The 144,179-nt window shown below is 37.2% G+C and overlaps 1 long non-coding RNA gene and 1 other non-coding gene across 2 annotated transcripts; one reads left to right on the top strand and one right to left on the bottom strand.

The window, feature by feature from the left end:
* Positions 1-9,001: 9,001 nt before the first annotated feature.
* Positions 9,002-9,107, bottom strand: LOC135271502 (U6 spliceosomal RNA). The gene has a single exon (XR_010339665.1). It is a non-coding gene; the product is annotated as a U6 spliceosomal RNA (small nuclear RNA).
* Positions 9,108-25,085: 15,978 nt separating this feature from the next.
* LOC105733573 (uncharacterized) lies at positions 25,086-119,077 on the top strand. The gene is made up of 3 exons (XR_010339600.1): positions 25,086-25,237; positions 29,858-29,998; positions 118,641-119,077. It is a non-coding gene; the product is annotated as an uncharacterized LOC105733573 (long non-coding RNA).
* Positions 119,078-144,179: the final 25,102 nt, after the last annotated feature.

The following is a 144,179-nucleotide window of genomic DNA, read 5'->3' as shown; positions in this document are numbered from 1 at the left end:
TCCGTCTCAAAAAAATAAAAAATAGCCCCTCAATCCCATCCCCATATCACTTGCCCTACCACCATAAAGGATTTGGTCTCAATTTTTCCTGTACCCATAAAAAGGTTTCTGACTTTGCACACCCATTTTAGAGTTCCATGCTCCGAGAACACACTACACTTCCTGTCTAACTTAAATATTTGCTTCTTACATTAAACTCTAGTTTTGGTATCTGTTGTAGACTAAGGAAGGGGTCAGCCCAGAAGATGTCTAGGATGCTCATCTTTGTGAAGCGCCAAACATTACAAGTGTGATCAAACCTTTCTGGAAATGAAAAGAGACTGAGAAAATTGTAGCTGCTCAAACTCCTCTTCTTTACTAATAAAAGCCAATGCTTGTATGTAGTCCGGTCTGTAGCAGGCACTGTTAGAAGTGCATAAACCATATCAACCTTTAAATCTCACAGCTTACTGATGTAGATGCGATTCTTATTCTCATTTTACAGATGAGAAAACTGAGGCACAAAGAGGTTAAAAACACAGCTAGGAAGCGCCATATCTCATTTGGTGAATACTAAAGTTATTATAGAAAATACTTCAAAAATCTCTTTTAAAAATGCCTGAAACCACTGCCCCACCAGGTTATGTTTGAGAAACAGAACATGTTCATTTTATTTAGCTCCTCACTAAGGAGGATAAGCCCAGAGAGCGGCTGGGGTTTTTGCTTGGCTGAAGGTGTCTGTATTCTGTGGCGAGAACTGATTGTTCAGGGCAGGGAAGAGAAGGAGCCCAGCTGCCTGCTGCCAGGCCCTTCTCTGTCCTTCCCCCAGGCAGCTCTCAATTTCTTCTCCAAATGAATGTGAACGAATGACCCAACTATACACATTGAAAGGGGTAGCAGTGTATTAGTCTGCTTGTAGTGTTAAATTATTAGCCTGAGTGAAGAGCCTATATATCTTTGTCAGAAGCTGATCAGGTTGAATGTATTTTAATGAAATCAGGTCCTGAAATAATTAAAAAAAAAAAAAAGAGATAGAAAGGTAGAAAGCTCAGAGCACAAGTGATACAGGCACAAGCATCACATTCTGATGACAGGATGGGACCTGTCTCCTTAAGCCATGAGAACTCCCACCAAGAGACTCTGTAATGGGCTTTGTTGGCTTGTTTTTTTCCTGCAGGAGAGCAGCTCAGCTGTGGTTGTACCGCCTTATGACACTAGGAATGTTAGAAAGAGCCTGCCATGCCCACATTGAGGAACTTGACTCAGGCCAATAGAGATATGCTACATAGAATGTATATCAGCAGGCTGGGCACAGTGGCTCACACCTGTAATCCCAGCACTTTGGGAGGCTGAGGCAGGCAGATTGCTTGAGGTCAGGAGTCTGAGACCAGCCTGGCCAATATGGTGAAACCCCATGTCTACTAAAAATAAAAAAATTATCTCAGCATGGTGGTGGGCACCTGCAATTCCAGCTTCTTGGGAGGCTGAGGCAGGAGAGTTGCTTGAGCCTGGGAGGCAGAGGTTGCAGTGATCCAAGATCATGCCACTGTACTCCAGCCTGGGCAACAGAGCAGATCTTTATGGATGCACCATAAAGAATGTGTAAAATCTTGTTATCGTCCCAATATCCACACTATCCCAGTGAACCCACCCTGCCAGCAACTACTGTTTCTTCAAACTTATCTTGCTTTTTGCATAAATGTTTTCTTTTTTAAAATTATTTTATTTTTTTATTATTATTATACTTTAAGTTCTGGGGTATGTATGTAGAATGTACAGGTTTGTTACATAGGTATACGTGTGCCATGGTGGTCTGCTGCACTCATCAACCTGTCATCTACATTAGGTATTTCTCCTAATGCTCTCTCTCCCCTGGCCCCCCACCCTCCAACAAATCCTGTTGTGTGGCATTCCCCTTCCTGTGTGCATGTGTTCTCATTGTTCAACTCCCACTTATGAGTGAGATCATGTGGTGTTTTGTTTTCTGTTCTTGTGTTAGTTTACTGAGAATAATGGTTTCCAGCTTCATGTCCCTGCAAAAGACATGAATTCATCCCTTTTTTATGGCTTCATAGTATTCCATGGTGTATATGTGCCACATTTTTTTTATTCATGGATGGACATTTGGGTTGGTTCCAAGTCTTTGCTATCATGAACAGTGCTGCAATAAACATATGTGTGCACGTGTCTTTAAAATAGAATGATTTATAATCCTTTGGGTATATATCCAGTAATGGGATTGCTGGGTCAAATGGTATTTCTGGTTCTAGATCCTTGAGGAATTGCCACACTGTCTTCCACAATGGTTGAACTAATTTACACTCCCACCAACAGTGTAAAAGCTTTCCTATTTCTACACATCCTCTCCAGCATCTGTTGTCTCCTGATTTTTTAATAACCATTCTAACCAACATGAGACGGTATCTCATTGTGGTTTGCATTTCTCCAATGACCAGTGATGATGGGCATTTTTTCATGTGTTTGTTGGCCTCATATATGTCTTCTTTTGAAAAGACCAACAAAATAGACAGACCACTAGCCAGATTAATGAAAAAGAAAAGAGAGAAGAATCAAATAGATGCAATAGAAAACAATAAAGGGGATATCACCACCAATTCCACAGAAATACAAACTACCATCAGAGATTACTATGAACAACTCTATGCATATAAACCAGTAAACCTGGAAGAAATAGATAAATTTCTAGACACTTGTACCCTCCCACGCCTAAACCAGGAAGAAGTTGAAACCCTGAATAGACCAATAAGCAGGGTTGTAGTGGAGGCAGCAATTAATAGCCTACAAACCAAAAAAAGCCCAGGTCCAGATGGGTTCACAGCCAAATTCTACCAGACATACAACGAGGAGCTGGTACCACTCCTTCTGAAACTATTCCAAACAATACAAAAACAGTGCTTCTCAAATCATTTTATGAGACCAACATCATCCTGATACCAAAACCCGGCAGAGACTCAACAAAAAAAGAAAACTTCAGGCCAATATCCATGATGAACTTACATGCAAAAATCTTCAATAAAATACTGGCAAACCGATTGCAACAGCACATCAAAAAGCTTATCCACATGATCAAGTAGGCTTCATCCTGGAGATACAGGCTGGTTCAAAATATGCAAGTCTATAAACGTAATCCACCACGTAAACAGCACCAAAGACAAAAACCACATGATTATCTCAATAGATGCAGAGAAGGCCTTGACAAAATTCAACAGCCCTTTATGCTAAAAACTCTCAATAAACTAGGTATTGATAAAACATATCTCAAAATAATGAAAGCTATTTATGACAAACCCACAGCCAATATCATACTGAATGGGCAAAAACTGGAAGCATTCCCTTTGAAATCTGGCACTAGACAAGGATGCCCTCTCTCACCACTCCTATTCAATATAGTATTAGAAGTTCTAGCCAGAGCAATCAGGCAAGAAAAAGAAATAAAGGCTTTTCAAATAGGAAAGGAGGAAGTCAAATTGTCTCTATTTGCAGACGACATGATTGTATAGAAGACCCCATCACCTCAGCCCAAAATCTCCTTAAACTGATAAGCAACTTCAGCAAAGTCTCAGGATACAAAATAAATGTGCGGAAATCACAAGAATTCCTATACACCAATAACAGGCTAAAGAGAGCCATTCACAATTGCTACAAAGAGAATAAAATACCTAGGATTACAACTAACAAAGGATGTAAAGGACCTCTTCAAGGAGAACTATAAACCACTGCTCAAGGAAATAAGAGAGGACACAAAGAGATGGAGAAACATTCCGTGCTCATGGTTAGGAAGAATTAATATTGTGAAAATGGCGATACTGCCCAAAGTGATTTATAGATTCAACGCTATCCCCATCAAGCTACCAATGACCCTCTTCACAGAACTGGAATAAAACACCTTAAACTTCATATGGAACCAATCTCTTCTTCTTAATTCCTTGTTAATTTCAGTCTACCTATAATTTGCAGTGGATATAACATTTCACATTCACAAATGTACATGTGCAAAGATGTGACTTTTGCAAAACTAAACTTAATGTAGCTTTGTAAGCTTACAGTGTCTGTTCCTACCAGATAGCCAAAAACTTAATCATACCAATTTGAAGTTATTAACTCACTTACAATTAAAAACTTTGTATATTTTTGTGCCTACTGAATCAATCCAGGAGTTTCTCTGCTTTGCTATCCTTCTCCATGGAAGTTATGTAAGTTCCCACCTGACTGAAATATTGTGATTTATTGTCCTGGGATAAGGTGAGGGCTTTCCAGCCTTCCTGTTACATCATGTACTCTTTGACCATTGCTAAGATATGGCTTGCAACACTTGATCTTTCACATTCATTTCTGGCCCTGCTACATCTGCTGTGGCTATCTGAGACCCAAACCTAGACCCCAGACGACACTTGACATCACCTTAGCCCAACAAGCAAAGCCAATTATCCACTTCTGTGCTGACGAATTCTTGCCAGCCTTTTCCATGATACAGGGAGGTGCTCACATTGATGCTCTGCCTCTCAAGTACCCACTTCAGCTTTGATTGGACCTGGATCACTTCCCAAAGGCCTGCAGTCTCCTAGGTTATCCTCTGATAGGCCAGGTCTCCTAGGACCTGTGGTTGCTGTCACTGTTTACATAATCCATCCTGAGCAATGGATTCATTCTAAGGTACCAAGCAGTTATTCCTGACCCCTGATTCTTCCTTCCTACTCTCTGGATGCACCTTTGTCTCTTGGGGGCAGGAAGCTGCTCCTGGATCATTACTCAAGAAACACCCCTTTACAGTTCATGCTATAAACATTCTGCTATGAGCCCTCCATCACTGTCAGGATTTGGAGCTTAATAAAACTTTTTTCTATAAAAAGTTCCAGCTCATACTGTAGCAGGACTTGCACTTAAGCCTCTTATTTCTGCTATTTTCAGCAATGTCAGATTTGATGTGGGAAATTTAGTAATAATTTCTTTCTTTCTGGCAGTTTCTGGTCACCCCTGGGGACAGTACCTATGGAAGATAGTTTTTGTTTTCTTGAGGATTTCTAGTAAGTGAAAATTTCCCTCTTGTCCTTCCTATTTTATTCTATGGCTCGTTTCCATAAAAGTCATCATAAAATAGACCACTTAGTCATCTTGTTATTTTTTTTTCCTTTTTTTTTTTTTAACAGGCATTGCTTGCTACATTTATTACTTGTCAAGGTTACTTAAGAATTGTCTCTCTGTGAAAGACAAAATGCACTTGGTAATTAAAGAGATTATTTTATTTAGGCAAACCATTCATTAATGAAGAGCAAGAACACCTGGGGTATAGAAAGGCAGGTAAACAAGAGGGCTGTGAAGAAGGATAGGCAGGGAGACTCAGACATTTGGAGAAGAGGGTGGAGGGCATTCTTACTGTGGAATATGTCAGGCAGAGTGGTTCCTGGTGGTTAGCCATTTCCCAGAATATCAGTAAAGGATTAAAATTTAACATCGTCAGTTCCCCTTTTTGTTCAAGAGGAATAATATTCTTTTTTGTTCAGTAATCCCATGATTACTCAGAAGGTTAAAAATAAAAAAAAAAAGAAGCCAGCAACAAGAACTACAAAAAAACCCTTTACAAACTTTTACTAAAGCAGACAAGGTAAACACAGACTCTTTTTGAAAATCTTATAAATAAACCCTTCAACCCTTAGCTAACTTTGACCATAGTAAATAAATTTCTCTCTCTCTCTCTTTTTTTTTTTTTGGTGAACTTCCTACATCTCTTCAGGCTTTGTCTTTCACAACAACGGTCAGTTATTTCTCTTTAGGAGAAAACCATTCTCACACTAGTATTTTTCAGCGGGCAAGCTGAGCTCATGAATATACAACTCACGACTTCCTGCAGCCACACATTCCTTGTAGAACAACTTTACAGAGTGGTAAAAATCAGCATGTTCATTAACAGGCCCAAGCATATAGTCTCCAAGTAACAGAAACTAAGAGGCAAAATATAGATAAACTTAAGACCTTAAGACTTTACTTTGTTTCAGTACTCTGTCTTACTTGGACATTATTTAGGTATTCAATAAATATCTGTCAATTAACTAACTTTAGTGTAAATCTGAGGTTTTAAGTTGCCTAAAGATCTTGGAAATTATCTTCAAGCTGACATACTATAAAACATAATTACTATTGATATAAAGTTTGTCATTATAATAATTTATTTGGTTAAACACAAATTTATATTTTTCATAATTTTAAACATTAATCTTAAACATTAGTAATACAAGTTTAATAAATCAGTAAATCTGTATACGTTTGCACAGACCAAAGCTTCATCTAAATTATATGAACTTGAATTCCTAAATCATATCCAAGTTACTTTCTGTAAAAATAAGTTTTAAATCAAGACATTGAAAGTAACATTCAATTTTCACTTATTTTTTTTTTTTCCTTTTTATGGAGAACAAGTTCTCTCTATATTGCTCAGGCAGGTCTTGAACTCCTGGGCTCAAGCTATCTTCCTGCTTCTGCCTCCCTAAGAACTGGAATGATAGGTGTGAGCCACCATGCCTGGCTAGATTCAATTTTCTTAATTTCTGGAAATATTATAAATATTCAATTTATATAAGTATTTACTAATCTCTAAAATAATAAGAATAGAACACCATTAAGAGATTTTATAATCTAATGATTAATACCATCCTAAGGTAGAGAAATATTACACATTCATACAATGAGAGGTAAAGACCTTTCTGAATTATAAATACATATGCATGCAGGCATAGAGAGAGCTTACAGCTTCAATTCTGCAATTTTAGCCATGGGTCAAGTATAAATACATAATTACAAAACTCATTGGTTCATATCAAAAAGCTGTTCTTTTCACAGCAGGTATGAATCCTTAATTTATTTGAGCTCAGTATGGACAGGTAGACAAACAGAAGAGACTAACACACCAGATTGTCAACTCTCATCCAAGAGAGACAGACTTCCATAAAATCATTAATTTATTACAGAGATCACCAAATGGTCAGACCACAAAACCAAAAGAAGCCACAATCAGGCCAGGCGTAGTAGCTCATGTCTGTAATCCCAGCATTTTGGGAGGCTGAAGTGGGCAGATTGCCTGAGGTCAAGAGTTTGAAACCAGCCTGGCTAACATGGTGAAACCTGTCTGTACTGAAAATACAAAAATTAGCTGGGCATGGTGGTACATGCTTGTAATCCCAGCTACTTGGGAGGCTGAGACAGGAGAATCGCTTGAACCCTAGAGGTGTAGGTTGCAGTGAGCCAAGATTGTTCCATAACAATCCAGCCTGGGTGACAAAAGCAAAACTCCATCTCAGAAAAAAAAAAAAAAAAAGAAAGAAAGAAGAAAAGAAAAAAAAAGCCACAATTGAAAATCAAGTGAGTTCTCACAAGAAATCAAAGTCAAGTCCCCATCATGCTGCCAATGGGCATGGGTCCCCAGAGTGCATGAGTTGAGAGCCCAACATGAAGAGTCAGAACCATCCCTGGTCCTCAGAGCACCCATCAGGAATGGAGCACAAAGGGCTCCAACAGGCCTCCTTGCCTCGGTGGAACAGACGGAGATCTGAAAGCAAGATGTGATCCTATCCAAGTCATGGCACCAAAACTGTGAAAGACAAATGCTATAAAAAGATAAGGATATGATTTTATTCAGGCTCTTGCAATTGGGAGAACATTCATGAATGTGGAACATCTCAAAGAAGAGGGAGAAAGCCTGGAGTTTTGAACAAGAAGTCATGAGAAAGGATGGACTGGAAGTCTTATGGGATTTACAAGAGAAGGCATTCTTATCTTGCAATATGTGAGGGCAATGTGGCCCTCTGTGATGTGCCATTTCCCAGAACACAAAAGCTGGGGATATTTCTTAACTGTTAAACTCTGAGGCTTAGCCAAGTCTCAACATTCTCACCCCCTCACCTTCTAGTAGATATCAGCTGGTGCAGGAGTTTAGAGTTTGCAGTAGGTAAAGAGGCAGAGCTGTATAACGTGGAAAAGTTACTAAAGTGGTTTTGATTACACTGTCCTCCAAATCAAAATCACTTATCTATTTAATAAGTTCCTTAAAGTCAGCAACTATATAGTTATATCACTTTGTAACACTGGAGGAGTTACTTAATTTCTCTCACCATCCCTCTCCTACGCAGCAAAATTAGGAAGTTGCAGACACATACAAGAATGTTCATTGTATTTTTATTTATAAAACCAAAAGACTGAAAACAACCTAAATATAAGCCAATGGGAGAATGAATGAATAAAATAATTTATATTCACGCAATGGGCTACTATGGCAGTTTAAATAATTTGATGTACACACATTATCACAAATACAACTTAAATATAACATGTTAAGAAAGAAAATTAGAGAATGATACCAACAGTGCATTATGTATGGAACTTTGAACTCACAATATAGAAACAATATTATGTATAGTGAATGCATATATACATGAAACCATTTTTAAAAATGGATGAGAGTTGGGCTGGTCCGATCCCTGCCACTAGCCACATGTGGCTATTGAATGGTTGGAATACAGCCAATCTGAATTGAGATGTGCTGTGAGTGTAAGTTACACACTAAAAAAAGGTAACAGCTCATTAACAGTTTTTAAATGTTGACTGTCCAGTGAATAATATTTTGGATATATTGGGTTATATAAAATAATTATTAAAATTAATTCCACTTGTTTCTTTTTACTTTAAAAATGTAATTAACTTTTTATATTTGTTTCAAAATGCCATTGAAATAAGAATTAACATGTCACACAATTCTCTCATTTACATTGTACAATTTAATGTTGTTTTTATATGTTCACAGGGTTGTACAATCATTGCTACAATAAATTTAGAATATTTCATCACCCCGAAAGAAGCCTGTTCCCATTACCAGTCAGGCAATCGCAAGTCTACTTTTTGTCCCTAAGAATGTACTTAGAGATTGTCATTTTATAGAAATGAAATCATACAACATGCGGTCTTCTGTGACTGGCCCAGTTCACTTAGCATAATGTTTTCTTTTTCTTTTTAAAAAAATATGAAATGTTTCACGAATTTGTGTGTCATCTTTGCATAGGAGCCATGCTAATCTTCTCTCTATTATTCCACTTTCGGTTTAACTTTTGATTTTGGAATAGTTCTAGGTTTACAGAAAAATTGCAGACAGTATAGGAAGCACTTGCAGTGATATTCAGTTTCCCCTGCTATTAACATCTTACATCAGTATGGTGCGTTTGCCACAATTCGTGAACCAATTGTTTACATTGTTACTTACATTCCTATTTTAATTTTTACATAATTGTACGTATTGATGGAATACATAGTAGCATTTTGATACATATAATGTATAATGATCAGATCAAGGTGATTAGCATATCCATCCTCCAAAACATCATTTCTTTGTGCTTGGAATATTCAGTATCCCCCCTTTAGCTATTGGAAACTATATAATATATTATTACTAACTATAGTTATCATACAAGGGTGTAGAATACTAGAACTTATTGCTCCCACCTAGCTGTAATTTTGTCGTTTAACAAATCTCATCCTATCGCCCCCTTTCTTCCTATTCTTCCCAGCCTCTAGTATCCTCTGTTCTACTTTTTACTTCTATCAGATCAACTTTTTTTTTTTAGCTTCCACATATGAGTGAGAACATGCGGTGTTTAATTTTCTGTTCCTGTCTTATTTTAAATGTGGCTACTAGACATTTAAAATTACATATGTGCCTCCCATTATATTTCTGGTGGACAGTGCTGAACTAGAAGTTTACATCGCAAACATCCCAAATAACACTTGCAGTGATATTTAAAGGAACTTTTAGTCATGAGTAAGGTTGAATGCATTAAAGAAAAATAGACTAGAAGCAAATATGACAAAATGTTAACAGTTGTTAATTCTGAACTATGATAGTAGAGATGATTGTTCCAATGTTTGTCATATATTTTTTATTTCTCAAAAAAGAAAAAAGTCTCCAAAAACTTGAATTATCTCCCACTCTTATGGTTGACTAAATAAAATGAGCAGTGCACTGGAATTTATTAAAAACTAGCCATGTAGGTCGGGCGTGATGGCCCATAGCTGTAATCCAGCACTTTGAGAGGCCAAGACGGATAAATCACTTGAGCCCAGGAGTTTGAGATCAGCCTTGGCAACATGGTGAAATCCCACCTCTACAGAAATAAATAAATAAATAAATAAAATAGCTTGGTATGGTGGCATGCGCCTATAGTCCCAGCTAGTTAGGAGTAGGTGGGAGGATTACTGGAGCCCAGTGAGTCAAGGCTGCAGTGAGCCATGATTATGCTACTATACTCCAGCTTGAGTGACAGAGTGAGACCATGTCTCCAAAAACAAAACAAAAACAAAAGCAAAAAACTAGCCATGTAGCTTTAGTCACCTAATTTTTCTGTGCCTCACTTTTCTTTTCTCCAAAATGAGTACTTGAAAGGAATCTTCAAGATCTTGCCAGCTCTCAAAGAAAACTAATTTGTTCTTTATGATACCATTTTGGAGATTTGGCATAGTAAATAGTAATAAATATTGTAAAAACACTTGTATTTATCAAAAGAAATGTTTCTAGTAGTGGTGATGACATTGGCATACGTTATTCCATGTAATTAATCCGAAGATAGTTGTTTTAGGAATTTGGTATAATTTTGAATTAATCACCATGAGCATCCTGGGCTTGTTTTCATTTATTTTTCTGTTTCTATTAAAAGATTTGCCTTTATCATGCATCAGGGAACTCAGTACAACAACAGACGTTTATGCAGAATTTGATGATCTATGTTGTTAAGATGTGTAACGTAGATGATATTAGTAGTACATGGGAGTAATTATATTTTAGCCCATCAGAACAATGAAAAAGGCCTTCTGTTGACTCTCCATAAAGTATTACAGCATGAATAAACATTTTAAAATATGTTTTAAAACATATATTTACTAAGAAATAAAGCATAAATAGTAATGTGATCCATTACTAATTTGAAACTTTCAAAATGCAAGTAAATTCTCCTCATATGTAATTTTTTTTTTTTTTTGAGACAAAGTTTTGCTCTTGTTGTCCAAGCTGGAGTACAGTGGTGTGATCTCGGCTCACTGCCACCTCTGCCTCCTGGGTTCAAGGAATTCTCCTACCTCAGCCTCCCGAGTAGCTGGGATTATACGCACATGCCAACATACCCAGCTAATTTTTTGTATTTTTAGTAGAAGAAGGGTTTCACCATGTTAGCCAGGCTGCTCTCAAATTCCTGACCTCAGGTGATCTGCCTGCCTTGGCCTCCCCAAATGCTGGAATTACAGATAGGAGCCACTGTGCCTGGCCATAATATTTTTATTCAAAATATGCCCTTCCCGAAGCTACTAGTCATAGCTACATGCTTAAATGTGGGAGAGAAAAAGTGACTTATCTTACTTCTGTCGGTTTTTTTTTTTCCTGTATATTTCTAAAAATCATCATCTTCTCATTTTATTTTTTCTTTTCTATATAATGAGTATTTGGTTTGGCAATGGGTGACTTCAAAGATATGCAAATGTGAAAGCTAGACAAAAATAGGAAACTTAGATGAAGTTCACCTAATAGTAATTTTTATCAAAATATATTCAAAGGAGACTTTATCTGGTAAGATAGAGAATCTATACTCTCTGGGCAGATTACACAGAAAATAAAGAATAACCATTTGTTAAGAATTATAAAATTAATTTATAGTTTTAACAGATTAAAATCAAATTCTAGGCCTTTTGCAAACATATTTAGCAGGAAGAATACACAGAAATGTTTTTCTTATGGATAAACCCATCATAATCAAGCCACCTTTGATAAAATATTAACAGAGTTTACTGCTTTCTTTCCAGGCTCAAGTATTATAAAGCAAGAGAAATAAATGATTCTTCCTTTCTGCAAACCTTCTACACCTTTCTGTAGCTGTTCATTGTTTGTATTTTTCTATCATCTTTAGGTTTCACATTCTGGAACAGCCAGAACTTTAAGACAAGATTCTTTTTTTGTTTTAATAAACAAAAGTGCATTCCATTATGTACTTGGCCACCATATTAATATTTCTCTGTCATTATTGTTCTCAGTATAGCCTCAAAATTCTTATTAGTGATAACTTTATCAAAGTCACTGTCAGTCTATTTGTGTTGCTATGAAGGAATACCTGAGGCTGGGCAATTTATGAAGAAAAGAGTTTTGTTTATTTGGCTCATAGTTCTGCCTGTACAGGAAGCATGATGCCAGCATCTGCTTTGCTTCTGGTGAGGTCCTCAGGCTGCTTCCATTCCTAGTAGAAGGTGAAGGGGAGCTGGAGTGTGCAGAGATCACATGAAGAGAGAGGAGGCAAGAAAGAGGGGAGAAGACACCACATTCTTTTTAGTAACCAGCTCTAGAAGGAACCAATAGTAAGAACTCACTTATCCCTTTCACCCTGAGGGTGTATTCATGAGGAATCTCCTCTCAAAACCCAAACACCTCCCACTAGGCCCCACCTCCAACATTCAGGATCAATTTAAACAATATCTAAATATAGCTATATTTTGAAACATAGATTATTAAGCATAATTTTAAGTATATAGCTATATTTAGAAATTATCTGAATGTCCATTAGTTATTTTTTACTTAATATTTGTCTAAGGTTTTAAGTCATCTAGCAATCTTAGATATTATATTCAACCTGATACACTAAAATGTGTCATATTTATATCATCACTAAGTATCACTAAGTATTAATGATGATATAAAAATTCTTTCACATTAATGTTTCAAATTAATTGAATACAAATTAACATTTTCATAGTCTCTAGTATTATATAGGAGCAACTGTAACTTTTTCTTGATAAATAATCTGTTAAATATTTATAAAGGTCTGATATACTAGTTTCTTCATGAGACATTAAATCCTAATCTGATAAAATAAATCTTGTATTCTATGCTGATAAAATTTGGGAATGGATACACAGTTGCATTTGTTTGCTTTTTTAAACCCAAATTATTAAACTAAGGATTGTTAAACTGTAATGTATAAACTTGTATTCTATGTACACATATTTTTAAGCTGACGAATTTATGGGAAGATCTTTTTTTCTTGAAAGGCTACCACTTTGAACAATTTTCAAAGTTTAGCTTCCATATTTTCTGTAAATTTTCGAAACATTGTCTCTACAGGTCAATGAGAACAGAGTTCCTCAAATTTAAGGTACATTATAATCTAACTTATTAACTCTTTTGGAAGTAGAAAAATATTTAATTCTCAAAAACAAGAGTTAGGTGTTTTTCTGAAATATAGACATACCTACATCGAGAGAGCTTACAATTGTAGCCACAGATCAAAGTAAACATAGGAACAAAAATCCACTGTCCAGATCTCAAAGAGTTGTTCTTTTCCATGGTTGGTACAAAATACTTTTATTTTTTTAGAGACAGGGTCTCGCTTTGCCACCCAGGTTGGAATACAGCGATGCATTCATAGCTCACTGCAGCCTTTACCTCTATGGTGCAAGTAGCCCTCTCACCTCAGCCTTTTAAGTAGCTGGTAGCATACTACCATGCCAAACTAAGTTTTATGTTTATTTGTTTTTATTATCATTTGTTTGTTTTTGTTGATTGTTTTCTTTTTATTGAGATGGGGTCTTGCTATGTTGCCTAGGCTTGTCTCAAACTTCTGGGCCCAAGTGGTCCTCCCACCTTGGCCTCCCAAAGTGCTGGTATTACAGGCAGAAGCCACTGAGTTTGGCACAAAATTCTTAATTCATTTCAGCTCATAGACAAACAGACAGAAGACTAACAGGTTGGATTTCATGTTGTTTCTCTTTCCTTTTTTTTTTTTTTTTTTTTTGACAGGTTCTCCCTTTGTTGCCCAGGCTGCTCTCAAACTCCTGGGCTCAAACGATCCTCCTGCCTCAGCCTCCCAAAGCACTGGGACTACAGGCATGAGCCACTGCACCTGGCCCTATGTTGTTTCTCATCTAACAGAGATCTAAATCATCCGTCCAACACAAATCACCAAATGGCCAGACCATAAAACCAAACTCCCAATCATTACTGCCATCAAATAGTGAATAATTTCTCACTGTGAGTAATCAGGACAAAAGCAAAACCACAAAATTAATAGAAAGTAGAAGGAAAGCCCAGAGAGACAGCAAATTTAAACCTCTGTGACCAATTGGAAGGAACCAAGCAACACAAAACAACAAAACCAGTTATTGGGCTTAAACAGGTCACTTCTCAAGCCAAGCATTTTATTTGGCTCAAGTGAGTCCCCTTCATAATCTGGGTGAAACAAAATTGGTATATTTCTTTGCCAATTGACCTTTAAAAAACTTTTTATTGTGGAATATTTCAAACATATATAAAGTAGAAAAGACAGTTTAATAAGATCCACGTGCCCATCACTGAGCTTTAGTGGTTGTCATTCATGCCAATTTTCTTTCATCTAAATCCACATCCACCTTTTCTTTCCCTCTGGATTATTTTGAAGCAAGTCTCACACATAATTCTTCACTTTTCCTTTTATACCTCAGTGTGAATCTACAAAAAGAACTCAAAAAAAAGACTGCATCCCACATCTGCCCCAATAATTTACTGTAATCCCTTCATACAATTAATTATCCAGACAGACTTCAAATGTCATGAATTGATCTATAACTATAGTCTGTGGGTTATTCAAATTAGAATTCAAATGAGTTCTACCTATTGCATTTGGTTGATTAACCTCATAAGTCTCATTGAATATGTGAATTTACTTTGTATTTTGCTATTTAAAATGTTACCTTTTATTTGTTGAAGAAACTGGGTCATTGATACCTTAAAATGTTCTATATTCTGGATTTTCTGATTGTATCACCAGGCTTTTGTTTAATATAGTTCTCAGTTCCCTGTATTTTCCATACACTAGTTGTTATATCCAGATATTTGATTAGATTCCATTTTGATTTATTGGCAAGAATTCTTCATAAGTGGAGTTGTGTACTTTTGTCAAGGGTATGTACTATCTGTCTTTTTGTGTGTGTGTGAAGCTAAAAGTGATAGATGTGTTCGGGTGTCGTCAGCCTGAATCTTTTATTATCAGGCTCCCTTTAAGTTATTTATCTAATGATTTTAGGTTGATGATCAAATACCAATCATTTTATTAGAAATTGCAAAGTGGTGATATTCTGTCATACCTTTATGATTTATTAGCTGGAATGCTTCTATTAAGAAAAATTTTTAAAAGATGTAATAATCTAAGTGTGCTTTAAGAGAATAAATCTGAATTGATAGGAAGAATGAGTAGGAAGGTAAGATACTGGGCGTAAAGATATAATTTAAGATTTCTAGAAGTCATGTCTGTGGGGGAATGAATGACCTGAACAAGGTAATAATGAGCAGGAGAAACTGGTAGAAAATGGGGCTCTGGAACTGGAGCAGGCAGTAGTATGCCTGACCCATCAGAAGGAGATCAAAGATCCTGGTATCTGTGAAAATGTAATAGTAACAGTAACAGCGAGGACTGGTGGTTTGGAGAAGGGGAGAGATGAGGATATTATTTTGTCTGTTGTCATCTCTTTGTTAACGCAGGCATTCTTTCCCTGCTGCATTTTCTATTGCTTTGGAGAGTCTGATTTTTAAGAGCTTTACAGTGATTTCTGTCGATTCCCTCAGGACCTCCTTCATGCTCTAACATTTCTCACCATCTGGAAGTGGGAAGATTTTCCCAACATCTAACCAGAATTTTTATCCCCTACTTTTGCCTCTCTGAGCTGCAAACACAATCATTTCCAGGGTTTATGGCTAGACATTTCGATTTTTTTAAGTTTGAGGGACCACTGTGATGACTCAGCTAATTTGGAATTCAGAAGGTTGTCTCTGAGGATCTTTTAAATACATAAACAAAGGCATTTTATTCCATTCCATTGCCCCTACTTAACCTTTTTTTCTACCCCCCTAAAAGATTCTTCTCCCTCCTGTGCTCTTCAATTACAGAGCTGTCACTTCCAAGCCTGGCCTCCTGCTTGAGTAACCTATGTGGACAGTATTTAGTTCTGTGGGTCTTTGCCCATAAATCACTCTCCTACTTTCTAATCATTTACGTTACTGTTCTTCTAACTCCTTTGAGTTGATCCATATTATTCTGGGATCAATGTGTCCAGGCCTGTATTCAGTATTCTAGAGCAAACTTACCAAAGACACTTAAAAAGAAATTTTTCTCCTTTTTCTCTATTTGGTTACCACACCATCGGTTTTCTGTTGTTGATGTTGTTTTGTTCGTTTTGCATTGCCTGCCAATCCATTAATTCCTTAGTGTTCTTCCCTGATACTGAAAAGCCACATTTAACTTAGGATCATAGCGTTGAGCAATGAAATACTTTACTTCTGCTTTATTCCGGTTGTGCTATTGCTTGGTTGAGCCATTAAGTTCAGAGAGATTTTATTCCTGCTGTATCACAATGTAAATAATACACCTCTTCCTTAAACACTTCATAGAAATTGAATTTTTTAAAGTGGAACTTTTAAAAACTACACTAGAGGAGCTGGATACATAACACAATTTCATATAGAGACTTTCTTGAAAAGTGTTTAAAACAAACACTTTTAAATGAACAATTCCCTAACCTGTCAAATTTTCGTGCCTTGCATTTTTTTAATGTGATGGGCGTCTGGGGGACACTTCTACTTTCATTTCTAATGTATGCAGAGAAAAAACCCAGAGATGGAGCAGTGTGTCAAGTTATGCCAACAAGAGGAATTTTTAAGAATAAAGCACAGAGAGTAGGATGGGTTGGTCACTTATTTTCCATGGGCTGTGGCTGCTTGTGAGGAAAGTATTCATTGCGTGGTGGATATGATTAATGTGTTTTTATTGTTGGAGTGGGCACGTAGTCCTCTGTACCTCCCCACCAGCTGACAAAGGCAGCCACTGAGAAAGAAGGTTTTATATTTGGAGATGGTAATGGGTGCCAAAGTGGTTGGGGCCTCATATCATGTGTTCCATGACTCTTCAAACCTTGGAGAAACAATTGGTATCTCATAATATCTATCTTTTGGAGAATCTGTAAAATAGACCAAGTGCCCTTTGAAAAAGGGCAATGAACCTCTTCTATCTCAGACTGTCTAAAAGAAGCCAGACCATTCACAGCATTTTCAGATACAGCCCAGCCCAAGGGACATGCAATGCAGCAATTAGTCCCAACTGGTCTCTTGAATAGAGATGTGACTCTGTGTTCTTTAGTTCCTGTGTGGGACAAGCAAACATGTTAGAACATGCCAGGTCATGGAATAGAAACTGAGTCAAATTTTCCACATCCCAGGCCTTGTGAAGCCACCACAGAGCATCAGGGCTGATTTGAAGGCCATCATGCTATTCAGTGCACTGGGTGTTCAAAACCGGTAGCTGATATGTGGTTGAACCCATTGTAACTGGTGTGTTGTTAATATTTTAGATATCAGCACTGAAAAAGCATTCCTGGCAAACTCAAAATGGTGCATTCTTGAAGTTAAAGTAATTCCTGAACTCTTCAGTCTGCTCATTGAAAAAGAGTATTATTGAATTAGATCTCAGAATTTCCACTACTATCAAGTAGATTTATATTTAGTTCTCAATTTAGCTAAGTGCTCCAGGTTTAAAGAGTGACCCAGTTAATGAAAATCAGTTATTTGTTTGATTAAAGGTTCATTTTCCTACATGGTATGTGTTAGTGAATTACAAATATAAAGGACAAAATATTCTTTCTGAAATGTGTGCTGGGTGGCTCACTTTTTCCTTACTAAATCCAGGGTCTAAACAGGGTCATATCTGGGATAAAGAGCTCCAACAAGTCCCAAGAGTGATACTTCCCACTCCTCTTTCACCCCCTACTTATAACCCAGTGAATTCTGATTAAAATGAACATCCCAGGAAGCTGATAAGGAAAAAAATAAATCTTGAGTAGTGTATGTGGAAGAAAATGTACTGTGTCGAAAACAAGCAGCAACAGAGAGTGTTAGCTCCATCTTGTAGCCGGGGACTGGAGAGGGAGGAAATACAGGATGTGTGCTGGAGCCATTCCTCCCATCCATGGCTATACGTGTCACTTCACACCTCCACTGATTCTGCCACAGAAGCCAGGGTCATTTCCCAGATTTACCATTAAAAACCCATCCCCAAAGTATAGCTAAACACCTGTTCAATGGGTAAGAAACCTCTAATAGCCCCAAGTTTCACTCTCTTGAAATACATTTTCCAACTCAGTCACGAACTGGTAATTCTTTATTTAACCTCCTATCCCACTTGTTTTGCCTAAGTTAACATGCCCTAAAAGGCCAAATCTGAAACTCTCACAGAACCCTCTCTTCCATTCTTCTCAAAAGCCTAGATAAATTGAAGAAACAAGATGATCATATGCAGAATTCAGATTACACTCTCACAGTGAGGCTAGGGATGGTGGCATGGGATGTATTGCACAATTCTTAAAGAAGATTGGATTCGTGATCCCAGTGCTTGCCTTGCTTTTCACAGTATACCTGGATGAAAAGCTCTGTGGTAGAGATGGAAGGTCATCCAGGACTTGTCATGACCTGCTTAGTAAAAGTGTCTTAAAGTATAGTCTGTCCGCAGCAGATACCTGTTAATACGTTCCCCTTGAGTCTGAAAATGCCAGAAATTTGTTAAAGCTTGCGACTCATCAGTAACAAACTGTAGAGACAATTAGCTAAATTCATCTAATTTATTGAAATTCACACTTAGGATTTTAATTTGCAAGTTGAGTGGCTACAGCTGTTTGCCTTTCAATGTATGTTAAGCCTTTAGGATGATATCTTCTCTGTAATAATTTAACAGCATTGAGTTGAAGCACAATTCCCACAACTTCATTGGGCCTAAGTATTCTATGCTCAAAACAGTATTGGTAAAATAATAAAAGGCCCAGGCCATCAAAAGGACCATCTGGATCATACAGTGGACCGAAAGGACCACTGGAGATAGTCTGACTTGATCCAAAGTGATAATCTCAGGTCATGTTGTATTAGAATAAGGACACTTGGTGAGGTTGCCAGTAAGTGATGCTGTTGCATTAGAACATATGTTGTCCAGGGTATAAAGTGGTGAATTCTCTAAGGTTTAGCCTATAAAATATACTAAAATGCATACTTTTAGTGCTTGTTTGCCTTTCTTATTAATATCTATAGAAGTTACATGAAGCAAGCAAATAATCACTGTTTAGGAGCCAAGGCAAATTGCTATTTTCTCATTACATTACATATAAGAGGGCAATCCTCTGTGTGATGAGAAATGAAGCTGTGATCGTAGTCACATTTTGAACAGCTTTCAAAACTTTGCTTGGAAGGAATCCTTGAGGTTTTCCTCCCTTTGCAAATTTTTATAACAAAGAGTTAAGGTTTTGATAGCAGTAACCACAAAAGCATAAGAAAACTTGATTAGTGTTTGTGTATCATCTACTTATATTCTTTATTTGTGATGGGGTGTTTTTGCATTTGTTTTTTTGCTGGTGTTTGAGTGTGTAGATGTATATACATCTAACAATATAGGTACAAAAATATCCAGAGCACTTTGACCAGAAATTCCCATCCATTGGGAACACATGAATGGGTGTTTCCCATTCATGTCCATGTGTTGTATATTCACCTGAATCAATCTGGCCACAAAACCATTAGGTTTTTAAAAAATAGATACTGGGCCGGGCGCGGTGGCTCAAGCCTGTAATCCCAGCACTTTGGGAGGCCGAGGCGGGTGGATCACGAGGTCAAGAGATCGAGACCATCCTGGTCAACATGGTGAAACCCCGTCTCTACTAAAAATACAAAAAATTAGCTGGGCACGGTGGCGCGTGCCTGTAATCCCAGCTACTCAGGAGGCTGAGGCAGGAGAATTGCCTGAACCCAGGAGGCGGAGGTTGCGGTGAGCCGAGATCGCGCCATTGCGCTCCAGCCTGGGTATCAAGAGTGAAACGCCGTCTCAAAAAAAAAAAAAAAAAAAGATACTGGCTGTAATAACAGAAATAGATCAGCAGAATAGGTTTTTCCATAACAAACTTGTTATCAGGTAATCTGTAAAGTTAAAACAAGTGTCAGAAGAAATTCTAACATAATAGACCATCATTTATTAGCAAGCAAGTACATAATTCATAGAACTGTATAATAAATAGGGTAACTGGCTGTCTCCCTTTGCTTAGAACTGTCCCAATTTTGGCACTAAAATCTCAAGTCCAAGAAACACTTCAGTCTTGAGCAAACCAGGATCTTTGGTTATTCCATATATAATCTTTTCTTTGTTCCCTAACTACTCTTCAGGGCACAGATTAGAGGACTGGCACCAGATTACAGCGTTAGACTGCTAGAGAATTGATCACTCTGAATGAATGCTTTATATGAGGTTTATAAAAAAAATCTGAAAATGTAGTTAAGCTTATAGTTGGCATATTGTGGACATAGCCCTCTGGGCTGTCAGCTGGACACAGAAACACTTAGGATTGCAGCCTCAGGTGCCATTATTAAGGGTAAATTTGAAGAATCTGCTAGACTCCATTCATGCAAGAATGAAGTATCTCTAAAATATTTTAACTTATCCATAAATCTTGAAAACCACTCATTTCATGGTGGAGAACTCATTTTGGAACCTATTATATAATCTGTATTGATTAGTGATTACTTTAACCAAAGAAAGTCCCTTTCTAATACTCACTGTTCTGTATTTTTAATCTATAATTCTGATCTCAATAGCTTTTGGGTTACAAGTGGTTTTTGGTTGCATGGATGAATTGTATAGTGGTGAAGTCTGAGATTTTACTGCACCTGTCACCTAAGTAGTGCATATTGTACTCAATATGTAGATTTTATCCCTCACTTCCCTCCTACCCTCTCCCTTCTGAGTCTCCCAAGTCCTCGCTTAGAATAATGGGTGAGAAACCCAATACCGTTCGTTCTCACTTATAAGTGGGAGATAGGCTATGGGTAGGCAAAGGCATACAGAATGGCATAATGGATTGCAGAAGACATTATTTCATTCTTTTTGATGGCTAAGTAATATTCCATTGTGTATATATACCACGTTTTCTTTATCCACTCATTGGCTATTGGGCACTTGGTTGGTTTCATATCTTTGCAATTGTGAATTGTGCTGCAAGAAGTATACAGGTGTCATTACTTTATTTTGAAAAGCCTCTACTGTTGATCATCAGGGCAGTTAGTTGTAGCAGCCTTAGGTTTTCTGATTACACACCTGCTCATCACCAGTAGACTGTGGAGTAAAACTAACCCTATGCATTTATATAACGCTCTGTATGATCAAATATTTGAGAGCTGAAATACCATGTGCGTCAATAAATTCTGAAGGAAATCCATAGACTGAGAAACTTGGGACAGTATACTTTCTTTTTATTTTGTTTTGTTTTTGAGATGGAGTTTCACTCTTGTTGCCCAGGCTAGAGTGCAATGGCCTGATCTTGGCTGACCGCAAACTCCGCCTCCCAGGTTCAAGCAATAATCCTGCTTCAGCCTCCTGAGTAGCTGAGTTTACAGGCATGTGTCACCACACCCGGCTAATTTTTTGTATTTTTAGTAGAAATGGGGTTTCTCCATGTTGGTCAGTCTGGTCTTGAACTCCCGACCTCAGGTGATCCTCCTGCCTTGGCCTCCCAAAGTGCTGGGATTACAGGCGAGAGTCACCATGCTTGGCCAGGACAGTATACTTCCTAAGGACAGAAAATCTAAAGAATTATTTGCTAACAACTTTTTCACAATGTTCAGGCTGTCTTATAACAATATCAAACTTCAATAGAAAGGAGGTCAACTCAGTTTCTCTGGAAATAATAAGATTAAACTCATGCCATTCTAGCAAAACGTTGACCTACCAGAGTTAAGGTTTTGGGGAATGGTGCTTGAATTCTAGTCCTTCTTCTACCACTTAACAAGCTCTATAATTTCAATAAGTCATGTCACATTCATGTTTTTTGAATTTTTGTCATCTTTGTTGTAAAGAGTGGCTGACTGATCTTCAAAGTCCTTTCTAGGTCTTTTTTTTTTTTTTTTCTTTTTGAGAAAGAGTCTTGCTCTGTTGCCCAGGTTGGAGTGAGGTGGCACAATCTTGGCTCACTGCAACCTCTGCTCCCCAGGTTGAAGCAGTTCTCCGGACTTAGCCTCCCAAGTAGCCAGGACTACAGGCGTGAACCACCATGCCTGGCTAATTTTTGTATTTTGAGTAGAATAGTAGCTGGTAGTTCAAGATCAACCTGGGCAACGGGGTTTCACCATGTTGCCCAGGTTGGTCTTGAACTACCATCTTCAGGTGATCCACCTGCCTCGGCCTCCCAAAGTGTTGGGATTACAGATGTGAGCCACCACACCTGTCCTTCTAGCTCTTTAAAGTGTTCAAAATGTAGATTATAATTCCAAGTATTCCAATTTTTTACTTTAAGTTTGAGAGAGAGAATTAGCTTTTCCTGTGTTTTGTCCGCATTAAGTAGAAATTTGGCTCATTTTTACACTGCTAGTTCTTCAGTTACTCTCTTTGACTTTGGAAATGCTAGATGATTTCTCTGAAGCAGAGAATATACCCATGAACACAGTGGTATTTTGCAGCATCTTTTAAGAGTCTAAGTCTTTTGATGCTTAAGAATAGGGAGCATGTTGTGACCACAGAAGGAACTTCCTACAGACCTTCCGAGTGTGTGTTTACTTCATATTTGAAGACAATGCCCTAAATAGTCATTCCCTAGGAATGCAGATCTTTCAGCTTTGGCATTAAATTTCTCTAAATGGAATTTGCTATACAGATAAAGCACAAAACACAGCAAGCTTTGACTGTGAGGACATTTCCTTTGATAAAACACACTCAAAAAAAGTCAATGAGAATAATATTATTTAGCCCCATGTTTATGTGAGAGCAATGATTGTTATAAAGTAAGGTGAAGATATCCAAACCAATTCTCTAGAATATTTTAGTTGAATTTTCAACTGATGTGCTGCCTTAATCTGACATCTAAATCAAGTGAGGCTGTACACTTCAGGACACAAATTAGAGGACTGGCACCAGACTACAGCAGTTAGACTGCTGGAGAATCGATACAGGCCATTTAAGCATTAGGATTGCCTATGTTTCATTTTTGACACTGGACTTTATGCTTATTGAGTGGGGGAACTTTAACTCTATGGTGGCAATAAACTCATTAGAAAGTGTCAGCTGTTAAATAAATATGACCAGTGCTGACACACAGTCTTAACTCTTTCCTAGGGTATCTGGATATAAAAGGCGCCTAAGCAGTTTTGAGAATAGTGGGATTTAAAAACAATTTTTCTCTCCCATAGACTTGCCACAAGGCTTGAATTCCATTATTAGGATAAAATGCCTATGAGTAGAAGACTTATTTTTTCTAGGAACCTCTAACAAAATGATATGCCAGCTAGCAGTTAAGAGGATTAGCTCAATGTAGTCTTGTTAGAATGAAACTCTAATTAGGTATCTGGGAATCCTGTGTTAGACAAACGCTCATACTGATAGGTTGTTTTCAAGAAATATGGCCTCTTCTTCAGAGCATGTTCTCCAAAATCACAAATATTTTAAAAGCTATAGACTGAAATAACCATTGGCAAGACTATGATAAATGGAGTCAGAGGAAGTAAAATGCTGGGTAGCAGGACCTTGAGAAATGCCCTTTATAAAATGTACTTGTGCTTCTTCTAATCAATGGCTCAGCTCTGTCCCCGTCTCAAGTTCTCAATCACAGCCCTGGTTTTCCTGAACTACATCTTTTTGATCTATAAGCGGAACAGGATCATTGCACAGGAAAGCAGTTGGGGCCAGAGATGAGCTTTGTCTGCCACACTGCCTGCTCTAGTGTTGAGTGTTTACTCAGCAGCTGCGTTCCCGCTGAGTCAACTGAGAATTCATCAAAGCTTTGCTTTCAGCTCTTCTCTGGGTCCAAATGAATAAAACTCCCCCTTCTGAGTAGAGATTCTTTTTAAATATCATTGGTTAACTTTTAATTAGCTTTTTTTTTATTATTATTTTTTGGAGGGAGTCTTGCTCTGTCACCCAGACTGCAGTGCAATGGCGTGATCTCGACTCACTGCAACCTCTGCCTCCTGGGTTTAAGTGAGTCTCCTGCCTCAGCCCCCTGAGTAGCTGGGATTACAGGCACAGGCCACCACACCCAGCTAATTTTTGTATTTTTAGTAAAGACAGGGTTTCACCATGTTGGCCAGGCTGGTCTCAAACTCCTGATCTCAGGTGATCCACCTGCTTTGCCCTCCCAAAGTGCTGGGATTATAGGCATGAGCCATTGCACCTGACCAATGTTTAAATAGCTTTAAACTGTGACCCAGATTACCTTTTGTGTTCCATCGTTACTGGGTGGGGCTCTTCATCTGCCCCTTCCAGCCCGTTATCCTCTCCTACCTTTAAACAATGTATTTGCTGTGTATTTTCCAATAACTGCTGTTCCTTATATAAAATATCTTACAATAGAGAACAAAAGAATTTATAACTATCATTGGTCCTTTAGATGTCTTCATATAGTTAGGTAATGGGTCATAGAATTTAGCAGGATCCACAGTTTATGGGCCCACTGTGTCATGTTTTTTTCTAAGACAAATTAGAAAGCTGGGTCATTGGGACCAAGGCAAGTTGTTTAATCACCCGAATTATACTCCTGCAACCAACCCATTGTCAAGAAATCTAGTAGGTGTGCCCTGCTGGCCTAGAGAAGGCAGATGCTGAGCCCTGGGCTCTTAGCCTTACCACACAGGAACAATTTAATGCCCTCTTCTGGGGATTGTGCATCTGAAAACTTAGAATTATTTAACTGTCTCCAATAATGAATTGACCTGGAACAATTCCTTGTTTAATAAAAAAGTGCTGAGCTTTAATGAAAAAGAATGAAGCCATCTACTAAAATGTTAAGCCATGCAAAGCACTTGGAAGAGAGCCTGGCCTGCAGTAAGTGCCTGTACTTATTATTCTCTACTTGGCACCTTAGCAGGACTCCCTTCCCCTCCGGTCATTCTGCCGTCTTCTCTGGCCTGCTCTCTTCCCAGAAAAGAGGACTTCTATGCAGGACTACATTACCCAGATTCCCTTGCCAGCTTCAGTTTGGGGCCAGCCAATGGGAGGAAGTGTCAGGGAACCAGTAGGCGGGAGAAGAAAGACTACGGAACTTCCTTCCTGCCCCCTCCGACTTCTGCCTCCCTCACTGGCAGCAACCCAACCCCTCCATTGCTGACCTCTGCCCACCTCCACCTGTGGTCCTTCCTCTGCTGCAGCAGTGACACTGTTTTCTTCCTTTGTTCTTCCAACCTCAGGTAAGTTAATGTCTTGCCTGTTTTGCTGGTCCTTGGGTGCTTCAACATGCCATTTTTGGCTCCTTAATGCTGCCGAAATCTCTGTAAGTAGGCCCTTCACTAAAGACTACTAACTTACATCAGTGGTTGTCAACCCTTGCTGCACAAGACCACCAAGGGAGCTTTTGAAAACTACCAGTGCCTCCCCTGGCATTCCCAGAGATTATTGTAATTGGCCAGGGTGGGGCCTGGGCACTCGTATTGTCTAAGAGCCCTGCAAGTCATGAAGAGAGAGTTGACACTACCTGAGTGAATTCCAGCCTCCTACCAAGACCCTGACTGATACAGCTCAGTGAATGTTACCTGCTGTGGTCATTACAACAACTACTGCCACCTTTATTTCTACTGTGCTAATATTAATAGTTTTCCCCAGTTTACAGATAAGGAAACTTACACAGAGGTTAAGCAATTTTCTGAAAATCACATGATTTTTAAGTTAGAGTTTAATTTACTTGGCTGAAAAGCTCATGTTCTTTATGCTTGTTCTGTGATATTCTACAAAGAGCAGGTCTTCTGGGATGTTAATGTGCATATGAAACACTTGGGGATCCTGATTAAGTGGAGCTTCTGAGGAAGGAGTTCTGAGGCCTGAGATTCTGCTTTTCTGACAGCCTCCCAGCTGTCACCAATACTGCTGCTTCAATGACCTTCCTTTGAGTATCAAAGGTGTAAACAATTAGCCACTTTTTTTTTTTCAAACCTTCAAAAATTCCTCCCCTATCCTCATCATTTTCATCTGATGATCTTGTGTCCTACCTCACTGAAAAAGGTCTCCTAAGAGATTCTGCCAGACTAGCACGGTCACATCTACCTACTTTCCCACATTTCACACATACTCTACCTTCCCACCAGTAGCCATAGATGAAATATTTGTACTCACATCCAGAGACATTCCATCCAGTGCACCAGATCCCATCTGTTCTTGCTTATGCAAGAGTATTTCTTCATGAATGCTCTCCAGTTTTGCATCATTATTTTTTCCTCCATCCTGAATTGTTTCCATCAGCATAACATGCAAATACCATTTTTTTCATCTTAAAAATCAGAAACTTAGTTTGAGTTCATCTCCTGCCACCAGCTTCCACTCCAGATTTCATATTTATTTTCAAACAAATGACTCAAATTTTTTCTACATTTTTTTTTTGGTCCCCAACAGCGTTTTTCTCATTGTTAGACTCACTCCACTTCAATCAGCTCTCATCAAGGTCATCAATGAGATTCATGTTGCTAAATCCATTGGGCATTTCCAGTCTTCACCTTTTCATCAGCATTTGGTACATTTATAACTCCCTCCCCCTTGATAGGGTTTCTGTGCCTTGGTCTTTAGAACACCACATTCTCTTGTTTTCTCTTCCACCTCACTAACAATTCCTCTGTCTTCCTCACTGGTTCTTCCTCTTATCTCTGACCTCTTTGGCAAGCTCCAGGGCTCAATCTTTGGTTCTCTTTTCTATCTACATTTACTTTTTTGATAACGTCCTACAGCAGCATAGCTTTAAATAGCATACATACGCCAAACTTATACTTCCATCTCAGATCTATCCAAACCCATAAATCCAGCATCCTGTGAAACATCTCCACTGGAATATCTAATGGACATTTCAAACATAACATGTTCAAGACTGGACTTCTGATATTCTTTCCTAAGTTCATTTCACTTAAGAGTTTTCCCCCATCTCAACTGATGCACCTCCATCCATCCAGTTGCTAAGGCCAAAAATCTTGAAGTAATCCTTGACTTACCTCTGTTTTTTTCATGCCTCATGTCCAAGCTAACATGCATTCCTATTGACTCTTCAAAATATATCCAGAATGTTGCACTTCTTACCACCTCTACTACTGCTAGCATCCTTTCCTGAGCGCCTTGCTTGGATTTTTTTCAGTAGTCTTCTAAAATAATTACTTGATTCTATACTTGTTACCTAATGAAGTCTATTTTGGAAAAGCACAGAGTGACCCTTTTAAAATGTGAGGTGATTCATATGACTCTATTGCTTACTATCCTGTAAAAGCTTCCATTTCACTCAGAGAATAAGCCAAAGTTTTTAGTTTTTGTATCAGTTAAAGGCATCTACATAGCCCCCCACTTCTTACCCTTCCCAGCTTTACTTCTCTGGCCTCATATCCTGCTACTTTCCTGCTTGATCATTTCTCTCCAGGCATATTGGCTTCCAGGATGTTCCTTGGACTTTCCAGGCATGCTCTTGCCTTCTTGCCTTTGCGCTGGATTTCCCTTGTCCCTACAATGTTGTTCTTTGAGTATCTGTGTGGATAGCTTTTACACTTCCTTCAAGCTTTCATTCACATGTCACCTTCTCAGTGAGACTTATCCTGATTATCCTCTTTAAAATTGCGACTGTCCTCCATCCAGTAATTCTCTCTGGCTTCCCTGATTTTCATGACTCTGCCAATATATAGATACATATATATTTGCAGTATGCAATCTTCTTATTATGCTTGATAATTATTACCTGGAGTAGAAGTTTTCAGCAGAACAGGGATCCTCGGCTTTTGTTTTCTAACGTTTTTAAAGTACCTAAACAAGTGTCTGGCACATAAATATACTCAAAATATTTGTTGAAAAAAAATTGAATGAAGAACAATTGTTTGTTACAGTTTTAAGATGACAGATAATAGAATAAACTTTGTCATGAGCTGAGGATATAAATTTTTTAAGTGTAGTAATGAGACTCAAACATAACACAAAAAAAATACAAACAAAAGTTTCACATCTTTCTAGACCTAGGAAGAGACCTAGTCATTTCTTTGGACTTCTGGCTATTTAAGAGCGGGATCCATTGACCTGCAAAAAAATTTCTAAGTTATGCCCTTGTCCAATATCTCAGTCAAAATAAACAACTATTTCCTATTTTCTGTGCTCAACAGCATTTGCCAATATTTTATAGTACGAAAAAATGTCTCATGGCATGGAATTGAGGCTATTGACAGACTGCATAGGGGAATCTAGAGAGGTTGAGGTGACGTTCAGTGTTTCACTGCCCAGAGCCCTTGGGGTAATGTTCTCAAGAAGAATCAGTAACTAGAAGCTAACTAAATAGCTTTGTTCTCTTCAAATGTGGACCTGGTTACTTTATCAAGGAAACAGATGTTTGTTGCTTTCAGGCAGAAAATAATAAGTCAGGCAGGTTTACAAGCCCCCTTTCCATCTTGAAAGCATTTTTGTCAGCTGCTTTATCCTCAGAGAAAATTACCAAATCAAGCCCTTGAAAGGTAGATGATTAGTGGGTGTCACATGCGGCATTTCGTTTCTTCTTCCAGGCGGGGATATGGAGATGCTGTTGACCTCCCACTTAGGGAAAAACACATTTTTGACAGTAAGAGTTGTCTCAGGGCTTTTTCCTGGAGCAGAAACACCATGTAACCATATGCTACAGTAGAAAAGCAAAGGAACCTGGCCTGAGGCACTCAGGAAAGCTTAGATCATGGTTTACAAACAGTGATTGAATAGCTGACACTTATGGGGGAGAAAAGAATCTCAGGTCCTCTCCCTAAAAGTAATTTGGAACGAGCTGAATGGGGTCACCTGTAAAGCCTCTTCATCTTTTTCAATTATCCTTATCTTTCAAAAACCAGTTTCTACACCTTTCAGGAAAATCCAGGGCAGAAAAATGATGGTTATAATAAATGGTGAGCGTCTTTAAAAGTCCAAATCCCAAGCTCAGAGAGCATTCAGTAAGGTTCTTCAAACACAGAGGGATACTTGTGAATCCTCCATCATTCAGTCATTGTAATAAAGATTTTAAAAATACATGAGGTGACTATGAGAGACAGAGTTGCAAGGTCTTGTGCACCTTTTAAAGTCAGGAAAACCCAGGACCAAATGAGCCTGAGAAATCTTTATCCTCACCAGCATGCATACATTGGAAACAAGTGGAATGGGAATCCAAGCATGGCTTGCAGATTGAATCAATATGTGTTCTACACACATGTTATGGTGTTTTTTATATGGGCATACCACTTGATAAGGTCTATAGGAATCTTCAAGCTAATCTCAGAGTTGGATCAGAGCCAGCTACTAACAGTCAGCTATGCCATCTGCACCAACCATTCTGTCAGCAGAGTGAGGAGACTCATCCAGTGTTCCCTTTGTGTGTTCTGTTTGATTATCTGTCATTTCACATGCATAGAGCATACTCCTTACAATATAGGTAACCGCTTGAAGGTGATGGGAAAAGATGTGATTTGTAGATAGTGCTAGCTTTGTGCTTAGGAGTGCAGGAGAAAAGAAACTGTAGGTGAAATAAAATCTTTTCTTATCCATTGCTTGGTTCATGGCTAAGATCCCTGTAAAGAAAGATTACCAAGAGAAAAAGCATACAGATTTAATGTAAGTTGTACATGACACAGGAGCCTTCTTAAAGAAATGAAGACCTGAAGAAATGGATAAACCTGTGTATTTTTATGCTAAGCCTGATGAAGAAGTGGCCTTGGAAAAGAAGCATGCTTAGATAAAGGTGCATGAACTAATGGTAATAAACTTGGGGAAACTTAAGGCCCGTTTGTCCATATTTTTCTCTGTGTCCCTGTACCTCCAGAGATAAAGATATTCCTGTCCTCCAGTTATAGGGTTGGTGCCTCAGGAAATAACTGCTTTGGGAGAGAAGGACCAGGGCAAGAAGAGAGTGACCTTTCTTCTGCTGTTTTCTCAAATGGCAAGGTGCCATATACAGGAGTACCATGTCCTGACTTCCATCATTAACTGTAAGTAAAGGACTGAGTCTTATTTTCTTTATTCTATTTGCAAAGTGGGAAGTTAAAATAATACTGTCATCACAATGAATGTAAGGATCCAGTGTTGAAAGTGATTGTAAATTCTACAAATGTTAGTTTCCCAAGTGACATGTAACTGTGTGGCTCACAGTATAAGTCAGTTAGTTGTAGTTGTTCATCTGATTTTCTCGGTCTTTGCTGAACCATCTCAATCATGTTTCATTTTCTTAAGAAATTGGATTCTCAGGTGGGGAAGGAAATCATGAGGAAATTAGACTGCACCTCTGTAGTATAGACATTGTATGCCTGTCGCCTCTACTTACCTAAATACTTTCATGAACTTCTACAAAGTTCTTCCAGGGCTACTTGGTACTTTGTTCTCCTCGATATGCCTCTAACTATGCAAATTGATGCCTCTGAATAGCATCAAGCATGGGCATTTCATTCGGTTATTGCCTCTAGAGGAGTATACTTCCATGGATGTTTTAAAGGGCAATAGAATATTTCCATGGGTTTAAGACCTTGGGCTTCAATTTTATAGACATTATTTTTTATTTTTTTTATGGTCCTCATTCATGCCCTTAATGATCAAAATACTATTTGCCACCTGCAGGAGTGCTTATATTAGCAGAAGGGACGTTAGAAACATTTGTAGAACCCAAAATGATGCCTTTTGGAAAGTATACACTCTCTTCACCAGCAAGATGTTGCCAGTAGTTTACATATAGATAGAAAATTAGGAAAAGGAAGTTAAAAATAGATGAGACAAAAAATCGAATTACTTCTCCAGCAACCACTGCCATAGAACCAACCACAAATGACCAAGGTCAAGGATAGGATATACAATAGGAGCACACACAGAAAGAGAGGTAAATGAACAGAAGATATAGGTAAGTGGTTTCAGGCCAAGATCTTTCTTCTGAACAAGTTTCTTGTCAAGGTCTCACATCTTTTAAATAATTTCCTTTTCTTTTTTGTCTTAGTACTCATTCTTTTAAGAAGAACAGTAGTGGTTACAAAGTTGTAATTATTTGCTGAAGTTTTCTTTAAAAAAATAGTGTAGAAGGCCATATTGGTGATTATAACTTCTTGTCATTAATAAGGAATATATCAACTGATCTTATAAGAGTTTTTTTTTCCTGGACAGTTCTGTGGTCAGCCAGAACTTGCCATAAATAACTTGTATAGTTTTTGGTCATTTTTCCCAATACAATATAGATGACTTTTTTTGCTTGTTTGTTTGTTTCAATTTATAAGATACTTTTTTTAAAAAAATTATTATACTTTAAGTTCTAGGGTACATGTGCAGATCGTGCAGGTTTGTTACATAGGTATACATGTGCGATGGTGGTGGTTTGCTGCATCCGTCACCCCATCATCTACATTAGGTATTTCTCCTACTGCTATCCCTCCCAATCCCCCTACCCCCTGTTATTCCTCCCCTAGCCCCCCACCTGCCAGGCCCTGGTGTGTGATGTTCCCCTCCCTGTGTCTGTGTGTTCTCATTGTTAAACATCCACTTATGAGTAAGAACATGCTGTGTTTTGTTTTCTGTTCTTGTGTCAGTTTGCTGAGAATGATGGTTTCCAGTTTCATCCATGTCCCTGCAAAACACATAAACTCATCATAAAGGACTTTTTAAAATGTGAGACAGGGTCTCTTTCTGTTGTTCAGGCTGTAGTGCAGTGGCAAAATCACAGCTCACTGCATTCTCAACCTCCTGGACTCAAGCAGTTCTTCCATCTCGGCCTTCCCATTGGCGGGACCACAGATGTACATCACCATGCCTGGCTAATTCTTGTATTTTAGGGGTTTCACCATGTTGCTCAAGCTGATCTTGAATTCCTGACCTCAAACAATCTACCTACCTCTGCCTCCTAAAGTGCTGGGATTTACACTTGTGAACCACTGCGCCTGGCCCATAATCTTAATAATGAAAATTTTTCTAGATGCAAGAGAGTCAATAGTGGATGCTGGAAATCTATAAAGTAACAGTAATGGTTTATATTTCTGCAGGATTACATTCTAGAGCTCTATAGAGTATCTTTCCTAATCTTCCCTCCAAAAGCTAGATATAGTTGACATTAACCATTCTTTTTTTATAGCTGAAAAATCTTGATTAATAGTGGCCTGCCGGAACATCTGAAAGCCCATTCTTTATCTGCCTTAATCACCTTTCTTTCTTAGGTGATAACTTCTTTTTTAGGGAAAAATTTATAGAATGGGAAGTTTAACGAAGCAGCTTTTTATATCCCATTATCTCACACTGGGTCTCTTTCAGTGTCCCTTTGCTTTTTACACCTATCCCTGAAGTTCCTTTCCATTTTCACCTTTTCCTTTCTGATTTGAAGACAAGGTTAGAAAGAAAGTGGTATAGGACACCTTATGCTATAGCCATGAATAATAAGAGATTTCTGGGACCTAATTAAACTAAAGAGCTTTTGCACAGGAAAAGGAATAGTCAGCAGAGTAAACAGACAACACACAGTGTGGGAGAAAATCTTTACAATCTATATGTCTGACGAAGGACTAATATCCAGAATCTATAACAAACTTAAATCACTAAGATAAAAACAAATAATCCCATCAAAAATTGGGCTAAGGACATGAATAGACAGTTCTCAAAAGAAAATATACAAATGGCCAACAAACATGAAAAAATATTCGACATCACTAATGATCAGGGAAATGCAAATCAAAACCACAATACGATACCACCTTACTCCTGCAAGAATAGCCATAACCAAAAAATCAAAAAACCGTAGATGTTGACGTGTATGCAGTGAACAGGGAACACTTCTACACTGGTGTTGGGAATGTAAACTAGTAAAGCCACTATAGAAAACAGTGTGGAGATTCCTTAAAGAACTAAAAGTAGAATTATCATTTGATTCAGCAGTCCAACTACTGGATACCCAGAGGAAAAGAAGTCATTATTTGAAAAAGATACTTGCACACACGTTTATAGCAGCACAATTCACAATAGCAAAATCATGGAACCAACCCAAATGCCCATCAATCAATGAGTAGATAAAGAAACTGTGATAGGTGTATGTGTGTGTATACACATATGTAAAATATATATACACACACACACACACACACACACACACACACACACACACATATATATATATATATATGTTGGAATACTACCCAGCCATAAAATGGAATTAACAGCATTTGCAGTGATCTGGATGAGATTGGAGACTATTATTCTAAGTAAAATAATTCAGGAATGGAAAACCAAGCATCGTATGTTCTCACTGATATGTGGGAGCTAAGCTATAAGGATGCAAAGGTATAAGAATAATACAATGGATTTTGGGGACTTGGAGTAAAGGGTGGGAGTGGAGCGAGAGGTGAATGACAAAATATGGTGCAGTCTCACAAATCACCACTAAAGAACTTAGGTAACCAAATACTATCTGTACCCCAATAACTTATGGGAAAAAATCCCCTTAGAAAAGATATTTATTAGATTTTGTAAATCTGGAAAAAACATTTTTTAAGGAAAGTTAACACTACCGATGTTGGTTAAAGAGAACATACAAAATTTATATAAGTAAACATGATAGAAGGGGAAAATTTTTTAAAATATTGTCCAAAATTACTGCTGTTTAGTGTTACAGTTGAAGTCTTTCAAAGTCTCTGGCAGATAGATAACAGAATATATATAGTGTCTTAAAATACAGGGATGAAAAATAGAAGTGTGATGTTAAAACTTGACCAAGTAACACACAAAAGGAAACTTCAGGCAAATTTCACTAAAGAACATTGATGCAATTGACCAACAGCAATGTGAAAGTTTTAAACAGTTTACATTAACCTTTATGTGAATACCCAAGTTATAAAAGCAAAAAGGTTTATTATTATAAAGCTTTTTATCACTCTGACTTCATAGGGTTGATTATTATGTAGCCAAGTTTTATGAACCAGGATGTTGCTGGTGATTAAGACAATATGAAGGAGGGGACCCTAGATCACAATTGCAGTCACATAGTAGAGAATTGAAAAAAAAAATCGTGATTCAAACAGAAAAACTAGTTGCCAGTGGATCAAAGCTTTCCACAGTTTGCCTTATAATTCTTAGGTTAAACTGACCCAGAAGCCTACAAAAGAAAGCATAGGGAAAGTTTGTCTTCTTAATCGCAAAATGTAGTAGTCCACCGTCTCTGGCACAGTAATTGTTCACATTCTTTACATGGCAATGGTTCACTTTGGGAAGCTTTCATTTGTGACTTATTTTCAATAGTTGGAGGTCTTGGTTTCTGTTCTGTGACTGCCATTGGGGACATTGTGGCAGGGGTTTTCCTTCATGTTCTCAAAATGAGTGACTGCCAACTTGCTTGAGGATGAGTTTAAAAACTGATACACATTTCTTTTTTCTCCTATAATGTAACCTCCAAGTTATTTGGCTTCATAAGACAGTAGGGACTGTTCTCCCTTTAATTTCTGGAAGACAATTTAACCCAGGATAAAACAAAATTAATCCATAAAAGATTAAATTACAGGGCTGCTTGGTACAATTAATAGGTGAATATGCTCTTTGATTCTCTAACATGGAAACAGAGAATGGCAGATTTCTACAGCTTTGTCATAGAACTTTTTCTTCAAAGAGTTCAACTGTTCGATAAAATATACTTTGAAAACCCTAGAAATATTCCAGTAAAAGTTAAGAACAGTAGAAGCATGTTGGATATCTCTATTTTTAATTATTATTTCTGAAGGGCTGGTACAATACAACAAAATAAGGAATTTAATGATTCAGTGTTTTTTTTTTAAAAAAAAGAACATTTTCATTTGAAGTTTGTGCTTTTTCTTCTTATAAAATGCAAAAGAATGAACTAAAACGCTATTAAAATTTATAAAAGAAATGCAAAAGAACATTACTATAACATACAATCTGTCCTATAAAAGATTACAAAGTAAAACAAAAACTTTAAAGCTCCCTTTCTGACCTTCAGATGAGTAGTTGTTTTAAAAGAGAAAAATGTAAAAATCAACTTTTGATTTGATGAAGACTCATTAAAAATTTCATAAAATGATTTTTCTGGTGTTCATATACCCACTTGGTGGACTCTGTCATATCATGGATTTAAGTCTGCCTAGTTCAACATCATACTCTTTATTAAAAATCTCTCTTTTCTGGCTAAGAGTAAGCACTTCTTAGAATTCTTCATTTTCATCACCAGCACTAGCAATGGTGTATTTCTCCCATAAGAGCCGTTTTTCAAAAATATATGAAGTTTTTATCACTTAAGAACAGCTACTGCTCATGAAAGAGAAGAACAAAGTTAAGATGAGCCACTTACTAGGATAAGAAGCAGCCAGCTCGCTGTTCATGAGTAGTGGTATTGGGGCAGCTTCCACATATCAGCCCATTAGTTTTTACAATTAAAATCCATGCCACCACAAAACTACACACCACTCTATGGCATGAACCCTTGAGGTTGCCTCTGAAGAATACAAATTGTGTTATTAAATCCCTGAATGCCAAGGGTCCACTGAACTACAAATAAAAACCATGATAATACTTACCAACAAGAAGGTTAGGTTTATCATTTTTACATAGTCTAAAAACATTTCACTCTAGGTCATTTAGAATTAACTCATTTTAGCTAAAAATATCACACAACATGAATCGTTTTTGCCACCTATTAAAAAGTGTGTGTAATATCTGAAATTTGTGAGTGATTGTGTAAGCTAGTAACGTAACATAAGTGCATTCAACAATGAATAATGCACGGGCATCTTCAGAATAATAGTGTGTGGCAGGTTATAGATCATCTAACATTAAATAATTCATCTGCTTTACTGCCCTTACATCATAGGGTTAGGAGTCTCTTTTAACACATTAGGAAGCATAGACACTAAGAAGTTAACTGGCCTTTTTAGGGCTTCATGGGAAATTGTTGAGAGATGGAGAATGGAAGATCAAAAATTCTAAACTTCAAGCTATTTCCTCTGTTCTTTAGATTTCCGTCTCCTGATTAGAAAATTTTCTAATTTTAGCTGATTAAATATTCTTGATATGCTACTGAGATATATTTAAAGCAGAAGCAATATGCAGATTTACATACAGAAGTAAGAAGATAGCAAATCATTTAAGGTCAGTCAGAGTGCCTGGAGGTTGCATGTAATTATTGCATGAGGAAAGAGAATCTCCCTTAGCCTTAGAGATCTTAACTGAGACCCAAAATACTGAAGCAAATCACCCATTGGAACTGAATGCTTCATTTATTTGGGAGGCAATTCAGAGCAAGCAGAATGAAGCCTGTAGAAGGTGTTAATAATCAGCCTGTCACTGTAAGTCATTAGTTACCAGGCTCACTGATAACTGCCCTACCCAAAGGTAAGAAAGCTTAGATATGTATTTAGTAATTCCCATTTTTCATTGTTGAAGGTGTTCATAGAACTTCTGTGCCCTGTTCCTCCCTACCTGTCCTATTTGAGCTTAACATGTTCTAGTGGCCAGAAGAAGCTCTCAAAGTGACATGGAGATGAGAAGCTGTGTTTGATGTATGAACCTGCAGATGTATATGGGAACAGTGAAAGCAGAGAGGAAGTAGGTGGTCAGCAAAGGCATCAGCTACAAATCACCTCTGGTACTACCCACATTCACTTATGTACCAAGTTGAGTTAAATTTGTCTCATTAGAAATTCTTCAAAGTCATGGCCAGATAAAAATTTTTTAAAGACTCAGAAAAATGGTTAGAGTGATTATCTGTAGTTCTTACGCTGCAGCTGACTTCAAGATCATTATTTATATTGATCCTCTTCTTCTGTCATGCTTTTCTTGAGTTCTCTCACAGGTGCTGGAGGCTTTTGCCAGGGAAGTAACTTGTACTCACATTTCTGAAAATGTTTCCCCACCTTTTCATTTCAACCTTTGTCAAGCTTAGTTACTGCAACTACCCATCCATCATTATTACTGGGCATTGAGCACCAAGACACATTCCTATTAAATCCTCTGATTTTTTTCTCTTGCCCTTATTATATAAGAGCAACAGTATCTTCTCATGATAGTCACATACTTCAGTCAATATAATTATTTCTTTCTTTGCCTCTTGTTCTAGTCCCAAGGAACTAGGCAGTACCAGTAGCTTTGGTTTTAGTGAAACCCATATCCTGTTTCCCTGGTATAAAACTTCTTTTCCAGCAATAGAACTTATGATCCAACAGAGCCTGTTGTAAAGATAGAAAGCACAAATTACCAAGTGGGCCACTGAAAATGATGATAAGAATAGCCACTCTTTGTTTTGTGATCTCATTTTCTGTCTATAAGCAACATAAACCATATCATGCTCATCAATTCAAAGTGTATTCTATATTTCAAAGGACAGCAGCACCATAACTATGCATGCTGTCATACCCAAGTTGGATGGCTATTAAAAGGCATCTCAGACACATGGAAGGAGGGGGACCAAGATGGCTGAAAGGGAGCATCTCCAGAGTGCAGCTCCCATTGAGTTAGACACAGAACCAGAGCAATATCTGCGTCTCCGAGCAAGGTACCAGGATTGTTCCAAAAGGACTGGTTGAACAGTGCAATTAACCCCCAAAAAGGGGGTGAAAGCAGCCCAAAGAGGGTGAGCCAAGGCAAGGTGGGGCATTGCCCCACCTGTAAAGTGTATCTGGCACAGAGGATCAGGGGCATCACCTCCTTGGTACTCTAAATCACATACAGCACTACACTGTGAGACTTCAGCAACACACAGCCCAGGAAAACACCGCCTGGCTGAGAACTGCCTGGAGTTGCAGACCCGGGCAGCAGCCCAGTCCAGCAGCCCCTGCCAGACCAGTGCCTTTTCAGCACAGACCAGTACGGAGACTTGGTGCAATACTGAGAAAGCTTTCAAGAAAGAACTACCCATCCCATAGAAGGGAGAGTTGAAAGCAGGGGTGGGGGTGAGGATAGGGGAGGGTATATGCCCACACAGGCATTAAAAAAAAAAAAGCCTTATACAGGAGAAATAACCCCAACTTTAACAGAAAGGACGTCCACTCAGAGATCCCACTCAAATCACCAACTTCAAAGATCAAAGATAGATAAAGTCATGAAGATGGGAAGAAACCAGTGCAAAAAGGATAAAAACATCAAAGTCCAGAATGCCTCTCCTCCCCAAAGAGATCACAATGACTCACCAGCAAGGCAACAAAACAGGCCAGAAAATGATTTTGATGAGCTGACAGAAGCAGGCTTCAGAAGATGGGTAACAACAAACTTCTCTGAGCTAAAAGAACATGTTCTAACCCAATGCAAAGAAACTAAGAACCTTGAAAAAAGATTGACTAGAATGACCAGCCTACAGAAGAACATAAACAACTTGATGGAGCTGAAAAACACAGCATGAGAACTTCATGAAGCATATACAAGTTTCAATAGCCAAATTGATCAAGCAGAAGAAAGGATATCAAAGATTGAAAACCAACTCAATGAAATAAAAAGAGAAGGCAAGAAAAGAGAAAAAAGAGTGAAAAGAAATGAACAAAGCCTCCAAGAAATATGGGATTATGTGAAAAGACCTAATCTACGCTTGATCAATGTACCTGAAGAGGATGGGGAAAATGAATCCAAGCTGGAAAACACTCTTCAGGATACTATCCAGGAGAACTTCCCCAACCTAGCAAAGCAGGCCAACATTGAAATACAGGAAATACAAAGAACCCCACAGAGATACTCCTTAAGAAGAGCAACCCCAAGGCACATAATCATCAGATTCACCAGGGTTGGAATGAAGGAAAAAATGCTAAGGGCAACCAGATAGAATGGTTGAGTCAGTCACAAAGGAAAGCCTGTTCGACTTACAGCAGATCTCTCAGCGGAAACCCTACAAGCCAGAAGAGAGTGGGGACCAGTATTCAGCATTCTTAAAAGAACTTTCAACCCAGAATCTCATACCCAGCCAAACTAAGCTTCATAAGTGAAGGAGGAATAAAATTCTTTATGAACAAGCAATTGCTCAGAGATCACCACCAGGCCTGCCTTACAAGAGCTTCTGAAGGAAGCACTAAACATGGAACAACCAGTACCAGCCACTGCAAAAATGTACCAAATGGTAAAGACAACCAACACAATGAAGAAACTGTGTCAACTAACAGGCAAAACAACCAGCGAGTATCAAAATGGCAGGATCAAATCCACACATAACAATATTTAACCTTAAATGTAAATGGGCTGAATGCCCCAATCAAAAGAAACAGACTGGCAAACTGGGTAAAAAGTCAAGACCCATCAGTGTGCTATATTCAGGAGACCCATATCACATGCAAAGACAGACATAGACTCAAAATAAAGGGATGGAAGAAAATCTACCAAGCAAATTAAGAGAAAAAAAAAAAAAAAAGCAAGGGTTGCAATTCTAGTCTCTGATAAAATGGACTTTAAATCAACAAAGATCAAAAGAGACAACGAAGGGCATTACATAATGGTGAAAGGATCAATACAGCAAGAAGAGCTAACTAACTATCCTAAATATATATGCACCCAATACAGGAGCACCCAGATACATAAAGCAAGTCTTAACCACCTACAAAGAGACTTAGACTGCCGGGCAATAATAGTGGGAGACTTTAACACTCCACTGTCAATATTAAACAGATCAACGAGATAGAAAACCAACAAGGATATCCAGGTCTTGAACACAGAACTGGAACAAGCAACCTAATAGACATCTACAGAACTCTCCACCCCAAATCCACAGAATATATATTCTTCTCACCACCACATCACACTTACTCTAAAATTGACCACATAATTGGAAGTAAATCACTCCTCAGCAAATGCAAAAGAACAGAAATCATAACAGTGTCTCAGACCACAGTGCAATCAAGTTAGATCTCAGGATTAAGAAACTCACTCAAAACCGCACAACTTCATGGAAACTGAACAACTGGCTCCTGAATGTTACTGGATAGACAATGAAATGAAGGTAGAAATAAAGATGTTCTTCAAAACGAACGAGAATGAGGACACAATGTACCAGAATCTCTGGGACACATTCCAAGCAGTGTCGAGAGGGAAACATATAGCACTAAATGCCCACATGAGAAGCCAGGAAAGATCTAAAATCAACACCCTATCATCAAAATTGAAAGAGCTAGAGGAGCAAGATGAAAAAAACTCAAAAGCTAGCAGAATACAAGAAATAACTAAGATCAGAACAGAAATGAAGGAGATAGAGACACAAAAAACCCTTTAAAAAATCAATAAATCCAGGAGCTGTTTTTTGAAAACATCAACAAAATAGGCATACCACTAGCCAGATTAATAATAATAAAAAAAGAAAAATCAAATGGATGCAATAAAAAACAATAAAGGGGATATCACCACCGACTCCACAGAAATACAAACTACCATCAGAGATTACTACAAACAACTCTATGCACATAAACCAGTAAACCTGGAAGAAATGGATAAATTCCTGGACACTTGCACCCTCCCAAGACTAAACCAGGAAGAAGCTGAAACCCTGAATAGACCAATAACAAGGACTGAAGTTGAGGCAGCAATTAATAGCCTACCAGTCAACAAAAGTCCAGGTTCAGATGGGTTCAGCTCTGGGAAAGATCAAAATTCAAATTTCCAATTTTCCAAGTATCATTTATTGAAGAGATTACTCTTTCCCTATTATGAACCCATGGTGCTTTTATGGAAGAGCATGTAACCATATACATTAGAGACTATTTCTGGGCTGTCTGTTCAGTTCCAGTAGTCCATTTGTATGTCTTTGTGTCAGTATCAACTCTTGATTTCTGTAGCTTTGTAATATGTTTTGAAATCAGAACGTGTTGAGTCCTCTAGCTTTGCTTTTCTTTCTCAATTTTGTTTTGGCCACTTAGGGTCCTTTGAGATTCCATATACATTTTTAAATGTTTTCTATTTTTGAAAGAAAAACTAATGAGATTTTGATAAGGATTGCATTTAATCTGTACATTACTTTGGGTGGTATGGACATGTTAACAATATTGTCTTCCAATCCATGAATCTGTGATACCTTTCAACTTATTTGCGTCTTAAAAAATTTCTTACAGCAATGTTTTATAGTTTTCAGTATACAGGTCTTTTACGTCCTTGGTTAAGTGTATTCCTAAGTATTTTATTCTTTGCAATGCTATAGGAAATGGGAATGTTTTCTTAATTTCCTTTTTGGATTATTCATAGTTAGCATATAGAAATGCAAATAAATTTTGTGTCTTGATTGTTTTTTCTGCAACTTTGCAGAATCTGTTTATTAATTCCAACAGGCTTCTTTTTGGTGGAATTTTTAGGGTTGTCCTCATAAGATCATGCCATCAAATTTGTGCCTTTTATTTCTTTTTCAGCTTAATTACTCTGGCTGAGACTTCTAGTATTGTTGAATACAAGTGGTAAGAGGGGGCATCTTTCTTTGTTCCTGTAATTAGATGAAAACATTCAGTTTTTCAATGTTGAGTATGTTAGCTTTGGACTTTGCATATATATAGCCTTGATTATGTTAAGGTAATTTTTATTCATACTTTGTGGGGTGCTTTTATTAGAAAAGGGTATTGTATTTTGTCACATAGTTTTCTGCATCAATTGAGATAATCATGTGGTTTTGCTTTTTATTTATGTATTTGGTTAATGTTGTGTATTGCATTGATTTTTTTTTTATTTACTGAGCCATCCTTGCATTCTAGGAATAAATCCAACTTGGTCATGGTGCATAATCCCTTAATGTGTTAGCAAATTCAGTTTGCCAATATTTTGTTGAGGATTTTTGCATCAATATTCATTGGGGATATTGGTATGTTGTTTCCTGTCTCAAAGTATCTTTGTCTGATTTTGATATAAGCATAATGCTGGCACTATATAGTGAGTTTGGAAGTGTTGCTTTCTCTTAATTTTTGGAAAAGTTTGAAAAGGATTGGGATTAATTTTTCTTTAAATTTTTCATAGACTTTTCCAGTGAAGCCATCTGGTCCTGGTCTCTTCTTTGTTGGGAGATTTTTGATTACTGATTTATTCTCCTTATTAGATGAAGGTTTGTTGACATCTTAAAATTTACTTTTGATACAGTCCTGTTAGGTTGTATGTTTCTAGGACATTTGCTATATCCCATAAAGTTTTGGTTTGTTGTGTTTTCATTTTTCCCAAGATATTTTCCAATTTTCTTTATGATTTCTTCTTTTACCCATTGGTTGTTCAAAAGTATGTTGCTTAATTTCCATATAAAAGTAAATTTTCCAGTTTGATTTGTTTAATTGGTTTCCAATTTTATTCCATTTTGTTCAGAAAATATATTGGTATGACTCCATTCATCTTAAATTTATTAAGAATTGTTTTGTGGCCTAATATGTGCTCTATCCTGATGAATATTTCATATGTGCTTGAGGAGAACGTGTATTTTGCTCTTCCTGATTGGAATGTTCTGTGTCTGTTGGGTTCAGTTAGTCTATAGTGATGTCCAAGTCATGTTTCTATATTGATTTTTATCTGATATAAGTATGACCACCTCTGCTTTTTTTTGGTCACCATTTACATAGATTGTCTGATTTCATTCTTTCATCTTCAGCCTATGTGTGTCTTCAGATTTCAGGTGACTCACCTACAGGCAAGTACTTTGATCTTTTGTTATTTTTATTTTTATCCATGTAGCTACTCTTTTTATTGAGTTTAATCCATTTATATGTAAAGTAATTACTGATAGGGAAGAACTTATTGACGTTTGGTTAGTTGTTTTCTGTATGACTTAATTTTGTCTCTCTTTTCCTGCCTTGCTTCCTTCCTTTGTGCTTTATTATTTTGTAGTGGCATGTTTTGATTTATTTCTTATTTTCTTTTGTGTATCTTCCATAGGTGTTTTCTTTTTGGTCATCATTGAGATTTTTAAAAATCTTAGTTGCAACCATTTATTTTAAATGGGTAACAATTTCAGTTGAATACAAAAACTCTGCTCCTTTTATCCCCTACATCATAAGTTATTGATGTCACAAATTACGTTTTTGTGTTTTGTATTATTAATATATTTTATAGTTACATTTATGCTTTTATATTTTAAATTGTATACCTGAATTAAAACTGTTTATGTACCACCATTACAGGAAAACAGGATTCCAAATTTTTCTATATATTTACCCATGTAAAAGACTTTTATATTTTTATATGCTTTCATGTTGGTGTCTAGAGTTGTTTTATTTAAACCTGAAGCATTCCTTTAGCTTTTAATTTAAGACATGTCTCACAGTGAGGAACTCCCTTAGTTTTGTTTACCTGGAAAGGTTTTGGTTTTTCCTTCATTTTTAAAGGTCAGTTTTGCTGGATATAGTATATATAGATATAGAAGAATCTTGATTAGTGGGTGGTTTTTTTTTTTCTTTTTTGGTCTTTTTTTTTTTTTTTTTTTTAAGCACTTTGAATGTATCATCCCATGCCCTTCTGTCTGGTAATGTTTCTGCTGAGAAACCCACTAGTAATCTTATGTAAGCCCCTAGTATGTGATGAGTCATTTGTTTCTTGGTGTTTTCAAAATTCTCTCCTTGCCTTTGACTTTGGACAATTAGATTACAATATGGTTCGGTGTGGGTTGCTTTAAATTCATCTTAGAGTGCTTTGAGTTTCTCACATTTGAATTCCCATTTAGTCCAATTGGTCTGGGGAGTGTATTAGTCCATTTTTGCATTGCTGTAAAGAAATACCCAAGACTGGGTAATGCATGAAGAAATGAGGTTTAATTGGGTCATGGTTCATCAGGTTATACAGAAAGCATGATGCTGGCATCTACTTGACCTCTGGAAATACCTCAAGAAACTTACAATCATGGCAGCAGGCAAAGGGGAAGCAGGTTTGTTCCGTGCCTGGAGCAGGAGAGAGTGAGCGGGAAGGTGCCACACACTTTTAAATGACCAGATCTCATAAGAACTCACTCACTGTCACAAAGACAGTACAAAGGGGGATGCTGCTAAACATTCATGAGAAATCCAGTCTCATAATCCAGTCACATCCCACCAGGCTCCACTTCCAACACTGGGGAGTATTTCTCAACATGAGATCTGGTGGGGACACAGATCCAAACCACATCAGGAAGAAATCAATGACTTCTTCAAACTAAGCTCTGTATCCCTTTTTCTCTCTCTTCTTTGTGGACTCTCATATGTAAATATTGTTTGACTTGGTAATGTACCATAAGTTCCTTAGGCTTTCTTCATTTTTCTTTTTGTTCCTCTGGCTCAGTCATATCAAATGACCTGTCTTAAAGTTTGTCATACTGCAGGTTCTCTGGTGCTACAACAAGCCACTGAGTAGCCACTGAGTTGTTCTTTGTTCTAAGTGATCCTAGGCATCAAAGGTATGCCAGTTCCGCATCAAAGCTTCAAGTAAGTCAAGCTATAAATCTATACTTTTGCAGCCCGTGCCCAAACTAGAAGGTTAGATGTAGTCCACTCCCTACCCCCGCTTCTCTTTCTCTCCCAAGGGAGAAGCTGTGAGCTGGGCATTTCCTCTCAATTGCACCAATCTGTGCTGGCTTGAGGAAAGAACTATAGTGGGTGAAATGCAATTGTTTTTCTTGTTTCAGTACAACTGTTCATAGTTTTGTGCTTGACTATGGTACTGTGATGTCTTAACTGGTTTCTGAATTCCTCATAAAAGCTTTTTGAATTGTGTATTGTTGTTAAGTCAGTGTCTAAGGGAGAAGGAGGTCTGGGGCTTTCTGTTCTGCCATCTTTGCTGCTCTAACTCTCCCAGGAGCTTTTTATTTAAGCAAAGAATAATTCTCTGCCTCAGATGGCATGACTTTGTTCCCGAACCCCACGGGGACTATATTGTGACTCAACTATTAATGCTTGGGAGAAATTCGAAAGTTTAATCCACTGTGGTAACTTCTGGCAACATTAGCTATGCCAAGTCATATGTCCCTAGTGGCAAGGCCAGTTTCTTCAGAGCTAGTACATGTTGCAGTGGTCTTCCTTGTTCTGGTCACCACTCAAAATTGGCAGTGTTTCATATCAGCCACTAAATTAATACTAACTTAAGCAGTATTCCCCAGCATGGCATATGCTCTCTCCAAATGTAAAGAGGTTTGCCAAGTACTTTCTTAGTAGTAAGAGGTACAGGGTGCAATAACTTGTCATTTACCTTGGAGGGAATATCCCAAAATGCCCCAGACTATTGGTTTTCTCCCCAAAATTTGGAAGGTGCCTGAATTGTGCAGATATTTCTGATCTTTTGTCATGCATGTATCTTACTAGGTCATCCAGAGTACTTATCACTTCCTATTTACTAGATTTAGCTTGTATGATGTCATTACTATTGTGACATTACTATCATTTAGCTTGCATGATGGCATTACTTTAATGAGGAGTTCACCATGATGTTCTGCAAAATGTCAAGATTATCAAGCTACCTTACTAAGAAAGGAAAGCTAACAAAAGCCTAGGACAAGTGTATATAAGTTTTGCAGTTCATTTTAAGTGAGTGAAGACAGCCTTTGATGCTCCTTCTTGATGGGCGTTGAAAGAAGACATGAACTATAGCAATAGCTGTATGCCGAATTTCAGAGGGTGTTTTGATCTTTCTGGTAAATCTTCCACTTCCAGCACGTTGACTGTGCTTGTGGCTACCAGTTGGTTAAGTTGATATAGTCCAACATCATCTCCCATGACTTTCACCATCTAATTTTCACCAGATTGGTGAATTAAATGGGGATGCGATGAGGACTACCACTTCTGCTTTCCTTAAGTGTTTGAGAGTAACACTAGTCTTTGCCATTTTATTTAGCATATAGTATTGCTCCTGATTTGCTATCTTGGTGGAGTTGTGAGGGAATTTTAGTATCTTACACTTGGTCTTTTCTATCCTTTTATAATGGGTCTTTTCCATAGTTTAGGAAATGTTTTTAAATATATCCATCCTGATTGTGCCTCAGGGAACTGAGGAAAAACCACAGAGTGTGTTGGTGGACCCAATATTACTGTGAGATGGACTTCACCCACTCCACTGTCATGTTTCTGTGACACTCTATCAGAGGGGTCATGAGGGCATTTTGTGTTCCCTGAAATCAGTGTTAACTCAGGCCCATTATCCAGCACCTTCTTTCCTTACCATAGAATTTATTTGGGAAATGGGTGTAGATTCTTTTTGGGAAAAATTAGGGGAGTTGCCACTATATACACTTGCATTGCAAGGACTTTCCTCAAAGAGACCTAGATTTCCATGTAGTAAATAGGCTCTACTTCTGAGAACTATCACAGGTATGGCAACTGGGTAAAGGATTGTGACTTACAATTTTAGTGCATAAGAACAAGTTTCTCACTTATTCTTGATGTTTGTTTTATAAGTCAAGCAATATTTTCATTGGTTGGTCATTTGTCTTACCCCAAAGAAAATTATGATCCTTTTCTTTGGGGTATGGCCTTTGCCATACACCTCTATGAGCCAAGACCCCTGTTGCTCTCCATCATGTAATAATGTCTATCTCACCTAAATAGTTAAGCACTGCCATATGGTCTCTGAAATTCCAGAATCTTACATTTCTACCCCCTTTAGGGATTCCAGATCCTCCGCAGTACCTCCTGTCATTAAACCTGGATACAGAGGAGAGCCACTCCTGTACTTCTCAGTGATTACAACACTACTCTCACTGGCAAATTTCTTATTATTTTAATAAAAAGAATTGGAAATATAATAAGCTGGCAGATTTTCTAAGTAGAGATCTTAAATAATCCATTCTGATACGTTCACCTCTCAGAACTATTTGACTTCTTCTCGAATACTCTGCCTTGCCAAGGCAGAATATTAGAAAAGTTTCCACCTCATTTTCTGTAGGCCTTCATTGTTTCCAGGCTTCAAAGAGTCATTCTCATAACACACGAGGATGGACTCCAGGCATTCTTGCTAAAATGTTAAATCATGATTCAAGAAAGCAGATCCCGTATCAGTAAACTCTCCCCTATCCAGCCTTGTATTTCATCCTTCCTGGTCTACTACCCTCAAGCTTCAATTCAAAACATGTTCTTCTAGTTCCTGCCAGCATACCATACCAGCCAAGTCCTGATGCTTGGTGAATAATCTCTTTATTCTCATAGCAAGAAGAGTAAATTCTTACTTTTAGGCATACTAAGTCTTTGCATATGAATCTCTAAACAATGAAGGAAAGCAGAATAGATGCTGAGGAGATAAGCATCATTTTGTCAGATACTTATGAAACCTCTGAATAGTGCGTGACAAATTACCCCCAAAACCAAGTATCTGAAAGTAATAAACATTTATGATCTCACAGAATTCTGAAGATTAGGATTCTGGAGCAGCTTAGCTCAAAGATTCTAGCTCAGGATTTCCCATGTTGCTGCGATCAGGATATTAGCTGCAGCTGTATTATCTATAGCCTTACCTGAGAATCTGGAGGAGCCATTTCCAAGGTGATCACTCACATGGATATTGGCTGGAAATATCAGATCCTCACCATTAGGACATCTCCATAAGGCTGCCTGAGTGCCGTTGCAACATAGCAGATAACTTCCCCAGTGTGTGTAATAGAAAAGAGAAAGGAGGGACAAAGCCACAATACCCTTTATTTCTATTGATTAACTGATTTGATTGATTGATTGATTGAGTCTCACTCTGTGACCCAGGCTGGAGTGCAGTAGCACAGCCATAACTCATTGTAAACTCAAACTCCTGAGCTTAAGTGATCCTCCTGCCTCAGCCTCCTGAGTAGATGGGACTACAGGGTCATACTACCATGCCTAGTCTTAGAAGACACATTGTGTCACTTCTGCAATATTCTATTGTTAGACATGAGTCACTAAATCCAGCCCTCATTCAAGGGGCAGGGATTTAAGCTCTACTTTTTGAAGAGAGAAGCATAAAATAATTTATGGGCTTATTTTAAAACCACCACATGAGATTTGATTGTATCTTCTACCTGCTTATGCAACTGTCATGTGTAGCATTTTGCTAGTACATAAAAAATGTTCAACCACTCTTTGCTAAATAAATTAATGAAGAAATCAATGAGTTAGCAGATGGACGTTACAAATTGGAAAATATCTAAATAAGAGTTTTAAAGCTCATGACTAGAATTCTTTAGCTCATAATGTTTACTAAAATATTGTTAGTACCTGTAGTTGAAATATATAACTTGCATGTGTTACTTGAGCTATAATTGAGAGAGCTCTCTTTTATTTCAAAGGGAGAATTCTTTTCCATGCTACTAGTCTTTAACTTGTGAATTGTCTTGGGGTTCTCTATATAGCAAAAACTATTAGACAGGTAATGAAAGCATGCAGCCTCTACCCCAGCAATGATCTGAGCTGCATGTGCAATGTAAATATATTTCTAATACTTTTTCCAGTGGTTTCTTTAGCAATGCTCTGCAGTGTGACATTGGTGGGCAATCTAGCTTTCATTTCAAGTTTGCCTACTGTCCAGATGTCCACTGATTATAAGTCAATCCCAACTACCAAAACAAAACAAACAAAAAAAAACTCATCTGCCCTGTTCCTAAAAACCACCATGTTGCTAAAGAGTATCTTTTGGCCAATAAAAAATTCCTTTTATACTTTTATGTGACTTTTAAAAAATAATTGCTTTGATTTAAATTCGAATGGCATAAAAGTAATGCATTAGTTAATTTTGTTTGTTTATAGATATTTTGTTTCTAGGAGTTTCACCAAACTTTTGGGCTGCAGCCAGACAAGAACTATACTTGGGCTGCCTCCCAGATCTGAATATTGTGGACGCAAGCCCAAATTTCAAGGTCAAGGGACTAGAGACATTGGGCTGTTTGGAACTATTAGAATTGAGAAAGAAAGGGCCCCAGTGACCTCAGCAGTGAAGAGAAAAATCTGAAAGTCCATTGATTTGTAGCACGTCACCTCTCACCACTTGGAGCACTAGATTTAGGATGCAGGAAAATTCACTGCATGTAAAAGTGGATGTTTTTAAACCTCTGGTTAAAAATAAAGGAGATAACATCTGGAAGTCAGGGGAATGTGAGGACTAAATAATTTAGAGCACTAATTGAGAACCTGGCCAAAGAGCTATGGATTCATGCAGAATAGTAGATAATCATGAACTTGTGTATTCTGTAAATGACCTTAGATCTAATGCCAGTCCCATGACTACAAGAACCATATCATCTTGTATTTCATTAGTGTTTGTTGCGGATATAATACCCCTTGAGTTATTGAGCCACTTTCTTTCATTTGACCCAAGAGTATTAGGTTAATTAACAAAATATTCCCAGTATTTCTGAAAGACAAGAGAGGACTATCACTCAATTATATAAAGGGTGAGGGAAAAATTCAGGTAGATAAAAATGACTGTACAGAAGGTCCAGATTTGGGTAATGACAAGACCAAGAGTAAACTGTGAGTTTCCTGCCCCCCAAACACACACTCTCCATTCAGGTATATTTTGGCCCATACTTTTGGTGATTTTCTCTGTGGTCTTAAGTGGATTTTTACAAGATCTATGGAGTTTCTGCATGCTGCTACATATGTTTTAGTAATGCTGATGTTAAGTTTTGCATGTGTTTTATTTTATTCCCTTAGTAGTCTTAAAAGTAGGACAAGAATTATTTAAAGGGGGAAAGAGATTATTATTTCAGTTTAAGAGTCCCAGTAGAATGGGGAAAACTTGGAAAGTGTAAAGAGTTCTATATTCCTATTAAGTGTGACTCAAAAGCCACCCTTGGTTTTACACCATCTCTATCTATAATTTTACTTCTCCCCAGCATTTTTTTCAGACCTGCACAGCAGCTAATCCTCATAAAGGAAAAGCCACACATGAAATTTAAACTCCAGCACTTTGGTTAAAATTCCTGTAGGACAATATCTTCCCCCTCTGCATAACCATATTAAATTGACTACATGGAAGAGAGTCAAACTTCTCCCTCCAATATTCACCTTTGGATAGAATCCAAGCATTAAGAAATGTATAGAAGTTCAGGTGTCATCAGATGTAGATTAGCTAAACGATGGTTTTGTGGTCTTTAGAAGTAACACCTCATGGAAGGAAACATTGAGAACATTAATAGCACACATCTAATTCAGCTACTTATCTAATTCTAATAAATGGCAAGATATGTAAGATGTAGAGATCTGTGCTTGTAAGAAATTCCAGAGAAACCCTACAGAGGGTCAAATTTTATGTTTTATTTTATCCAAACAAGGTCAGATATTAGAAGGCTTCTCAGAGAAGTTTTCTCCCCCAAATCCTTTGTTTAGTAGGTATTAGAAGAAAAAGACAAAGGCTTCTAAAGCCCTTGTTTTTGGTCTGAGTCATGAAACCCTAAATTGTTGAAGTCTAAAGAGCATAAAGACCAGTGTATTTCACATTTTTGTACTTAGAGCCCTGGGGTATCTCAGAGGCCACACTGGAGAACAAAGATCATGGTAGGAAGCTCCTAATCCGCAACCCCCAATTCAGTGGGAGTAAGTTCTCCCTTTTGTCAGTCTTATCTGGGAAACTGCATAAATTTTGTTTGAAGAAAGAATTCTGCTGCTAAGAAAAAGTCTGAAAACTGGTATATAATAGATTTTCTCATTTTTTACGTGGAAATAATTGAGACCAAGAGGGAATAATGACTTTTCATTATTATTTTGCTACTCAACATGGTACTGTAGATAAATCTAGAGCCTCAGTGACCCACAGGCAGTAGCATTCATACTGCACAAACTTGGGATGTAAGAAAAGTTATTGTCTAACTTCATACACCACTTCATCCTTTCTAATGTTGAATTTCAATTTCCCCTTATGGTTATTAAAGCAGAGGCTGCTAGTTGTCTCTATCAAGCAGCCTCTGATATTTGATACCAAAATCAAGTATCCCCCTCTTCCTTAATAGCAGAACCCTAATTTTATTCCAGAACCTATTATACCCAGCTAAAACACTAGAATTCACAGCCTCCTTTGCAGCTAGGTGTGACTATACTACTAAGTTCCTCCCAATGTGATGAAAGCAGAATTATTGTGTGAAACTGCTAAGAAGGATCTTTAAAAGGATCTAACTCAGCATACAGATGGGTGTTTTTTCCTTTTCTCCTCTCCTTCTGGAGGTCTGGAATATAGATTCCATAGCTAAAGCCTACAGTGACAGAGCAGAGAGACAAAAGGTGCTTCAATTTCAGATGAGGTCTTGGGGGACTTTCATACAAGACTTACACTCATTTGGGAGAGTAAATCTGTGTGTTTAAGCCACTTAAGATCTCCACACATACATTATACCTTATCTGTGCTTTCCGGAAAACAACTGATCTTTCTCTTTATACCCATTATAAATAAAAATGATTCATACCTCTTTTCCTTCCCTCAGAGTCTCAAACCTTTCAAAGTAAGTTAATAATATTTTCAGTAACGACTGACAGTATTTCCTCTCCATACAACATTTGTCAAGGACAGTGAACATTTTTTATTTATATCCAGTCCATTTAGTAGTGTTCAGAATTTCCAACAGAATGTAAGCTAACTGGAAAGACATCTGAAATTTTATTTTACTTTTATAATTTCAACTTTTACTTTCAGTTCAGGGAGTACATGTGCAACTTTGTGTCATAGGTATATTGCTTGATGCTGAGGTTTAGGCTATCATTGATCTTGCCATCCAGGTAGTCAGTATAGTACTCAACAGTTAGTTTTTCAACTTTTGCCTGCCCATCCTTTCCCTTCTACTAGTCCCCAGTGTCTATTGTTGCCATCTTTTTGTCCATGGGTATGTACCCAATGTTTAGCTCCCACTTATAAGTTAGAACATGCAGTATTTGGTTTTCTGTTCCTGCATTAATTCTCTTAGGATAATGGCCTCTGGCTGCATACATGTTGCTGCAAAGGACATGATTTCATTCTTTTTTAATAGCTACATAGTATTCTATGGTATATATGTACCATATTTGCTTTATCCAATCTACTGTTGATGGGCACATAGGTTGATCCTGTGTCTTTGCTATTGTAAATCGTTCTGTGATGAACATTCAAGTGCATGTGTCTTTTTAGTAGAACAATTTATTTTCTTATGGATATATACCCAGTAATGGAATAGCTGGGTAAAATGGTAGTTATGTTTTAAGTTCTTTGAGAAATCCCCAAACTGCTTTCCACAGTGGCTGAACTAATTTACATTCCCACCAGTAGTGTATGAGTGTTCCCTTTTCTCTGCAGCATCAGCAGCATCAGTTTTTTGACTTTTTTTTTTTTTTTTAGACGGAGTTTTGCTCTTGTCGCCCAGGCTGGAGTACAAGGGCATGATCTCCGCTCAATGCAACCTCCACCTCCTGGGTTCAAGCAATTCTCTAGCTTCAGCCTTCCAAGTTACTGGGATTATAATTGCCTGCCACCACACCCAGCTAATTTGTGTTATTTTTAGTAGAGACAGGTTTTTACCATGTTGGCCAGGCTGGTCTGGAACTCCTGACCTCAAGTGATCCACCTGCCTGGGCCTCCCAAAGTGTTGGGATTACAGGCATAATCCACTGCTCCCAGCTTTGACTTTTTAATATTAATCACAGTCATTCTGACTGGTGTGAGATGGTATCTCTTTATGGTTTTGATTTGCATTTCTGACGATTGTTGATGTCAAGCATTTTTGCATGAGTTTGGCTATTTATGTGAAGAAATTTTTTCTTTTAAGTGGGTGGACATTTGTTTTCCCCTGGATTTCCCCTTGCAGGCAACTGTCTACTGAAAGATCTTGGTTTTAAAGTACAGGTTCCAGGAAAACTCAAGTGCTTCCCTTCAAAATTGTTAGAGACTTTGAAATTCTACCAAGTATTCAGTGTGGTTATTAAGTGATTTCATATTTTTAACTACTATCTATATTTTGAGAAACAACTTATACTTATGTCTTCAAAACTTTATACACACAGAATATCTTCAGAATATCGGATTTGTCAATAAATGTAACATGCAGGTAGGACATTTCTGACTTTAGAATCATTAGGACATAGAATTTTAGACCTAGATAGACCCTGGAGACCAATGGTGCCACTTCATTTCTCCTTTCTGATAGTGGGTAGTACAGAACTAGAACCTCAGCTCTCTGCAGACTTCATTGTTCTTTCCCTCACCATAGAGCTTCTGCTTTTAGTATAAGAAAGATGTCTGTTCAGCATGTACCAATAGAAAATATAGCAAAAGGAAAAACAGGTTGGACTCTAGATCTCTATTTGGTTTTCTGTCCTTTATGAATCTTCCTATATAAAGGACCTTTATTGCCTCACTTCATTCTGGATGCATATTTATTCACTGTAAGAAGGAAGAGAAGGCAAGATCTCAGCTATTTGCATTTAGTCCTTTGTGAGTTTAATCTCTCTGTGAGCCTATCATTTTCTGAAAGAAAGTAGCTGACCCAGCTGGGCACAGTGGCTCACACCTGTAATCTCAGCACTTTGGGAGGCAGAGGAGGGCAGATCGCTTGAGCCCAGGAGTTTCAGACCAGCCTGGGCAACACGTCAAGACTTGGTCCCTACAAAAAAAGAAAAAAATAAATAAGCTAGGTGTGGTGGTGCACACCTGTAGTCTACTTTGGAGGCTGAGGTAGGAGGATAACCTGAGCCCAGGGAGGTCAAGGCTGCAGTGAGCTGTGACTGCGACAGAGTGAGACCCTGTCTCAAAACAAAACAAAACCACAAAAAGGAGCTAACCTTTTTAAGTCACAGGAATGACTTCCAAGCACCATTCTGAAGATCACATTTTCTGGTCCTTAGTTTGTGTCTAAACACCCCAGACAGGGTAAGTTTTTTCTACAACTGTGTCTAGAGAAGATGATGTAGATACATATGAAGCGAGAGAGGGAGATGTAGCTATGATAATGTTTGTCTTGTCTTTTATATTCTAAGCCCTTTCAGAAAACTGATGAGAAAAATCTTTTATCTTTCTTATAGAACACAGTGCCGGGTACCTACTTACAGCATGTTTTCATCATGAGAATTGTGATTGTTAATCCCTAGCTTCTTTTTTACGCTCACTTCATCAGTTTTATACTAGAGATGAGTTTTTGGATGATGTTGCTTCCCAAATTTACCCGAGGAAACAAAAAACCCACAGTCCATTCATCTAAGAACCAATGATTATTCTTACAGTGTTCGAAGTATGAAAAGATGAAGACTCTGCCCTTCAATGTACTTACAAGCTAATACAAAATGTGCAGTATTTTCTATATGTACAAAATTATGGAGATTCTTCATAGTCCATAAGCTATCTCAGGAGGGGAAAAGTAAGAAAACCAACTTGCACAGGACAGAGGGCTCATTTTAGAGCCACAGTGAAACATAAGTGGAATAGCCAAAGGCGCTCCATTCGAGGAAGGGCCATAACTGTCTGCATGAAAAGTTTAACCTGTCCTGCTCAGCCATAGGGAGCTGTGGGAGATTCTTAAACATGGAAGTGACAAAAATAACTAGCAATGGTGTGCCAGAAGGACACACAGCAGGAAGTTGCTATAGCCAGAGAGGCTAGTTGAAAATTTCTGTCATCAAAACCTGTAGTGAATTCAGAGTCAACAAAATACAATTTCATTTATTCAGAAAATAGGTAGTATGCACCTTATTTGGGTCAGACCCTGTGTTAAGTATTGAGAATGCCTCTATGTTCCTGCCTTGCAGAATACAAATATCGGTGAAAAGTTCTGGGTTTGTGTTTGTATATGAAAAGGGGGCCAATATTTAATGTAAGAAATGGAAGAGAAAATTGGGAAACAAATTTAGTTTAAAAGATGTAATAGTATGCTTAAATCACTCAAAATCAGAGATACAGTATTAATATCATAATGAAATACCGTTAGGTTGGCAAAAATTGTAAGTGGTTGACAATAGCAGGTGTCAGCAAAAATGTAAAGCAACAGGGACCCTAATAATTACCCGTCTGAGTGTATGTTAGTATAACCGCTTTGAAGAATAATCCGACAAAAATGAGTAAAGCCGAAAGAATATATTCTTTGACCAAAATAAAAACTACCTACATATTTATCAACAGGAAAAGAGGAAAAAACTAATTAGTAATGCAAATGAATGAACTGGAGCTGTATTAATGTGGATGAATCCTTCAAATGTAATGTTGAGTAAAAAAAGCAAACTGTAGAAAAATCTGTAAAATATCTTTCATACAAAATATGCAATCATTCAAGTCAAAGTTGTGTATAAATTTTACAAAGAAATGCTTGAGAATAAAAAGCATGTGATTTAGGATAGCGATTACTTCCAGGAGTCTATGGGAATGAGATTGGGGATGGTATAGAGAGGCTTCAAGTTTATAGGTCATTTTTAAGTTTCCTATGCTAGGTAGTACATCATAGAAGTTCACTGTATTCTTTATATATTTTTGTATATCTTTAATAATTTTTAAAAACCTGACTCATAATAAGCACATCATGGACCCATGACCGTAGTCTCATGTTGAGAAGCTGGCTGGTAGCACACTTTTTCAGGAAATTTCTGCCCTGCACAACAAATCTCTTTATTATTTAAAGAAAGTGGCTTTTTACTGGACACTGAAATTTCCAGGGAAGAATTACAGCTAGCAAGAACGGCCACCGTGGAATATAATGATGCTTTGTGATTTATGATTATATTGGGGAAGTGTCTTAGGAATGGTATACTTCTTGATCACATCCATATAATCAAGAACACCTAGGTGACATAGTCACTTTGGTAATGCTAGCTGGTGTTCTGTCTGAACTGGCAAAGATATTGCTAAATCTATTTAAGGATGTAACATAGGTCCAGTTTTTCTACTTTCTGACAAAATACTGGTGATGAATGGGACTGAGGCTTTCATAGGGTTCTTCAGAGTCTCTAGAGATAGGGCTTTTACTATCAAGAAATGCTCTTCCCTGCCCCACTAGGATACAGAACCATTACAAAATCCAGCCCTGGATTTTACATTAGTTGTCTCCTGGCTGCCTGTCTGAGCTGCCAGTGTCCTTCTAAACAACATGGCCCTGTTGTCTTCTGGGTGGTGTTTCTCTCCAAGAGCAGACTTTCTCATTAGTTTGTGAAATAGCCTGCTGGACTAACTGAATTCTCAGCTAAATTCCCAACCCTGGTGACTGATGCTGAGGATCCTACTGAAGCCAGTCTGGGCTGCTTTCTCATGGATATGGCCATAGAATCAAGAGCTTAACATGTGGAGTCTGACCTGCATTTAGATGCATACAGTGGACTGATGGCTACTTGATCAGTGGAGGGTTTATTGGGATGCTGTTTTTTAATTATAAATCATTGAAATCTACCCCAGAATTATGACTGAAAACAGGAGCCTAGAGTTCTAATAAAATTGAAATTTCTATGTTTTTCTGTGAGGGAAACAAGGCAAGGATTTTAGAGTCATTCCATACACACTAAATAAATCATGTTCCCTCGCTCTGGGGCAGAGGGACCCAGCACTTCCTGTGCTAGGCCCAGCTGATCGACCTCCATAAAATCTTAGCAGGCACTTAGGTCCCAGCAGGAGCTCTGCTGGGATGAAATCACGTAGTGCCTGAGGACAGCACCCCCCTCCCTATTCCCATGGCAACCGTCAATCTCACAGGAACAGAAGACATGCCTTAAGTTTGAGATTTCTCTCAGAATGCCCTCTGGGCTGGAAATGTCTTATTAAATTTCAAAGATTCAAGTACTGAGACCCAAGGGAGGCAGTTTGCTCTTCTGTTGTGCTGGGGTAGGGAAGTGAGCCACTTTCTCTTTATTGGGAAACCTTGCCCAATTGGTGAAAGTTGTAGGTTGGCATATTTTGCTCAAAATAGACTTCTCCATATAAAAAGCTCTGCTCAGTAAAGGAGTGACCTATCTTGGAAATTCAAGCATATTCTGGCATTATAGTAATTCAAGCAGAGGACAGAGGTCTATTAGTCAAAGATGAAAAAAAAATTGAGGTGCCCAACAACAGTAATATTATGTCTGGATACCCCCACAAAGCCTGCGTTGAATCCAGTGGGTCCATGACTTAACGTTAGGTCCATTCACGTTGACCAATCTCCAGAAGGAAAAAGCTGGATATATGGGAAATTTAAGGATTTAACGAGACCATACAGGATGAATTTTAAAAGCAGGGGACATGGAGGACTCCTGTGGACTCTGGTTTTGTCTTTGCCACTGGGTGGCTGAGTAACCTTGAACCAGTTATGTGAATGTCCAAGTCTAGGGTTGCTCACTGTGTAAAATGAGACTAAGCCAGATGTTTTCAAACATCCTTTTCTGCTCTCAGAATCTCAAACTCAGATCCTTGACAAGGGAAGGGAGGGAAGGAAATGAGCTATAGAGCCATGTTATGAAAGGAAATTCAGCACTACTAGCTTGTGAAGATAGGCCTCAATGAAAAAGAGTATTCAATAGATGTAAATATTAATCAAAGTAATGAGTTTCTTCTCACAAAAAGGAGGAACATGGTGACAACTCTATAACTGACTTTTAAAATTTGGATTTTCCCAAACAAAAAAAAAAATTAAAAATAATATGCCAGGCAGTTCTGTCTTCTCTCTTTCTTTGTGTTCTTGACAGAAACCTAACCATTTCTGGAGAGACGTAAGATACAGGTAGATAAGTGAGTAACTGTTGGTTGATGAAAATCTTCCCCATCTTTCTTATAAACTGTACAACAGATTAGGACGTGGGGTCCTGAGAAGAAGTCATCCTTCTGTTAATTCTGATATCACATTCTCATGTCTTAATGTTCCATTTTACAACACAAGAGCAGAGAATGCTGATTCCAGGGAGATAGGGTCAGGACACCTGGTGTGAGATATAGGTGATCAAACCCTCTTTCAGGGGAAGTACCTTTCATAATTTTCTCCAAAGAGCAAAGGACTGCCTTTGAGATCCTAGTTCATAAGTCTAGCAGGGTCATGTTTAGTAATTTTAATAAACTCATGAAAAAGGAGTTGTACAATCTTAAAATAATAAAATGTTTTCAGTGTCCCCAAATCCCAGGAGTCCTCTAGGTTCAGAAATGTTCACATTCTGGTTACATGGGATAAGTATGAAATTAACTTCATTTCATATTATAAAAACCTATGATAAAGCATATTTGACGAATACAAGTTTTATGTTTCTAGTACCTTCAATACATTTTGACTTTATTGAACTTAATACTATATGTGATATCTGGAATGGGAAATTGAGCTGATTCAGTACTGCCATTTATATTTTATAATTAGGAATGGAGTGTAATATATGGACATTTGTGCATTCTTTTTTTTTTTAAGAGCCCATTTTTGAGCCAAACAAAACCTTCAATTAGTACAGATTTGAGTTAAGTCAGCAGCTTGTATGTAGTTAAGGAGGAAGAACTCCCTGTCAAATGCCATTTCTTAATTTAACAAACATGAAATGTTTCTCCCTGTAGTGGTGATCTCTGGGATTTCCTGGTACTTACATTTCACCTCAGAGAATTCCCACGTTTTCTACAAAAATGAGTATTACCTTTAGTATTTCCAATATGATCAGTCTTCTCTCTGCAAATAGCTTTAGAAATTTAAGTTTCTTCCAACAGATTTATTTTTGAAGACATTGGAAAAGGCATGTAAATCACTGAGCAACAAACAAATATTATTTGTCATTTGTAATAATCTTATTAGAACAAATATCATAGGAAAACTCTATAAAAAATTATTTAACCCAGAAACAAGTTTGCTACTGTAAGTATTTTTCCTTGTAAACCTACAGAGCTTCACTCTGTATGTTTATCTCCAGGATACCTTTTGTTTTTCCTCTTTCATTTTCTAATATTTTTTTGGGGGTAGTTGTGAAGACATTTTTCCTTGCATCTTTGCTTCCTTTATAGACTCTCTTCATCTTTAGGAAATGTGGAAAATTCCATTTGCTGAAGATTGGTCTCCAGCAAGGAGAATACAAAGAGAATGCTCTTCACATTTCTAGAGGGATTAAAGTGGGTTATTCTTTAACACTGAAAGAATCCTTTTATAGGTCATCAGAAAAAACAAAACAAGCAAGCACTGAAATATATTACCCTGGGAGCCAATGTAGATTTCCCGGACTCAGAAAGTTAAAAAAAAAAATGTTTTTTGAAATAAACCCCAGTTTCTCTAATCTGCTCACTCACCCTCCAAGTATCCTTTGGGTTTCTCAGTTTATAAGCACCTGGTGCCTTCATGCTCTCTCTTTTAAGCCTCAATAAAAAACTAAAATTATATTTTGGATACATCCTAGGATAGAAATGATAATAACATAAAGCATTTACTGGCAGAACACTGTGGTGGTTTTAAAGTTTGTGTCCCTCCAAAATTCATGTTGAAGCTTAATCTCCAATACAATAGTATTAAGAGGTAGGGCCTTTAGGAGGTCATTGGGTCTTGAGGGCTCCTGCTTTGTGAATGGGATTCAGGCCCTTATAAAAGAGGCTTCACACAGTGCTGGGCCCTTTTTGACCTTCCTCCCTTCTGCTAAGTGAGAACACTGTGTTCATCCGCTAAGGAGGATGTGACAACAGGGCAGCATCTTGAAGCAGAGAGACGCTCTCACCAGACCCTGAACTGGCCAGCACTTTGATCTTGCACTTCCCAGCTTCCACAACTGTGAGAAATAGAGTTCTATAGTTTTTAATTTGCCCAATCTGTGGTTTTGGAAATGGGTTTATAACATCTGGAAAAATCCACACCGAGACAATGGATTACTCAGCAAGGGTAGTTTACTTCCTGCAAGAAGGGTGCAACTCGCGAGCACTCTTGCCGTGAGAGCACACCTGAACTAGGGAGAGAGGGACATTTATAACTTTCATAACCTGACGCAATCGCCTACTGCTGTGTCCAGTTTTCATTGACTGGAACGGGACCTCACATTCTATGCTTGACCTGATTGGCTAAAAACTTGGAAATTTTCTAAAAGGGTAAAGGCGGAGGAGAACAAAGGAAAAGAGGAAGTAACTTAAGGAATGCTTAGAGAAGCGATAACATTTCCAAATAAGGAAGGGGACTAAGCTATGACCTAAGACTTGCCTGGGCTTGTCCAGGCATGTCAGGGCAAATATCTAGATTAAAGTGTAAGAATGAAGAACATGGGATGCACTTATTTCTTTATTGTGACTAACAGCAACTTTAAGATTATTAGGAAAAACTTTAGAGTAAATTAACCTTTGAAGAAACTGTTATTTATTCATTATGAACTAGGAGGAAAGTTTGAAGATGAACCTTTTATTTATTCTCATTTCCTACATGTGGTATTCTCTTATAACAGCACAAATGAACTAAGATAAAGGCCATTTGTATTTAATAGGAAAAAAAAAGTTTGGAGTTGAAGGAATAACTTTTTCTGAGACTATTGAGTACAGCCATGGGTGGGGCAATTTGTCAGAGATTTGAGCCTTCTCATTTCACTCTCTGCTGCCATAAAAGCTACCTATGCTCAAGTCAGCCCAAAGCTGGACTTCTTTTTACCACAGAGACAAGATTTATGGTCTGACCAGTTACTATAACACACAGATTTCATCAAGGTAGGAGGGAGTGAGAAGTTGAGAAAAAGAGCCTTTGAGCAGACAGGGAGAGGACCTATTGGTTTAGCAAGATTCAAAATACTTTCCAGAGAAGACTTCAAAGATACACAGTTTAGATTGTGAGTCCCCATCCTATGGAGTATCTCTGACTTCCTTTAGTGTGATCCTGTCATGGTCTATAAAATCTACCTTAAAATTAATTTTTGAAGAAATGGGATGGCCTCACCACCATCTGCTTCTCACATTCTTGTGCACTTGGAGTTGGAAGCCTCTGGAGTGCTGAGCCTGGAATGCCAGGGCTCGTATTAACAATTTCATGGAGTTAACAACTGTGACTTTCTGCCTTCTTTACCTTCATGCTGCATTTATTATTGCCCTAATGGTTCTGTTAATTGAGGAATAAAATGAGAGTAAGCACAATGCCAACAAGGGACAAAGGAAGAAACTTGTGTTTTCTAGAAAATAACAGAGCAGGAAAATCTTTTGGTTCTTTGGTGGTTTCTGGAGGAAATTATTTTCTGTACCTCAGCTAGTTGTCAAGTCCCAAGCAAATGGGAAGATCAGATATTTAGCCCTGTCCTGGTCTTAGATAATTTGGTGTGCTCTGTGGTTGCTGATGTGTAACTGGCCAGAGGTTTAGAGGTAGAACTACCTCCTAAGCCCTGCTTTCAGATGCAGATAACCAAGACACTGTCCTCTGTGGCTTTATGTCAAAAGGAGACCTCTACTAAAGAGGTTAAACCAGAGCTGACTAGTCACTTGAGGGAATAAGTAGGAAGAAGAAATGCTTATCACTTTATACCTTAGAGAGAAGAGGCCAGGAACAATTGCTTTGTGTAATTAAGAGAACTAGACCCAGTAAAAGACCAGGTTGCTTTGGAGTGGTTAACCTCAGGGAGCAAGAAAATTCCACAGCAGTCCAAGAAAATAAGATGAAAGCAGCACACAGGTGCTTCCTAACATGACCGAGGTTTCTGTCAATTTGAGCAGTATTCCTAGAATCCCCCAGCACTACTTCCTAATTTGACCTTTTGTGATTTGAGGCCTTAAACCACAAAACCAAACTACAAACCCTATAAAACTTTGGCACAAGAGGGTGGACTCGGGAGGATTTTTATCCGTAAGCCTATATTTTCTGGCTTTTGCTGGCTTATGTGTTATCCTTAAAATATCTGGAAGACATTTTTGATCATTTGTGATTTACTCTGAAGGTCTCAGGCTAAACCAGCAGAAATTGCTCTTTTGGGGATCATTTCACACAATGGAGTCTAGAAAATTAGGAATCCCTTAAGTTAGTAAAATGAAATGTCCGAAAACCATGGATCTTGGGATTTTCTGAGGTCTTATGGAGTCCGTGCAGACTGGTGCAAAAACCCAAATCATTATTACATATATGAAGTGCAAGTGTGAATCTGTACTCAAATCTTACCCAGACTTTTCAAATAATTATCAAATGTACACTTTCCTATTCATAAGGGTATAGGTTTGTCATGCTTAGCCCATAAGACTCCTCTTTGTAATTCTTGTACTCGGTTTTTATTTTCTTTTTTGAACTCATAGTATAAACACTGGTCTATAATCAGCAAATATTTGCTGCTGGCAGCAGAGTCACTCCAGCTATTTTAAGCAGAAAGGGATTTAATACAGAGATTTGGATGCTCATAGCATTGTTGGAAGAGTTACCAAAATGAGCTTTAGGCTGAGTATCTAGGAGTACCGTGAATCAGACCTCCTAACCGGCCTGTCAGAGAGAAAACCTACTCTTCCTACATTCCAAACAGAGAATGGGAATTTCTAGGATCAATATATAAATTTTTTTTGGAGCCAGGATCATGCTCTGTTGCCCAGTTTGGAGTGCAGCAATGCTATCATAGTTCATGGCACCACTGCACTCCAATTAGATTCTTCCAATTGGATGCACAGTATGAATGCTGGAAGAATCCCATTTTATGACACTTGACAGAAGTGAGAGAAAAAACTTCTGAGTACTCCTACTCTTGTTTTTGCCGGCAAGCCAGATCGTAGAGATGGGTTTTTCTGTGACTACATCGTAGCCTCCAATCACTAATTCTTTGGTTGTGGAGAAGTAGTGGCAGACACAGTAGCAATGGCTTTCAAAAAATCTGAATGACAGGTGCCTAGATAACTACTGAGCCTAGGGCTAGTGCAGTGGCTCATGCCTGTGATACCAGTGCTTTGGGAGGCCATGGTGGGAGAACTGCTTCAGGCCAGGAGCTTGAGACCAGCCTAAGCAACATAGCAAGGCCCCATATCTACTGCAAGTAATAAAAACTTAGTCAGGCTTGGCATGCAGGTGTAGTCCCTGATACTCAGGAGGCTGAAGTAGGAGGATTGTTTGAGCCTGGGACATCAAGGCTGCAGTGAACTACAGTGGGACCACTGCACTCCAGCCTGGGTAACATAGTGAGATCCTGTCTCAAAAAAAAAAAAAAAAAAAGATATTGAATGACTTCCCTCCTTAGTAGGTAGAGTGTATTTCTAGCATAGGCTTTTTGTTTTGTTTGTTTGTTTGTTTTTATTGCCCAAAGATCTCGTGGTAACTTGAGGTCATTATGAACATTTATGATCACCATACAGAAAGAATGATAGAGGAGGCAATTGAAGGTAAATTATGTCCAGTCTAATGTGTAGTGACTCCAAGTTGTGGCTATTTTTACATTGATCTGAATCATTTTACCATATATATATATATATATCTATGAAAAATATATATATATATATGAAAAAATATATATATATGAAAATATATATTTTTTTTTACTAGAGACTGCAAGAAAAAGTCTGAGTATTTCAGCATTATAATAATTCTGGCTAAACTTAAACTTGACAGCTTAATATAACTACAGTATACAAACTAGTATCAATGTACTAAACTTTTTTATGTAGCATAATTTTCCCCAAAATCATTTCTTGCAGAGATAATCATAAAAAACTACCCATGGTGGTTGTTGGAAGAAGTTCATAAAATAAAAAGTCAGAGCTCTAGAAAAATCTTAAGGACTTTTCTAGAGCTCTGACTTTTTATGTCAAGGAATATTAAATTGAGAGGAATTCTTAGAGATTATCCAAACAGGAATGGCAGAGAGATACTGTGACTTGCCTAGGGTCACACACCTGTTAAATGGAAAGCCCTGTGTCTTCTGATTAGCTCACTACTCTCTTCACCACTCAACAGGTCAGGTGCCTTTTATTTAAAAAAATAGAATTGAGTTTTCATTCATTGAAAAAGAAAAATGGCTAAAATCTACATTCATATAATAACCTTTGGAGGACTTAAGAATCTCCAACTTCATTGCCAGGTATATGAAAAGGCTTGACTTCTGTTCTTGACATATTGAGCCAAACAAATATACATACATTTATGTACACATACACACTACTATCTGGTTGCAGTGGTGATTTCAATATAGTTATTAATAAAGGTGATGGCAATAACAGAAAGAAAACTCTCAGATTTCCTTTAGCTGTGCAGTTCTTTGAATTCTTATCTATTTCTGTGATGATATATTCAAAACATCAGTACTCTCATCCACACACTGGCTTTCTTAACTTTTACCTTGGCTTAAAAGTTGGGATCATTATGTGTATGGTTCAGTTCAGTCTATGGTGATATAAGTCTTGTAAGAAGGTTATCAGCATTGCCCACTGTGATGCCGGAATTGAGAAAATGAGTGTCTTAGATATCATGAATTGGTAGTAACTGTTATGCTGGCAAGATGAATTGTTTCCAGGAACTGAAATATGATAGACTTGGTTGTTCTGGGAAGAAAGAACACACAGCCTACCCAGGGAGGGTACAGGGGAGGTGGGGATGAAATAGCAGACAAGTTAGTTAGTAGGACACTTCCCAGGACCAGCAGAATGAGATATTCTATTATATTTCTAGTTCCTAGTGGGGTTTTAAATTTTATTTTTATTGAATTTAGCAGTTGTTCCTATCTGCAAAGAGAGTCTGTATGGATCAATAAAGGAGAGAACAATAATCAGATGATCCCATGACCTATAGGAAAGCAGTGCCCCCCAAATACCTTCTCTGCTCTCTCTCAGCATGATGTCTAAAGTAATGAGTGTTAGCAGCATAATAGGGTCATCCCTTCTCTTAGGAGAAAATCTGATAGCAAACATATATTATCAGGCACTCTGCTTACTAACAAGTATAAGCAAAATTCACTAAGAAAATCACAATTATTTAGCCTTTATCAATTCAAGCTGGTTTCCAGGACTCAAAAAAGTAATAAGGAAAGAAACTAACAATCTAACAATCCCTTTTGAAGAACTTACTAAGTGTAGTCTCTTGGTTAGTGTTAACTCTTACAGCTAAACACACACAACCCCTTCATTAAAGAAATAAATGATGGCTTCCTAGGAGAAAACTGATATTCATAAAATATTTACTGGTAAGAAGAAGAAAAGAAGAAAACTGACCTTAACCATTAACCAGGAAGTTTCCTAGGGAAAAATACCTTAAATAGATAAATAATGTGAAAATGGGGTGTATTTGGGTTTTCATAAAGGAAAGGCTATTTTTTAAAAAATTGTTGAGCTACTCAGGAGGCTGAAATGGATCACTTGAGCTCTAGAGTTTGAGGCCAAGCCTGGGCAACATAACAATACCCTGTTTCTAATTCTAAAAACTTTATCGTACACTAAAATGGAATTTTTTAAAAACCACTTCCTGGGGAGGAGAAGCAAGCATCGTGGAAATACAGAAACTAGATCATCAGCTAATATCAATTGGGCACTTATTATTTTAAGAAGTTTACATTTATTTTAACCAATCTTTATACCAAATCTATGAGATAGGTACTCAAAATAATAAAATGCAATATGTATTTAGTATTTATAATTTTCTGAGCATTACTTTAATTACTTTAGATCAATATTCTCTTTGAGTGCTCTTTATGACCTGAGAAATAGGTACTAACATTATCCTTATAGAAGAGGAAACAAAGCACAGAGATCTCAAACACATTGTCCAAAGTATCTCACCACGATGTAGATGTGCCAGGATTTGAACTCAGGCAGTCTGAATCCAGAGGCAACACTAAGCCATACTGCCATTATTTAGGTGGACCCGATGTCTGTGATGGGTTTTTATTTTTTCCTTTTCCAAAACAGAGATTTATGGTACCTTCATTCATTTCTTCAACAAACTGATATTTATTGAGGGCCAGTGTGGTCATGTCCTGCTCTAGGGCCTGGAAAACCTCAGTGACCACAACTGACTGTTCTCTACTCTTGTGGAGTCACCATTCTAGCTGTATCTTTGATATAGTTTGGATGTTTCTCCCCTCCAAATCTTATGTTGACGTGTAATCCCCAATGTTGGAGAATGGGCCTGGTGGGAGGTGATCGGATCATAAAGGTGGATCCCTCATGAATAGCTTAGCACCATCCCCTTGGTGATGAGTGAGTTCATGTTGAAAGCTGGCCCCTCCTCTTACTCCCTGACTTCTGCTCTCTCTCTTGCTCCTGCTCTTACTAGGTGATGTGCTTGCTTCCCCTTCCACCATGATTGTAAGCAACTGAGGTCATCACCAGAAGCAGATGACAAAGCCATGCTTGCATAGCCTGTAACATCATGAGACAGTTACACCTCTTTTTTTAATAAATTGCCCAGCCTCAAGTATTTCCTCATAGCAACACAAAAATGACCCAACATAGGCCTCATCTGAGCAATGAGTCGAATGCAAGTGGGAGGATTTGTGTCATAGAAATTCTGAATCCAAGAAAGAGTGGTCAGGTGAAGGACAGTTAATCAAAGTTCTAAGATAGAAGTACATGTTTCAGAAAATTCCAGGTGGAAGGGACAGCTTGAGCAAAGGCTCCAGGGTAGAATCATGTTGGGCATGTCTGAGAAAGACAAGGAGGACAAACAGCTGGAGCAGAGAAGCAGAGGGTCGGGATGGTGAAATGGTTTGGCTGCGTCCCCACCCAAATCTCATCTTGAATTATAATGCCCCTAATCCCCGCATATCAAGGGAGGGACCCAGTGGGAGGTGATTGGATCATAGAGGCAGATTTACCCTTGTTCTTCTCATAATAGTGAGTGAATTCTCACAAAATATGATGGTTTTATAAGCATGTTGCATTTGCCCTGCTTGCCCTTCTCCCTCCTGCTACCATGCGGAGAAGGTCCTTGCTTCCCCTTTGCTTTCAGCCATGATTGTAAGTTTCCTGAGGCCTCTCCAGTCATGTAGAACTGTGAGTCAATTAAACGTCTTTCTTTCATAAATTAGCCAGTCTCAGGTAGTATCTTTATAGCAGTGTGAGAACATAGCAATACAGATGATCACAGGGCCTAGACCTTATAAGGCCCACAGTAAGCACACTGGTTTTCACTTTGAGTAAAATGGGAAGCCGTTACAGGGTTTTGAACTGAAAAATGACATAATCTGACTTGTTTTTTCCAAAAGAAATCAGTCTGCTGAACTGTGAATAGACTGTAGGTGGGCAAGAATAAAAGTAACAAATTCCTGATAAACTGATGTGGGGAAGGCTAATGTGGACCAGGGACAGAGCTGAAAGATCAAGAACTCAAGTTTGGATACATTGAGTTCAGCACATAAATGAAATTGAAACCCATGTGACTGCATGAGGTTAATAAGCTAGAGGACATAGTTGGAGAGAAGGCCTAAGGACTAGCTTTGGGCAGTCTAACTTTAGCAGGAGGAACCAGCAAAGGAAACTAAGAAGGAACAAACAAGGCAAGAGAAGATAAATTGATGTTCTGCAAGGCAAGTAAAAAGCATATCTCAGAGTATTTTTTTAAATTAAACCTTTAGTAAACAGGCCTTATTTTCACCACTCAGATGCTTGTCATTTATATCAGACAACTATTGGTGCTTCTGTGGCTGAGCTCACTCATGAGCCTGCTGTTGTTAAACCAGGCTAGGAACCGTTTGCCCAGTGCAGCAAAGCCAAACACTGACGTTGGGAATATAGCAAAAGAAAGGGAGACATTTACTACAGGCACCAAGCAAGGAAAATCGGGCAGCCTAACACTCATGACCCGAACTTCCAGATGGCTGACAGACAACAGTTTTTCAAAGTGGAGAGGCTGAGGTTATAGGCAAAGTCATGAATAAAAACATGGAAGCTATATATTGGTTCAAACTAAAAAGGCAGGATATCTCAAAGTGGAAGCCTACAGGTAATAAATGGATCCCAAGATTTTCTGATATGTGATTGGTTAAGGAGGCAAAGCTTTGTCTGAAAGTTTGAGATCAGCAGAAAAGAATGTTAGCTCTGGCTCATGGACATGACCTCCTCCAAGCACCTCAGGAAGAAATTTAGAACAAAGAATGGCATGCAGAATTCAGTCCTCAGTTTCCCCTTATCTGAGGCCTCTGTGCCCACAAATCTATTTGGTGGTGTGGGGGGTGCTGGGTTTCTAAAACACAACTCAAGAACATATGTTAAGATGTTATCTTTAGTTTCTACAGGGAACAAAACATCGCATGATTTTAGCTTCCTTCCTTCTTGGCTATTGTTTTAAGCTACTATTACTTTCTTGCTTAGCAAGTTGTTCACAAGATCAGTCTGTATTCAAGATGTAGAAAGTACATTCAACTTTTCAGGGCTAGCTGAGTGCCTGGAATTTCTCTTGCAGGAACTCAAGGTTTTCCTTTGTTTTCAGGTTCAGGGGGCCTTGCAGGGCCCTTAGAGGGGTTCCTGCTCCATCTCACTACAGCCAGCTGGAAGGTCAGCTGGGGGCTGATTGGTGTAGGATGATCTAAGCTTGGCTGATTCAGCTCTCTCTGTTCCACATGGTGTCTCATACTTCGGAGGACTAGCCCAGTCTTGTTCTCATAGCAGAAGGCAGGGGTTCAAGAGAGAACAAAAGAAAGGAATGAAAGGTACAGTCATTTAGAGTCCTAGGCTTGGAACTGGAACACTGTCACTATTGCTACTTTATATGGGACAAAACATGTCACAAGATCAGTCTGTATTCAAGATGTATTCAGGTACATTCAACTTTTTGATGAGATGCACTGCAAGTCACTGTGCATAGATCATGGATATAGAGAGGGATAAAATTTGGAAATATTTTGTAATCACTCTACACCAGTTCTTACCACTCTTAAGCTCAGTCTCTATCAGGAGACTCTCCTCAAAATTCCACAAGCCACGCCTGTGATTGTGTTGCCCTCCCTATGTAGGTTGGTTTCCACATCTCCCGTTACTTTGTAGACCTGCAGCTTAGCTCCTTCGTCTTTTTTTCAAGCCATTTCTATTCATACAAATCTCTCCCCTTTGAATGTCTACAGTGCCTGTAATTGGAACCATATATACTACATTAAAGTGCTTAAGTAGGGGGTTGGCATATAACACGCACATAAAAAGTGGTAGCTATCACCATGATTCTTCTTTACCACATTACAAGTCATCTGAAACTTTACTCCAGTAATTTTAGGCTGCAGTCTTGTCAGTCTCCCAAAGTGGGCCTTCCTAATAAAACAGAGGTGTCTGTCGTCTGTATTTTTGTGTTCGAATGGCAACCAGCACAGTGAGAAGCACATAGTGAGTTCTCAGTACAATTTTGTTAATTATTAAGGGTTGATTTAAAGTCTAAGGAGCTTTTTATAGTTGGGAAATTATCATGTAGTAAAAATGTCTTGAAGCTGCGTAAGTCCTGAGAAGGCTAAAAAAAGTGTGCATCTTGTAGAAAACTCTATTACGAGTGGAAGGATTATTCTAAGAAAATTGTTTGAATAATTTTTCACCTTTTCACAGAAATTTTGCTGTTTACTTGGAATTAAAGGAGTAAGCTTAGGAGTTCTGGAAGCCTTATGAAAGCAAATGTTCATCACTTTTAAGCACCGTACCTGTATTGTCAGCAAATACGTTGTAACATCCATTTAGTACTTTCCTCAAAACTTCAAAATAAATCCTGCTCTTGCTGGTAAGCTTGAAAGAGAGGCAAGAAAATGCAGATTCTCTCAAAATTGAAATAAGAGGCTATGAAAGAAGAAAAAATAAACATACAAAAAAAGGAAAATGCCAGCAAGTATATTAAAAATTGCAATAATGTCAATACCTGACTGAGGTTATGTGTTCTGTGGCTCCTGTTTGAATCACAGACTTCATTACTTCAGTATCAGATATCACAATTTAGGAGATAAAAATTACTGGAATAGCGTTTGGGGGTGAGCAGGAGGATATCAGAAGTCAAATGAAGTATTCACTGAACCAGTTCCATAGACCTAGATTATTTTGCCTCTTTATCAAATTAAATTCTGTATAAATAATATGCCTGTCATGGAGTTCAACACACTGTTTTTTCTTTAGAAGTCAAATAAAATCAAAATCAGAAAGTCTCCATAAAATAACAGTTGAATTTCTGATTTTTAACCATTTAATAATTGCTGTAAGTTTTGCATCAAGCAGAATCTGAGTTGCAAATATATGGGTATTAAATTTGTTCCTTATGGAATACATCTGGAATAAAATTGGAATGCAAAATATAGAAATTGGAACATTAGATGTGTCAAGGCATTTTTCATTTTTAAATATTTCCATAGGTTTTGATTTTCCACTGTATTTATTAAAAGCCTGGACATCTGTTCACTGTATGGGCATGCAATTGAGTTTACTGTTGCTGAACATGAGAGCTTTTTGGTTGAGATTTTAGAAAAGTTTCAGGTGCATATACCACACCTGGAGATTTAGACTCTACAATAAAAAGTTACAGTGAGTTAAAACGGAACATGTACTTTGTGGCCAATTGATCAGTCTCCTTCCCTCCCTCCCCCAACCTGCTTTACCCACTTTGAATTCAAGAATTACATCCTGATACCAAGACAGGATATACTTCAACAATTTTAGCTTTCTTCCTGTCTCCACGCTCTGTCTTTTCCAATTTATTCTGCTTATTGTCAAATTAATCTCCCTCAAGTAACAGATTCATGTTCATTCATTGTTTTAAAATGTTTGATATCTTTCTTTTTTAAAAATTTCAATAGGTTTTTGGGGAAATGGGTGGTGTTTGGTTACATGAATACCCGTCACCCATGCAGTGTACACTATACACAATGTGTAGTCTTTTATTTACTCCCTTCTCACCCTTTCCCTTGAGTCCCCAAAGTCCATCATATCAATCTTATACCTCTGCATCCTCATAGTTTAGCTCCTACTTATGAGTAAGAACATATGATGTTTGGTTTTCCATTCCTGAGTTATTTCACTTAGAATAATGGTCTCCAGTTTCATCCAGGTTGTTGTGAATGCCATTACTTCATTCCCTTCTATGGCTGAGGAGTACTCCATTGTATGTATGTGTGTGTGTGTGTGTGTGTGTGTGTGTGTGTGTGTGTGTGTATACACACATACACACTACATTATATGTAGTATATAATGTATATACTGTACATATATATAATGTATATACTACATATGTGTGTGTGTGTGTATATATATATTTCTTTACTCTTTGATTGAAGGGCATTTTGGCTGGTTCCATGTTTTTGCAATTGTGACTTGTGCTGCTGTAAATATGTGTGTACAAGTTTTTTTTTTTTTTTTTTGTATAATGACTTCTTTTCCTCTGGGTAGATACTCAGTAGTGGGATTGCTGGATAAAGTGGTAGTTTTTTTGCAGTTGTGACTTGTGCTGCTGTAAATATGTGTGTACAAGTTATTTTTTTTTTTTTGTATAATGACTTCTTTTCCTCTGGGTACTCAGTAGTGGAATTACTGGATAAAGTGGTAGTTCTATTTCTAGTTCTTTAAGGAATCTCCACACTGTTCACCATAGTAGTTGTGCTGGTTTACATTCTCAACAGCAGTGTAAAAGAGTTTCCTTTTCACTGCATCCACAGCAAATCTATTGTTTTTTTATTTTTTAATTATGGCCATTCTTGGAGGAGTAAGGTGGTATCGCATTGTGGTTTTGATTTGCTCTGGCTAGGACTTTCAGTACTACGTTGAATAGAAGTGGTGAGAGTAGACATCTTTGTCTTGTTCCAGTTCTCAGGGAAAATGCTTTCAACTTTTCCCCTTTCAGTATTATGTTGGCTATGGGTTTGTCATATATGACTTTTATTACCTTAAGATATATCCCTTGTATGCTGATTTTGCTGAGGGTTTTCATCTTAAAGTGATGCTGGATTTTGTCAAATGCTTTTTCTGTGTCTGTGGAGATGATCATGTGATTTTTGTTTTTAATTCTGTTTATGTGGTGTATCACATTTATTGACTTGTGTGTGTTAAACCACCCCTGCATCTCTAGTATGAAACCCACTTGATCATAATGGATTATCTTTTGTATATGCTATTGGATTCAGTCAGCTAGTATTTTGTGGAGGATTTTGCAACTATGTTAATCAGAAATATTGGCCTGTACTTTTCTTTTTTGTGTTCTGTCCTTTCCTGGTATTTGGTAATAGGGTAATAATGGCTTCATAGAATGAATGCAACATTCATTGAATAGAATGCATCCAGTAGAATGCAACAGCAGTTTAGAAATACAAAGGTGGACATTAACGATAGAAGGACTTGTGCCACAGGAAAATATCACAATCCTAAATATACATTCACTGAACACTGGAGCTCCCAAATTTTTAAGGCAATTACTGCTAGACCTAAGAAATGAGACAGACAGCAACACAATAATAGTGGGGGACTTCAATACTTCGCTGACAGCACTAGACAGGTCATCAAGACAGAAAGTCAACAAAGAAACAATGGATTTACACTGCCCTAGAACAAATGAACTTAACAGGTGTTTAGAGAACATTCTACCCAACAACTACAGAATATACATTCTATTTATCAGTACATGGAACATTCTCTAAGACAGACCATGTGATAGATCATAAAACAAATCTCATTACATTTAAGAAAACTGACATTGTGTCAAATACTCTCTCAGACCACAGTGGAATAAAATTGGAAATCAACTCCAAACGGAACCCTCAAAACAATGCAAATACATGGAAATTAAATAACCTACTCCCAAATGATTGTTGGGTAAACAATAAAATCAAGATGAAAATTAAAATTTTTTTGAACTGAGCAATGATAGTGACACAACCTACCAACCCCCCTGGGATACAGCTAAGGTAGTGCTGAGAGGAAAGTCCATTGCTTTAAATGCCTACATCAAAAAGTCTGAAAGAGCCCAAATAGAAAATGTAAGGTCACATCTCAAGGAACTACAGAAACCAGAACAAACCAAACCCAAATCCAGTGGAAGAAAATAAATAAAGATTAGAGCAAAACGAAAAGAAACTGAAACAAAAAAATACAAAAGATAAATGAAATAAAAAGCTGGTTCTTTGGAAAGATACATAAAATTGATAGCCCATTAGCAACATAAACCAAAAAAAGATCAAATAAGCTCAATTAGAAATGAAATACGAGATATTATAACCGATACCACAGAAATGTGAAAGATCATTCAAGGCTACTATGAACATCTTTATGAACATAAACTAGAAAACCTAGAGGAGACAGATAAATTCCTGGAAATATACAACTCTCCAAGATAAAATCAGGAAGACATAGAAACTCTGAACACATCAATAACAAGCAGCAAGATTGAAATGGTAACAAAAAATTGCCAACAAAAAAGGGCCAGAACCAAATGGAGTCACAGCTGAATTCTATCAGACATTCAGAGGAACTGATAGCAGTTCTATTGACAGTATTCCACCAGATAAAGAGAAAATTATCCCTAAATCATTGTATATATATTGCGTTTCTCTCCTTCATTTCCAGAAGTCATGATTTCTTATGCTATTTCACTGAAGATTTTTCTGTCATATATCATTTTTTTTTATTTCACTTAGTTGGACTTAATATTTTCCTGATGCCTTCTTGATTAGCTTAATAATGGATCTTCTGAATTATTTTTCTGGCAATTCAGGAATTTCTTGGTTTGGATCCATTGCTGGTGAGCTAGTGTGATCTTTTGGGGGTGGTAAAGAACTGTGTTTTGTCAAATTACCAGAATTGTTTTCCTGATTCCTTCTCACTTGGGTAAACTATGCCAGAGGGAAGATCTGGGGCTCAGGGGCTACTGTTCAGATTCTTTTGTCTCATGGGGTGCTCCTTTGATGTCGTGCTTTCCCCACTTCCCTAGGGGTGTGGCATCCTGAGAGCCAAACTGCAGTGACAGTTATTTCTTTTGGATCTAGCCACCCAGCAGAGCTACCAGGCTCCGAGTAGGTAGTGAGGGTTGACTGCCCAGGGTCCCGTGATATGAAGCATCTTCAAGTCTCTCACCCATGGATAGTAGCACCTGCTCTGGTGGAGGTGGCAGGGGAGTGAAATGGACTTCATAAGGGTCCTTGGTTGTAATTTTGTTTATTGCGCTAGTTTTGTGTTGGTTGGCCTCCTGCCAGGAGGTGGCACTTTCAAGAGAGCATCAGCTGTGGTAGTATAGGGAGGATCAGGTGGTGGATGTGGCCCTAGAGCTCCCAAACTATTATGTCTTTTGTCTTTCGCTACCAGTGAAGGTAGAGAAAGACTATCAGGTGGAGACAGGGTTAGGTGTGTCTGTTCTCAGACTCTCCTTGGACCAGGCTTGCTGTGACTGCTGTGGAGGATGGGGTTGTGGTTCTCAGGCCAATGGAGTTATGTTCCCAGGGAGATTATGGCTGCCTCTGCTGAGTCATGCAGGATGCCAGGGAAGTGGGGGAAAGCCAGCAGTTACAGGCCTCACCCTGGTCCTATGCAGCCCAAAAGGCTCATCTCACTCCCACTGTGGCCCCCACTCCGGGCAACAGCACTCAATTTATTTCCAGGCAGTGGGAGAGCAGGGCTGAGAACTTGCCCCAGGCTACCAATCTTGCAGCTAAGAATGCAAGCAGGGCTGTCAGGTTTAGTGCCTCCCAGCCTGTGGACTTCTGTGCTGTGTCTGTACTCCTGATTCACCCCTTCCCGTGAATTGAGTCCAGGAAAATTCACATTCAGTTGAAATTGTTAGTTTAGCCAGAGGTTTTCTTCTCCCTGTGGTCTTTTCCCGCTTCCTCTGGCAGCCCTCCCCAAGGACCTCTGTGAGACAAAGTCAGAAATGGCTTCCCTGGGGACCAAGAGAGCTCATAGAATTCTTCCTGCTGCTTCTTCTACCCCATATTTCACTTGGGCCTCTAAATTTGTCTCAGCTCCAGGTGAGGTTAAATCCTTCTCCCACGATCTCAACCTTCAGGTTCCCCGTTGAGGGTGTGTGTTTGGGGGCAGACGATCCCCCTTTCTCACTTTGGGCACTCACAGTTTTTCAGCTATCTCCTGGGGCCTGAAGAAACAAATCCACTTCCTTCAAAGGGTCTGTGGATTCTCTCCTTAAAATGTTCAATAATTTAATTAGACCTTGAGAATAAAAGTAAACAACTTTAGCACTGTCTCTCTCTCATATATATGTGTGTGTGTGTGTGTGTGTATATACACATATATATACACATACACATACATATATATACACATACACATACATATATATACACATACACACATATAATGTCTTCTCATTAGCAGAGTGAGACTCCCCATGTCAGTTCTTCCATAAACTTGAAATTCCTGCCTTCTCTCCACCTACCTAATCCAATGCTGTCTTCCAAGCTCAGTTCACCTTCTCATAAATAAAGCTTTCTCTAACAAAACAGAAGCTGTCAAGCATCCTGAGAGGCAGTGGACATTGAACAATACCTGCTGATACCTGACCTAGGAAAGTCTTGTCCCTTTCTGGAATTTAGTTATTTTGATTAGTTTGCATTCATAACTCTCTAAATTGTCCAGTTTTTCTAGTTGTCTTTATGAAAACAATGATCTGTGAGAAACTTTGACATTCTAACTAGAAAAAAACCTTCTTTCTTCAGTGATTTTTGGGAGCCTCCAGAAAGCATACTTGGCAAATCAGTGTCGGGTAGGTTTAGGATAAATATTAAGCTTTGAGCATGTTCTTGTCTATTAACATTGGAAGAAACACATTCTGATAAACATTGTTGTGCTATATCTGCTGATGCATTTTTTTGACCCATGACATGGAATATAGTGGCAGAAAACAAATTCGCCTAAGGTAATAGCTTCTAACAAAGTCTGAAATTTTGTTATCATTCTAATTGCAAAGCAGTTGCAGCATAAATCATACTAATGTGTTGTAAGGTCCTCATACTCTCATTTAACTCTACATGAACTCAGTTAAAGCTAGTCTTAAGATACGAGTTATTAATATTCACTGTTACTTTTTATGGGTAGCAATTATTTATTCTTTACTGTGACATTTTGAATAATGAAACTTGCAAGACCTTGTTTACTAACACTTGGTAAAAGTTCTCATGTAAGATAATTCCTAGATACCTGCTTCACTCATTCAACTTAAAATTTTTCATTAGGCCGGCATTTCCAAAGAGTGCCTCACAGAATGCTGATTCCCACAGATATCGATAAAAGAAAAGAAAAAAGGTTCTGTAGATAAAGGTATCTTGGAAATACCATCAAGTGCAATACCTGTTTTGATTTTATCAATCAACAGTAGTGTATGAAAGGATCTGAATAATTATGCAATAATTCTTTGCTTTGTTCAATTTGGCATTTCCACACTATTAAAAAATCTTTTTTTTAAAATGTAACATCTATTGATCCCTTGAATCTGGTGTTTTATGAAATACACTTTCGAAAATGGCTAAGAGAGTAATAAGGAAATTAATGAAAATCATGTATACTAAATTATTTAAATGAATTGAGAGATAGGCAGCTCTGTTGTATATGATACAGCCTAGAAATCTCCATATCTTTTGCAGAGATTTGAAATGTAATTTAATAGACTTTTAAGCTGGGAGTGGTGGGTCGTGCCTATACTCCTAGCACTCTAAGAGGGTATGGCGGGAAGATTGTTTCAAGGTCAGGAGTTCAAGGCCAACCTGGGCAACAAAGTGAGACCTGTCTCTAAAAAAAGTTTTAAAATTAGCCGGTTGCAGTGGCACACACCTTTATTCCCAGCCACTCAGGAGGCTGAGGTGGGAGGATCGCTTGAGGCCAGCAGTTCAAAGCTGCAGTAAATCATGCTTGTGCCACTGCACTCCTGCTGTGTGACAGAGCAAGACCCTGTCTCAAATAAAAAAAAAATAAAATGCAGACTTTAGACTATATATGTATTCTCTTGTAAGTATTGTAGTATTTCTGAACACTGTGGAACTTGTGAACATGGCAGAGCTACCAGCCTTTTCAGAATAAGAAATGATATAATTATATGATGCTATAGACCCTCTAGACATTTTTCAAAAAGATTTTGAATGACAAGGTGGTCATCCTGGAAAGAAACATAACAGTCTGCATGATTTTCCTTGTATCTGAAATCATCTATAAATATTTGTGTGTATTTCCTAGGGATTTCTGACCCTATTGGCAAGACCGTATATCTGAAACTATAATCTTAAGTGAAGCTACTACTTTCATTTTTGTGAAATTAGGTGAACAAGTCTTACAAGCTAAAGTTTATTTTTAGCTATTATAAATGTCAAATTTTATCCAGTCAAGAGAATCACTGGAGTGTTTCAGCACTGTGAATTCCATACACTATGATGATCCAGCTCCATGATGTCATCCAGGACATTTCCAACTTTCAGAAACACAGTATAAGAATTATCTCACCTGAGGGTTGATGTTGGTGAAACTTGAATCTCTGAGCACTACTGGATGGTGCTGAAGTTTTCTCTGCTTGGAATTCTTCCTTGAAACATTCCTCTTGGTTAAATCTTACTCAACCTTGAGGTTTTAATTTAAATGTTTCTTTCTTAGAAAGAACTTATGTGACCTCCCTCTCTAAAGCAATTCAAATTTAGCTCTCTACATTTATCCCCTCTCAGAGTAACCTATTTTCATAATTATATATTTATTTAAAATTTTAAACATCTAGTGTCTGCCTCTCCCACTAGACTGTGAACTCTACACAGGTAGAGATTTTATCTGATGGATTTTTCTTTTCACCACAGTGTAATCAATGCTAAGAACAGTCTGGCACATAATTGTTACTCGATAAATATTTGTTGGCTGAAGGAAGTGCATGTTCTTTATAGATGGAAGCTAAAAATGTGAAATCTGGCTGGGCGCAATGGCTCACACCTGTAATTTTAACACTTTGGGAGGCCAAAGCAGGTGGGTCACCTGAGGTCAAGAGTTCAAGAACAGCCTGGCCAACATGGTGAAACCTCATCTCTACTAAAAATACAAAAATTAGCCAGGCGTAGGGGTAGGTTCCTGTAATCCCAGCTACTCTGGAGGCTGAATCCAGGAGGCAGATGTTGCAGTGAATAGAGATCATGCCATTGTACTCTAGCCTGGGCAACAGAACAAAAAAACTGTCTCAAAACAATAAATAAAATTAAAATGTCAAATCTAAAAATGTCAAACACATAGAAACAGAGTGGAATGGTAGTTACTAAGGGTTTGGGGAGTGGGGAATATGAGGGGATGTTCATGAAGAGCTACAGAATTCCAGTTTTACAAGATAAAAATCTGGAGACCTGATGTACAACAACATAACTATAGTTAACAGTATTGTATAATATACTTGAAATTTGTTAAGAGGTTAGAGGAGAACTGTTCTTACCTCACAGGTAACTATGAGGTGATAGATATGTTAATTGGCCTGATAGTAGTGAATATTTCATAATGCATACATGTATCAAAGCATCAAGTTGTATGTGTTAAATATATACAATTTTAAATCAACCATACCTCAAGCTTGAAAAATAATTGACGTGTACACACAGGCATCCCTCAAACTCATCATATATTTTAATCCTAGCAAAAACTTATTTGAATTGCATAGTACAGTTCTGTTCAGAGTCCTCTTTTGCTTCAAGATAAAAGCTATTGATTAACTGTGAATCCCAAGAAGTAAATTTGTCATAAAATTTTCCGGAAAGTAGTAGCTTTAAGTACAAAAATGGATTTTAATGTTAGGTCATGGCATTCAATTGCATAATCAAAATAATTGAGAAATATTTGGACTTCTCTTGTTTAATTTTCTTTCAAAAGGCTATTTTCTGTGTCATTACAAAGTATATTAGTTAACAAGGAAACAGTCATGGTGAGATCAACACACACTTTGTGTTACCTTCTATGCCTATAAGTTGATTGTGATGGGATAGTCTGTATACATTTAGTTAAAACTGTGAGGGCCTTTCCCCACAGGAAAGGACTATGTAGATTTTCCATTGGGGTCATCTTCCTACTTGCTTTCTAAGAGTTTGTAAATGTTACACTAAATGCTGGTGGCTGCTCAATGTAGCATGGCTGCAGTGATCCCAGGTGTTAACATTTACCTGGAATGCTCTACAAAATAGCACTACTAATCAGAAGAAATGGAAATACCTCTAATTTGTTCCCCAGAGGTTATGGCTGCCTAAGAAACATTTTCACTGTTTTTCCTACAATGTCTTCCAGAAGCCCATGGTGGGACGTAATTGTTTTAGTTGGTGCTGAAGATTGGGAAGGTATTCAGGGAAAAGCCACATCCAGCTTGTCCTAAAGAAATGCTGAAAATGTTAGAATGGTGGAAGAGAGATTCCATATCTGCTTTACCTTTCTCCTCCTCATCATGGAACATATTAGATTGAAATACTTATTACTGAGAAAAATTCAACCCCAAGATAAGAGGTTTGTTCTTGTCTGACAGAAAGGGCTATCATGAGAGGAACAAAAGTGTTACATTCGTCATTGCCTGCAGAAAAGATGGTGTTAAGTAATGATGGAAGAAATTCCGAGACTTCTCTTTTTCTTCCTTTTCTTCCTCCTCCCCCAACCCACCCCCACTTCTTTTAACCATAGTCCATATAGACTGGTTATATTGACTGTTCTATACATTTTTAAATTATCTTCAGGATAAAATATCCTTAACAATTTTTTTTTTTTTGTAGTGCACTCTGTGTAAGGCCAAGATAAAATGCAGAACACCTTTTTTTTGTTTGTTTTTTAATGGCTTAGTTCTGCCAGGCTTGAATTGACATAAACTGATTCATTTGAGATAAATTTAAAGCGCTAGATCTCTATAATGAATAATGAGCTAATCACACAATTTTTACAACTGGAAGTTACCTAATGTCTTCATTTTACAGATGAGAATTAAGTTCTCGGCTCTACTCTGAGAACGGCCATAAAAGTTCTTGGCTGCTTCAAGGGACAACTCAAATGACCTCCCATTACCTCCTTCATTAAATTCAAGCCAATGTTAGTACTGGATAGAGATTTAATAGAAGCCAGAAGTGTTTCTAAAGTGACTTTCTAGACATTGGCATACTTATTTCAGAGGTTGCAGTTCTTCCTGAGTTATTTCCTATGGATTATTTTTATCCGTGAGCAGTGATACTTACATTTGAGATCAACAATGAATAGTGTAAAAAAAATTATTTAGAGCTTCCTTGTACATAACCCTCGCTTTGTAGCCCCTTTGCAGTATTAAGATGATCCTCTTTAATTTTTCTCCATTGTGAATATTTTATTAGAATGGTTGCTTTTAAGAGGAAAACATTGGGTAAACAGAAAGAAGTTCAATTAAAAAGGAAATCTGTCAACAATTATTTAGCACAAATATTCTGTAAAACACTTTAATGCATGTTTTTGCATGCACTAACTTATCTCATTTAGTTCTTTCAACAACTCTATGAGGTAGAAATGTATTTTATAGATGAAATAAACTAAGTGATGAAGTGACACGCAATTACCATGTGGTTGGTAAATTCAGACCAGTCTGATTTCAGTGCTCTTTTTATTATATCATTTTTGATGTTTGGACTATACTGAGCCAAAAAATAGGCGAAAATAGTAAATGATGCAGACAGAAGTATCTTGAGTAACTGTCTGCAGAAGGTTACTGATGGAATTTAGAGTTAAAGGGTAGAATCAGAGAGCTTGGGTGAGATGCACATTTTCATTGTTTATATGCTCAGAAACTTCTCCATCCAGTTAGAGAAACAAATCTGTTTTTTACTCTCTCTCTCTTTGTGTATGTGTGTGCACAGGTATGCATGTGTGTGTGCAGCTTGAGTTTGAGAGTTAACATCAACATCTAAGAACCAGCTTATGAATTAAACTTAACTCCTTAAGAGCCCAGTTATAGCTCTGGGAGAAAAGATGAGTCTTTCTGAATTAATCATCAGATAAAAATATGTTTTTTTCTTTTTTGTGGCTGAATATCATGCAACCTTATTACATTACAAGCAATGCACAATGAGTTCTCTCCAATTGGGAAAAAATTTCCCATCAAATATATGGTTCCTGAATAATGATTTAGAACTATAGACATCCAACTAAAATCTAGCAGGTATATTTATTTAGGATACTTAGATATATAGTTAGAATTATGTTTGAGTTTTATGAGAAAAACCCAAAACAAGAAGAGCTGTATTAGGGAGAAATTGATTTCTCTCACACGTAAAAGCGATATAAGATCTTCTACTCTGGTATAGTTCAGCCTCTCTTTATCTTGTATTTCTGCCATGCGGAGCTTCTGTGCTCATCAAGGTCACCTTAAGGTCTGAGATGTCTGCTGGAACTCCAGCAATCACATCCACATTCTAGCAGTCGAGAAAGAGGATACGTCTGGAAGTTGCACAAATTTCTGTTTACATCCATTTGGTAACAGCCTAGCCAAAACTCTGTATATAGATACAAGGCATCCTGGGTAGTATAGCATTTACTTTGGTTGGCCATATATTTATCTACAAGGGGTTCTGTTACAGTGGTTCAAGTGAACAGTGAACATTGGAGGAAGCATAATAAACACTCTTCCCCACATAGTGGTATGGAAGTTTTGGGGGAAAGAAAAATATAAGGCAAAATCTAGCATATATCAGGACTGAGATGGAGATGAATTAAAGTTAACTACTTAAGAGCCCAGTTACAGCTCTGGGAGAATAATAAAGCTGGGGAGGACTTTAGAGAAATACATGGGAATGAAAGTATAATGAGCATGGATTTGATTCTTCACAAAAGTAAGCAATAGTACTTTAATTGTAAATATCAGGAATCATTTATTAGATATAGTTGTTTATATAAATGATAAAAGGGAATTCTCTATGCTGTGAAAAGATGAACATATAAATAATTTCCCATAAGGAATTTACAATTTGCTTTTGTTGCAATAGTTGAGATATTGCTGGCTGCTGTTTTTGCTAGCTGCTGTAATAAAACTAAAAAATGTGTCATAGCTCAAACAAAAGGTTATTTTTAGCTCATATAAAGTCTAAAATATAGTCCTAGACAAAAGGCTATGGCTTTAATTTCCATGTAGTGATTTGGGGATCCAGGCTCCTTCCCTCTCATGGCTCCACCATCTTCGACTATTGGCTTCTAGACTTACCATGCTCATGTGTATCAAGCTGGCTGAAGGTGAAAAAGGATAGAGGATCATGTGTCCCGGGGTTTTATGGTCCAGGTCAGGAACTGGTGCATATCACTTCCATTCACTAACTAGAACTTTCCATTCATTAACTAGAACTTTAAAAAAAAAAAGAAAAAGAAAAAAAGTGAAAGTTTATCTGTAGGTCCAGGAAGAAGAAGAAATGGGCTCAATGAACAAAGAAGCAGTCTCTGATAGAGCCCATGCTTGTTTTTAAATAACCTATTTTGCTCTTTTTAGTCTTTAAAATAATTTATTTGTAATTTTTGTAGGTGTATAGGTGTCTATATTTATGGAGTACCTCAGATGTTTTGATACTGGCATGCATGTAATGTGTAACAATCACATCATGGAAAATAGGGTATTCATCTGCTCCTTTGTGTTGGAAATGATACAGTTCTACTCTACTAGTTATTTTTAAGTGTACAATTAAATTATTGACTATAGTCACCCTGTTTTGCTATCAAATAATAGGCCTTATTCATTCATTCTAATTATTTTTGTACCTATTAACCATCCCCATCTCTCCCCACCCCCACCACTACCCTTCTTATCATCTGGTAACCATCCTTCTACTCTCTGTCTCCATGGGTTCAGTCGTTTTGATTTTTAGATACCACAAATAAGTGAGAACATGCAGTATTTGTCTTTCTGTGCCTGGCTTATTTCACTTAACATAATGATCTTCAGTTCCATCCATGTTGTTACAAATGACTGAATCTCATTCTTTTTTTAATGGCTAAATGGTACTCCATTGTGTATAAGTACCACATTTTCTTTTTCCATTTCTCTGTTCATGGACACTTAGGTTGCTTTCAAATCTTGACTACTATGAACAGAGCTGCAACAAACATGTGGGCGTAGATATCTGTTTGATACACTGATTTCCTTTTGGGTTTATGTCCAGCAGTGGGTTTGCTGGATCGTATGGTAGCTCTATTTTTAGTATTCTGAGGAACCTCCAAACTGTTCTCTATAGTAGTTTTACAGATTTACATTCCCACAAACAGTGTATTAAGGGTTCCCTTTTCTCTACATCCTTGTCAGCATTTGTTACTGGCCCAAGTTTTGGATGTAAGCCATTTTAAGTGGGATCAGATGATATCTCATTTTAGTGTTGATTTGCATTTTTATGATCAATGATATTGGGCACTTTTTCATATGTTTAACTGCCATTTGTAAATATTCTTTTGAGAAATGAGTTCAAATCTTTTGCCCATTTAAAAATAAATTAGACTTTTTTCCTGTAGAATTGTTTGAGCTTCTCATATATGCTGCTTATCAATCCCTTGTCAGATGGTGAGGTTGCAAATAGTTTCTCCTGCTCTGTGGGATTTTTATTAACTTTATTGATTGCTTCCTTTGCTGTGTAGAAGATTTTTAACCTGATGTGATCCCATTTGTCTGTTTTTGCTGTGTTTGCCTGTGCTTGTATACTCAAGAAATTTTTGCTCAGAGCAATGTACTGGAGACTTTCCTCAATGCTTTCTTGTAGTAATTTTGTACTTTGAGGTGTTAGATGTAAGTCTTTAATCAACTTTGTTTTCATTTTTGTATATGGTGAGAGATAAGGGTCTAGTTTAATTCTTTTGGACATGGATATCCAGTTTTCCCAGTTCCATTTATTGAAGAGATTACACTTTCCCCAGTTTTATGTTCTTGGCACCTTTGTCAAAAATGAGTTCACTTAGGTGTATGAATTTTTTTCTGGGTTCTCTATTCTGTTCTGTTGGTCTATGTGTCTGTTTTTATGCCAATACCATGCTGTTCTGGTTACCATAGCTCTATAGCCAGCTATAATTTGAATTCAGCTTATGTGATTCTTCCAGTTTTGTTATTTTTGCTTAGGACAGCTTTGTCTATTATGGATCTTTTATGGTTCCATGTAAATTTTAGGACTTTTTTTTTTCTATTTCTATAAAGAAGGTCCTTGGTATTTTGATAGGGATTACCTTGAATCTGTAGATTGCTATGGGTAGTATGGATATTTTAACAAAATTCTTTCCCATGAACATGGATTATCTTCATTTTTTGCATGTCTTTCAATTTATCAGAGTTTGACAGTTTTTATTATAAAGATCTCTCACTTCTTTGGTTAATTTCTAGGTATTTAATTTTATGTGTGGCTTTTTCTTTTTCAGATTGCTCACTGTTGGCATATAGAAATACTATTGATTTTTGTATGGCGATTTTTATATCCTGCAACTTTACTAAATTTGTTTCTAATAGTTCTTATAGTTTTTTGTGTAGTGTTGAGAATTTTCCAACTATAAAATCATATCATCTGCAAACAAGGATAACTTGACTTGTTCCTTTCCAGTTTGGATGCCCTTTATATCTTTCTCTTATCTGACTGCTGTAGCTAGGACTTCTTGTACTATGTTGAATAACAGTGGGCATCATTGTTGTGTTCCACATCTTAGAGGAAAGGCTTTCAGTTTATCCTTGTTTAGTACAATACTAGATGTGGATCTGTCATCTAGAGCTTTTATTATATTGAATTATGTTCTTTCATACCCAGTTTTTGGAGAGTTCTTATGACTGATGTTAAATTTGATCAAATGCTTTTTCAGCATCAATTGAAATGATCATATGGGTTTTGTCCTTCATTCTGTTGGCATGATGTATCACAGTGATTGATTTGCATACATTGAACCATCCTTGCATCCCAGGGATAAATCTCGATCAGTATGAATGATATTTTTAATTTATTGTTGAATCAGTTTGCTAACATTTTGTTGAGGATTTTTGCATCAATATTCATCAGAGATACTGACCTGTAGTTTCCTTTTCTTAGTGTGGCTTTGTCTGGTTTTGGAATCAGTAATAGTGGCATCATAGAATGAGTTTGGAAGTATTCTTCCTTCTCTATTTTTTGGAATAGCTTGAGTAGAATTAGTGTTAATTCTTTTTTAAATGTTTGATAGAAATCAGCAGTAAAACCATTGGGTCCCAGGCTTTTCTTTACTGGGAGACTTTTTGTTACAGCTTCAATCTGATTCCTTGTTACTGGTCTGTTCAGGTTTTGGATTTCTTCCTGGTTCAATCTTGGTAGGTTTGTATATGTCTAGGAATTGGTGAATTTCTTCTAGATTTTCCAATTTATTGGCATTTAGTTGCTTATAGTAACCACTAATGATACTTTCAATTTCTGTAATACCAGTTGTCTCTGATTTTATTGGATTTTTTTTTTTGGTCTGGTTAGAGATTTGTCTAACTTTTCAAAACCCCAACTTTCTGTTTCATTGATCTTTTGTATTGTCTTCTTCATTTCCATTTCATTTATTTCTGTGGCGATTTTAGTATTTGGTTTTCTACTAATATGGGGTTTAGTTTGCCCTTTTCTATCTTTAAGATACATTAGTAGGTTATTTATTTGAAGTTTTTCCCTGTTTTGATATATAGGCACTTGTAGATTTAAACTTTGCTCTTAGTACTACTTTTGCTGCATGCCACAGGTTTTGGTATGTTGTGTTTCCATTATCAACTGTTTCAAGAAATTTTTCAATTGACCCACTGGTCATTCAGGAGCATATTGTGTAATTTCTAGTTTATTCCATTGTGGTCAGAGAAGATATTTGGTATTATTTCCATTTTTTGAATGTTTTAAAATTTGTTTTGTGACCTAACATATGGTTTATCCTTGAGAATGATCCATGTGGTGAGGAAAAATATATGTATTCTGTAGCTCTTGGAAGAAATAATCTGTAAATATGTATTAGATCCATTTGTTCTGTAGTGTACATTAAGTCTGATGTTTATTGGTTTTCTATCTGGTAAATCTGTTCAGTGCTGAAAGTGGGGTGTTGAAGTCTCCAGCTATTATTGTATTGGGATCTATCTCTTTAGCTCTAATAATATTTTCTTTATATATCTGGGGGTTCCAGTATTGGATGCATATATTTTAAAAATTGGTATATTCTCTTGCTGAATTGACCCCTTTCTGAGTATATAGTGACCTTGTCTCTTCTTGTAGCTTTTGTTTTAGAAATCTGTTTTGTCTGATGTAAGTATAGCTACTTCTTCTCTTTATTGGTTTCCATTAGTATGGAATATCTTTTTCCATCTCTTTATTTTCAGTCTGTTTTTGTCTTTACAGGTCAGATGTGTTTCTGGTAGGCAACAGATTAATATGCCTTGATATTTCACCCAATCAGCCACTCTATCTTTTAATTAAAGAATTTAGTCCATTTACATTCAATGTTACTATTGAAAAGTAATTAACTACTCCTGCCATTTTGCTATGTGTTTTCTAATTGTTCTGTCATCCTCTCTTTTTCCTTCCCTTCCTGCCTTCCTTTAGTGAAGGTGATTTTCTCTGGTTATATGACTTAGTTTCTTGCTTTTTATTTTTGTGTATTCGTATGTTTCTTGGGCTGAAGTTACTGTGAGGCTTGCAAATACTATCTTATAATCCATTATTTGAAGCTGATAACAACAACATTATTTGCATAAACAAAAAGACTAATAAAGATTCTACACCTTTTTTTTTTAACTAAAGTTTTATAGTTATTTTTAATTGGTTCATTGGTTAGTATTTCTACTTAAGAGTAGTTTACACACCACAGTTACAGTGTTATAATATTCTGGCTTTTCTGTAATTAACATTACCAGTGAGTTAATATCTTCAGATGATTTCTTACTGCTCATTAATGTTCTTTTCTTTCTGATTGACTTACTGTCTTTAGTATTTCTTGTAGGACAGGTCTGGTGTTGATGAAATCCCTTAGCTTTTGTTTGTCTGGGAAAGTCTTTATTTCTCCTTCAGCACTTTAAATATGTCATACCACTCTCTCATTGCCTGTAAGGTTTCCATTGAGAAGTCTGATGCCCGATGTATTGGAGCGCCATTCTATGTTACTTGTATTTTTTCTCTTGCTGCTTTTAGGATCTTTTCTTTATCTTTGGCCTTTGGGAGTTTCATTATTAAATAAAATAATAAAACTTGAGATAGTCTTCTTTGGTTTAAATCTGTTTGGTGTCCTATAACCTCTTTGTACTTGGATATCAGTATCATTTTCTAGGTTGGAAAGTCCTCTGTTATTTTCCCTTTGAATGTGCTTTCTACCCCTGTCTCTCTACCTCCTCTTTAAGGCCAATAACTCTGCCCCTCTGAGGCTATTTTCTAGATCCCCGGTAGGTGTGCCTCATTGTTTTTTATTCAGTTTTCTTTGGTCTCTTCTGTGTATTTTCTTTTTTTTTTTTTTTCCTTCTTGAAATTTTTCAGCATGGTTTCTAAAGGGGTGGGTCTTCTGTGTATTTTCAAATAGCCTGTCTTTAAGCACACTAATTCTTTATTCTGCTTGATCAATTCTGCTATTAATTCTGATGCATTCTAAAGTATGCCAGTTGCTTTTTTTCAACTCCAGAATTTCTGCTTGATTTTTAATGATTTCAATCTCTGTTAAATTTATCTGATAGATCTGAATTCTCTCTCTGTGTTATCCTGAATTTGAGTTTTCTCAAAACAGCTTTTTTGAATTCTGTTTGAAAGGTCACATATCTCTCTTTCTCCAGCATTGGTCCCTAATTGCTTATTTAGTTCCTTTGGTGAGGTCATGTTTTCTTGAATCGTCTTGATACTTGTAGATGTTCATCCATGTCTGAGTATTGAAGAATTAGGTATTTATTGTGGTCTTCTCAGTCTGAACTCATTTGCACCCATACTTCTTGGGAAGGCTTTCCATGTATTCTAAAGGACTTAGGTGTTCTAATGTAAGCTTCATCTGCTTTAGGGGGAGGGACCTCGAGCCCAGTAACACTGTGGTTCTTGCAAACTCACAGAGGTACCATCTTGATGGTCTTGGACAATATCCAGAAGACTCCTCTCAATTATCAGGCAGAGATTCTTGTTCTCTTCTGTTACTTTCTGCCAAGCAGAGTCTTGCTCTCTTTTCTGAGCCACCTGGAGCTGGTGGTGGAGTGGCACAAGCACCCCTGCTACCACCACACCACCGGATCTTGCCCAAGGCCTGATGTAAGCACTTCCTGACTACCACATATATTCACTAAAAGCCCTGGGCTTCTACAATCAGGTGACAATGGCAGTCAGGCTTATGTCGTTCATTTCAGGGCAGCAAGTTTTCCAAGGCTCTGGAAAGATGCAGAAGTGATGTCTAGGAGCCAGGGATTAGAGGCAAAAACCTCAGAAGTCTACCCAGTGTTCTATTATACTGCAAAGGAGCTGGCACTCAAACCACAAAACAGTCCTTCCTACTCTTCCCTCCTCTTTCTAAAGGCAGAGGAGCCTCACCCCTTGACCACCTCTACCTCACACACACAGAGAATACTGCCAGTCTACTTCTGATGTTCCCTTAAGGCCCAAGGGCTGTTCAGTCAGCTTGTGGTAAATGCTGCCTGGTCTGGGACACACCCTTCAGGAGAGTGGGCTCCCTTCTGGCTCAGGGAAAGTCCAGAAATGGCATCCAAGAGCTAAGTCCTAGAATCAGAGACCCCGAGTGGCTGCTTGGTGCTCTCCCTTCCTGTGCCTCAGCTGGTACCTAAGGTGTGAGACAAAGTCCCCTTTACTTTTACCTCTGCTTTTCTCAAGCAGGAGACTTGCCCCATAGCAACCACAGCTGGGAGTGTGCTGAGCCTCATCGGAAGCCAGCAATTCTCGGAGTCTCACCCAAGGCCTTCATTGGAGAACCTGGGCCCAAGGGTTTTTTAGTTAGCAAGTGATGAATCCTGCCAGGATTGTGTCCTTGCATTCAAGGTAGCGAGTTCCCTTCTGGTCTAAGATGTGTTTAGAAATGTCTTATGAGAGCTAGGGCCTTGAAAGGGGACCTCATGACTCTAATCGTTGTCCTGTCCTGCTGTGGCTGAGCTGGTATCCAAGATGTAAGACAAAGTTCTTCCCATTCTTCCATTTTTTCATCTCAAGTGAAAGAAAGGGATCTCTTTTGTAGCTGTGCGCTGTGCAGCCTGGGATAAGGAGAGAGGTGATACAAGCACTCCTTTAGCTGCTCCTGCTGGTGTCTCAGTATGCCACGTGCTCCTCTAGTCCACACTAGGACTCATCTAGCCATTGCAGTCCTTGTGGCCTAGAATGCCTTTCAAGTTTATTTAGCGCCCCAGAGCACTTTAGCTTGTCATGGCAATTCTGGGAATTCAAGTTCTGACCACTAACCTTACCATTCCTCTCTGGATGGGGCTGGTTTAAATGATCCCTCCATGGGTGTGAGCTGAGTTTGGTCTGGTTTTGCTTTCTGCCATAACAAGGGAGCACTGAGTTCAGTATCTCACAGTTGCTTGCTCTCTCCAACCCCAGGGCACAGAAACACTCTCCACACCACAGCGCTACTGCCAAGGATTGCGGGAGGGGTGGCATCAGTGATTCAAGACCGTTTTTCCTACCTCTTCAGTGCTGCTTTCAGTGATTTGAAGTTAAATCCATGTACCATAAGTGCTCGCCTGATTTTTGCTCCTTACAAAGATGCTTTTTTGGTGTGGATTGTTGTTACATTGGTGTCCTTGCAACAGAAGACAATTGTTGTAGCCTTCTGTTCTGCCATCTTGCTCCACTCCTTTTATTTTGTTCTTTTCATACATAGAAGAGAACTTCCTGCCATGGGAGACACCTCAAAGTCCCGTCCATTGACTATTTTAAGCTCAAAGTCTGAGATCCTTGGTTCATCCGTAACCCTTCCCTTCAGGTCTGCATGTAGCCTTGTTTTCATGGCTTATGTGTCATATGCACATGCCCAACATACAGCAGTGAAGCCTGGCTAGGGTAGCCTCAGTGGAAGCTCTCATTCTGAAAAGGCAAGAATAGAATAAAAGAGACAGAGCATCCACTGGTTAATCACAGTTTTAAAATACAGTGGACACACATGGGGAAAGCCTCCTCCACTGTGGGGTACAGAAAATTTCTTGATTAGATCCTGGTTCTGCCCTTTGCCAGTTTATACCTTTGACTTCTAGAATGTTTTACTGGAATCATTTCATTTCCATGGCTACATCTGAAATGGCCATGGGGAATTTTTTTTTTTTTTTTTTTTTTTTGAGGCTTCCCGGGTCTTAACCTGATTTGAGTTGATAAAGCTTGTAGTTGCCATCCCAGGCCATTTCCTGACTTTTTTCCCTCCCAATTTCGTGGGAGTGAGAGATAAATACTTTTATTACTTTTATGCTACTGCTATTTAAAGCTTTTCAGTTTTAAACAGATAAACCTAATGCTAGCAAAATTAATGTTTTCTGGAGTCCAGTTTTGTCCCTTATTATTACAAAGTCCAGCTTTTGATAGTGTTTTTGTTGTATATTTTCCTCATATACCTTGATTAATTAAAAAAAATGTTAATGCCAGTCTTTTAACTAAGTTTAAATATTCACATTTATTAGAGTAACTGTTGCATCTGGATTTTGCATCATATTAGTGTATTCCATTTATCCTCATTTTTCTGCTCATTTACCTCTTCTTTGCCTAATCTCCCACTGCTAACCTGAACAGGACTGATTGATTGAGATAAAAGCTGGGTCTCCGAAGGTCCTGGTCCATTCCTCTACAATGACAAAGGATATTTCTCCCTCTCCTACTCGAGACACCCATTACCTCTTCTCCTTGTGTATAGATTCCCTTCTCTTCTTTGCCTCACACCCATCTGGCCTACCTTTTACTCCATCTGTTGCTGCTGTAACCAGCTGCACACAGTCGTAATCTGATAACATCTCACCTTCTCTCCACTGCATAGCTCCTCTTCCCTGCCTTGGTACTTCCATAAAACCAGGCATGGGTTTATTTGCACAGCTTGGAAAGGACAAGAGGCTTCAGAGTTCATGAGGCAACACCGAGCCCATGGGAGATACAAGTGCATATATAAATAGCCTCACTTCTGTGCATCAAGAGAAAATGATCAGTACATTGTATATGGCTCATCTTAAGCATCAGTAGAAATGAACTCCAGGTGCCCACAGCAAGAAAACATCTTGTATCAACTTTTCTTCCTTTCCTATTTCATTCTCCTAAGGCCTCTACTCCTGTTACATGGACACTTCAAACAAAAAACTACCGACTCATAAGCCCTTGTTTTAAGTGCTGCTCTGCTTTCAAGGGAGAACCCTAGCTAAGACAGCATTCTTTATGTGAAACAGTATTCCAATCTTTACCTCCCTTAATGAAGTTGTCTAGATATATTTCATTTTAAAAGATTAATTCTATAACTCTTAGAATTGAATGTAATACTCCAGGTTTCATTTTACCAGAAACACACAATGGGATGTGACTTTTGTTTCTTGTAGTTTGAAGAAAACTTTGCTACTTTGTCAGCTATTAAAATTGACCTTAGTTAACATCCCCAAATACTTTTTACATGCTTCAAAATAAAATCTACTTCATCCTTCACCTTTTTGTAATATAAACCTTTTGTCATAGCTTAGGTTTACATAAAATTGTGCTGGTAATAGTTTTTACATTAGCATATGACATTTATTGCAACAAATGAATCAAAACTATATGTTAAGTTCACACTCTACTTAGATGTTTGTAGTTTTTACCTGATGCACTTGTACTTGTTGTGTTCCAGACTCCCAAACAAGATACCATGTTGTATTTAGTTGTAATGTCTCCTTAGATTCCTCTGGCTATGACAATCCTGAAGGTTTGGAGAAGTATTGATCAAGCATTTTGTAGAATATCCCTCTATTGGGATTTGTCTGATGTTTTTCTCATGATTATATTGGGGTTTGTGTTTTAGGGAAGAACAACACAGAGGTCAAGTGCCTGCTATGGTTTGAATGTGTTCCACAAAAGTTCATGTAGGGAACTTACTCCTCAATGCAACAGTGGTGGGTGGTGGGGCCTAATAAAAGGTAATTGGTTCATGAGAGTTCTGCCCTCATGAATTTCTGTCATAATCATGGGAGTGGATTGTGAGAGTAGATTGCTACATAGCAAGTCAGGCCCCTGTGCCTCTGTGTGTCATGCTATCTTCCACCTTCTGCCTTTCCCCACAGGATAACTCTCAAAAGATGCTGGTTCCATCCTCCTGGTCTTCCTAGTCCCCAGAACCCTCAGCCAAATAAACTTCTGTTTTTAATTATTTACTCACTCTGTGGTAACCTGTTATGGCCACAGAAAATGGACTAAGACAGTGCCATTCTCAGCTCAGCATGCCAGAGTACATACAGTCAACGTGACTTATCACTGCTGTTGACCTTGACCATTTTAAGATTCTTATATACTCTTTGGAAGAAAGTCACTATACATAAGTTGACTGAGGAGTTATGATACACTTCTTGAGGATGGAGAATCTACATAAATGATTTGGAATTCTTCTATACAGGAGATTTCTCTTCTCTCCAGTTATTACTTGATTTAAACATTTATAGCATAGTTACAGCAGTATGAACTCATTTATTTTATATATCGAGTTATAATCCAATATTTATTTTGTTCCTCAAATTTGTCCAGCTTTGGCCACCGGGAGGTCTTCCAGTTAGCTCTGGTGTGTTTTTGACATATCCCCTTCCTAATAGTTTTTTTTTTTTTTTTTTTGTCATATGAAATAGAGGCTTGTCCTGTTAATTTCTGTTCTCTTGGCTTTAGTTCATTATTCTAATATGCGAAATGATTTGACTCTTCTTTCAATTTTTATTTTAATTATCTTTCCATATTTTGGTTCATCAGCAAAGTTGATGTGTCCTCTGTGTTGACATAAATACTCTAAAAAAGACAGGAACCTGCGGCCTTCTACTAAAGACCGCCACCCTCTCTCCCCCTTCCAGCCTGATCCTGAAGACTTAATTAGAACTGGTCTGGTGCCTTATTCACTCAGATAAAAGTAGCCTTTAAAATATTATATTCTGGCTCACATTTTATCCTCTTATCCACAAAACCAAAAAAGAACAGGAAAGTTTCACGTGGAGAATAATAATTATGTGGTAGTTCCCTGTTCAGAAGTGAAAGGAGACTATAGCTTAGTGGGAGGAGAGGCTCTGGAATTTTATCTTTTTAAGGAAGGAAGCAGTTAGCAGATTTGAAGGGCAAAACGTACAGAATAAAAGATGAATTGAAGTAACCTCCAATTCTCCACACAGACTGTGTGACATCGAACCAGAAGAGAAAGGGCACAAAAACGTTTGAGGGTCACATTAGTTTCCATGACAGTAAGGAGGAGGAAGAGAAGAAAAGAATCATGCATGGTAGTGGCAGATAACAAGAGCCCTGACCACAGTAGATACAAGCATGTGTGTGCAGTTTAAAAATAAGTGAATACTGCAAGGCCTTCACATCCAAAAACCTCCAATGACTTCAATTTTAGCTTCTACTGTGTTTTCCAGTATTTCTGAAGTAGCCACAGCAGGGAGACAAACAGTGCTTCTTAAAAGCAAACCCGTGCTCCTGGCTTAGACAGTTCATTATTAAGAAGAAAGTGGGTTTTGGGGAATCCTTCTCCAAGAAAAGCCAACAAATTGAGTTTGTAGCTTAAGACATGTCCAGAATAATTTCTGAGAATGCGTATTCAGCCTGATCATTTTTTAAGTGCATTCATTTAGTGTGGTGAGGGGAAAATAGCTGCCAACTATAGAACACCTATTATTTGCAAGACCCTGTGTTTTTCTTAATTATCCTAACAACCCAATGGGATAGGTATGATTATTTTCACTTGCCAATATGGAACTGAGTGTCAGAAAGGTGCCTAATGGCAGTTGACAGCAGCAAGAATATTCAGGTTGTTGTGGGATTATGGCAGTTCTCTGCCTACCTCAAACATGAACAACTATTCACATAGGATAGAAGACTTTGTCTCAGAAATGGAGATGTTAACCTCTCTGAATACAGAAAAATATAAAAATGAAATTTTGGACTTTACAACTCAGGGTTTCACTTAAGGTATTAGATTTTGACAAAGTGGCTTTTTGCTCTTCTTGCTACATGTGAATTTGACTCCATCATACCTGCTTATGCAGCTCAGAGCTTTTAGAAGTCATCGCTAAATATGTTACTGAGAATCACAATCTTTTACCTGACCCCTCAAAAAAATTTCAAGCTGGAACTTTTATAAAAAGAAGAGGATATTTATACTACCGTATAGAAGCTGAGACTTAAAACTAACTCATTTATTTAATCTTGAGTAGACCAAAAAACTCTAAGTTCATTTTCTGGGCAGCATTTTTCTTCCTTTTTGCTCCTGCTTCCTCCATAAGCTATACTTATATTCTCAAAGGTCTAGGTGATATTTCAATCTTTCATCGATAACAGGCTGATTTATAGTTATTGAAAAAAGTTCACAGACAGCATATAACATCAGTTATTATTCCCTGTAAATTTTCTCGAGGAGATTTTGTGTGTTCTTCTTCCTTGCACCTGCCAGAAAATATTTACCTGACCAGTAATACTTGGAGGTCCTGACTGATGAACATGCTGTTAGAACCTTGAGGAAACCACTGTTCCTGAAAGTTTTCATTAGCACATTCTTCTTGGAAGATAGCATTCTTTGGTCTGCAGTCTGATTATTCTCCAGTCTCAGCAGTCTCCTGGCATGGGGCCACTGTAAACTGGAACGTCTTTTGTTTTCTCAGCCTCAGTGAAAGTTGATGTGTTTAATTGTTATTACTCCTCTTAGAGCACGATCATATTTATTGACATTTGATGCAGTTATGTATCCAAGGCAATGATCTCAAGAAAATTCTTTTAAACTATGCTAGCCTGTAGCACTCTTGAGTCTTAAGTGATGACATCATAACTCACCTTGCAAAACAAGAATATGAAAAAAGGCAAAAAAGAAAATAGGGATCTTGGAAATGTTAGTACAAACTAAATTTGACTCTCTAAGTATGAGAACAGGGGGCATTCGTCTCTCAAATCACCTCAGTTACATCTATGTCCCACCCTCTGAACACCAGTAAGAAATGTGAATATTGAAACTCTTAATCCAAGTAATGTCTGAAGTTAAGCACTTGGGAATCTCTTTGGTAGTCCCTGGGCAAACACAAGCTTTTCTTCCCCTCTGAGGGGATTTTAGTAATCGGTTCCTTTAAAAGCTAGAACCAATGATGATCAGCATTTTTCTAGGTCACCGTGCATGGTGTTGTGTTTGGAGTCCTGTCCTTTGTCATCATCTAATTGCAATGCGGGAGCTTAGCTATTGGTGGTCTGTGTCATGCTCTTCCAATTAGATTCAGCAATATTGTTTGACAGTATTCTAGAAGTTGGTTGTAAATCCTTCCAGGTTGTTGTTTAACCGGGAAAGATTTTAAACCAACTTCTCTTTTATCTTCTGTAACTCACAATACTCCCCCTTTTAAAATTCGCTTCATTGTCCATAGCCCTAGGAGAATAATATCTTCTTTTTGTGCTTTTAAGAGCTGTCTTCTGCTCATCATTGGTCAAAAATTGTACCCTGTGTTAATCTGACTACTGGAAAAAAAATCCAGGACTTTAGCCATCTGTTAGAAACGTGAGATCCTTGTCCCATGATGAAGAACGTGGGACTGGGGATGTGGACCAGAGTAGGGATTCCAAAGGGAGGGGATCCTCTTGCCCACGTTGCAGGGCCATAGATGAGAGGCTTTGATGTTAGGAAAAAACATTAGCACTGAATTTCCCATTAACTAGGATATATTTGTGTTCTGAGCTGGATAATGAACATGGACACACATACATCTGTTTGCTTTGGTGAACTTTTACAAGAAAGAAGATAAATGTTCTACTAGTCTGTGAGTCTGGGCTTCCAGTGTTGGACTGGGTATGAAATCAGTTTAGTGTGTGCCATGTAGAAGTCTGACCCCCGGCGGCTACTACCAACTGCTGTGTATCTTCAAAAAGTAGATACGGCAAGGGTGAGAAGCAAACACTAAGATGGCATCTTGACATTGTACAACAATAGAGGTCATTGCTAGGTTTTCAGGAACTGTTTTTTCAGTAGGAAAGATGGAGATTTCACGAGTAAAAGAAAATGTCAATAAACAAATTGAGTCATGTTATTGAACTTTCAGAAACATGAAAATAGGCTGTTCATACAAGGAAATAAGTTTGTGAATAACTTCCACTTTTATAGTCATCATACATTCACATATTGTCAGTTTGGCTCTGTTATTAACAAAAAAATGAAGTTGGTCTATTTTTAAATTTTTCAAAGGACAGTCCCATTTTCATGTCACAGCCCACTTTTTAAAAACTACTTATTTTTAAAAGATTATAGATTCACAGGAAATTGCAAAAATACTAGACATTCTTTAGCAAAGTTTGGAGCTAGAGCTGGCTCCAAGTGGTCAGGTTTTAATGAAATCTTCTGGGTAGTCTTAGGTTACCATCAGGGGAAATTGGGTGAACGGTACATAAGTTATGTTACATAAGATGATAGCAAAACCAGGAAATTGACATGACACAGTTTTTGTACTGTGTTCAGATCTTACCATTTTTACCTGCTCTCGTGTGTGTGCGGGCGCACGCATTTATAGTTTTATACACTTTTGTCATGTATAGATTCATAGCTGCCACTACAATCAAGATAGAGAGCTAGTCCATCATGACTTATTTCTCATATTACCTTTTAGAGTCACATGTACCACCCTCTGCCCATCTCTAGTCTCTATGATCTTGCCATTTTGAGATTATATAAATAGAATCATTCTTGTATAACATTTTAAGATTGCTTTTTTCCACTCAGCACAATTGCCTTGAGATCTAGTCAAGCTGTAGTGTGTATTAGTAGTTTTTCCTTTTTATTGCTGAACAATATTCCATGGTATGGGTATAACAGTTTGTTTAACCATTCATCCATTCAAGGACAACGGGGTTCCCCACCCACACCACCCGTTTTTGGCTATTGCAAATCAAGCTGCTATGAACATTTGTAAATAGGTTTTGGTGTACAAATAAGTTTTCATTTCCTTGAGATAAATATCCAGGTATGTCTTGCTGGGTCATATTGTTGGTATATATATAATTTTTAAAGCAACTGCCAAACTATTTCCTAGAGTAGTTGCACAATTTTACATTCTCACCAGGGATATATGTGGAATCCTGGTTTTCTGCATCCTTGCCAACATTTGGTATTATCACTATGTTTCATTTAGCTGCTTTAATAGGTGCATAGTCATCCCCACTTTAAATTTTTAGGTTTGAGGGGTACATGTGAAGGTTTGTTAAATAGGCCACAGGAGTTTGTTGTACATCTTATTTCATCATGCAGGTATTAAGCCCAGTACCCATCTTTTCTCCTCTTCTTCCCCCTCTCAAGTGAACTCCAGTATCTGTTACTTCCTTCTTTGTGTTCATAAGTTCTTACCATGTAGCACCCATTTATAAGTGAGAAAATATAGTATTTGGTTTTCTGTTCCTCCATTAGCTTGCTAAGAACAATAGCCTCCAGCTCCGTCTACATTCCTGCAAGAGACATGATCTCATTCTTTAGGGCTGCATAGTATTCCATGGTGTATATGTACCACATTTTCTTGATCCAGTTTGTCACTGATAGACATTTAGATTGATTTTGTGTCCTTGCTATTGTGAATAGTGCTGCAATGGACATGCATGTGCATGTGTCTTTAGGATAGAATGATTTATGTTCATCTTAAATATCATTTGTTTTTTTGCCATCAAAAACAGCTGCTCCAAGAGAAAAGGTTAGCTCTGTGGACAATACATACCAGAACAGTTGCATGGTTCATGTCCTTATTTGCATGTGATTCAATAACTTAGCTAACTCCTGTGAATTTAGAAGTCCAACAATAATACAGACATTAATAATATAGCAAATTTTGACTGAAATAATTTTATTAAATACATTTTTCTTTGGCAAATTCAAAAAACTTGCCAATTACTAGATTAATTGTGTTGAGTTCAGAGGTGATTGTACTGAAAATAACTCTGGGGGCTATATAGAAATTAACATACTATCTTCTGACTTTTGTGTTTGCTTCTTGGGTTAATATTTGAATATTCCAAGCTACCTTTTCTCAGTGTTTTTGAGAAAACTGAAGTACAGAAGGGAGGGTTGTGTTCACTGCCCTATGGAAAGCTAATTATGCAGATTACACTCCCTGTATTCCAGTTATTACAGATGACCTTATCATTCTTTTACTTCCTGGGTCAGGGTAGAGTGGAGTACATTAGCCTAGATGCCAACATCTGTCCTTCTCCCAAATGGAACTCAAGGGGTCAGTTCTCCTGGTTGTGTAGCATTAGAAGTAAGAGGCATTATTCTTTCTGGTTCTGTTTTCATGTCACATCAGATCCCTGAGAACATGAGAGTGGCTTTCAATCTATGCTGAAAAATTCTCCTCAAATATATGAGGTCCAGCTGAAATCCCTTGAGCCATATTTTAGCTTTTATGCATTTCAATTATTATGAGGAAGAGTGAGCTGAGTAGCGTGAATGCAACACAAGCCAGCCAGTTGGAAGAGAATGGTACCATAAATTTATGAACACAGAAGGAGCCTGTTGAGAAGAGGAAAGAAATATAGATCTCCATCACTTTAAACTATCACGTATAAAAGTGTTTTTAAATAAAACAGAACTCTAAATCATAATGCTTCCATTTATAATTACTTAAGATTGAGGGTAGAAAAATCAGCAGAAACAAAATCTCCCCTATGTTCTCCCTAATGTGTCACATGTGCAATGTTAGGCTATTTAAAAGGTACCATCTTCTAAGGAAGAACATACAGAAACATTGCTTTTTTCAGAAACTATTTTGGTGAAAGTGTTTTGATGGAAACCAACCTTGGGAAACGTTTTCTTCTGTCTTTGTCAGCCTAATGGGAATGGTAAAGATGTTTTGTAAAAAAAAAATTCTTTCTGGAAATATGTTGCATGTTGCCTCCTGGGAAGTTTGAACAGTTGTCTTTTTAGGCACAGATCAGGAAGTTATCTCAGATTCAGAGCAGTGTGTAGCATGTTCTTTCTACCCAACTTTTATCAAAGGACAAGGTTCAGAGGGCTTCAGAATTACACCAAACAAGGCTAGCTTTATTAAGTAAAAACAATGAAAAAAGAATCCCAATGGATAATGTTTATCTTGCGTCTAAGAGTCCTTATGAAATAGTGAGAGAATTCTTAGAACTCATTTTTTCTTCTCTTCTCCCAGGGAACGATCAGGACTTCATGTTGTATCACCACAGGATCTCTTCTCTCTCTTGTTGATACATCATCTTAATATTTCACAATTTTTTCTAGATTCTTACAGAAATACAGAACAGGTTTGGTGTTGAGGCCTATTTTGTCTTTGTTATCATTTGTCTCATTCTGGGGCCTCTACTACTTAAAGCCTTATATTATATACAGATAACTTCTGATCATTTAATATAGCCAGAGTCCCTAAATTTCATTAATCATGTCTTTAGAGAATACCATTACTCATAGCTCTACTTCCAGAGCAGGGATTATGCCCAAATCATGCAACTTCCTAGTAACCACTAAAATTGAGGATTTTAAACATTCTCTTAGTTGCTAAATATTCTTAACCACTATACTTGACCTTTAATAAACTTGGACTGATACATGAAGAATCTTCTTCTCAATCTGACATAATTTAAGCCTAATTTAACCCTACTCAATATCATAATTTAACCCTACTCAATATCTATGCTTTCTGCTTCCCCAGACTGTAAGCACCGAGCTAGACACTAACTGCACTAGTTCTCTATACCCTCTATCACCTTTTCTAAGTTTGTGCTGAAATGTTTAAAAAACTGTTTAAGAGTATATTACTGAAGGAGTGGATTTATTTTTATTCTTTTTGTTTTTTGAGACAGAGTCTCACTCTGTCGCCCAGGCTGGAGTGTAGTGGCACAATCTCGGCTCAATTGATTCTTCTGCCTCCACCTCATGATTAACTGGGACTATAGGCACATGCCTGACTAATATTTCATTTCTTTTTTTAGTAGAGTTGGGGTTTCACCAGGCTGGTCTCAAGTGATCACCTAACTCAGCCTCCTCAGGTATAAAGGAGTGGATTTAGATCATCAGAAAAGACGAAAGGAAATGCTACTTTCTCCACCTGTTGGCCACTACTTGGCTATTCTATTTTGCACCAGTCTATCTTCTTGTCTCAGCCTAGACCCAATGGGCCGTCCCTTCAATGTCTTTCCTGTAAACCTGTGTCAATTCAAGTAATGGCCATCTCTGACTTACTTACCTGAACCCTGTTGGTGCAAATTTAGAAAGTCACATGCACCAGAATGTACTTTCTGAATTCTGGCTGTACATTAGAACTAACTAGGGAGCTGTGGGGAAAAAAATTATATCAGCATATTTCAAGTGAGCAAGTAAGAATACATATATATTTTAAAGTTTCCAAGTAATTCTATTATGAAGGAGGGATTGAGAATCTGAAATTAGTCATCTATGGTTGCCAGTCTCAGCTGGGTCCTTATTTTCATTTGCTTCTTCTCTGGTCTATTCTTTGACCTTGACTTTCACTTCCTTTACTCCTTTACTTCCTTTCATCCAGACCCTCCCTATTCTCCTATTTCTGTTTCATCTCTAATCTTTACCTTTCAAATCAAAGCAACAGAAAATAATTTTAATCTCCCATCCTGGCTCCTCTCCTGCATTTTCACTCCATTTTCCCTGTCTTCTAAATATCTGTCTTCCTGTCTTGAAATTCTTTCCCATTAACATCTAAATATGGCAGTGTGCAATGTCTCACACCTGTAATCCCAGCACTTTAAAAGGGCAAGGTGAGAGAATCGCTTGAGTCCAGATGTGCTAGGCTAGCCTGAGCAACATAGCAAGACCCCACCTCTAGCTGGGAATGGCGGCACGTACCTGTAGTCCAAGCTACTTGGGAGGCTGAGATGGAAGGACCTCAGGAGTTCGAGACTTCAGGGAGCTATGATTACATCACTGCACTCCAGCCTGTATAATAGAGTGAGATCCTGTTTATAATTAAAAGACAATATCTAAATTGCCACCTTTAAAAATACTGTCTCACCTCAGCTTTGGCCCCTTCCTTTATAAAATTTATTCAACAGCAATCATTAGATTTACTTTTCAAACTACTAGAAAATCTAGTTTCCACCCCTCTGCATAATCAAATATTCTCACCATGCCAATAATTAACCGTGTGTTATTAAACTTGAAGGATGTTTTCTAGGCTCATCTCTTTTGAACTCTGGATAGCAGTCGATTCTGCTCGTTCATTAGTTTTCTTATTTTCTCTTTTCCATTGGCTTCTTGACACGTTTTCCTTCATGGATCCTGCTGCCCTGATCTTTAGTTCTCTTTTTTTTCTCAACACAGTTGCTCTTGGTAGGTTAGTTAAATCCCATGGCTCCAATTACTACTTACATGTGGATGACTCCCAAGTCACACGTGCATCTCAGAAATTCTCCCCTGAGCTCCCTTTGGTCAAGAGCATTATAGCTAAGAATTTGAGCCTTCCACAGTCTACTCTTTCTCTATTACCTATCTAAGCAAATGGCTGGCCACTCTCTAGCTGCAGAAACCAGAAACAAAGTCCTGTGCTTCCACCTCTTCATGTCCCCAGAATCTAATCCATATGTTGTATTTCCACTGCCATAGTTTGGACCCCCCTCATTTCTTGCCTTGATTACAGGTAGAGGAGCATAGTGTACTTCATACTTCAGTCTGGTCCCTATCTATCTAATTTGTTTTTCTACACCCCGCCCCCCGCCGCATCTCTTTTTTCTCGATCCTTGGACTTGAAGGTGTTCATTGGGCTCTTACAAGGTAGATATCGAAGGGGGTAAAAAACAAAAGCATACCTCAACAGAGTTTTAAGTGAAGATCAGTGCATCTTACCTAGATAACAGAAGAAATGGAAACAAAGTCATAGACACATCAGAAGAACAGAAAAAGACCACAGTAATAGAGATCATAAAATTGAAGGACTGGTAAAGGAGTGAATGAGGCAGATGGGAGAAAATGAAGTGCTTTTTCGCTTTCCAAATAAATTTGATCTGTCTTTTTGCTAAAGCATCCCTAGATAGAGTTTTTAAAACATGCCAACATAAACCTGCAAAGGAAGTAGATAATGAAGTCTGTGGAGAGAGGTCTTGGTATTAAGTAGGTCAGTGTTTATGGTATGGAAACCAGGACCAGTGGGAGGAAACTGGATCCTTTCACACTATGCTATGTCAAGTACAGATTAAATAGAAAAAATCCACATTGTTTTCCAAAATACAGTTTTATATTCCTCATGTGAATATATTTATGGAGAGACAATCCTTAAACTTCTGGAGAGCATTTGCCTTTCAGAAAATTTTAGGTAGGTCAAAGAGTAATTGGACTCTTCAATCGTTAAGTCTGAGTAAAGTTGTAAAAACTCATGACAATTTCTTTAGCACAAAATTGAAAATTCAATCATATCTGCAAGATCCATCACAAGTGGGGTTGCCTTACCTTTCCAGCTTTACCTCTGACTCTGTCCATTTTGCTCTCTCAAGTCCACCAAGATGGAACTACTTTTAATTCACTAAGCATTACACTGCTTTCTCATTCATCTTTATGCTTTTGCCACTTTCTTTGCTTGAAGCCTCTATGCAAGCTCCTCTACCAGGAAAGTGTTAGTAATCGCTAAATGCTTTTGAAATAAAAGATAAAGATTTGAGTAGAAAAATTATGCATAGAAAGGTACCATTTATATGGTGATTTTTAAAAATCAGTGAACCTATTTTGTTTTAACCAAAATAAACAATAAGACTAATGAAGTATTTCTGCAATCTTAGATTTGCAGGCATTAGGCTACCGGGAAAGCCCAGGGCTGTGATGGTAGAGATGAGGGTAAACAGAAGATAGTATAAGGAGAAAACTACAGACACGGCCCTGGTGGTATACGACTTGTCTGGGTCTGTAATTTATATGGTCTTATGTTTACCCTCTTTGATTCTCAACCCAATTCAAGAGTCCAGGTTCCATCACAAGCTAATGTCTACCAGACTCACCATCTATACAGAGATTCTACTTCATCTTAAATTTCTCCTATTCTATAAAGACTGCAGATACACATGGAATACTCTATTGTAAAATCCCAGTTACTAAGGCTTAGTCGTAGGTGAAGAGATGTGGAATTTCTGGGCCATAGGTTTGTAGTCTTAAACATTGCACTAGTTGATATTGTCACCTGCAGCTTATGAGAGTTTCACTTAACATCTGCATTTGTTATTTCTGCTTGAATAACTACCTTTGGCATTTTCATTAGTGTTTATTTACCAGTAATGAATTGCCTCACTTTTGTTTGACTGCAAATGTTTTTTAGTTTCTTTCTTAATTGTCTTTGCAATCACAGCACTCTGGGAGGCAGGTGGATCACCTGAGGTCAGGAGTTGGAGACCAGCCTGACTAACATGGTGAAACCTGTTTCTAACAAAAATACAAAAATTAGCCAGGTGTGGTGGCGCATGCCTGTAATCCCAGCTACTGAGGAGGCTGAGACAGGAGAATTCCTGGAAATCGCAGTGAGCCAAGATCACACCACTGCCCTCGAGCCTGGGCAAGAGAGTGAGACTCTGTCTCCAGGTAAACTTACCTACACTCCTCTCAGGAGTGCTACCCTCCTCACACCGGGCTCATGACACTTGGGGTGACTATACTCAAACTCTACCGGGCATCTGGTTCTTACTTCAGGGCCATATAACTAATATCACCCACACGTTCTCCTTAAATAAGGCATCTCAATAAACTAATGACTACCACCCTATTAACCACTCAGTCATAGGAACACGGTCATACATTTGGTATTTTTACCTGTGAGGGCTGCTAACACTCACTCGAGGAAGGCCCGCTCCCTACAGAATCTACTGTAAATGAACTTGGATTTGATTCCTGCCAAATCAATTGTAGAAGCTGAACTTATACTGAATATTCTGGGCTGGCAGAATAACCATAAGGGGTTTGAAGGACAATCAATAGACGTTCACCCATGCATGTACGCTCACTTTCAAGAACTATTTCCTATTAGATCTGCAACACCCCCCATCTCTCTGACCTTACCATCAACCTAGGTAAATATACCCTTGCCAATCCCCAAAAACAAGAGACTAAAATGCAACCCAGTCAGAGCTTTTAACCACGAACACCCCAACAGCTACCCCTCAATTGATGTAATTTCTCTACAAATCTTAAGACCTTCTACTAAATTAATCCTCCATTTTGTATAACAAATATAACTAAATTTCCAGCCTGATACAATACCTTGAGCATATCCCTCTGAAAGCACTGCCCCATATATATCCTAAATCAATCATACTCTAATTATAAGTAATCCTTTCAGCCAAACCTCTGCCAATTCAACTTTAAAGACCTTGCATTTCCAGAACTGTAAGCGACTATTTATACTTATTTCTTTCTCATACTTTACACTTAACTATTTACGCAGTTAAGGTAGCTTAATGATTCTGATTCAAAGCAAGACACTGACAAGAAAAAGGCCAGGACCAAACCTAAGTAAGATTACACATGTAAGCATCCCTGCTCCAGTGAAAATGCCCTCTAGATCACCGGATCAAAAGGAGCAGGTATCAAGCATGCACAAATGCAGCTCAAAACACTTTGCTCAACCACACCCCCATGGGAAAAAGCAGTGATAAATCTCTAGTAATAAATGCAGTTTAACTAAGCTATACTAATATTTAGTGTTAGTCAATTTTGTGCCAGCCATGGTGGCCATACGATTAACCCGCGCTAATAGAACTCAGCTTAAAAAGCGTTTAAGATCTGCCCTCAATAAAGCTAAACCCCATCTAAGTTGTAAAAAATTCCAGCTGAAATAAAATATAGTATGAAAGTGGCTTTAATACCCTGAAGACACAATAGCTAAGACCCAAGCTGGGATTGGATACCCCAGAGTATGCTTAGCCCTAAACTCTAATAGTTACATTAACAAAGCCATTTGCCAGAGTACTGCAAGCAACAGCTTGAAACTCAAAGGAGGCCGGGTGCAGTGGCTCACGCCTGTAATCCCAGCACTTTGGAGACCAAGGCGGGCGGATCACGAGGTTAAGAAATCGAGCCCATCCTGGCCAACATGGTGAAACCCCGTCTCTACTAAAAATACAATAATTAGCTGGGCTTGGCAGTGTGCGCCTGTATTCCCAGCTACTCGGGAGGTTGCATTGAGCCGAGGTCGTGCCACTGTACTCCAGCCTGGCGACAGAGCGAGACTCCGTCTCGAAAAAAAAAAAACTTAAAGGATTTGGTAGTGCTTGATATTTTTCTAGAGGAATCTTTTGTATAATTGATAAACCCTAATACACCTCACCACCTCTTGCCCTCAGCCTATATACCACCATCTTCAGCAAACCCTAAAAAGGTTATAGAGTAAGCAAAAGTACACACATAAAACCTCGGCCCATGAGGTGACAAGAAATGGGCTACATTTTCTATGTTCAGAAAATCTCACGACAACCTTTTTGAAATCTAAGGGCTGAAGGAGGATTTAGCAGGAAACCAAGAGCAGAGTGCTTGTTTGAATAAGCCCATGAAGCACGCACACGCTGCCCATCACCCTCCTCAAATCTTACTCTAGAAATCACTATTACTAAGAATTTTTTATGCACTTAGAGAGGAGATAACATGGTAAGCATACTTGGACAAACCAAAGTGTAGCTTAACGAAAAGCATCCAGCTTACACCCAGTTTTCATCACAACCTGATCACTTTGAGCCAACTCTAGCCCCAAACCTTGGTAAAAATATTTTCAAACTATCTTTTCAGACAAAACTATAGGCAATAGGAATTTTTACCCTGGTGCACTAGACATAGTACCATAAGGGAAAGATGAAACAATTGTATCAAGCATTAAAAAGCAAAGACAAACCCTTATACATTCTGCATAGTGTATTAACTACGAATAACTTTACACTGAGAACTGACAGTTAATAATCCACTGACAGTTAACAGCCTAATATTAATAAATGATATAATAAGCACCCTATTATTTACACTGTTCACCCAACCCAGGAATTCTCCAAGGAAAGATTACAAGAAGTAAAAGGAACTCGGCAGATCTCACCCCACCTGTTTACCAAAACCATCACCTCTAGCATTACCGGTAGGAGAGGTACTGCCTGCTCAGTAACATATGTTCAATGGCCACAATATCCTGACCATGCAAAGGTAGCATAATCACTTGTTCCCTAAGTAGGGACCTGTATAAATGGCCACATGAGGTTCAGTGAAACTGACCTATCCATGAAGAGGCAGATATAAACAAATAAGATGAGAAGACCCTATGATGCTTCAACTCATTAATGCAAATGAAACTCAAACAGGCCTATAAGCCCTAGCCTACTTACCCTGCATTAAAAATTTTGGTTGGGGTGATCTCAGAGCATAATTCAGCCTCCGAAGAACCTAAACTAAGACCACACTAGACTAAGCAAGTTAGTACACTTGACCCGATAATTTGATCCATGGAATAAGTTACCCTAGGGATAACAGCACCATCCTATTCTAGAGTCCATATCGAAAATAGAGTTTATGACCTCAATGTTGGATCAAGATATCCTAATGGTGTAGCCGCTAGTAAGTATTCATTTGTTCAACAGATGAAGTCCTAACATGATCTGAGTTCAGATCGGAGTAATCCAGGTCGGTTTCTTTCTATTTGACATTTCTACTAGTACAAATGGACAAGAGAAACAGAGCTCACTTCATAAAGTGCCCTCGTTCCAGATGCTGTCTCTGTCTAACACATCATCACACACCCTATCCACGAACAGGGTTGGTTAAGATGGCAGAACCCGGCAGTTGCATAAAACTTAAAACTTTATCACCAGAGGTTCAGCTCCTCTTAACATTATGCCTATAATTAGCCTTCTCCTACTTATTATTCCCAGTTTAATCACTGTAGTATTCCTTACAGTCATCCAACAAAAACTTTTAGGCTATATACAACTATGCAAATGACTCAAATGACTAAACATTGTAGGTTCCTATGGGCTGCTTCAGCGATTCACAGAAAATAAAACTTTTCACCAAAGAACCCTTAGGGCCCTCAACATCTACTATTATCCTCTATATTACTGCTCCAATCCTAGCCCTTTCTATAGTTTTCCTCTGATGAACTGCCCTCCCTATACCAGATCCTCTAATTAATTTCAACATAGGCCTCCTATTTATACTAGCCACATCAAGCCTAACCATCCATTCTGTGATCAGGATGAGCATCTAATGCAAAATATGCACTAATCAGTGCATCACCAGCTGTGGCTGAGACAATTTCACATGAGGTCACCCTAGCTATTATCCTGCTATCAGTTCTACTGATAAGTGACTCATTTAACTTATATGCATTTATCACAATGCAAGAATTCTTCTGACTGCTCCTACCGTTGTGGTCCCTAGCCATAATATGATTTATCTCCATGCTAGCAGAAACTAACTGAGCCCCTTTTCATCTAAAAGAAAGAGAGGCAGAGTTAGTCTCAGGCTTCAACATCGAATATGCCACAGGCTCATGTGCCCTCTTCTTTATAGCAGAATACATGAATATTATTGTAATAAAGGCCCTATTACTGTCATCCTAGGAACACTACACACTGCATATTCACCAGAATGCTATACCGCAAATTTAATTACTAAGACCCTTCTTTTAACCACCCTATTTTTATGAATTTGAACAGTATACCTGCGATTCCACTACTACCAACTCATATATCTTCTATGAAAAAATTTCCTGCCACTTACACTAGCATTCTGCGTATAATGTATCTCAATGTCTATCCTAATTTCCAGCATCCCACCTCAAACATAGTAAATATGTCTGATAAAAGAATTACTTTGATAGAGTGAACAATAGAGGTTAAAATCCTCTTATTTCTTGACCTATAGGAATTGAACCTACCCCTGAGAATCCAAAATTCTCCATGCTACCTGTTACACAATGTCCTAGAGTAAGGTCAGCTAAAGAAGCTATCAAGCCAATACCCTGAAAAAGTTCAATTTATTTCCTTATTTTCACAGGAACTCTTATCACAGTGCTAGGCTCACACTGATTTCTCATCTGAAGAGATCTAGAAATAAACGTATTAGCCCGTACCCTAATCTTAATTAAAAAATAAATACCCTCCCTACAGAGGCAGCCACTAAATATTTCCTTACACAAGCAACCATATCTATAATTCTCATGATAGGTATCCTTTCCAATAACCTGTCCTCCAAACAATGAATAATAAACACTATTAATCAATGTTTATCCTTAATAATAATGACCCTAATAATAGCCCCCTTTCACTTCTGATTCCCAGAGGTAACTCAAGGAACCTCTCTAATGTCTGGCATACTTCTCCTCACATGACAAAAACTAGCCCTTATCTCGATTATGTTTCGAATTTTCCCATCAACAAACACGAACATCCTCCTATCACAGTCCTATCCATTATAGGAGGTGGTTGAAGAGAGCTTAACCAAACACAACTGTGTAAAATCTTATCTACTCCTCACTTACTCACATAGGTTGAAGAATAGCAGTACTAATCTATAACCCAAACATTACCATTCTAAACCTGATTATCTTAACAACAACTGCATTTCTAGCACCCAACCTGAGTATAAGCACCAGGACCCTGACCCTGTCTCATACCTGAACGAATTAACATGGTTGACACCTGTAATTCCACTAATTCTACTATCCCTAGGAGATTTACCTCCATTAACAGTGTTCCTGCCTAAGTAAATCATCAACCAAGAATTTACAAAAAACAATAGCCTTATTACCCTGACCATTATAGCTATCATAACCCTACCTAACCTGTACTTTTACATATGCCTAATTTATTCCATCTCAGTGGCACTATTCCCCACATCTAATAATATGAAAATAAAATGACAATTTGAAAACACAAAACCCATACTATTCTTTCCCCTACTTAATATTTCTTCTACCCTCCTCCTACACATCTCTCCATTAAACTAATGATAACTTAGAAATTTAGTTACATAAGACCAAGGGCCTTCAAAGCCCTAAGTAAATTACACTTAATTTCTGTAACAGACCTAAGGACTGCAAGACTATTTCTGCATCGACTCATTACAAATTAACCAGTTTAATTAAGCTAAGCCCTTGCTAGATTGGTGGAATTTAAGCCCACAAAAATTTAGTTAACAGCTAGACACTCTAAACAACTGGCTGCCCAAGGGAATGGTTTCTGACTCACCTGATTCATAGCACTGACGAGAACAGCACCCAAGTTTTGAAGCTGCTGAAAATAAAGGCAAGCAGCATATTAGAGCTGTAGTTTCACAGAGAGATGCCAGGAGGAAGATATCAGAAAGGATCCGAGATGATTGGTGATGGCCTTTACCTGCATAAAGCCAGTACACAAAGACTAGGAGAGGTAGTTTTCCTCAAATGCCTTAACTTCAACCATATATATCTCTCACAAGGTATAAAAGGAAACAGGGAATCATGACCCAAATGCATAAAACAAACAATGAATCTCCATAATCAACATTAAGAAATGTAGATCTATGAACTGTCTAACAAAGAACTTAAAACTATCATAAAGATGCTCAATGGGCGAAGAGAGAGAATAGACAGATAACTAAATGAAACTGGTGCATGAACAAAAAGAATATCAAGAAATACAAACTATTAAAAATGAGCTAAAAAATACAAAACTGAATTGAAAAATTTATTAGAGAGATTCAAGACAGACTTGAGCAGGCAGAAGAGAGAATCAACAAACTTTGAGACAGATGATTTGAATTCATCAAGTTGTGAGAGCAAAAAGTAAAAAACTGAGAAACAGTGAACAAGCTTTAAAGACTTATTGGACACTATCAAGTAGACCAATATACTTATTATAATAGTCCTAGATAGAGAAGAAAGTGATAGAAAACTTATTTTAAAAAATAATGGCTGAAAACTACTCAAATCTGAGGAAAGAAATGAACATACAGAATCAAGAAGCTCTACACTTAGACACATAATCATCAAACTCTTGAAAGCAGAAAAAAAAGCCAATTTGTCACATAGAAGGAAGGGAGCTCCCATAAGATCATCATATTTTTCACAGGATGGAAGAGAATAGGATGATATAATCAAAGAATTAAAAGTAAGAACTATCAACAAGGAATACTACATCCAACCAAATTATCTCCAAAAGAGAAAGATAAATTAAGACTTCCAGATAAACCAAATCTGAGGAAGTTCATTACTCTTGAGCCTGCCCTTCAAGAAATGCTAAACGAAGTCCTTCAAGTTGAAATAAAAGGATGATAGGCAGCAATGGGAAGCTATATAGAAATGTAAGTTCTCTAGTAAAACTAAATGCATGGATGAAATTAGTAACCTAGGCGAGAATAATTTTAGTGTATTAAAGTGACAAAAACTATATGTTAATATTCAATGTATAAAGATGTAATTTGTGATATAAAGTGAAGGGGTGAAGTTCTAACAATGTAGAGTTTATGTGATTGAAGTCATACAATTTTAAAGTGATAATGACAAATAGGTTTGATGTAATTGCATTAATAACCATGAAGAAAATATCTATAGAATATATATAAAAGGGCATAAGAGGGGAATCAAAGCATATCATTATAAAGAAATCAATGAAATACAAGGAAAGGCAGTAAGAGACAAAAGTAGGGGGAAAATGCTGTAAGAACTGGGGAAAATAATTAATAAAAGGGCAGTAGTCCTTTTCTATTAGTAATTATTTTAAATGTAAATGGGTTAAATTCCCCAATTAATTATAGATTGGCTAAATGAATTAAAAAAGAGGATCTAACCCTATGCTATCTATAAGGGACTCACTTTATAACTAAGAACACACATAGACTGAAAGAATAAAAAAGCATATTTCATGAAAATGGTAACAAAAACAGTACAGGAGTAATATAAGACAAAATAGAATTTATCAAACTGTGTCATAAGATATCATAAGCTAAATTCACCAAGAAGATACACCAATTATATTTGTGCTTTGAATTGCAGCAAGAAATATATAGCAATACCAAAATAGTAGGAGACTTAAATAGCCTACACCACAACCAGAGAATCAACAAGGAAATAGAGCCCTTGAACAACTACATAGACCAACAGTACCTAGCAGACATGTGTAGAACATTCCCCCCAATAGAATGAACACTGTTAAAGTATATTTGAAACATTTTCCAAGATCACATTAGACTAAAATACCACACTTAACAAACCCAAAAAATATATATTACACAAAGTATCTCTTTTGATTACTGTGGAATGAAACAGGAATATCCAGAAATATGTGAAAATTAAAAAACAGTCTAAAAAAAAAACAGTGAATCAAAGAAATAAAAAAGGGAATTAGAAATTTCACAAATGAAAAGCACAAATGAAAATAAAAACATATCAAAACTGGTGGGATGCAGCAAAAATAGTGTTAGAGGGAAGTTTATAGTTGTAAATGTGTATATCAAAAAATATTTCAAATCAACAACCAATCTGAGTTTTCAAAGATGATCAGAGTTTGACAAAGCTTTAGATTAAGAAAAAAAGAACACTCTAAATTTAGAAATGAAAGGAGAAATTATAACAGATAGGACATAAATGCAAAAGATGATTAAAAAAACTACTGTAATAATTGCACACCAACAAAATAGATAACCTAAAAGACATGGATAAATTCTAACAAACACACAACCTACATGACTAAATCATGAAGAAACTCAGTAATTTTAAAAATTTCCTATTAAAGAAAAATCCACTATGGCTGAATTCTACCAAATCTTTAAAGGACAAATATTAATTCTTCTTAGACTCTTCCAAAACATAAAAGAGGAGGGTCAAAAATACCAAAAGAAAACAGCAGTCCAATATCCCTGATGACTATGGGTATCAAAATCCTCAAAAAAGATACTAGCAAATAAAATTTATCACATTAAAAAGATTATACACTATAATCAAGTGAAATTTCTAGATTGCCAGGATGGTTCAACATACAAAAATCAGTGTTATACACAGCACTAACAGAATGAAGCACAAAACTCTATGATCATATCAATTTGTGTAGAAGAGGCAATCAAGCAACACACTCTCATGACAAAAGCATTCAATCTAGGAATAGAAGAAAACTACCTCAACATAATAAACCCCACAGCTAATATAGTCAGTGGTGAAAAGTGAAAACTTTAAGATCAGGAACAAGAAAAGGATGCCTACTCTTGGCACTTCTAATCAACATAGTAGTGGAAATTTTATCTAATCTAATTAAAAAGAATAAAATACTTAGGAATGAACTTTGCCAAGCACTGAACTTAAAAATCTGTTGCAGATATAAGAAAAATACATAAATATTGTTCTCACTCAAGTGGGAGTTGAACAATGAGAACACATGGACACGGAGAAGGGAACATCATACACAGGGGCCAGTTGGGGGTTGGGGGCAAGGGAGAGAAGAGTACTAGGACAAATACCTAATGCATGAGGAACTTAAAACCTAGATGAGGGGTTGATGAGTGCAGCAAATCACCATGGTACATGTATACCTATGTAACAAACCTGCACACATATCCCAGAAGTTAAAGTATAATAAAGAAAATTACATGTATCTATATATGTATTTATATATCTCTATCTATACATATCTGGATATATTGCACACCAACAAAACAGATAACCTGAAAGACATGGATAAATTCCAAGAAACATACAGCCTACATGACTGAATCATGAAGAAAGTGAGTAATTTTTTTAAATTAAAAACCCACATCCTAGAAGCTTTATGGCTGAATTCTACCCAATCTTTAAAGATATATATCTTTATCAAATCTCATGAAATCCAAAAAAAATTTTGAAAAAGAACAAAGTTGGAGGACTTTATTATTTTAAACAATATTACTAAGCTATAGTAACAAAATAGGATGGTACTGGCATACAGACTGAAATACTGACTTACTAAATATTACAAAAATAAACCCTGCATATATAGACAAATGATCCTTGTTAAGGGTGCCAATACCACTCAATAGAAAAAGGACAATCTCTTCCACAAATGATACAAGAAAACCATATATTTACCTGCAAAAAAGAAATGAAGATGTTTAACTTACAACATATACAAAAATTAACTAAAAACAGAATAAATCCCTAAATATAAAACCTAAAACTATAAACCACATAGAAAAACATGCGGGAGAAGCTGACACTGTATTTGGCAAGGATTTTTTTGGATACCACACCAAAAGCACAGGCAACAATACACAAATGAGACTACAGATGTCCCCACTGAAGAAAGTTTGACCTTTCACTTTATAATAGTGGGAGAGCAACACACATTTAGCAGAAATTGTACTTAAAGTACCCATACAACTATCATGTTTTCCACTTTTAGTTTGGTATTCAATAAGTTACATCAGATACTCAACACTTTATTATAAAATAGGTTTTGTGTTAGATGGTTTTGCTTAGGTTAAGCTTGATGTTCAGTAGATTATGTTTACTAAATGCTTTTTTGACAATGATATTTTTTAAATTATGATGAATTTACCAGGATATAACTCTATTGTATATCCAAGATCATCTGTCCATTAAACTTAAAAACTTTTGTGCATCAAAGCACATAATCAAAAAAGTGAAATTCAGCCTGAAGAGTAGGAAAAAGTATTTGCAAATCAATTATCTGATAAGGGGTTAATATCCAGAATATATTTGAAAACTCCTACAAGTCAACAACAAAAACCCAAATGATTGAATTTTATAAAATGGGCAAGGAACTTGGACATTTCTCCAACAAAGATATACAAATGACCACCAAGCATATGAAGAGATGTTCAGCATCATTAGTAATCAGAGAAATGCAAATCAAAACCACAGTAAGATATCAGCTTGCACTCATTAGGATGGCTAGTTTCAATAAAACAAAACAGCACCACCAGAAAATGACATGTTAGTGAAGATACGGAGAAATTAAAACCCTTATACAGTATTGGTGGGATTACAAAATGATGCAAGTACTATGAAAAACAATATGGAGTTCCTCAAAAAAATTAAAAAATAGAACCACCAGTGATCCAGAAATTCCACTTCTGAAGATTTATCCAAAAGAATTGATAGTGGAATCTCGAAAATATACTGACACGACCAAAATCATAGCAGCATTATCTACCAGCTATAAGGTGGACGCAATTTAAATGTTCAACAGATGAATAAACAAAATGTGGTGTGTATATATATATATTTTGCACCCTTTAAAAAGTAAGTCTTGTCACATGCTACAACATGTATGAATCAAAGACATTTTAGGAAAGGTATGCATGTCAAAAAAGATGGCATATGACTCCACTTAAGGTAACTAAAGTAATTTAATTCACAGCGGTGGCAAGTATAATAGTAGTGACAGGGACAAGATGAAGGGAGAAAAGGAGGGTTGCAGTTTCAGATTTCAAAGATGATGAAAAAATTTGGAGATCTGTTTGAAAACAATGTGAAGATACTGAGCATTATTAATCTGTACACTTAAGATGGCAAACTTTGTTGTGGGTTTTTTAACCACAAAAATTAAATATTTGACACTCTTCATTACTGTTGCTTTATAGAAAATGTTGGAAAGATCTATGAGTTTTCCAGTTTTGTTCTCTTTTTTAAATTATACCTTTATTTTGATATAACTGTATATTTACATGCAGTGATAAGAAACAATACAAAGAGAATCTGCATATCCTTTACAGTTTCCCCCAATGGTAGCATCTTGCAAAACTGTAATGCAGTATCACGAACAGGATATTTTCATTAATACTGTGAAGATACAGAACATTTCCATTACCACAGGATCCTGCATGTTACCCTTTTGTAGGTACGCTCAATTCCCTTTCACTTCATCGCAACCACTAATCTGCTCTCCATTTTTATAAATACGTCATTTTGTAAAGGTGTTATCAGTGGAGTCACACATCATATGACCTTTGGAGATTAGGTTTTTTTCACTCAGTTTAGTTCTCTGAAAACTTACCCCAGTTGTAGTGAGAATTAAATCATTGTTCCTTTTGAGCACTGAATACTATGCCATGGTATGAATTTGCCAGTTATTTTAACAATTCACCTATCAACATTGAGTTGTTTCTATTTTTTGGCTCTTAGGAATAAAATTAACATACATTCTCATGCTGGGTTTTGTGTAAACACGTGTTCCTCTATCTAGGATAGACAAATGCCCCATATTGTTGGGTCTTATGGTAGTTGCATGTTTAATTATTTAAGAAACTGCCGAACAGTTTTCCAGAGTGGCTATATAATTTTATATTCCCGACAACACATTAGTTAACACATCTGCATCCTCACCAGCATTTATTGTCAATATTTTTAATTTAGCCATTCTGATAGGTATGTAGTAATATCTCATGGTGGTTTTAGTTTGCATTTACTGCTGATATCAAACATCTTATGTGTAATCTGCCATCAGTATATCATTTTCAGTGAAATGTGTCATGCCTTTTGCCCTTTTTTAAATAAGATTATTTTTTACTTGAGTTTTGAGAGTTTTTTACATATTCTGGATACTGGCTATTTGTCAGATACATCATTTGCAAATATTCTCTCCCACTCTGTACTTTGTCTTTTAATTTTTAAAAGAGGGTGTTTCATAAAGCAAATTCTTAAATTTTAATGAAATCCAATTTATGTTTTTTGTTATGAATTGTGCTTTTTGTTGTAAATCTAAGAACTCTGTTTTGACCTCAATCTTTTCCCTAAAAGTTTTATAACTTTGTTTAAATCAAAGTTTTTGAACCATTTAGAATTTACTTTTTATAAGGTGTGATAGTTTGAGAATTTTGAAAGGTGGGTGTGGACTATAAATGTGTAATTCCTTCAGCACCATTTGTTGAAAAGGCTATCTTTCTTCCATTGATTGCTTTTTTACCTTTGAAAATGAGTTGGGCATCCTTGTATAATTGTATTGGTTGGTCATCTAGTCTGTTTTACTGGGCTATATCAATATATTGATCATATAGTTGATTACTGTAGCTATATAAGGTGTTGAAATCACATACATATTCCTTTTACCTTATTATTCCAGCTTTCTTTCTTATCTGTAACTGCAAAAAAAACAAAACCCTTGTATTATTTATAAAAATTGTAGTAAGCATGCATGTTCATTGAGGACTTGACATCTTTACTCTGCTGAGTCTTTGAATCCATGAACACAGAATATCTCTATTATATTGACCTTGAATTTATTTCATCAGTGTTGTATAATTATTCCCATTCAAGTCCTGTACATGTTTTATAGATCTACATCTGTGTTTTAATTTCTTAAACAATTGTAAATAATACTGTAATTTTTGTGTCTACTTACTGCCAGTATATAGATAAAATTGATTTCTATATGTTTATCTTGTACCCTGTGACTCTGTCAAACTCACTCCGTTCCAGGAGGGTTTTGCTTCTGGTGCATGCCTTGGAATTTTCTACATGGAAAATTCCGTCCTTACAAACAGGAATAGTGTAATTCTTCCTGAAAAATGTGCCCTTTAATTTTTATTTCTTACCTTATTGCACAGGGTAGACCTACCAGTACTATGTTGAAAAAGAGTAGTAAGAATGAACAGCTTTGTCTTGTTCTCAGTTCTAGAGGGAAGTTTTCAGTCTTTTATCATTTAGCATTAGCTATAGGGTTATTGTAGATCCCCTTTATTAAGTTAGAAATTTTACCTCATTTCTTTTCTGTGAGTTTTCATTATGAATGGGTGATGAATTTTGTCAAATGTTTTTCTGACTTCACTGACATAATTTTTTTAGCCTGTTACTATAGGTTACATTGATTTTTAAATATTAAACCAGCCTCATGTCTGTATACATTTTCCTTGAAACCATCACAATTTAATATTTCTAAACATGAGGGGTCATTTTTAAATACAGATTTTAACTTCCTTAATAGCTGTTCAAATGATCTATTATATATATTGGGTGAGTTGGGGTAGTAAATGATCTTTTATCTATATTGGGTGCATTGTGGTAGTTTGTGTTGTTCAAAGTAGTAGTCCATTTCACCCAAACTCTTATGTGCCTATGATTGTTCATTATTATGCTATTGATGTCCCCAGGGTCTGTAGTGATAATTCCTATTACTGATACTGGTATGTTGTGTCTTCGATAAAATTTTCTCAAACTTATTGACCTATTCAAGAAACAGCTTTGTTTTATTGACAATTATTTTGTTTCCAATTTCATTGAATTCTGCTAGTAATTATTTCATTCCTTATACTTTCTTTGGATTTTTTTTTATCTTGACTAATATGTATATTTAGTGCTATAATTTCCCTCTCTGTGCTATGTTACACAAATCTTATGTTAAATTTTCATTTGTATTAAATTTAATGCAGTTTTTAACTCTTTTGGAGAGTTAGTCTTTGGCTCATGGATTATATAAATGTCTGTTTTGTTTTTAAGCATTTTGAGATTTTCCTTTTTCTGTCACTGATTTCTACGTACGTTTCTTTGCAATTGAAGAACACATTTTACATAATTTCTATTATTTTAAATTTTTGAGCTTTTTTTATGGTTCAAGACATCTGTTTTAGTACATATTCTATGGATACTTGAAAAGTACATTTATTTTGTTGTTGGATGGAGTGTTCTGTAAATGCTGATTAGATTCTGTTGAATGATAATGTTGAGTTCTTCCATATTCTTGATGATTGTCCATGTAGTTCTATCAAATATTGAGAAAGCAGTGTTTAAGTCTCCAAATATACATGTAGATATCTCTATTTCTCATTCCAGTTTTATCACTTTTTGCTTCATATTTTATAGCTCTGTTGCTTATTACTTATTTGTAGTTGCTACATCCTTTTAGTGGACTGGCCCTTTATCATTATATAATGTTTCTCTCTGTTTCTGAAAGTTTTTGTGGCTCTGAAGTCTACTTTATCCAATAATAATATGGCCATTCATGCTTTCTTTTGATGCATGACATATTTTCCATTTTTCTACTTTCAACATGCCTATGTAATTTTATTTGAAATGAGTTTCTTACAAAGCACACAGGGTTGGGGATGTTCTCCTTTGCCAATTGTTGTCTTTTAACTGGAACACTTTACACCATTTAGTCAAATTGTTGATATATCAGGACATAAATCTACCATTCTGGTTTTTGTTCTATTGTATGTCTCCTTTTCCCGACTTCTTTGGGGTTACACAATTTTTTTTAGAATTGTGTATTCATTCACAGAATGTTGTCGTAAATTTAGTAGCACAGTGTGCTTACTAAAGCTATATGCATACTCACTTGAGGCGTTCTTCCCTTACCAGTCAGATGTCTTTAGTAGGTAACATACCTGTTAAATTCTACCATTTTGCCTCTTAGTGTGCATGTGTGAGCCCACTCACCCACCTCCTGAGATCTTAACAGGAAGCTGCTGGTCACATTTTAGGTGTTTCTTTCTTTTGGGAGACTGCCTTTCTCTACCACCAGCTATGACCAGTTATTTTAGAGAGACAGTATGACAACTGCCTGACCATCATTTGATCGTCACCTGACATTTCTGGTGGGGAGCCCTTGCTAATGTCTGACTAGCTACCAGTAGCATGAGAGGGTTCTTAAACCTAACACAATGTTTATACTTGATAACCTTCAAAAGCTTCATTTCATGAAATTGAGCATATGCACCTGGTGCAGGTCATGTTGAAGGCATAGTGTCTAAAGATTTCACTAGGAACCAGGATCAAAATTGTCTAACATACTCTAATAGAGTATGTTCTTTAATTGAGCAGGTGCTGTGATTATTCTTTACCTGGTAGCATTATAACCACCTGGCAATTCAAGATTATTTAACTTTTAACCTCTTCTTCATGTAAGTACTTTTGGTAAAAATCTTAGTAAGTAGTTAAATAGCCAAAATTAGTGCAGCAAGGAAGAAAAAGAGCCAATTTATAAAAAATTTACCTAGAATTGGCTGTAACTCAAAAATGTAATCTAAGGATCAATGTTAAATTTTATATAGCCTTCAGCAAAAGAATATTCTTTTTTTTTTTTTTAGATGGAGTCTCACCCTGTTGCCCAGGCTGGAGTGCAATGGCGCGATGTCGGCTCACTGCAACCTCCACCTCCTGAGTTGAAGTGTTTCTCCTGCCTCAGCCTCCAAAGTAGCTGGGATTACAAGTGTGTCCCTCCACATGCGGCTAATTTTTTGTACTGTTAGTAGAGATGGGGTTTTACCATGTTGGCCAGGCTGGTCTCAAACTCCTGACCTGCCCATGTCGGCCTCCAAAAGTGCTGGGATTACAGGCATAGGCCACCATGCCCAGCCAAGAATTTCTTATTTATAAATATACTTTCCACCGAAAAATCAACGTGTGCTAATTTTTTTTTTCACATACTATGGTTCACCATAACTTTTGGCATTTTGTATGCTATTTCTTATACCTAAGCTTTCTATTATTTCCACCAAATAAACTGTCCCTTCTGTTTACTCTTCTTCAGAGTGTGAATACTTTATTTCAAGATAATTTTCACCAGCATTTTATTGAACACTTACTCTGTGCCAGTCTTCATACCAAGTTACATACATACACAATTTCATTGAAAAGCTTTGTGAAATTCTATGAGGGTAGTTTACTATTCTCTTTAATAAATGAAGAAATTAGGCTAGCACATCTTAAAGTAACATTCATAAAGCTACATCTCTGATGAATAAGAGAGCTGGGATTCAAATCCAGGTCTGACTTCAGAAACTGTAGTCACAACCACTAGGTGAGGCTATCCCATTCATCTGTATGTGTTTAGCCTTACATTCTCTACCCCAGGTCTCATTCAAACTTTATGTAACTTTTACTCTACATATTTCTATTGCAGTGCCATTTGAATACTTTATGTCATTATAAATTTTCTCACCTCATTTTATTTCCTATATTTCTGAGCCCCTTAAAAACAAATTATGTCTATGCTTTTCTCACTGGCCTATTCTATTTAAAAATAAGGCTCACCACCCAGGACTGGCTGCCACCACTACTGGCACCTGCACACACTTCCCAGCGGCCCATGGACTAACTGATCTGTGGCCTATCACTGCTGGCAACCCTGCCCTGTCTTGTAGCAGAGGGTCTATACACCTTCATGTTCCCCCTAGAAGCCACAAAACCAGGCTTTTCTGCGTTCTTATTCCAAGAAAAGGCATGCCACAGCCTCCACAAACAATAGCCTCTACCACTGAGGCACTCACAACATGCACATTCATTACAGCCAAAGAAATCACAGATACTATATCACTGTGCCCAGCAACAAAACCAAAGCACCCTACCCAACTGACCCAGATACATCAAAAGGGAAAAATAATTTCCTACAAAATCTTCTCCATACAATTGGAAGAAGTGACTGTTTTATTCAAATGCATAGATATCAACATAGAAACAGAAGAAAAATGAAAAAGAAAACATGACACCTTCAAAGAAATACAATCCTATAGTAGTTGACACAAATGAAAAAAATTTATGAAGAAGATACCTGAAGAAGATAAAGATTTTAAGGAAATTCAGCAGAATACACAAGAATATAGATAATTTAACAAAATTTGGAAAACATTTTATGATCTGAATGAGAAATTGAATCAATAAATAAAAATATAATTGAAAACTTCAACAATAGACTAGATCCAGCAGATAAAAGAATTTTGCAACTTGAAGAAGGGTCTCTTCTTGAAATAACCGGTCATACAAAAAAGAATGAAAAAGGATGGAGAAAGCTATGTGCTATATAGGAGACCATTAAGTGGGAAAAAAAAATTGCATTTTAGGAGTTCCAGAAGAAGATATGGGAAATGACATGGAAAACATAATGAAATTGTAGATGAAAATTTCCCAAGTCTTGGACGCAAATATAGACATCCAGATAAAGGAAGCTCGAAGACCCATAAGTAGGGTCAACCCAAAAAGGTTTTCTTTGAAATACATTGTAGTGAAACTGTTAAACATAAAAAAGAATTCTAAAAAACAGCAAGGGAAAAGCATCAAGTCACATATACTGGAATCCCCATCAGACTCATGAAGGTTTTCTCAGTAGAAACAAATGGGATGATGTATTTTAGTTGCCAAGAGAAAAATAACTGCCAGACAATACCATATTTAGCAAAGCAATCTCAGGAAAAAAGTAGACAAAGTCTGTCCCAGATAAGTAAAACTGAAGGAATTTATCACCACTAGACCAACCCTACAAAAAATTTTTAAGATAGTTCTATCTGTAGAAGTGATGAGATCATATCTTCCATTATGAAAAGTATAAAACCCACTTGTAGAACAGATACACAAATCACTGACAAAGATAAAAGAATCAAAAGTTTTCACCATTAAAAAGCCACAAGGATAAACTGTAAGACAAAAAGGAATGCATTTTTAAAAGAACCATAAAATCATTAACAAAATGATAGGAATAAGTCCTTGCCTGTCAATAACAATTTGACTACAAATGGTATAAATTTCTCAGTGAAAAGATATAGATTGGATAAATGGATAAGAATCAAAAGCCATCTATATGCTGTCTACAGGAAACTCATTTCACCTATAAAGATGCATATAGACTGAAAGTGAAGACATAGATATTCCAGGCAAACAAAAACCAAAAGCATGTAGGAGTAGCTATACTTACATCAGACAAAATATACTTTAAAAACATAAAAAGTGACCAAGAATGTCATTATGTAATGACAAAAAGAAATTCAGCAAGAAGATATTGCAATTGTAAATATATATACACCTAACACCAGAGCAGTCCAACAAGAAGTAACAAGATTGAATGAGTAATAAAAAATTTCCCAACAAAGAAAAGTACATGATCCGATGGCTTCACTACTGAAATGTAACAGAAAACGAACTACCCCGCTTCCTTACACCTTATACAAAAATTAACTCAAGATGGGTTAAAGACTTAAAGGTAATACCTAAAACCATAAAAACCCTAGAAGAAAACCTAGGCCATACCATTCAGGACATGGGCATGAGCAAAGATTTCATGATTAAAACACCAAAAGCAATGGCAAAGAAAGCCAAAATAGACAAATGGGATCCAATTAAACTAAAGAGTTTCTGCATGGCAAAAGAAACTACCATCAGAGTGAACAGTCAACCTACAGAATGAGAGAAAATGTTTGTAATTTACCCATCTGACAAAGGGCTAATATCCAGAATCTACAAGGAACTTAAACAAATTTATAAGAAAAAAAAACATCAAAAAGTGAGCAAAGGATATGAACAGACACTTCTCAAAAGAAGACATTTATGCAGCCATAAAACATGAAAAAAAGCTCATCATCACTGGTCATTAGAGAAATGTGAATCAAAACCACAATGAGATACCATCTAACGCCAGTTAGAATGGTGATCATTAAAAAGTCGGGAAACAACAGATGCTGGAGAGGATGTGGAAAAATGGGAATACTTTTACACTGTTGATGGGAGTGTATATTAGTTCAACCATTGTGGAAGACAGTATGGCAATTCCTCAAGGATCTAGAACCAGAAATACCATTTGACCCAGCAATCACATTACTGGGTATATACCCAAAGGATTATAAATCATTCTGCCTAAAGACACATGCACATTTATGTTTATTGAATACTGTTCACAATAGCAAAGACTTGGAACCAACTCAAATGCCCATTGATAGACTGGATAAAGAAAATGGGGCACATATACATCATGGAATACTATGCAGCCATAAAAAAGGATGAGTTCATGTCCTTTGCGGGGACATGGATGATGCTGAAAACAATCATTCTCAACAGACTAACACAGGAGCAGAAAACCAAACACTGCATGTTCTCACTCATGAGTGGGAGTTGAACAATGAGAACACATGTACACAGGGAGGGGAACACCACACATCAGGGCCTGTTTGGGGGTGAAGGGCTAGGGGAGAGATAGCATTTGGACAAATACCTGATGTAGATGATGAGTTGATGGGTGCAGCACACCACCATGGCATGTGTATACCTATATAACAAACCTGCACTTTCTGCACATGTATCCCAGAACTTAAAGTATAATTTTTTTTTTTTTTTTTGAGATGGAGTTTTGCTCTTGTTACCCAGGCTGGAGTGCAATGGCGCGATCTTGGCTCACCGCAACCTCTGCCTCCTGGGTTCAAGCAATTCTCCTGCCTCAGCCTCCTGAGTAGCTGGGATTACAGGCATGCGCCACCATGCCCAGCTAATTTTTTGTATTTTTAGTAGAGACGGGGTTTCACCATGTTGACTAGTATGGCCTCGATCTCTTGACCTTGTGATCCACCTGCCTCGGCTTCCTAAAGTGCTGGGATTATAGGCGTGAGCCACCCCGCCCAGTCCTATAACTTTTTTTAAAGAAAGAAAAACTAGACAAGGACAACAACACAACAAAAACCTACAGACTAATATCTCTGATAAACAAAGATGCAAAAACCCTGAACAAAATACTAGCAATCCAAATCCAACAACATCACAAAGATAATACAGCATGTTCAAGCAGGATTTATCCCAGAGCTGGAAAGATAGTTCAAAATACCCATATCTATAAATGTGATACATCATATCAATAGAATGAAAACCAAAAAGTATATAACCATCTCAATAGACAAAAGGCATTTGATAAAATTCAACATCACTTTATAAGAAAAACAATCAACAAATTTGCCATAAAAGGAACAGACCTCAATACAAAAAAGGCAAACCCACAGCTAACCTAATAATGAATGGCAGAAAACTAAAGGCTTTTTCTCTAACAACCAGAACAAGATAAGGATGCCTACTTTCACCACTCCTATTCACGATATTATAGGAATTTTTAGCCAGAGCAATTAGACAAGAAAAAGAAATGAAGGACATTCAAATTGAAGAAGAGAAAGTCAAATTGTCCCTCTTTGTAGAAACCTTAAAGACCCCCCCCAAAAAAAAAACCTCTTAGAACTAATAATTCAGTAGAGTTACAGGATTCAAAGTCATCATACAAAAATCAGTAGTTGTAATCCCAGCACTTTGGCAGGCGGATCACCTGAGGTCAGGAGTTCAAGACCAGTCTGGCCAAAATGGCAAAACCCCATCTCTACTGAAAATACAAAAAAGTTACCTGAGCATGGTGGTGCACAGCTATAGTCCCAGCTACTCGGGAGGCTGAGGCACAAGAATCACTTGAACCCGGGTAGCAGAGTTTGCAGTGAGCCCAGACCACACCACACCACTGCACTACAGCCTGGGCAACAGAGCAAGCCTTCTTCTCAATTAAATAAAAAATCAGTAGTGTTTCTATATTTCTACAACATAATATCTGAAAAAGAAATTAACAGAGCTATCCTGTTTACCATAGCTAAAAACAAATTTAACCAATGAGGTAAGAGATCTCCACAAGAAAAACTCTAAAACACTAATTAAAGAAATTAAAGAGTGCACACGTGCACAAATAGGAAGACATTCCATGCTCGTGGATTATAAGAATATTGTTAAAATAACCATATTACCCAAAGCAATCTATGGATTCAGTGCAGTTTCTATCAAAATATCAATAACATCCTTTACAGAAATAAAAAACACAATTCTAAAATTTGTATAGAACCACAGAAGACCCTGATGAGCCATAGCAATACTGAGTAAAAAGAACAAAACTGGCAGTATCACACTGAGTTCAAAATATACTATGAAGGTATAGTGACCAAAACAGCATGGAACTGACATAAAAAAGGACATATAGACCGATGGGATAGAATAAAGAACTCAGAAATAAATCTTTATACTTAAGACCAACTGAATTTTGACAAAGATATCAAGAATTTACTTTGGAGAAAGGATACTTTCTTTTATAAATGGTGCTGGGAAAACTGGATACCCATATGCAGAAGAATGATACTAGACTCCTATATCTCACTGTATACAAAAATAAACTCAAAATGGTTAAAGACTTAAATATATCACTAAAAATTAGTAGGCTAGGCAATGATTTTATGACTAAGATTTCAAAAACACAGGCAACAGAAGCAAAATACACAAATGGAATCATGACAAACCAAGGTTTCTGCATAGCAAAGACAACAGTTAGCAAAGTGAAGAGACAACCTGTAAGGCAGAAGGAAATATTTGCAAGCATTCATCTAGCCATAAACTAATATTCAGAATCTAAAAGGAATTGAAACAGCAGCAACAAAATCAAATAATATGATTTAAAAATGGGCAAAATACCTGAATAGACGTTTCCCAAATAAGACATACAAATGGTCAACAAGTAAATGAAAAAATGCTCAACATCACTAATCATAAGGGAAATGCAAATCAGAACCACACAATGAGGTATCATCTTACTCTAGTTAGAATGGCTATGGTCAAAAAGACAAAAAAGTAAATGCTTATGAGGATGCAGAGAAAGGAAGCTCTTACATGTTGTTGGAAATGTATCAGTACATCAATTATGAAAAACAGTGTAGAACTTCTTCAAAGAACCAAAAACAGGACTGCCGCATGATCCAGCAATCCCACTGCTGGTTATTTGTCAAAGGTAAGGATATCAGTATCTCAACCTCCTTGTTTCATTGCAACACTACTCACAATGGAAAATATATTAAATGAAGCTAAATGTCCATCAACAGATGGGTAGACAAAGAAAATGTGGTACATATACACAGTTGAATACTGTTCAGCCATTAAAAAAAAATGAAATCCTGTCATTCATGGCAACATGGATGAGCCTGGAGCATATTATGTTAGGTAAAATAAACAAAGATAAATATTGCATGTCTCACTCATGTGGAAACTAAAAAAAGTTAAGTTCATCAAAATAGAATTATGGTTGTTAGAAGTTTGGAAGGGGAGGGGAAGATGAAAAAGGTTGGTTAATGGATATAAAATTACAGCCAGATAGGAGGAATAAGTTCTAGTGCTCTATAGCACTGTAGGATGACTATAATTAACAGTAGTTTGCTATGTATTTTTAAATAGTTACAAGATAGGATTTTGAATGCTCCCAACACAAAGAAATGATAAATGTGTCATGTGATGGATATGTAATTACCTTGATTTGATCATTACACATTGTAGACATGTATGAAAATATCACTGTATCACATAAATATGTATATTATGTGTCAAATAAAAATAATTAAAATAAGGCTCACAACTTCAGGAAGTTCCATTAGAAAGCAGAGCTTCCACACTGCTGTGGATATTCTTTGAAAGCCTCAGAACTCTTGAGGAATTGAGAGGTTTTCTTAGATATGGTCGCAGATAAGACTTTCAGGGGTACCCCAGAAATGAAGCCTTCAAATGAGGCTGTTTGTGAGGTGGTGGCAGGCCTGGGTATATCCACAGACATTTCTCTAAAATTTGAGAAACTTTCTCCCCTTCACATACATCTCATTAGCAAAAGACATTTCATCGAATTCTTAAGGACACAGATGGCCTTGGGGGCCATCTGTTCAAAGATTTCTGGATTTCATGCCAACTTGTATGAAATCCAACACAAGCACTGTGTCTACCAAAGGTAAGTCATTAAGCCTGGAATAGCCAACAGGAGACCTGAATTCTTTAGTTGACTACTCTCAAAAATAGTTGACTATACCATAGGCAATTTTTTTCAGCACCCTATAATTCAGAACCCCATGTCAAAAAACTAATTTTGGCAATTAACTGATACCACATTATAATGCAATTCAAAGTCTACTAGAGTCAGGTATTCTGGTTATGTCAGTGTTGGTAACTGATAAGCTATGTTATCTATTTTTCTTAAAGATGGGATCGTGATATGTTGCTCAGGCTGGAGTGCAGTGGCCATTCACAGGCATGATCAAAGTACACTATAGCCTCAAATGATCCTCCTACCCTAGCCTCCTGGGTTACTGGGGCTACAGACATTTGTCACCATGCCTGGCTAAGCCATATCATCTTTAATGGACATTTTCACATTACTATACCAACAATCCACTAATTATGCTATTTGTCAGTCATGGAGAAGCTGCTGTGTGTGTGGACTTAGACCGTCCACTGTTTGAGGCACAGGGTAGATTTTATTTTCTTTTTGCAAACAAATTCCTATCGCCAGACTGGGCTTTGGCCAAGGAGGCACTGTCTGGTGTCTGCCTTACGCCAAATTCTTATATTTTTGATGAGAAGGAGAATGTTCTTTATCTTGCTACCATCACTGTAATACTGATGGAGGTCAGAGGGGATGGACAGCTTGTGGACTGAGAGCCACAGAAGGCTGTCCTTTAACACAAGCTCCTTCACTCTGCCAAGCAGATCCTCCATAAGGAGTTGCTAGGCCATCCAAGGTTCAGCTCTACTGACAAGAGCCTGGAAACTGGACAAGAAATGGAAATACACTGTGACTTTCTCTCTCCTCTTCTCCTTTTGCCAGATAGTTTAGCTTTAGTTTCAAGAATACAAACAATGCTGAGGGAAAGAAAAGGTGTCACTGTGTCTTTGCCCTCATCTTCCCATCTCTGCTCACCCTCAGCCACTGCCATAGCTCCATGGAACATCTGTTTCCAGGTAACCTGACAGATCATGGGAATAGCCCTTTGAATTTCATCTCTTTGGGGCCCCTCTGAAATGTTTTCATGGAGTCATATCTTTTTATCCAACAAAATGTTTTTCCTTCCTAATTCAATTCTCCCTTCAGTTTGCTATTGGAACCAGGGACAATGATAATTTCATTGAACTTAAATCAATTGCAAAGCACTGGAAGGAAGTGTGGTTTAAAATCTCAGGTTGGGTTTCTGGAATTCTGAGCCAAGTCCCTTTCCCAGTTGCTCACAGGAAGTTTCGACTGATGTCATTGGAGATTGTATGTGTGCCTGTATGTCTGTGTGTGTTTGAATCACAGTATGGCCTTAAGGATGCAGAAAAAAAAAAAAAATCCTTTCTTTCAGTTCATAGCTAGTGACTGTATCATTCTTCATGCCTAGCTAATATTTGGAACCTCATGAGCTGATGAGCCAGGCAACCATTTCTGTCTCAGTATGAAATTACCATTAAAGGGTAGCCATTTACGGAAGGAAATCAGAGATTTTTGTTTCACTCAATGTTTCACATAAACCTTTCTAAAATTCTCCTTTCCACTTTGAAGATGCATGTTCAAGATCAAGATGATACTATATCAATTCAGAAGAAATTGTTTATTCATGCCTTACAGTTTTTCACTTCAAGTTTCAAGAGAAATTGATTGGAGTCACTCTCATCTAAGGGGACAAAAATTATATGACAAAAGTAGCTCTTCATGTGTTATAAGGGGCCAACCCACGTGCAGTGAGCACAATTCCACAAAGATTCATCAAGTTTCTGGTAGGGGAGCATTATGCTGGTAATGCAACATTTGTGGCTTGGCTGAAATCCACAGGCACTGTGCAACTGAATGACGAGCCACCCTTCATTTCACTTCCTTTCCTTTAACCAAGTTCAAATCCATTTTGTTTCATCCCAAACTAGTATTTTATGACAGGAAAATATACAAAGGTCTGTGTTTCTCTAACTTCTTCTGAGCCCCTTTTCAAAACCTGTCCTTTTCTTTGGCTTCTTTTGACACAACAGTGGTAAATTATCCAAATAATGTAGTCAAGGATGTAATGAAAGACTGTTTAAGGGATGCAAGTTAATATGTTCTGTCTCTGTCATATACTCTAGTCTTTTCTTCTTCCTTTTGTTCGTCTATTTTCCTTGGGGAAAATTCATCTATTTTCTTGCTAGGCTCACTTTTGTATTCTCTATACAATGTTTGGCAGGCTCCCAAATGACTTTCCTTTTCCCATCCAGACAAGATAGAGAATAATTCCAAAGCTGTGGCCCTGCTTTCTCATCCTTGAAATGCAGTGTGAAACATAGGGCTGACCCTCTAAATTTAGTGACTGTTCTTGTTGGATTAAAAAAACATCCAATTCGACAGTATTGGCCCTTAGCTTTCCATGAAACTTCCTCACTCCTCATGGCCCTCTGTGGTTTCTGAGGTATTGGCTTCTGCTTCCTCCCACCACCAAAAACTACCCCACAAAATTTTAAAAGCCTGAGCCACTTCCTAGTTCAAAACCAGTCATAAAACCCAGTATTCCAACTTTTGCTTCTACTTTGGCAATGTGTGGCTTTTGTTCTGATCTGAACTCTGATTTACATCCAGATTTTACTGCATGTTAAGCATTGTTGTCTTCTTTCTTACATGGTAGAGTTTTTTGTAGAGTGTATCTAACTCAGTCTTGCTGGTTTCCCTCCCACCCTCTTTCCTTTAGCCAACAAATTTCCCCAGTCCCCAGATACACAAAATTGGGAACTTGCTCACTGATCAGAGAATCAGTGTTTGCTTCATAGGTTCCCCCTCTCTCTCTCATTTTAGAAGTTCTTGATTTCCTCTTCTGGCATCTTTGTATCTGCTCACTCTATGTCAATAGAGGTGAACCCAGAATAGAATGTAAAGAGTTTCCAGTGTCTGGTCAAGATTTTTTCCAGTACTGGTCATTTTCCTGGCATTACCAACTTCATCTCAGGAGGCAGTGACTCCTTAATAATGGTCTGTGAAAAAGATATGCTTCATAAATGCAGGAATTTTATTTGCTTTCTTTCCAGCATGTAAAACAGTGCCTGGCACCTAGTAGCTTCTTAAGAAATATATGAGATAATGCATACAATCCTAATGAGTTGGAGAGTTTTTAATTCAAATAGTTCATCATTTTTAAGTTTCATCATGAAAATATCTAAAGGCATATTCATGCTGCAATATTTGACATTTTAAGTGTTCTTATGTTCAATCATGAACTAAGAGGTAAAAACAAATATATTTCGGCTCAGTCAGGTGAGGAACAGATACTTCTGGAAGAATCTTTATGATGGCTGCCCAAGGACATTCCTAAGTTTTACTTAAACATGTTTTGGTTGGTGATGGTAGTATTGGTAAACCTGTATTCAAGAAATGTCAATGTCATTTGGTGATTTTGAGAAGTATAAGTCACTTTAGTTATTGAGGTCCATCACCTGTGTTTTCTACCAACACTAGACCTTTTAAATTCAATGTACTGAATATACACTTGGTGGTGTGATAAATGGCTGTTGAATCCAAGTCCAGTGTACCATTAGCATGTCTGATAAGAGTGTATAAGTATGCACCCAATTGGCACTGAGGTCAGAGGCCAATGTATGGAAATATCCCATCACATTGTGTGACAATGTAATGACACTGGAGTTAGGCAGATAGTGTGGGTACAGAAGTGCTTGGTAAAGTTTTCCTTTTAATGAAAAGCAGTCCCAAATCATTTTGCTTTCTAACAAAGAGCAGCCTGTAAAATTGAGCTGTAGACATAGATGCCAGCAGTGGTGCCAACCATGTTCAAAATGGCAGCTCCATCTTCCCTTCTCTGCCAGCCACGTGTACATTAAGGAACAGACAAGATGGCACTGGCCAAGGGGAAAGTTCATAAAAAGATGAGGGTGGGGCAGCCAGCCTTTCCCAGTGCCCTTTGTAAACATCATACCCGATTAAACCAATCTCTGAGCCCTAAGTAAACACCACCTACCCAAGCCAGACTATAAAACCCAGCGTATCTACCACCAGCAGGCCTTTTACTCTCAGAACTCCCCCTCTCTGTCACTGGAGAGAGCTGTTTTCCTTTCTCTTTCTCTTGCCTATTAAACCACTGCTCCTAAATTTTCGTGGCACTGGACAATGAAACCTGGGTATTTACCCTAGACAATGTAGCTGCTTCAGTAATGGATAGCAAAGACAGGAAAATTCAGGCAAAATTCATTGTCTTCTAATGAAACAAATATCTCTAGTACTATGATATTTCTGCCAGAAGCAATGGCAACTTTGAAAGGTCTTTTCATTGACTTGCTGGAAAACTAACTGGCGATACTGACTCAAAGTGCGTTGCTGTGTTTGTTCTGGTCCTACCAGAGGTTGTCATGAATCTACCTCTGGAAACTCATGAAGCACATGAATTAATGCGGCTTCGACAACTGTTCTCCTGAGGGGAATGATACCCTCTGATGTCTGAGATGCAGCGTTTGCCACTTCATTATACAGCCAACCAGAATATGAGCTCAAACTTTGCGATGCTAAAGGGAATGAATGTGGCAGTTTAAAAAAAAAAAAAACTTTATATTTTAGACCTCCACATTTGGCTGTTTGGACCCTAGTTGTTCCCTTCCTGAGTTTCCAATGAAAGAATGTTATAGTCACAATACACACAGTCACAAAATCACTGGGTTTCAATTTTTCTTCTGGAATTGGGACATATATGAATAAAATATCCTTGGGAAAAACTCTAAATATCCAATAAATTAGTAAATCATGATATAACTGATTATTAAAAATTTAAAATATATAAAAATATTGTAGTAAACTGATAAAAAGCAGAATGCATAAGTATACATGTAGTCACAATTAGAGTTCAAAATTAAAAAATAAGCCAGGCACAGTGGCTCATGTCTATAATCCCAGCACTTAAACCTAATGGGAAATACATTTTAAAAAGTTAACATGGGATTATAAGTAGTTTTCTTCTGTGTGTGTGTGTATTTAATTTGGTAACATTTTATTGTAATGGAGGAAAAGTAAACTGAATTGGCTAAAAATCATTAAGCATTAAAAATTCCTTGAAAATTAAAGGAAGAATAAAAATAGCGTATGATTATTAGATTACCCAGAAATATTTGTAAACATAAGACATTGATGTATCATCTATCTATATTATGAAAAACAATTACAGGACAAATGCATTATTTTAAGATGATTCTGTATCAAATGGGAATTCAAAATATGACTTTCAGTACTTCTTAAAACTTTCAAGATCACCAAAACAAGGGAAGTCTGAGAAACTGTCACAGTTACAAACCAAGACAATTGTACAATATTGTTTATATCCTCTTTTGGTTTATTTTCCTAATAGCCAGTTATTTCTGTGTCTTTGATCATGGCTGTGTAAAAGTAATTAATAATTTTGGTGGGTACATTTACTACTCTAACCCTCTTTTCCCAAATATTTTCCAGTCTGAATTAAGACAATTATTGTATTGGAAAAAAAATAGTTCTAATAGCTTGGCTCATTGTCCTTGCCCTGATTATTGTGATTATAAGCTATTTACCGAAATCGAATGCTATTGGCTACATGCTGGCTGTGTTACACAGTGTTCAAATTTTTTGTCTTGTATTTGCATCTATTTTTGCAAGAGAAAAGAATAAATTATTCTAGTCTATGTTTAAAAACTAACCCAATATATTTTCTGCAGAGCTCTCTTCAGCATGTCAATTTTAAAAAATCTCTATCCTTATTTCCTACACTGTGTTGTTCCTTCCATTCACTCATTTATTCCACAAGCATTTTTATTAGAGCAGTTTTAAATTTACAGGAAAAAATTACAGTTGATAGAGTTCCCACATAAGCTACAGCCTGTTTGCTCTATTATTGGCATCTTACATCGATCGGTATGGTACATTAGTTAGTTATAATTAATAAATTAATGCTGATAAAGTATTAAGTTATTTATGTATATTTTCTTTTAACAAAATGTCCTTTTTCTATTCCAGGATCCCAACTAGAATACGACATTGCATTTAATTGTAATATCTCCTTAGGTTTCTCTTGGCTGTGACAGTTTCTCAGACTTCCCTTGTTTTTGATGATCTTGAAAGTTTTGAGAAGTACTGAACAGGTATTTTGTAGAATTTTCCTCCCTTGGGATTTGGTTTTTTTTTTATTTTTTATTTTGTAACTGGACTGCGGTTACGTGTTTTAAGGGGGAATATCACAGAGGTGAAGTCCAATTGTCATCAAGTCGTATCAAGAGTACACACTAACAAGATGACTTATTGCTGAATATTGAACTTGATTACCTGACTGAGGTAGTGTTTACATATTTCTCTGTAAAGGTACTGTTTTTTCCTCCATTCTATACTGTAGTCCTTCAAAAGAAATCACCATCCACAGTTCATACTTAAGGAGTGAGGAAGTTACACTCTTATTTATCTGAGTACAGAACATCTACATGAATTATTTGGATTCTTCTGCATGGGAGATTTGTCTACTCACCAATTTACTAATTCACTCAACTATTTATATCCATATGGACTCATGGATTTTTATTTTATACTTTAGGTTATAATCTAATACCACTTTACTTATTTTGTTGCTCAAATTGCTGCGGTGTTGGCAATTGGGGTTTCTTTGGTTTTGGTGTCCCTTTGGTATGCCCTCATGCTTGTGGAGTTTTATTTTGAGAACTTCCTTACTTTTTTGGTACTAAAGGATGTTCCAGGATCATCACAGATATTTCTGCCTCAGTCTTAGAATCAGCTCGTTTTCCAAGGAGCCCTGACTCTATTTATTCAAGAAAGGTATTAAAACCCAAATGGGTGCTAGATGTGCTTGTCACTCCTCGAGTGTTTTTGCTTCCAGACTCTTTCAGTTGAAAGAGCAAGGAAATCTATGGGTATATACACATATTTATAAATATTTTTACATGTAACTATCTATATGTTTTGCTGAATATGAGTTTATAAAGGTACTTTCAATTGTAATCTATTAGAAAGCTTTTAGTTCTAATCTGGCCTCTTCTCCTTGCTTACCTGTAAAGCTCTCACCCCAGTAGAGAGAAGCCTAGATCTTTCCATTAACCATCTATTTACTTAATTGTTCAATTCCAATATAGATGTGTAGTGGTATCAGAATTGTTATACCTTACATAGGCATTTATTTTTGAGTGGAGGTTTTGGTAGTCAATCAATTGCCTGAATCTGGGCTAAATATATGTATTTTTAATCATCTTCATATGTTAAATGTCATTATCTCTACCTCACAATTTAAACATTCCTATGAGTACAAACAGATAAGATTATGTTTGCAACTGGAAAACATAATTTTAATACTCTCTTCCTCCCCATTTTAAATACAATGAAACTTGAGTTCAGAGAAGTATATACTCAAGTTCACACACGAGTAAGTTATAGCGTGTTGTTACTTAATAGATATCTATGTGAAAATGGTAGCACACCAGTTTTACCTGATACACCATCTTTTAAAATTCCTTTAAAAGACCATAAAAGTACATATAAAAATATAATAAAATAAAAATATGAATAGAAATTGTATTGATTGTGGCCCCCCAAAAATTGGACAAAGACGTGTCCTAGACTTTTCATTCATATATATATATATATATATATATATATATATTAAGTTCTGGGGTACATGTGCAGATCTTGCAGGATTGTTACATAGGTATATACATGCCATTGTGATTTGCTGCCTCCATCACCCTGTCACCTACATTATGTATTTCTTCCAGTGTTATCCCTCCCCAGCTCTTCCCTAGCCCCCCACCCCCAACAGACTCCAGTGTGTGAAGCTCCCCTTCCTGTGTCCATGTGTTCTCATTGTCCAACACCCACCTATTGAGAACATGTGGTGTTTGGTTTTCTGTTCTTGTATCAGTTTGCTGAGAATGATGGCTTCCAGGTGCATCCATGTCCCTGCAAAGGGCATGAACTCATCCTTTTTTTGGCTGCATAGTATTCCATGGTGTATATGTGCAACATTTTCTTTATCCAATCTATTGTTGATGGACATTTGGGTTGGTTCCAGGTCTTTGCTTTTGTAAACAGTGTTGCAATGAACATATGTGTTCATGTGTCTTTATAATAGAACAATTTATAATCCTTTGGGTATATACCCAGTAATGGGATTGCTGGGTCAAATGGTATTTCTATTTCCAGATCCTTGAGGAATCACCACACTGTCTTCCACAATGGTTGAACTAATTTACACTCCCACCAATGGTATAAAAGCATTCCTATTTCTCCACATCCTCTCCAGCATCTATTGTCTCCAGACATTTTAGTGATCGCCATTCTAACTGGCATGAGATGGTTTCTCAATGTGGTTTTGATTTGCATTTCTCTAATGACCAGTGATGATGAGCATTTTTTCATAGGTTTGTTGGCCACATACATGTCTTCTTTTGAAAAGGGTCTGTTCATATCCTTCACCCACTTTTTGATGGGGTTGTTTTCCTATAAATTTGTTTTAGTTCTTTGTAGATTCTGGATATTAGCCCTTTGTCAGATGGGTAGATTGCAAATTTTTTTTCCCATTCTGTTGGTTACTGGTTCACTCTAATGATTGTTTCTTTTGCTGTACAGAAGCTCTTAAGTTTAATTAGATCCCATTTATCTATTTTGGCTTTTGTTGTCATTGCTTTTGGTGTTCTAGTTGTGAAGTCCTTGCCTATGCCTATGTCCTGAATGGTGTTGCCTAGGTTTTCTTCTAGGGTTTTTATGGAGTTAGTTCTTATGTTTAAATCTTTAATCCATCTGGAGTTAATTTTTGTATAAGGTGTAAGGAAGGGGTCTAGTTTCAGCTTCCTGCATATGGCTAGCCAGTTTTCCCAATACCGTTTATTAAACAGGGAATCATTTCCCCATTGCTTGTCAGGTTTGTCAAAGATCAGATGGATGTAGATGTGTGGCATTACTTCTGAGGCCTCTGTTCTGTTCCATTGGTCTACATCTGTGTTTTGGTACCAGTACTATGCTGTTTTGATTACTGTAGCCTTGTAATATAGTTTGAAGTCAGGTAGCGTGATGCCTCCAGCTTTGTTCTTTTTGCTTAGTACTAACATGGCTATACGGGCTCTCTTTTGGTTCCATATGAAGTTTAAGATTATTTTTTCCAGTTCTGTGAAGGAGGTCAATGGTAGCTTGACGGGGATAGCACTGAATCTATAAATTACTTTAGGCAATACGGCCATTTTCACAATATTGATTCTTCCTAACCATGAGCATGGAGTATTTTTCCATCTCTTTGTGTCCTCTCTTATTTCCTTGAGCAGTGGTTTGTAGTTCTCCTGAAACAGGTCCTTCACATCCTTTGTTAGTTGTATTCCTAGGTATTTGATTCTCTTTGTGGCAATTGTGAATGGGAGTTAGCTCATGATTTGGCTCTCTGTCTGTTATTGTTGTGTAGGAATGCTTGTGGTTTTTGCACATTGATCTTGTATCCTGAGACTTGGCTGAAGTTGCTTATTATCCTAAGGTCTGCAAAATAGAAACAATCTGACTTCCTCCTTTCCTAATTGAATACCCTTTATTTCTTTTCCTTGCCTGATTGCTCTGGCTAAAACTTCCAATACTATGTTGACTAGGAATGGTGAGAGAGGGCACCCTTGTCTAGTGCCAGTTTTCAAAGGGAATGCTTCAAGTTTTTGCCCATTCGGTATGATATTGGCTGTGGGTTTGTCGTAAATAGCTTTTATGATTTTGAGATATGTTCCCTTGATATCTAGATTATTGAGTTTTTAGCCTAAAGTGTTGTTGAATTTTGTCAAAGGCCTTCTCTGCATCTATTGAGATAATCATGTGGTGTGGTTTTTGTCTTTGGTTCTGTTTATATGATGGATTACATTTATAGATTTGCATATGTTGAACCAGCCTTGCATCCCCAGGATGAAGCCTACTTGATCATGACAGATAAGCTTTTTGATGTGCTGTTGCATTTGGTTTGCCAGTATTTTATTGAAGATTTTTGCATCGATGTTCATCATGGATATTGGTCTGAAATTTTCCTTTTTAGTTGTGTCTCTGCCAGGTTTTAGTATCAGGATGATGTTGGTCTCATAAAATGAGTTAGGGAGGATTCCCTCTTTTTGTATTGTTTGGAATAGTTTCAGAAGGAATGCTACCAGCTCCTCTTTGTACATCTGGTAGAATTCGGCTGTGAATCCATCTGGACCTGTGCTTTTTTTGGTTGGTAGGCTATTAATTGCTGCCTCAATTTCAGACCTTGTAATTGGTCTATTCAGGGATTCAACTTCTTCCTGGTTTAGTCTTGGGATGGTGTAGGTGTCCAGGAATTTATCCATTTCTTCTAGATTTACTGGTTTATGTGCACAGAGTTGTTTGTAGTAATCTCTGATGGTAGTTTGTATTTCTATGGAATTGGTGATGATATCCCCTTTATCATTTTTTATTGCATCTATTCGATTTTCTTCTCTCTTTTCTATTAGTCTGGCTATTGGTGTATCTATTTTGTTGATCTTTTCAAAAAGCCAGCTCCTGGATTTATTGATTTTTTGAAGGGTATTATCCTAAATATCTATGCACCCAATACAGGAGCACCCAGATACATAAAGCAAGTTCTTAACAACCTACAAAGAGACCTAGACACCCACACAATAATAGTGGGAGACTTTAACACTTCACTGTCAATATTACACAGATCAACAAGACAGAAAATTAACAAGGATATCCAGGACTTGAACGTAGATCTGGACCAAGCAGGCCTAATAGACATCTACAGAACTCTCCTCCCTAAATCCACAGAATATACATTCTTCTCATCACCACATCACACTTACTCTAAAACTGACCACATAATTGGAAGTAAATCACTCCTCAGCAAATGCAAAATACTGGAAATCATAATAAACAGTCTCTCAGACCACAGTGCAATCAAATTAGAACTCAAGATTAAGAAACTCACTCAAAACTGCACAACTACATGGAAACTGAACAACCTGCTCCTGAATGACTACTGGGTAAATAACAAAATGAAGGCAGAAATAAAGTTATTCGAAACCAATAAGCATGAAGGCACAATGTACCAGAATCTCTGGGACGCATTTAAAGTGGTGTCTAGAGGGAAATTTATAGCACTAAATGCCCACATGAGAAGTGAGGAAACATCTAAAATGGACACCCTATCGTCACAATTTAAAAAATTAGAGGAGCAAGATCAAACAAATTCAAAAGCTAGCAAAGACAAGAAATAACTAAGATCAGAGCAAAACTGAGGGAGATAGAGACTTTTCTCTACCTATGCAGATAGACCTCCAGAAGATAAGAATATTTGGTTTATCTTCTCTGATCATTCTAATTCTGTAATTAAGGAGCATCAATGTCTGAAAATATTCTTCAGATGTTTACCCAGCAATAAAATTATCAATAAAATAATTAAAGGCAGTAAAAAAATCATTAATGAGATGCCTAAATGCAGAGCATAGGGAGAAAAAATGTTAATTGTGACAGAGAAGTTGTTGACATGGAAATTAGAGAATGGGTATTTTACCTATATAAGAAATCAAAACAGTCTGGGCATAGTGGCTCATGCCTATAATCCCAGTGCTTTGGGAGGCCGAGGTGGGAAGATCGCATGAGCCCAGGAGTTCAAGAACAGCTTAGGCCAAATAGTGAGACCCTGTCTCTATAACATCAAAAAAACTAGCTGGGCAAGGTGGTGTACAGCTTTAGTACCAGCTACACGAGAGGCTGAGTTGGGTTGATCGTTTGAGCCCAGGATGTCAAGACTGCAGTGAGCTATGTTCACGCCACTGCATTCCAGTCTGGGTGACAGAGCAAGACACTTATGCATGTCTCAGAAAAAGAAAAATGAAAACAAAGAGAGCAAAGAAAATCGCATTTTTTTCAAGTCCTGGGCAGTGTAACTGAAGTAAAAGATACAATGACTGGAACTATTATTTACCTATAAGATAACTGACTACCTGGAAATGGAAAACACACACACACACACTGAATAGCTCCTAGAATGCCTAAGACAGCAGTGCACTTTACTACAATTACAAAGATATGAAGATACAATCTTTATTAGTATAATAATAACCAGTTAGAAAGCACAATGGAAAAGTATTCCAGTGTCCATTGTATTAGGGACTACTCACATATTCAAGAGAAAGGCACAGATACCAAAGCAGAAAGGACAATAAACAAGAGTCCTCATGGTCAAAAGATTAGATGACACAGCTTTCAATGGGAGGGGAAGGTTTTAGACCACACTGCAGTGCTTTTCTGCTTTCTGTGCTGCCTTGAGGGAAGGCAGTGGTAATACCAATCGTTAATACTTACCTGGTTCTTATGAGGCGGACACTGTTGTAAATGCTACATACATATTAATACACTTAACCTTACTGTAGACTTAACCCTGTAAGCTTATGAAGCTAAGTGAACCCTACACAGAATTAACCAAAGAAATCCAAATCAAAACACAACATAATTAAACTTCTGAAAAATAAAGACAAAGAAAAAATACAGAAAGCGACCAGAGTAAAATTATCTCAGCTTCCTCTTACCTACAGGGAAAAAAAAACTATTTGTATGACAGCGGAGTCCACTTCAGATAATACTCATATTATCTTCATTTTGTAGGTGAATCAACTGACACTGGAACATTCAGGAACTTCCTCACGGTCACCCAGTTAGAGGATGGAAGCCAAGCTGTCTGATTCCAGGATCTTTGTTCTTAATCCTATGCATAAGGAAGCCATAATGAGACCATCACTATTTTTAAGATTCACAGATATTCGGGCCCAGAATGCCAAGTTTTACAGGGTTGAGGAATCAAAGCTGCAATTAGTAATAAAATGTGATGCTATCTGGAATGTTTTTCATACATATATATGCTTCTTGGGACTCACACTGCAGGTTAAGAGAAATTGAGGAACGATGGCAAATTCAAGTATTTTAGATCCTACATACACTAGACTTAAATATAGTAACTATATACATGAGTATTTATAAACTTAAGAATGAACATAACATGAACCATGTGGCACCTATAAAATGAAAATAAAATACCTACAAACCAACTGAGAGCAATAAAATAAGCTTTAAGGACTTTCACTTCAGGGAGTCTGAAGTACATGCACTCCCTCCCGTTCCTCCCTCTAATTGCAACAAGCTTGGACATTATATACAGAACAAACAGAGGAGCCTTAGGAAAATGAAGAGAAGGCAAGTAAGCTGTGGATCTCACAACCTAAGGAATAATGTGATGAGTTACATTTGCGTTTTTTCTTTTTTGTCTCATATCTCATAATAACCAGTTAGAAAGCACATTGGAAAAGTATTCCACTGCCAATGGTGTTAGGGAACTGCCCGCAAATTCACCAGAAACACACAGATATCAAAGCAGAAAGGGCAATAAACAAGAGTCTTCGTGGTCAAAAGATTAGAAGATACAGCTTTCAATGACAGGGGCAGGTTTTAGGCCACACTGCAATGCTTTCCTGCTTTCTGTGCTTCCCACTCTAGAAGCCGAAGAAGGTGACAACCCCCAAATGCCAATATATGTAGACCAAAAACCAGCTCTAATATAGTCTGCTGTCTCTAGTCAAAGGACTACAATAGGGCAGCCCAACAAGACAGAAAACCTTCAGACAACCTACCCCAGCCAAACACTACCAAAAAAAGGAAAATAAAAAGTGAGCCACCACCCAATCCACATCAATAAAAACAAAGTCTAGACTTTTACCCCAAGAGGTTGCAACAAGCTACTCCTTCCCTTCTTTACTGTTCGGTGTCAAAGAAGCTCAGTGCAGAGTCAGAATATTTAGCATTACTCTTCGGTAATGAGGCCACTCCCACCATGGTGTTAGTGGAGACCACGTGAAAACCAGGACTTGTACCCTGCTCAGGAGTAATGAGAAGACCCCTCTACAGAAGGCTCAGTGAGGAACCTGAACTCCTACCTCTCTCTGCCAGTAATAAACTAGGACCTCACTTTCCCTTGCTGAGCAATGTCAGAAAAAACTAGCCGAAGTAAAAGCTTCTTTCTTTATATGTATTTTTGGAGACAGGATCTTATTCTGTCACCCAGGCCGGATTGCAGTGGCATAATCAGGGCTCAATGCAGCCTCAACCTCCTGGGTTCAAGAAATTCTCCCACCTCAGCTTCTTGAATAGCTGGGACCACAGGTGTGCACCACCAGACATAGCTAACGTTAACATTTTTTTCTAGCGATTGTGTTTTCCTATTTTTCCCAGGCTGGTCTGGAACCCCTGGGCTCAAGTAATCCTCCCACCTTGGCCTCCCAGAGGCCTCAGATTACAGGTATGAGCCATCACTCCAGGCTGAAGCTTTAATAACCTGAATCTCATATTACAAAATGTCAAAGATTCAGTCAAAAGTTATGTGTTATCAATGGACAAGATCTCAAACTGAATGAAAAAAGACAATGGATGCTAACACTGAGATGACAATGTTGTTAGAATCATCTGACAAAGATTTAAAGCAGTTATAGTAAAAGTGCTACCACAAGTGATTATAAACATACTTGAGACAAATGAAAAAATGCTACAAAGCTCAGAAAAGAAATGCATAAAGAAGAATCAAATAGAAATTATAAAACTAAAAGATACCATAACTGAAATGCAGAGCTCCAGGGATGGACTCAACAACAGAATGGAAAAGACAGAGGAAAGAAGTAGTATACAGCAAGTTAGAATAGACTAGAAGAAAGGAACAAGACCCTGTGCTGGTGACTCTATAATAAAAGAGAAAATATTTATGTCATTGGATTCCAGGAAAGAGAAGGAAATGAAAAAGTACTTAAATAATGGCTTCGAAAGTTTTCACACTTTGCAAAAATTTAAACCTACAATTTGAGAAGCTGAGCAAACCTCAAACAGGATAAACCAAAGACACTCACACCAAGAAACACAGTAATTAAATTTCTGATTAAGAAAGAAAAAGAAAAATCTGGAAAGTAGCAAGAAAAAGAATGACACACTTTCTACATGGTAAAAAGAATTCGAATGACATAAGATTTTTCATCAGAAACTGTAGGTACCATGAGGAAGTAACAGATAATCTTCAAGTGTTGAAATAAATCAACTGTCAATACAAAATGCTCTACCCAGTGAAAATAACTTTGAGGAAAAAAGGGAAATCAGGACATGCACAGACTTTTTTTTTTAAATTAACAATTTGTTATCAGCATATCTCTCTGAAAGAATGACTAACATTCTCCAAACACGAAGGAAATTGATAAGGAATCTTGAAATTTCAGTTAGACACAACGAACACAGTAAGCAAAATGTAGGTCAGTACACTAAGTTTAATTTCTCCTCTTGAATTTTCTAAATTATGACTTATGGTTAAAGCAAAAATCCTAATATTGTCTGATGTATATGTAGAGGAAAAATTGAAGACAGTTATGTTATAAATGAGAAAGGGTAAAGGAACATGAGATAACCACAAATATGACACACCAATAGACTATGATAAATTGTGTGTCTATAATGTGATTACTATTAAAAAGTTAAAAGATAAAGATTGGCAGAGTGAATTTAAAAAACATGACACCCTATATGCTGTTTACAATAAACTCACTTCAAAAATAATGCCATAGTCGGGTTGAAATTAAAAAGAATAAAATAGTATGTAAACCCTCAAAGAAAGCAGGAATGGCTGTATTAACAACATTAAAGTCAGCTTCAGAACTAAGGAAATTATCAGAGAGGGACATTATGTATTGAAATGGTCAATTTACCAAAAGAACATAGCAATCATACATGTGCATGCAGCAAACAACATGGCTGGAAAATATGCGACGTGAAACTGATAGATCTGAAAGGAGTAACAGATAAATCCATTCATTATAGCTGGGGGCTTTATCACCCCTCACTCAACAATTGATAGAACAACTGGACAGAAAATCAATAAGAATATGAATGAACTCAACAACATGAGACAATAGGATCTAACTGATGTTTACAGAACATTCCAACAACAGCAGAATACATGTTCTTCAAGTGCTCACAGAACAATGTATAAAATAGACCCTGAGCCATAAAAACAAGCCTCAACAAATTTAAAAGAACTGAAATACTACAAGTGTTTTCTCCAACCACAAAAGAATCAAACTAGAAATCGTAACAATGATAATGGGAACATCTCCAAACACTTGAATACTGAACAACAGTAGTTTTATAACCCATGGTCATAGAGGAAATCTCAAAAGAAATCTTAAAAATGCACTGAACTGAGTGAAAATTAAAACAACATAAAATTTGTGGGACACATAAAGCAGAACTGATGGGAAAATATATAGCACTAAATGCACGTGCTGGAAAAGTCTTCCATCAATAACCTAAGCTTCCACCTCAAAAACCTAAAAAAGAAGGTAACTAAACCCAATGCCAGCAGAAAGATGCAATAACAAAGGGTAGAAGCCAATAAAATTGAAAACAGATAAACACTTCAGAGAAGAATAAAACAAAGAGCTGGTTCTTTGAAAAGATAAATTAAATTGACAAACCTCAAGCAAGACTGTCAAAAAAGAGAAGACTTGCCTATACCAGATGTGAAATGTGATATCACTACCAATACTCCAAACATCAAAAGGATGATAAGCAAATACTATGAACTGTACAGACATAAATTTGACAATTTAGACAAAATATTTCCCTAGACAACACAAATTACTACAACTTACGCAATATAAAATAGATTGTTTGAATAGCCTAAAAAAATTAAACTCATTATTTAAAAATTTCTAAAAAGAAAGTCTTCAGGGCCAAATGGTTTCCTTCAGAATTCCACCAAATAGGTAAAGATTTAAATTGTAATTCTATTCAATCTCTTTCAGAAAATAGAAGAGAATATTTTCCAATTCATTTTAGGAAGCTAATATTACCCTGATGCCAAAATGTGTGCTACAAATTGAGAAAATTATAGACCCCTGCATATTAAATAAAATTTCAAAATAAAAATTATAATACTTGGATAATGAATGAGAGCATAACAAAAAACCAAAGATCAGTATCTCATGAATATAGACAAAAGATGCTTCAACATATATTATGATATAGAATTCAGTAATACATGAGACTTATATACCATGACCCAGTAAGACTTATTCCAAGAATGGAAGTCTGGCTCAATATTTAAAAATCAATCAATGTAGTGTAACTTTAATAGCTAATGAAGAAATGTCATATTATTAATACAGAAAAAGGATTTGACAAAATTCAATACTCATTTATGGAAAAAAATGCCCAGAAAAATAGGAATTAAAGGACACCTACAAAAAACTTTCAGCTAACATAATTCTTAAGGGTGAATGAATGAATGCTTTCTTCCTGAGCTTGAGAAAAAGGTGAGGGTATCATCCCTAATGACTCTTTTTCAACATAGTGCTCAAATTCCTATGAAGTGAAATTAGGCATTAAAGGAAAAGCAATGACAGGTGAAAAGAAGAAATAAAATTGTATTTGAAAAAGTGTGATTGTCTACCTAGAAAATCTCAAGGAAAACACTATTAATATACAGGACAACCTGAATGAATCTTTAGAGAATTATGCTGCATGAGAAAAAGCCAATCCCGAAAGATTACATACTATGTAATTCCATTTATATAACATTCTTGAAGTGACAAAATTATAGAAATGAACAGATTAGTGGTTGTTAGGAGTGAGGGAGTATGAGTCAGAGATACGAGTTGTGGATATAAAAAGGTAACCTTAGGGATCCTTATCGTGACTGAAACGTTCTGTATCTTGGCTGTATCAATGTTGAATCTCTGGTTGTGCTATGATTCTACAATTTTGCAAGATGCTATTGGGGAAAACTGGGTAAATGGTGCCCAGGATCCCTCTATTATTTCTTACTGATTACGTGTTTGCAATGATCGCAAAATAACAAGGTTTAATTTTTTTTTAAGAATTAAATAAACATTACATAGCACACACCTGAGTAAATAACAAAATTTGGCTAAGGATTATTTTTGTCCTAATATGCAGATTTTGTACAACATAAATCACAATCCCCTAAAATCTATATTTTAAATTGGTAAGATGTAAA

The sequence above is a fragment of the Aotus nancymaae genome, unplaced genomic scaffold (assembly GCF_030222135.1).
Source record: "Aotus nancymaae isolate 86718 unplaced genomic scaffold, 86718_ANA_hifiasm-v0.15.2.pri h1tg000079l, whole genome shotgun sequence".
In the NCBI taxonomy this organism is placed as follows: Eukaryota; Metazoa; Chordata; class Mammalia; order Primates; family Aotidae; genus Aotus; species Aotus nancymaae.
Note: the sequence above shows the minus strand (reverse complement) of the source record. Positions and strands in the feature narration are given on the sequence as shown.